The 141,353-nt window shown below is 39.1% G+C and overlaps 11 protein-coding genes and 9 non-coding genes across 23 annotated transcripts; 12 read left to right on the top strand and 8 right to left on the bottom strand.

Moving 5' to 3' along the window:
* The first annotated feature begins 11,503 nt into the window (after positions 1–11,503).
* LOC116177975 lies at positions 11,504–64,894 on the top strand. 3 transcript variants are annotated; one of them, XM_031497174.1, is made up of 5 exons: positions 11,505–12,240; positions 30,242–30,565; positions 34,657–34,884; positions 39,624–39,848; positions 64,346–64,894. In XM_031497174.1, exons 1-5 carry the CDS (start codon positions 12,068–12,070, stop codon positions 64,536–64,538), a joined length of 1,143 nt encoding a protein of 380 aa, XP_031353034.1. In that variant the 5' UTR covers positions 11,505–12,067; the 3' UTR covers positions 64,539–64,894. The 3 variants fall into 3 exon arrangements, with proteins under 3 accessions (XP_031353036.1, XP_031353034.1, XP_031353035.1); XM_031497176.1 differs by lacking the exon at positions 34,657–34,884 and having other exon boundaries at positions 11,504–12,240; XM_031497175.1 differs by lacking the exon at positions 39,624–39,848 and having other exon boundaries at positions 11,517–12,240.
* Positions 64,895–75,092: 10,198 nt separating this feature from the next.
* On the bottom strand, positions 75,093–83,367 carry LOC116179852 (dynein regulatory complex subunit 2). The gene is made up of 5 exons (XM_031499712.1): positions 82,999–83,367; positions 82,701–82,953; positions 82,431–82,654; positions 75,961–76,158; positions 75,093–75,917 (listed from the first exon to the last, which is right to left on the bottom strand). The coding sequence occupies exons 1-5, from the start codon at positions 83,137–83,139 to the stop codon at positions 75,129–75,131; spliced, it is 1,605 nt and encodes a 534-aa protein (XP_031355572.1). The 5' UTR covers positions 83,140–83,367; the 3' UTR covers positions 75,093–75,128.
* On the top strand, positions 76,272–77,193 carry LOC116179853 (odorant-binding protein 59a). Its single transcript, XM_031499713.1, has 5 exons — positions 76,272–76,401; positions 76,452–76,560; positions 76,609–76,712; positions 76,763–76,889; positions 76,936–77,193. Exons 1-5 carry the CDS (start codon positions 76,342–76,344, stop codon positions 77,046–77,048), a joined length of 513 nt encoding a protein of 170 aa, XP_031355573.1. The 5' UTR covers positions 76,272–76,341; the 3' UTR covers positions 77,049–77,193.
* Positions 83,178–84,612, top strand: LOC116179576 (dynein regulatory complex protein 10-like). Its single transcript, XM_031499373.1, has 7 exons — positions 83,178–83,297; positions 83,347–83,490; positions 83,533–83,809; positions 83,854–83,989; positions 84,040–84,282; positions 84,329–84,537; positions 84,587–84,612. Exons 1-7 carry the CDS (start codon positions 83,178–83,180, stop codon positions 84,610–84,612), a joined length of 1,155 nt encoding a protein of 384 aa, XP_031355233.1.
* Positions 84,613–88,754: 4,142 nt separating this feature from the next.
* Trnap-cgg lies at positions 88,755–88,826 on the bottom strand. The gene has a single exon. It is a non-coding gene; the product is annotated as a tRNA-Pro (tRNA).
* Positions 88,827–88,979: 153 nt separating this feature from the next.
* On the bottom strand, positions 88,980–89,051 carry Trnap-ugg. Its single transcript has one exon. It is a non-coding gene; the product is annotated as a tRNA-Pro (tRNA).
* A 125-nt stretch (positions 89,052–89,176) lies between these two features.
* Positions 89,177–89,248, bottom strand: Trnap-agg. Its single transcript has one exon. It is a non-coding gene; the product is annotated as a tRNA-Pro (tRNA).
* Positions 89,249–89,552: 304 nt separating this feature from the next.
* Positions 89,553–89,624, top strand: Trnap-ugg. The gene has a single exon. It is a non-coding gene; the product is annotated as a tRNA-Pro (tRNA).
* Positions 89,625–90,403: 779 nt separating this feature from the next.
* Positions 90,404–90,475, top strand: Trnap-agg. Its single transcript has one exon. It is a non-coding gene; the product is annotated as a tRNA-Pro (tRNA).
* Positions 90,476–90,777: 302 nt separating this feature from the next.
* Trnap-ugg lies at positions 90,778–90,849 on the bottom strand. Its single transcript has one exon. It is a non-coding gene; the product is annotated as a tRNA-Pro (tRNA).
* Positions 90,850–91,019: 170 nt separating this feature from the next.
* Positions 91,020–91,091, bottom strand: Trnap-agg. Its single transcript has one exon. It is a non-coding gene; the product is annotated as a tRNA-Pro (tRNA).
* Positions 91,092–94,864: 3,773 nt separating this feature from the next.
* Trnap-ugg lies at positions 94,865–94,936 on the bottom strand. The gene has a single exon. It is a non-coding gene; the product is annotated as a tRNA-Pro (tRNA).
* Positions 94,937–95,108: 172 nt separating this feature from the next.
* On the top strand, positions 95,109–95,180 carry Trnap-agg. The gene has a single exon. It is a non-coding gene; the product is annotated as a tRNA-Pro (tRNA).
* Positions 95,181–95,245: 65 nt separating this feature from the next.
* Positions 95,246–96,490, top strand: LOC116179575 (dynein regulatory complex protein 10-like). The gene is made up of 4 exons (XM_031499372.1): positions 95,246–95,359; positions 95,407–95,797; positions 95,841–95,976; positions 96,019–96,490. Exons 1-4 carry the CDS (start codon positions 95,246–95,248, stop codon positions 96,488–96,490), a joined length of 1,113 nt encoding a protein of 370 aa, XP_031355232.1.
* A 100-nt stretch (positions 96,491–96,590) lies between these two features.
* On the top strand, positions 96,591–102,235 carry LOC116178741 (dynein regulatory complex protein 10). The gene is made up of 5 exons (XM_031498325.1): positions 96,591–96,708; positions 96,754–97,027; positions 97,070–97,205; positions 101,638–102,095; positions 102,145–102,235. The coding sequence occupies exons 1-5, from the start codon at positions 96,628–96,630 to the stop codon at positions 102,186–102,188; spliced, it is 993 nt and encodes a 330-aa protein (XP_031354185.1). The 5' UTR covers positions 96,591–96,627; the 3' UTR covers positions 102,189–102,235.
* A 1-nt stretch (position 102,236) lies between these two features.
* LOC116178740 (switch-associated protein 70-like) lies at positions 102,237–111,852 on the bottom strand. The gene is made up of 3 exons (XM_031498324.1): positions 111,601–111,852; positions 102,609–103,854; positions 102,237–102,555 (listed from the first exon to the last, which is right to left on the bottom strand). The coding sequence occupies exons 1-3, from the start codon at positions 111,697–111,699 to the stop codon at positions 102,296–102,298; spliced, it is 1,605 nt and encodes a 534-aa protein (XP_031354184.1). The 5' UTR covers positions 111,700–111,852; the 3' UTR covers positions 102,237–102,295.
* Positions 111,853–118,237: 6,385 nt separating this feature from the next.
* LOC116179573 (kallikrein-6-like) lies at positions 118,238–119,374 on the top strand. The gene is made up of 4 exons (XM_031499371.1): positions 118,238–118,715; positions 118,762–118,853; positions 118,902–119,070; positions 119,123–119,374. Exons 1-4 carry the CDS (start codon positions 118,299–118,301, stop codon positions 119,372–119,374), a joined length of 930 nt encoding a protein of 309 aa, XP_031355231.1. The 5' UTR covers positions 118,238–118,298.
* A 4,929-nt stretch (positions 119,375–124,303) lies between these two features.
* On the top strand, positions 124,304–126,082 carry LOC116178554 (putative inorganic phosphate cotransporter). 2 transcript variants are annotated; one of them, XM_031498085.1, is made up of 6 exons: positions 124,304–124,378; positions 124,422–124,561; positions 124,607–124,922; positions 124,969–125,339; positions 125,385–125,517; positions 125,564–126,082. In XM_031498085.1, the coding sequence occupies exons 1-6, from the start codon at positions 124,324–124,326 to the stop codon at positions 126,016–126,018; spliced, it is 1,470 nt and encodes a 489-aa protein (XP_031353945.1). In that variant the 5' UTR covers positions 124,304–124,323; the 3' UTR covers positions 126,019–126,082. The 2 variants fall into 2 exon arrangements, with proteins under 2 accessions (XP_031353945.1, XP_031353944.1); XM_031498084.1 differs by having other exon boundaries at positions 124,325–124,561.
* A 5,981-nt stretch (positions 126,083–132,063) lies between these two features.
* Positions 132,064–134,001, top strand: LOC116179625 (putative inorganic phosphate cotransporter). Its single transcript, XM_031499428.1, has 6 exons — positions 132,064–132,214; positions 132,268–132,407; positions 132,453–132,768; positions 132,820–133,190; positions 133,237–133,369; positions 133,418–134,001. Exons 1-6 carry the CDS (start codon positions 132,157–132,159, stop codon positions 133,855–133,857), a joined length of 1,458 nt encoding a protein of 485 aa, XP_031355288.1. The 5' UTR covers positions 132,064–132,156; the 3' UTR covers positions 133,858–134,001.
* A 4,501-nt stretch (positions 134,002–138,502) lies between these two features.
* Positions 138,503–140,219, top strand: LOC116179572 (putative inorganic phosphate cotransporter). The gene is made up of 7 exons (XM_031499370.1): positions 138,503–138,606; positions 138,650–138,789; positions 138,834–139,143; positions 139,192–139,409; positions 139,456–139,605; positions 139,654–139,786; positions 139,831–140,219. The coding sequence occupies exons 1-7, from the start codon at positions 138,582–138,584 to the stop codon at positions 140,217–140,219; spliced, it is 1,365 nt and encodes a 454-aa protein (XP_031355230.1). The 5' UTR covers positions 138,503–138,581.
* The last annotated feature ends 1,134 nt before the right edge of the window (positions 140,220–141,353 follow it).

Here is a 141,353-nt window from a genome sequence, read left to right as displayed (position 1 = left end):
ACTGCAGTTAGTCTTAACATCGAGGTCTATGTGAAATATTAAGCTCCCCCTCGTGTTATATTATAAATTGTGATTCCTCAATTGTTTTTTTATAACAAATGAACGCAAAAAAATGCAGAAGAAGCGAAAGCTTTCACGTTTATAGGGGTGTTGTTTTATTAATCGTGCAACTTGACAGATTATAGGAAAGAGTAAAATAAGCGTTAAGTTCAGAAGCTTGTAGCCAATATATGTGATCATTTGATTAAAAGGAGCGTGTAGATTAGAAAAAAATGGATGGTTTTAAAAGCAACTGCTAAGGGAAGGGAAGAAAGGTGCAACGGCAAGTGATTTGAAAAAGACAGGAAATGGATGTAAAAGGGTAGTGAAGAAAGGATATCAAGAATACAGAATACGTGATGGAGACTTGAAGAACGCAGATGTGAACGAAAAAGGCAAAGAAAGAGGCTTAAAAATAAGTTATGAGAAAGGCGACGTTGTGCGACTGCGAAGAATTTGAAGAAGATGAAAAAGTTGAAGAAGCTGAAGAAACTGAAGAATAAGAAAATCCAAATGATCTAAAGAACGCGAATAATGATCTGAAGCATTCGATAGATCCCCAGGGTTTAAAAAAATTACAACATTTGAAGGTGTGTAAGAAAGCATAAACCTAAATCAAAAGAATTTGAAAAATCTAAAGAAGCCAAAGAAAGAATTGAAGAAATTCGAAGAAACGTGAGGTTGTTAACTCGAAAAAAATTAAATTAGAATTTAAAAAATCGTTAGAATTTGTATAAACATAAAGAAACGCGAATCGGAGGGATATGAGGAAAATCCAATGAATTACAAGAATTTGAAAAATTCAAAAAGTCAAAATATTTCAAAGCACTGAGGGATCCTACCAGTTCAAATAGTGGATTTAAAGTTTGAAGAATTCGAAAAAACAAAAAACTATAGAAATCTGAAGGTTACTTATACTATGAAAAATTTGGTGGGAGAACGGCATTCGTAGCTAGACCTTCGAGACGCAATTACGTAATGTAAACGCGAGATAATAAAAGAAACTTTAGCCGCATAGCTGAAGACTTGCGCCACCATTTTCGAAGAATTTATTGTTGTGCGTACTTTGTACATTGAGTGGTAGCGGCCCTTTCGAATAAAACCAATGATAAGGAGCGTTTTGTATGTAACAAGGGAACTTCGTCGTCTAGCGAAGACTATGGGACGGCCGATATAATTTTCAACCGTGAACACTGCAAATAAATTACTTTTTTAATACGTACGTGAATATTTAGGGGTCATTGCACAATGGTGCTCGCATTTAAATAAATTGTTACCACGAAAGGGTTGGCGCAAGGTGCGAAACGTTTCATTGTGTTATTTTTGGAGTGGCAAGTTACGTTAAAAAATCAGTTTATTAATCAAAGCTATGCACCTGATTTGTTTATACGAGGAGGCAACCGAAAAAAAGGAATTAATTCGTGCTTTTGTTACCTGTCAAAACCCTAAAGTTATAAGGGGTAATTTTGGACATTTCCATACTGAGGAACATTGTTAACTATTCGAGCTAAGAATTTGATCAAGTCAAAGAATTTAAATTAAAAATTATAATTATAATTAAATTAAAATAAATTTAAATGTGTACAATATAAATGATCTCAAGAAGCCGTAGTAATCAAAAGAATTTGAAAAAACGCGAAAGGATTCCAAGTAACTCAGAATCGAAATAACACGAAGAAACTGACAAGTTCAAGATGCTGAAACTTTCGACGTAACGTGTCTGAAGAATCTAGAATCTAGAAGAATTTAAGAAAACTAAAAAACTGCATCTGTTTCGATTAGATACCTCATTTTTATCGTACAATTTGAGATGTTCTATTTGTGTATTCTTTTTTCATTTTGTGGTCGTAGTTGATATATTTAATGTATTTTGTATGGGCTATGCCGGGGTTTTTGTGCCGTAGAAGGTTTCCCTGGTATCGCTTTGTTGTGTGCGTAATATATTTATTGGTTCTTGTCTTTTTTACGCCCAAAATTCTGCATTTTATTCAATTCCCGTTTCGATTATAGCTCAGGTCCCAACCCAACCGTCGTTTCGACTTGAAAGTTAGATCCTCTGCTCGTAGTTTTTCTCCAGAGCTGCCAATTGTAAATATAGGGTAAGTCCCGATTAAAGTGGCGGCTTAGGGGACCCCTAAGATTATGGCAAGTCTTTTAAGCTTTTGTTATAATTTTCTAGGTCTAGTCAACACTTCTCGTTTTATTTGTGTTTTTTTGTGATTTTGGACTGTGTCACTTTAACGATTACAAGGGTTTCAATGTCTCCAGGTTGCCATATCGTACTAAAGTTTCGTACGGATTAAGGAACAGCACTTTTAAAGTTGATAACCCTACCACTACCCGGCACCCAAGCTTGGACCGAAGCTGTAACGGACGTGTATGTATTTCTGCGTGTTTGTTTTCTATAGGGTATTAGTTTCTTAATTACTTTAGGAACCGAATAGATACATAAACTGGGAAATTTGTATCGTATTTCATGTTTGTAATTGGTACCATTAAATTACGAGGTGAACTCGTTCGGTAGCATAAAATCTGCAGATTTGAGGAATATTTGAGAGATTATTTATCATCCTAACTCTACTTTGATTCGGAGGGCGTGATTAAGTAGTAAATGAATGATTAGACCTGGTCGTCTTGGTTGATAATCCGCCTATTGCAGGCGTTAATTATTAATTAACCACGGAGAAAAAATGGGGTCACTTTCCGAAAGGTTTTGGTTAAACTACACTGAATTGTTGCAAAAATACGGAATATCGTGAAAAAAAAACTCAAAAGAAGTGACGAATAATTAATGTCAAACAAATACTTTTCGTCGCACAAAGTGAAATAGTATAAAGCGTTAAGATACTTTCGCTAGTATAAACTTATAAAGAACCGTTGTTGAAACTGCTGTGCAAACGTTTATTGGAGTGAACATTCAGAAGAGCTTGAACTCGGCAATTCGTCGTTGTAAAAATATTTTAATTTCCGCATTTTAGAACAAATCAATAACAAAAGATCTGACAATAGATCTGTAAATTCGGAATCGTCCATCATTTGACCTTTTTCATTAATATATTCAAAACGTGGTATTTTTGTGTTTGAAACCTATAAAAAAGCAAAGGTCAAATAATAATTTTGCTAAAGAATTTGAGAATTAACTTAGCAATTCAAAATTTAGATTTCGAAAATAAAATAGAGTTGAACTCGTGCCAGAAGGGGTGCTTACGCCTCGACCTAGCGATTAGACTTCCAAATGGGGTAGAATGCGTCGTTGGAGATGGCATGTTGAAGGGTTAAGATAGAGTTCGTATCTATTTAATTACTTAGGACACATTCCACCTCGCCCCTCTAACTGGGACCCTCGGCAATGGACCAAATCGTCAGGTCTCTCACTGATCATCCCCCATCTGTTTTTGTTAGCAATGAAGCATTGGTTTTTTAGCGTAACACAACGAAGTTGAAGTAACGCTTATCTGCTCGATTGTCCGTCGTTTGTCTGTTCCATCGAGATCTTGGCCTGTGGGCCACCTAGAGACTTCGGGTTTTCGCTAATTGACAGATTGACATTAATCAAAAGTTCTATATAAAAATTGGAATTTTATATTAATACGATTTCGGGTAAAATTTAATACGAGTACAAAACTGTTCAGTAAAATGACGTTACCTCACTCGGAAATTAAAGTACTCGGGCTCGTACTTCAATATTTCCTCGCCATTAATGTGTCATTTTCCTGACTTTTATGTAAACAATTATTCCTGAGCCTAGGAATATAGTGAAATGCCTCATAGAGCAAGTCATATGACTTTGTGATTTAGCACGACCTAGACAGAGGAAACCCAAGGCCTTTAAAAAGAAAACAGTTACCCGCCACCTGCCTTTAATTGAATCCCTGCAATTAACCACAAAACTTGATTGCTATTTAACAGTTCATGCACTGTAATAATTCGAAGGGAAAAGCGAAACGTTAGAGAGGGGATATTGCAAAACCTGTATGTAATCAGGTGATTTGCTACGAATCGTACGATATCCATCACGCCATCCGTGACGTAGGAGATACAATAAAAATTAAAATGGAACATTAACACCGAAAGTTATGGGAGAACAGTTTTTGAGAGTGTAAAACGCTAATAAAGTTGTATATACGAGCATAAGGTCAAATTAGACATTAACTCGTTTGAATCGGAATATTTGAAATATGCCCGTAGATCGATATTGACATCACCTAACCTGACGTGAACATTATTTCAAAGATAGATAGTGAAAGGACTCGTCAGGCGAGAATCTAACTGTAATCGCCGTTAATTTCTTGGATTTTGTTAACAATACCACTCACTTCACTTCTGGGATGGTTCGTTAGAGGATCTCGAGACTATTACAATAGTTTCCGTCAATTTTTTCACGGCGAATGAATGTTTCTTAATCATCTTGATTCGATCGGCGACGTGACTAATAAGATCTGGAGAAAAAGGGCCTGAATTATGTCTAAAAGCTTCCTGAGTATATAAGGCCGTTGCACTAAAAAATGTTCTGTTTTGTACCAAATATCACCAAGTATAATTATTAATGTGCAAATTTGATCGAAATAAAAAGTCAAAACTCAAACCTTGAATACTGATTTTTGTAATTCTCGTGAAAAATATTATGCCATGGGAAAAACATAACTTTACTATTTCTGAATTCTGAGTAAGTAGTAATTAGGTCAAAAACATCGAAATGGAAGCCCCAGCCATAGGAACTAATGTAAAATTCCTTTTAACGTTAATTTTGATTTAAAAAAACAAAAATTGCATAAACACGTCCATTTAGATGGTTATGGGAAAGTTAGTTTAATTGTAGTGTTTACCACCGCACCCCAACTACACCTACAGCTATACAGCAGACAATTATAAATTTGGCACATTTCATTTTTTTGTTGTCCCTTGTTGCAGGACATGGTATCATTGTGTAATAACAAAGTTACACAGCCTTGAATTTTAGATTAAACATATGCGAAATTCAGGTGTTCAGCCAATTTGCTGCAAATCCTACGTCACCAATTCCAACAGTACCAAAATTGACGAATATACTGTTGTGCAAACAACGTCCTGTAGATGTTATTTCGGTTTAAACACCAAAAATATTTACGAATAAACACAGAGTTGGTTCGTTTCACTTCAATTTGTACCTCTGTGTTATTTTTCGCATTAAGTAAGAAACATCTGGTCAAGTTTTCTAATTTCTATAAATGTTTGCGACAAGGAGTGTTATCGGACGTAATTTAGTTAACGCGCTTCTGGTCCTCATAACAATAGAAGGTGGTCAACAATGTACGAATTACGTGCCGCGCAAGTGGGGACGCATTCCTTCGCAGCCGGTGTTACCTAATCTAATTATGATTGGTTCATTTTTAGTAAATACCTAAGGAAGGAGATTATTCGATTCAGAAAAAAGTTTTAACGAGTGGGTGTCAACATAGCACTTGTCTGCTTAGTGAAAAGTAAAAGTTTCTACTATCAGAGCCGCCGCTGAGAATTTTTTTCGTCTTGTTTATCAAGCCAGTTCGAGTTATTGAATCCAGTTTTTTTAAGACAAAGTGGTTTCATGTAGCTTTTGATAAGTGCGCCCAAATATCGCAAACTATTCACGACCAGATTGTAGGGTATTATTTAAAAGAGAAAAAAAATGTAATTTATATATTTTTATTTTTAATTATCGAACGCCAGCATGTGGGGTATTTTGTTTACACAATCTTTGTAAGCTTCTCTTTGTTTCCGAAATTTCATTTTTATCCTTTAACGTATTTCGGAATAAATTTTTGTTATTGTCAATCAATTAATAGTGCTTTTATTCGAACCCATTGTGCGACCCGGATAAAGTGTTCGTGTCAGATTTTTTTTTCGTATCCAAGATTTATTTCAGGTGTGGAACAAAATTTCTGTAGTAAATTATTTGGAATTTAACATTGGGAGAATAATCGGAAATATCACAATGGAAATATGTATTCATTTTAATGAGATATCGACCAAACTAAAATCAAAGGGATAGCACTTGATTTAAACCAGTGGTTAATTTATTATCATGAAGTTGTTTTTTTATTATGATCCTGTGGTGAACTATAACGTGATACATAATAATCGTCAGTAATTTAATTTTTATGAAACACTGCGCAAAAGGGATATTCCATCAATTAGAAAGAAAACTATGAACTATAAATTGAAATTTGCCATGTTAACCTTTTCCAAATCTGCGGAAATTAGTAGTAGTAATACCTAGTAGTGAGAATTCCGGAAAGAAGAAACAAAACTCCGGGAAAACGTAATTGATAGCGGTTGGCGAAACCCTCAGATTATCTTTCGATGAGATTTTGTATGCCCAACTCTTTCAAGAAGTACGTACAAACCACTTTGGCGTAGTTGCTAAAATTGGAATATTATTGCGTTTATTGTTGGCGATTTACATTGCGATTGATAATATTGATATTTAGGCACGTGACGTATTATCAGATTTACGTCAGATGTTGTTGAAGATTCGCAATGCAAAATGACGGCATGATTTGAAAGTCGACTTGTTTTGTATCTTTATTGTGACAAAAAAGATAAGGAAATTAGGTAAGTTACAAACATGGAATCGAGCATGGAATAGTATACCACAAAATTGCGCGCCCCCTTGGGGGAACGTTAACTGGGAAAGAATAAGATATATTTTCTTTATTGAAAATAGCGACCATGAGTAGGTACTTTTTATACGGCAATAGATCCATTTCGAGCATTCTGCCGGTTACTTAAGCATTAGGTTTTCCTGCAGTTTTCATAATTCGTAAGGTAAATACCGGAGTAGTATAGAACAACTTAAGACCTTCTGCAGGGGCACCTCTAAAAAGTATTTGCGAATCACTCTGTAATTGGGAAAAAGCCTGTTGAGGGCCCAGAACAAGAGAGTGACAATATATAAGTAAAATAAATAAATATACACATGAAATTGGGATAAGTTTAAAGATCTATTAATTGAAATTTATTATCAAACGTCCAATGGAAAATATCATCCAAATTCATGTGTCCACTCTGTTTAGGTATAAAATAAACATTTTTCTGTAAATGAATAGAATGGTGTATTTTGTTTTGATTCAATTATTAGGTAAATTAAGATTATTTCATTCAAAATTCAAGTTTTTCTTTTCCAATGTAAGTAATTAGTTTCCTAAGAAAATACTAATAAATATAAAAAAGAAAATTTGATTGGAAAGTGAAAAACATCGTAAATTTTTCATCAATACCTTTCAAAACGTTCAAATAACTGCGTAGCTCAGATGAGTTTACGTTAGTAGCTCTAGCTCTGGCTACAAGGGTCCTGGGTTCGAATCCCAGGTAAGGCATGGCTGTTTGTGATTGTATAGTGGGTTGAGTGGGGAGAATAGCTAATTAGCTAACACTCCGCCCACTATAAAATAAAGGCAATAAAAAAAAAAATAACTATCAAAATTTGAAGGAAATTTTCAGGAGCAAGGAAAAGTCTTCATCTTCTGATCCAGCCGACCTGCAGTCAGCACCAGCTACGATCCTGACTAGCAGCGCCGCCGGTTACGGAACTACGCCGTTTCATCTTCAGCACGCACGCACCTGTATATATTGTAAATAAACCTATCTACTCGACTAGACAGCATTTTATTTATCGTCGTCAGCTAAAACCATAAGTAATTGTTTATTTTTGTAATTAAGCCTGGATAATAAATGGTAATTTATAAGAAACTTCCAATTTTTGAGATTCAGGATCCATACGTTTAAGTAATAGGGTTCAAAACCCTTAAATGACATAGGAAAGCCTTAATTCATGTTTCCCAAATCATGACGGGGCGGGGGCATATACAAAGGCAGCAATTTTCAATTATTTTTGATTGAATTTACTCAACCCTTTAGTAAAACATTAGTTTTCAGTAGGTACCTACCAGATTTACCGAATATTAAATTTGTTCCGGTAAGCTTTAATTTATACTAATTGGGGAAAGATAGAGTTTAATTGTAATTGTTTTTAAATGTTGTCACGTGTGTTTACGAACCCAGTAAATTTGGAGTCTTTTATAGTTTGGGCTAGCTTAAAAAATGTTTGTGAAAATAGATGCAATTAAATTTGGGTTGTAAATTTAGTTTCTACTTTGTATCAATAAATTTCCAAATGTCTAAGATGTTTTTGATTGTAAAATATCTCTAGAGCGGCGGTTCTCAAACTTTTTTGTTGGCGGAATCTCTTAAAAACTATATTTTTAACGGAACCTAAACCCCTAAACTAAAAGCAAAACCAGTTATATGCAGTAGCGTAGCGAGCTTGTGACAGCGGAGGGGGCAAGTACGTTTGGACGGGCGGCGGCGCGGTGCCGTTCGTCAAATATATTTGTGGGTGTTATCTAAATAAATATATCTTAGAATTGCTTTAACGCGAAAGTCGGCAGGTATGTATATATGTATACACAATAAAATTTAGATGTCTTTAACTCATTTTTTACCACCTACAAGGCGCTAAAGGCCCAGGCAGTCCAAAGGCGGAAGGGGCAGACTTTCCCCTTGTTCCCCCTCTAGAGACGCCGCTGGTTGTATGGGTATTGTTCAAGGTATTGTTTATTAATAATAAAAAAATGCCGTAGCTAGCACAGATGCAATAGTTTAGCCATAATATTAAAAAACCGTTAAAAATTGACAGTTCTTTGTTACTTTGACACACTTGGGCATGCGCATTTCTGGACAAACGCTTTTCAGCTCTTTCTTTTATGTCTAAGAATATGTGTAACAAATTTGGTTCGAATCGGCGCCGCCGTTTAGCCGGACATGAGAGTACACACAGACAGACATCATCGAGATTTTGTTTAATTCGGATCCTCGGTGCTTCAAAACGAGTATTTCCGTCAAAAACGTGGGGGGGGGGTAATTTTTTACCCCAATTGAACACCTCTATTATACTAACGTGCAGGTGGTAAAGAAGTATTTTTATCTTAGGTAGCTTTATTCTTAAAGGTTCCATTGTAATATAAGTACTGTACCTAAAAAGGCGGGGAAAAGGTATTTTTATTTAAGGTAGGTAACTTTATTCTTACGAGCTCCACTTTAATACATCTATATTTTATTATGGCTATCGGCAGAGTGTGGACCACGGTGGCGTAACTATAACGCCCCAAAGGTAAGCAATGAGGACGGGCCCCGACTTAAAAGGGACCCCGGCAAAAATGTACAAAAAATGTAATTAGAAAAGGATGGAATGCAAATAACACACTTAGTGAATTTGAATAGCAAAAGAAAATTTATTGAATAATTTATTTAAAAGTGCAAAATGAATCGAAATAGTTCCTACAAATTTAGACAGAATGCAATCCAAAGACATGCGTGTTCCCATAGAACTCATTGGACAAAAGCACCGAACCGAAGAAATTTCCGAATCATTGTTCACAGATGGTAAATATAGGTTAAAAATCTGGAGCAATATCTACAATGTAGAAAAATTAACAATTCGAGCAAGTAACCCTTGAATTTGAATAATTTAAATCTAACTTTAATCTAGTACAAAATTTAATATGCTCAAAAGTAACCAGCGCAAATAGATTTAAAAGCAACTCCGCTTCTTTCCCATTTGTGAAAAATAATATTTCGAAGTCTTTTACATAAAATACTTTGTTAATTAGCGGGACCTTCTCCAGTCCAGAAGGTATCTGAAGGTCCCGGATACGGTAACCATAGACTGAAGTTGAATTTCGAGATGAATGCCGCTAAATAATTTTAACACTCCAGTACCTTTGCACGGAGATGCATAGAAGTCGCTAATCAAACTAAACGAGATTACCTATACATCAAAGGAACATTAACTACTACCCAATCTTAATGAAATCAAAATATAAATAACATTTAAAGCAAAACAAGCAAATAACAAACAAATTCAAGGGTTACCTACCGCTAGTTACAAGTATGTGAAGGTAATAAAACTCGCTGAACAGCGAAGAAATAAATTGGTTAAAATTAATCAATTCTTGTAGCCTGCACAAGCAATTCTTGTAACTAGCCCTAACCATCAAGTTTTTAGCGCATTTTTTAAGAATTAAAAAAAAGATGCTAGTGTTTGCGTTTTGTCCGTCCGTCCGTCCGGATCCACTTCTGCCATTTCGAAGTACTTCTACGAGAATGGTCCTAGAGTCCTGAAATTTTTTGCAGTAGGTAGCTATACCTTGAAGGTGTGCCAGACGGCCATCAAATTTCGCTGCTTAAAAGGGGGGACCCTCCACGAATTATTTCCTGAGATGGCGTTTTTGAAAGTAAAACGTGTATAACTTTTACATACGAAAACCAATTGGTCTCAGATTTTGCATCCGCATGCCTTTAGTGGTGCCAAGTTAAACTTTAGAAATGCGTCGGGGGGGGGGGCACATGTTCTACCCTTCATGGTATTCTAATGAAAGGTCTCATCGAAATAAATTAATTTCTACCAACCATAGCCCTCCTCCTCGACCTCTTATCGTGACCGGGTATATTCCCTTATTATGCCTCAAGAACGGATTGTCAGAAGAGGTTACTCACAAAGGGCGATTGAGACGTTTGCAAGAAATATATCCATTCGTGATGTCAAAACAAAAGCTATTGCGCTTGATCTGCACAAGAGTTGTGCACAATTTATACTTGTTTTAAAAGGTCAGAGTCGAGTAACGTCAAAAGATCGATATGAGGGTGCTACCTTTGTTTCTAACAACCCGAATCTTTTGGGGTGTATTTCTAGTGAACTTTCGTTTATATTTGAGAGATGGTTTATGGTTGTAATTAAAAATCCAAGGGGTTAAATCCTGAGTTAAATTAAGCGTAGCCCCTCAAATATTGTTGAAGTGGAGCACCGGAGATTCCCAAACTATTTTGGGCCAGAGATCCCTTTTCCAGATGAAGTGATAGCTATACCCCAGATCCCCATAGCCAAATTAAAGTAAAAATAAATGATACTTCCTGCTAAAAATTAAAATGTGAGTCATTTTCTTAAAAAAAGTTGGTGTAGGGGTCGACGTTTTAGACCTCGTCGACTCCCAAAATCAGTTTTCTTTTATCTGGACCCCTGGGAAACCAATTTCGACTCCAAGGAGTCGATATCGACCACTTTGGGAATCCCTGTTCTAAAGTATATAAACTATTTAAGATATTTATGTTTATTTAATATCATCATTGAGAGATGTTTATGTTATGATGAATTATTCCATATGTTTAAATGCCGATATATAGAATGGGAAAAATTGTGGATGAAACTCAAAAAAATGGCGGAAGGAATCATAGCTGCACGTGCCTTGAATTTTCCTCCAGTCAGCCATGAGGTCAAATTGGTGGAAACGAAATGTGTGGCCGATTATCAACTTTCATCTACATTTCGTACACGATTGCTTAAAAATAGCAAGTTATGACATCGGAAGATAAGATAAACCCGTTCCGTCATATTCTGTTTTTTGTACGTATACCAAGTGCAAGCGCTCTCATTCGTAGAAATTATGTGGACTGACATCTTTATCTTTTTTTTGCGAGCACCTTTCCAAGTACGTAACCTATTTTCTCTATTTCAAATCGAGAAGGGGGAATTTCGCGCCAATGCGATTCGGTGACGTTTACGGAACCGGCGCGCGCGATTCGCGAGTTTAAAATTCGGCATCCCAAAAATCCAGCAGGTAGCGTCGACCGCTGCTCTAAAGACCGGAACGTCAATCATACCTACGATTGCCAAAATCGCCCCATCTGCGTCATTCCATTCTTAAAGCATGGAGGAGAATGTGGCGAACTTGGCCAGTAGCACCGCAAACGTTTCAAGAAGAAGACGCCTCCGGAGTGACTGAAATGACTGAATGACGACGATACTCTACCGGACCGGCGGCAGCGACTTTTTCGAACGGTAGCAGCAGATCGCGCGTCTAACGCGTACGAATTTTTTTTCACGAAAAAGAAAAACTGGTTAGTGAAATTGCGCCAATTAGACAATAATTATTTTTTTATGTAACGACTATAAAGTGTTTGTTATCGACAATATTTACTCTAGTCACTATTTCTACTTAAAACGGTACACTTAAGGATGGCAATAAATTACGGTAAAATCGTGTTCATTTTCGTATTGTGTGCAATTGTAGTTGCTAGTGCCAAAAATTTTACAAACTTCCTCGCGACGAACGTCCTTCCTGATGGCGAGATCGAAAGGAGAATACACTATCGTGGTGTCACTGCCAAAGAGACTACCGTCAGCAATACGTAAGTGGAATTTTTGCGGAATTTCTGATGAATGAGCGATTGCTTTAATTAATTAAGAGCGTCACGATTCCAAGAAATACAAAAATTTTAGCACAAATTCCCTCCGGAATGGCATTACTGACTTTGACCCCTCAACAAGACAATTGTTATTAATTATTAATTGAATCCGATTCGTGCTCTAACGCAAACTGATTTATAATGGTTCGAGAAATACCACTTTGAATATAAGGAGATGAATTTCTTATCTTATTTATGATCTCGATTGCTTGTATATAAATTATAGTTTCCAAAGTGATTATCAATTAGTAACATTGTAATTATTTGCGCAAATCAAGGGTCTTGATTACAAATAGACTAAGCTATAATGCAATGAGATAAATATGGATGCGTTGCATAATTTGCTCTTTTTTTTGCATTTTGATTAGATCCTAATTAATTTTAAAATAGCAAAAGGTTATTTGGGTTTGATAAACTTCGCTTGGTTGATTTATCTAATTTGCAATTGGATTTAATAACCGATTAATGTGAACTTAGCCTTTAATTTCAGAATTTTCTAAGTCAAATTCTGGGAATTAAACGAAATCAGAGATGAGCTAAAAGATTTTTGAAGTAAGTTGTATTTTGACCTTTTTGGTATGAACAATTACTCCATGTTCTTGGCAAATGAAGAGTTCGTCTCGAACACGCTGTTCAAGTGCAAAGTTTCATAATTTTTGTTGTGTGCTAGTGCCTAAGGATTTTTGGACAATATAATAATGAAAATTATGAACGATTTTTGTTTTTGATGGGGGAAAACATTAGATTTGTTATAGAAAATCGTGTGAAGTTAGCTCACTTATCTAATTTTGCAATTCTTTGTAAATCGTAGAAGAAGTCACAGAAATTTTGAACCATTGGGGGGTTGATTGCCAAAGTGAGTGGTTGTCTCTCAGTTTTGCAAGGGCAGGTCTTACTATTTTGAATTTAAAAGTGACGATGGCCAAAGCAACGATTTCTTCTCTTTTTTCCTCTCTTCTCAAAGACCAAGTAGGGATGGTATCGAGCCAAGCCCAGCTTAATTTTTTGAAAACCTGGCTCGGCTTGAAATCGAGCTCGAAATTATGGATGTCCAGCTGAGCTCGAAACTCGGACCGAAAAAATAAGTTCAGTTCCACTCGCAACTTGAACTAAGTTTGGATTCACAATAATGGAATTTACAGGCATCATTTTTACATATCGATGGGTTTTTGACAAAACATCGTAAGCGACAAACAACAAATTTTACAGGAGACGTTTTTTTTAAATTTATGACTTTGTTTAATGAAGAATGTAAGCAAAATTTTGTATCGGGATACCATTTGTAATTACACAGCTATTAGTGAACCGAAATTCACCTAAAAATTTAATTTCGATCAAATTTTACCGCTTAAGATGATTTGTCAGTAATATTTTTTGGATTTTTCTCGTATACTTTATCGTATACGACAAAAATCCAAAAAAATATTAATGACAAAACATCTTATGCAGCAAAATTAATTAATCGAAATTAAATTTTTAGGTGAGAAGTCATTTAATGATCAAATTAATTAAGTATTAATCGTTAATTTTTTGTGCATTTTTTTAAGAACTAAAAAAGGGCGATTGGGACGTCTGGTAGAAATATCTATTGGTGATGTTAAAACTAAGAGCGAATATCTCGAAAACGGTTTGTGGGAGGAAAGTACTCTCAAAGGCAAAATTAATCAACTGGGCGAGACATACCTAATTGGTGAAGTCGAAGCAAATACCTTGACAACGATGTGTCGAAAGAGGGTACTCATAAAAGGCATGTGGAACGTCAGGACGAGACATATCTTTTGGTGATGTTAAAAGCTTTCAGTGCAAATATGTGGAGGGTCGGAGGATTTCGAATGTATACCAGGTGGCATTTAAAACTTTAGGTGTAAAGAGGCTCCTCCCCATTAATCATCTTTCAAGAACGTAACCCAACCATTTACTAAGCTATTTCACTTAAAAAGTGCATTCTATCTGCACAAGAGTTGCTTACAATTTATACGTTTTTTATTCATGTGTGACATTTTCAACTAATTCTATGCGAAATTAAATGACTCACTCAGGGCCCTCTTAGGCATATTCTGCACAGGGGTGCCCCCTGTCAATGAAAAAACATAAACATAAACAAATTGAATATGTTGTTGAGATATAAGGAAGCAATTATTCACATTCGATCACGATAAGAGGTTGAAGAAGAGGACTATCGTTGGTAGAAATTAATTCCTGTCGTTGAAACCTTTCATTAGAGTACCATAAAGGATAAAACCAGTTCCCCCCCCCCCCCTTTTTTGCTAAGGAGTCGTCAGAAAGTAGGGCGGTGGTTGGTAGAAAACAGTTCCTGTTGTTGAGACCTTTAATTGTAATACCATGAAATATAAAATTCAATTCTACCCCCCCCCCCCCTACCTATTGTTCTTGAAAAAGAGCCGCGCAGGAAAATTATAGTTTGTACAAACCAAATCATTTGGGTGAGACCTTTCTATAGAATACGATGAAGGGTAGAACGCGTGTTACCCCCCCTCCCCCCATTTTCAAAAATGTTACTTGGAACCACCAAAGGCATGCGTATGCAAAATCGGAGACCAGTTGGTTGTCGCATGTAAAAGTTTGGAAAGTTTTACTTTAAAAAACAGCATTTCGGAAAGTAATTCAGGGGGGGGGGGCAACTTCATGGGATAGGCTACCTATTGCAAAAAAATGCAGGATCGATAAAACTGAATTAGCTTGCACATCTCGCGGCATCGTTGTAAAAATGTATTAATTTGTATGGAACTTGGAACTTGGAACTCTGCACCTCTTGCACTCAAAGACGGCCTTGTCTTACTAGTAGGCGGGGGATACTCTCTGACCCGAAGAACCAATTTTCAAACTTCTTATTGGAAAGTGATTAAAAAAAATTTTTCCAAAATTTTGTTCCTTAACTCATCAAGCATGATCAAAACAAATTTCGTGGAATTCTCTCCATTTTCGTTGTCCGGCGAAGATTTTCCGTGTAATTTTTTTCGAATTTTCAAAAAACTAATTTCACAGTCGTGCTATGCATGTTCCAAAAGCCCCAGATACTAAATTTCATCGGGATTTTTTTCGTACTGCCATTTAGGAGTGGGTAGGAATTTTTAATTTTTTGCAAAATCGGAAAGGGCATATCCCAAAACCGGGCCCCCAGTCTTTGTAATTCTTATGGTCGCTGAGAAAAAAATTAAAGAAGAAATGCAAATTTTACCACTTTTTGGTGGTGGCTCTCAAACAAAACACGTTGAACCCTCGGTTTATTTGGAAAAAGTTCTTGTCTTGATCCCCTCTATCAACCATTTTTTTACATACTTATATGTAACACCCTGTATAAACAAAATATTACACACAGTGTCCAAGATATCGAGGTCTATCATGGGGATTTCCGAAACCATAGAAGGTCAAATTAGCACGAAACGAGCACCTCGACTCGACTAAAAAAAACACAGGCCGGCTCGATGCTCGGCTCGAATGAAATAAGTTGAGCTCTCAAAAACGAGCCGAGTCGAATTTAGCTCTAGGTCGTGTCCATCTCTAAGGCCAAGGTTTATGACGAATCCTAATTTTGAACGAATTTAGTCCTCAAGAGAACCTGACCAATGTTACCTACAAAGTATCGAGTGAAAATCAGGAAGGTCATTCTCCTGCCTCATGTCAATTCCCAGTTTACTCGCACGCCAATATTTTACGAAATCCTTTAGCCATCTGTAACAGACAACAGCACAAAGAAATGGGGTAGTGAATCGCGCTGCACATAAAATATTGCTAAATAGCAGTGACACGGAGGCAATCGGATATAAACACTGTAAGTAATACTCAAAAGGAATCAATAATTCGAATGACTTTACACTAGTAGTACTTGCAAGGTCATTTGATTTTTCAAGCTTAACTTGTTTTTCATTGCACTACAACAGACATACCTGTTAGTATTCAAGTGTCTGAAGACGCGTTAACATTATCCTAGAGTTTACGCGACTTTATTATTATCTGTGCATTTTTTCGTGTGCGAGTATTGTGTAAACTAAACCACTAGAAAAACGTTATGTGTAACTACAGAACACTTTTGTTTTGCTTGAACGCTTTGATTTTTCTTTTTTGTAAAATTTCAAATGCATAATTTGTCATTTTCTTAAAATAGGTTAAGTTTGCGATATCGCATCTCTCTCCTCTTTCTTCTTTTCTCTACCTCTCCCTCTTCACTCGGATTATTTAACTTATAGGAAAGTAAAGGTTTCACCCTTAACTAGTGGTAATCAAGTTGAATTTTACTGACGAGTTTTGTAGTAAATTTAACCCGGAATCGTAATCTTTTAGAAAAAATCTTGTTATTGTTACTAATCTGCCTCAAAGCCCAGATAATGACACATAATAAAAATGCTTTAGAGATCAGTCGCTAATAAGCTTGTTAACTAAGTGACACTAAATTAAAATTCATACGAATTGCTAATTGGTATTGAAACCCCATCGACCCTACCTATTATTTTCATTAATTTCATTCTCTACTCGTTCAAAGCATACTGCTAACTTGTTCATCATACACATGTTAAACCATAAACGTAATGTTTAACTTAGTGATCTAAATCCGTGTTGTAAATACTCAGTAAGTTTTTTTTCTATACTGTAATTGCATTAAACACGCATTAATGGCTTTTATTTCGCTGCGACCAGAAGTTAATTAGGTTTTTTGTTACAACACTAAATACGCTAATTAATGTTAACACTTGTTCATTTGTGTTATTTTGAAATCATCTTCATGCTACCGGATTTTACTTTACGAATGGAACAAGGGACATCTTTTAGTCTTTTTTTCAATTTTCGTTACGACCTCCTAATCTTTCAGTATTGTTCTTAATAGAACAAGTATTCATTATGAATTTTTAGGGTTCTAAGAAGATATTAATTCACTATACAAGTCGTCTTCATACCGTTTTAAGTTGATTCACTTCCTCTTCAATTTTGCTTCGTTTCTTCAAGACAAGCATATCACATATTGTAAACATCACATGTGCGCAAGCGCAAATTGCGCAACTCTTTCATTTTTTTTTAATTTTAGCCAAAGATTCTTCTAATAAAGCCACACATATTGCATACTTTAAGCATCAGGCATGCGAATGCTGAGTATCTTATTTCGGAACTTTTGAGTAGATGGCTTCATCTATTGTTGGAATTTAACAACGTAATTTTATCGCGCGGGGGTTGTGTCCACTTTCATTTTTTTTTCTCTCAAGAACCATATCCAGTTACACTTCATTTTATTAAAACAGTTGAAAGCATTGGTTAGAACGCAGGGAATTTTAATTGCCATTAGCAATATTTATTAATCTCTAGTTATTGGAATTATTCAATTGGGGATTCACGTATAAACTCTAATAGTGTAGATTTTAATTGCGTTTTTCCCCTCTCATCGTAACTTCGCATAATTGAAGTGTACCTTTCTTTAGGTTCGGCTGTAATTTTTGTACGACATATTGTGATCAATATTGTGTGATCAAAAAAAAAAAAATTTTGTACGACAATTTTTCCGTCAACAATAAAATTACTGCTTTATCTACAATTATTTATTATTTAAGAGGATTTTATGACATCAAAGAAGAAGGATGACCTTTGATTTCTTTTAGGGTTTTTAAAATTTTTACTCTTAATTGTAAGGACCAGTTCAAATTCTGGATACGTTACGTTACATACGATTTCTGGTTCGACATACGAATTTGGATAACTTTGGATTAACCTTCACTTCCTACGAAAACGTGGAAAAATGGCTCAATGACTGGTTCAAGGCAAAAGAAGAAGAACACTTCTTAGTGATCCAAAAATCGAATGATTTTTGTGGTACCGGATTGTGAAACAAACCCCTCCAATATTTAAACATTCAGTGTGTTACAAATTATGCAAAATGCGTTTGAATTTGTATGATTTTCAAGGTAGGTACGCAATTTATAAACAAATAAGGTAATAAAATTTGGAAAAAAACTAGTCACAAAACAACTTTGGTGTTGCTACATAAACTATTTACTCGTTTACCGCCAATGAACTTCAGAGAAAAACAAAATCGCCCTTTTTGAAACAATTGCACTATTAATGTTTGCGTAGTGTCGCTGATTTATCAAGAAAATGTCCAAGTTCGCAAAACCCAGACAGACGGTTGTATATAATTCGCCGTGTTGCAATCATAAAAAGAATCTTCTAATGGTTGCATAAAAGGGGATAACATTAAGTGCAGGAGGGAGGGCGCTGAAGAGGTCCTGGAGTTAAACTGTGCTCCTTTTTTTTATTTTTATTTAATGGCCTAAATCAAGTGCGCTATTATTACGCATTTTGACTACTACCGGGGAAATTGTATCATTTTATTTCCTTCAATAAAATGAGTAACGGCATTGGCTCGGTACAAATATTTACGTACGGGAAAAAAAGGCGATCAAAGTCACCGCAGTAAAAATAATCTAAGGGGATTTTTGGAATTTCGAAAGTTTGTAAACACATCGATTCGGTTTAGTGGAGTCGGAATATTTTGCCAAGCTAAGTCGATTCAACAGTTTTATTTTAAAGCGGATTAAAGTCTGTGGCGACAACGGATTGAATAATCGTGTTTAGAGTGCAGCAAACTTTCGTCGCTGAATTGAAAAGGCGGGCAATTAAAACGCGTCGTTCCACAGGTATCGAGGACTTATCGACGAATTGTATCTTTTGGTGATCGATTACCTTAAGTCGAACCGTCGAGGATTAACACTTAATTTGTTCAACGAACCGAGTAGGACAACATCGAATACAGGTTGAAATCTATACACAGATAGTGTGGAATTATCAGAGCCTTTTTGTGGTTACCCCAACCGTACGACCGCCCCTTCGACACTTGTTTCCGATGGCTGGTGAAGAGGCTATTGTTTCGCGTAGCGTAATAAAATAGGCCTATTATTCCGGATTTTCTTTGCTCTTGGCTGGATGCCTGCGATACCTAAAGTGTATGCCTTCGCGAAGAAATTAAAAATAGTTTTTATTGCTCGGTACAAAACAATTAATTTAGGGCACTGGGTATTCGCTTTTCAATCGATGATTCGAGGAGGCCACTTATTTCCGTCCTTAAATTCGAACTTCGTAGCACCTTCTGAAATGTCATTTCAAATTTAGAGTTAACCACTGAACTGAAACCCAGGCAATGTCTTTCATTACTTCTATTGAGAGTATGTACTTCGCCTATTTACTGAAAGTAACTTTATGAAGGACTAATTTCTACTGGACGCGATATTAATTCTGAAGAACATTACAAAAAATGCATATACAGAGTGTTTTTTAGAGTTTTCCTAATGTTATAGGTACGCTTTTGAAAAACGTGGCTTTTCAATTTATCTGTATTATAAGGTTCTAACCACCCCAATTGAAACCTACAATCCTGTTGTTCTCAGAAAAAAAGTTCCAATTTCCAAGACTGGGTAAATCACCCCATCTACTTACTGTCTGCCATCCGCTGCCCGATAATGAGATGCAGACTCTCCCAATGGGTTTAAACCGAAGCCTTTACATTTTATACTGCTGACAATTCAATAAATAACTAAGAAATGGCAACGACGCAGAAATGGCCTCTGAAGTTTCGAGTTTTCTTCCGAAATTACTCTCATTTGGCTCCCTGCGTCTATTAAAAGTGGCTGTTCTACCCAAGATTCAAATGTAAAAAGGCTCGCGTACCTAATTCGTAACGCGTTCAAAATTAAAACTTCTTTAATTAATTACTCGGCATGCAGTTATCGGAAAAATATGGGATTGACATTAGACTTAAAATTCTTGAAGCGCGCTTCTTTTGAGACTATTTGAACGCTGTCTGGCGGTTTTTTCTACAACTCATTAAAACGTCTGTCATCACTTAGGCGCGTTCAAACTTCAATAGGCAATTAACACCTAGGCCTAATTGGAATTCAATTTCAATCGGAAATATCGCTTTTATAGCAACTTCTTGGCGAAAGGTCGTTTCTATCCTGGTTTTCACTTACTAAAATGGTTAATAATTAACTAACGGCGCTGAAATCTGAAAATATTAATTCGCCTTCATCTTCCAACTAATAACAGCTTTCGTAGGCTGCAAGAATAATTTCAATATCTTGCCGAGACCGGTGGCAAATGATGACTTAATTACTCCTTTTGTTGGCGGTAACGACGCCTGAAACACCATTCTATAAATTAGACCAGTTACCTTAAATCCTACACAAAACAACTAAGTTTAGCTGGAACAATCTCCTTTGTAACGAATTCCAAATTTATATCGGTTCCAAACGAGTGCTTTGTTTTAATTGCTCAAAATCTGAATTTACTTCTCTTATAACATCTTTTCCTTGATTTCCTTATTCTTCATCAATTCTCTCTTTATTTCCCTTCGAGTCTCTTCTTGGTTCCTTTCTACCATTGCAGAGCTTTTCGATTCTTTTCTTGTGTCCATTATTCGCGTCAGTTGTGGAATATCTCCTTCCTTAGCATCACCGGGTTTTCCTAGCCTGCTTTTGGTTGCTCGCTTTGAGTTGCTTGCCCTTCTCCAAAATTATCTTCCTGAATTTCATAGCTCCCTAAAATACCTTGGCACATCATGTTGTCGGACTTGAACTTGAAACACTCCTTGCGTATTATTTCTTTCTTGAATTAATTTTCTCGTGGATTTCATAACTCCTGGCCACAGTTTAATAATCATCTACCTTGATATCCTCCTGTACATATAAAGTGATATTCAAGTATTTCGTCTGTCTACTTTCAAATTATAAAAGGTCTTCTGAAGGACGCCTAATTTTATGCAACCAAAATAACTTCTTGAAACAAATAACGATCTGGCTGTCATATTAATTATTAATTTGAATATTGTTGCTTTGGCTTCACAGAAAATAAATCTCTTCAGCTCCTTTAACTATTATGGGCACATACCTATTGGAAATATCAACTTTTTCTTTAGTTGAATGCGGAAATCAAAGCGATAATATTCAAATTAATTAATATGACAGGCAGATCTTCATTTGTTGTAGGTGGTTATTTTGGTTGCATAAAGGTGTCCTTCAGAAGACTTTCTATCACCTAAAAGTAGACATAGGAAATTCGTATAGGAAATCCCTATGTCTACTACATGAATATCATGGTGTACTGATAGCTATATACGCCCTATCCGTAATAAATATCAAATCTTACTCGTGTTACGCAACTTATGCTTCAGGCCTCACTGCCGTCACGAAATCGACAGCTTTGGTCCATGATTTTTCAGCATATGCCATCCACGACATCTTTAATACATGTATACCTTGTAAAAAACACATAGAAGCTTATATAAGCCTCAATCCTCCCACCACATGTTTCAAACCCACGTACACGTTTCATCTTCAGTGACATTGATTTTAGCAGAGTTTCAAACCCACGTCCACGTTCGACCTTCAGTGACATTGATTTTAGCAGAGTTTAAAACCCACGTCCACGTTTCACCTTCAGTGACATTGATTTTAGCAGAATTTCAAACCCACGTCCGAGTATGACCTTCTGTGACATTGATTTTAGCAGAATCGCTTTTAATTGCATAATTTCTTGTTTAAATTATTTAATTTGTAATATGTGAAAATTACATAATTTTAAAATTTAAAAGGTTAAAAATCTGGTCGAGTGCATTTAAGGGTTATCTGGTCGTGTACGATAAGGACGTTGTTATTGCGAAAGTTAATTGATTTCAAGACGCACGTGTTTTTGGCGCTGATAACAAAGGATACAGGTACACGATTTCTTCTGCGCGTAATTTTGTTATGGAAGCGTTCCTTATTGCCGTTCCTTAGTGGATACAGAAGTATGATGATTTTGTGGAAGTGGTGTTCTGATAAATACGAATTAAAGACAAAAACGGAGCTGGTTAGCTCGGTTGCCACGGAATAAGAGCGTGTACGTTTCTGTACAGTAACTTTTTCAAGTTATTGTTTTTTTTTTGTTATTTGAAGACGCAGTTTGGTCCCAATAAGAATAATTTATGCAGATGCAGTTAAAAAGTGCAAAGTTTCATTCGATTTTTTCAGAAGAAAGATTTTTAAGAGAAAACTTATATTAGTGTCGACCACCTGCGTGTGGGGGTAAATGTAACGGGCCTGCGCCCCTCGTTATTTCAGGTTTTTCTTGATGATTTGATTCGTACATGTTTCTGAATAAATTGTTTTGTCATTGTCAATCAATTAATTGTGTGTTTACGTGAAACCATTGTACTACCCAGATAGAGTTCTCATGTTGAGATTTTTCTTTTTGTGCCCAAGATTTATCTCAGGTGTTAAACAATGTTTGTGTAAATTATCCTTTAGAATTCTCGGAAGTTGACACGGAGTCAACTGAATTTTTAATTGCGATTCATTATTAGGATTTGGTTTGTAGCGAATGCCGGAGGTGTAATTTTTTAACCCAGTAATTTTTATCCCAATGCAATACCGCCCTTACTAACGTGCGGGTGGTCGAAAATTACCCTATCAAAGCATTTAAAATTTCAGTATACTGTATCTTTTCTTAGCAGGCGCTAGCAATTTTATTTTTCAAATTTTGTTGATGCTAAAGACACTACTAGGTTTTCACATTTCCTTGCATGATTGTCGTTACTCTATTGTTACTCTTTCAGGTTAATTTAAAATTACATTTCTGTTGGAAAATAGTTTTTACCTGATGAATAATTTTACCACTGCGTTCCGGCCGATACACAGTGCGCAATAGGGGATGATTCAATACGCTATAGCCTAAGGGCCAAAAAGTTTAGGGGGGTGGCTAAATCATGTTACTCGTATAGCAATGAAAGCAAGAGCTTAGCTTGCTCCTACAACCGATGACTTTGATGAATGATGGTAGAGTTGGCGCGGCTTTTCCTCAAAACCGCCGGGTAAACGGCTAACTAGCTCAGGGTTAAAAAAGAAAATACAAGCTTGAGATCTGTCACAGCGGTACTTCGATCTGGGCATTTGATCTTCGTCCTTCGTTACGCTTACCAATGGTTGAGCGCCACTCAATATTTAACCTAAGTTCTCTCCGTATGAAACTGAGAAGATACGAGGGTAGTAATAACAGTAAAAAAACGATTTAGGTACCTGAATAAATATTTCATAAAGATAAACATCAAAATAATAATTGTCTCTACATTTGGATACCATCAATCCAAAATATTCCCAAACCCTGAAAATTATAAGTTACGTTAGTCACAAATCTTATTAACTTCGCTATACAATTGAAATTCTCCAGTCCAGTTTAACAAACCCCCAATCAAGAGTGATCGATTAACAAACTAATATTAATCGTAACACAACTTCCCACAAATAAATTGATATTCCGGACCAGAATTCGCACGTATGGGGAGTAAACATAAGCCAACTCTTACCTTGGAATAAAGTTAGAGGTCGACGCCAAGAAGTGAGCTCAATTCTCGCATGAAAACCTGAAATCAATCAAAGAAAGCCTCCCAAGCCGCGGGTCTCGGTATATAATTAGTCGAATAGTGCCTGAGGGGCCTCGCTCTACTCGTAATATGCTCCTATACCAGGTATGGTACTTCATTTGCCAACCACTCTTCAGAAGGAAGTGGCGGTCTATGTCAAGGGCGGGCGTCGGCACTCGTAGGTATCGGTGAATTTAATCCAAGGTTAAAAATTTGTACGTCGAACGAATTTCGGATGTAATGTAACGTATCGGGAATTTAAACTGGTCTTTAGAATTAAAACCCTAAAAGAAATTATAAAGGTAACCCTATTGGTTGATGTCATTAAATGTACATATCTCTTAAATAAGAGGATTAAATGTAGATGAAGCAGCAGTTGTCGATGGAAAAATTGTAGTACTCAAATATCATCCGGACGATAAGAATGAAAATTATATCCTCACTATTGGAGTTTATAGGTAAATCCGTCTTAATTGCTGCGGAATTCATAATTAAGAATCCACTCGCCAGAGATTACTACTATATATTGGTGATGGCAATTAAAGTTCCATGCGTTCTAACTTACGCTGTTAACTGTTTTATTAAATGAAGTGTAACTGCATACGGTTCTCGACATAAAGAGGAAAATGAAAGTGCGCAGTAAAAAATTGAATTGCTAAATTCCAACAATATTTATCCAAAAGTTACGAGGATCTTTCAACAAGTAAATATCCCGTGAACAATATTAATGCTTTGTAATGGAGAAAATAAATCGTTACAAAATTCGCTCCAGGAAATTTCGTCCCCTAGTATTTTACCAATGCACTAGAAAAACTAATCGATCAATGTCACTGCAAAAAAGGCATATTTGAAACTCAGAAAAGCTAAAATTTTGGCATTCTCTTATCCCACTATCTAATGTGTCAATGTTACTCTCAACGAAAGAACTTCAGTAAGCACAATGTGGCACGATTAAAGCGCATTGGTCAAAAAGAACGAAATGGGAGGTACAAATTGGGCTCCTGTTTACCTATATCGTAAAGTAACATTATTATTTGCAAATTGCAAGGATATCCTAAGCATTCCTATGTAATAAATTTGCATTTTTTTCTAATTCGGCACCGTTGTATTCCCCATAACAAACGCGTATGTGATTTGAATGCCAGCTTTGTAGGGCCACGCCTCACCTACACGTACACCTTGAATGGCAATAAAAAAAGGTTTTAAATATTTAATTAAAAACCATCAAACGGATTTTTAATTGCATACAAAAGCCCTTACATTTCTTCGCCGTAACAAAGTACCCATACACCGGACCCCTTTAAAAGTACGAGATGCTTATCAAACGGACGAAGATTAATAACCGCATTAATGTGCACATCCCTTAAAGCAAGGGTATCATGTATCCAAATTCTATCTATATGTTTATTTGATCGCTTTATTCCAGCGGCGTGCCGACGTTTTCGTAACATTTTGTAAGAGGGTGCGACGCTGCTAAGTGAAAAATCAAATTCTCCGAGAATCACTCGGCAAGGGTGTCAAGCTCGGCGGATCAAACAATAAGTGAGTCATTTTATGATTATTTGATTATACGCTTGTGAAACTCGATCCGATTTCTTAACCGATTAAGTCACAGGGAATGGGAACGCATTTTTTTGTGTTCTTATCGAGCAGCGGACGCGCGTGTTATTTCATGACAGATAATTAATACTTACCGACGATAATATCACCTGATTCGGTGATTTCAATATCGACCTCCAATTCCAATCGCTTAATTGATTACGCCTAATATCGATTGTCATTCATATGTGTCATCATTTAAATGCGATTGCAAAATTATAGAAAACGCGTGGATATACGCTTCCCGTGCCACCTAAACCTTCATAATCTCTCGCTTTGTCATCAAAAAAAGGAAATTGAAAGCGGAACGTGCGTGAAATTAACCTTGACACTCAGAAAATTATGTACTTCCAAAAAATTGAGGCCGTTTTTGTGTTTTAACACGTGACTTAATTTCCACCGTATTAAAACTCGGATAAACTATCACCAATAATAATTCTCTGATTGTAAACAAAACACAAACTGTTCGTGTGGGCTAATTACACAGTTTCCTTGCTAATTAGGGACAAATTAGGGTTTTTAGATTAAATCTTTTGACCATTAATTAATTAAAACTGCTAATATGCTAATTAAAGTACTAATTGCAATCTAAAATTTCAGAAAGTAGTCTAACTCGGCTAATACAAACACTAAATTAGACATTGCTTGGAAATTTTTTAATTGAACCTATAGACATTGCTGATTTTACAGCTGAGTGTGCTAATTAGTAGCTAATTTAGTTGGATTGAGCGATGGAATATATTAACACACCAAAATATTTAACTATATACGGAACAAATTTTTGACAACGAATATTGTTTTAAACTAGAAAGTGTCGCTTGAGGAGCGCGTTTCGCTGAGACTATACCGACAAATGGAGAAAGTAATTAATTACAGTGAAATTTTTACGTAGAATCCACTGACGTAGTCCAAAAAATGTTTGTACCATCGTTTCTGAAATTTGAAGTTGGTATTTTTTAAAAGTAACACCATGTATTTATTAACGTCAATAGTTTTTCTTTTTCTTGATTATATTGATGTATTACACTCTATTCTATTTCTTTTAAATTTTAGCCATGGAAATCAAACATTAATTTGTTAGTGATTGCGTAGTAGGCCATGGATTTTGTTTTGTTTATTGTATCCATAGTAACTAATGCAGCCGATACCAATCAATAAAAGTGACTGACGCTAGAAACATGTCATTTCAATACAGAGTGTTGTATTTAAAAAATACCACCTTTGGGTCAAATCCTAGAAACGATGCTCTAAAATTTTTTTTTGACTGGGTTCTACGTAATAATGTCTAAAATAGGCACTTTACCTTTTTCTTACATATGGGTAGCAAGATATTATAACAGCCCAAAAAGACAAACTTTTCGTTTTCGCCCTAGCAATGTTGCTAGATTGATTAAAAGTATCACAAAAACAGCTGAGATACACTTCAGGCTCTACCAAAATAGAACACACGGTACTTATCACAGACCCCCCTCTCCCCCACAAAGGTGGTGATAAAGATTCTTCTTCCACTGCTTTCGACGCGCAAATTAGTGCCCCTCCTCTTACCACACCGGCATCGTCTTTGCACCGTTTTCGAGTTGTGAATTTTTTTGGTGAGAGCGAGGGGAGGGGGACTGGCCTAGCGGCCAGGCGACCTTTTAACGTTGCGGGGCCAATTGTCCACCCAGACCGTGCAATTACGACTTTTCGTATTATCAAAAAGGCAGCAAGAGCGTGGAGAAGGATTGAGAAGATTGAAGGAATCACGAAAAGTTATAACAAACACGGATAGGGTTCGTGGAATTGGCGCAATGACGTCTTCAAGGGAGTGTGAAAGAGAATAAACCCATAAAGAGCGTTTACAAAAGCGGCAGAGCACCTTGGTGTGACTCCACGGAGTCTTTGGATTTGACCCATTGTCAATTGGCTTGTTACATGTGGTATATATGTTAACTGTGCAAAGTTTGAACCGCATAGGTTCAAGCGTTTGCCAGAGGCAGAGAGGAGTGACCCTACGGGGTCATTGGATTTGACCCATTTTCAATAGGATTCTTACTTGTGGCATATAGGACAACTGTGCAAAGTTTGAACCGAATAGGTTCAAGCGTTTGACAGAGACAGAGAAGTGTGACCCCAAGGGGTCATTGGGTTTGACCCATTTGCAATAGGCTTATTACTTGTGGCATATAGGTTAATTGTGCAAAGTTTGCACCGAATAGGTTCAATCGTTTGGCAGAGACGACAGAGAGGCGTAACCCCAAGGGGTCATTGGACTTGACCCATTTTCAATAGGCTTATTACTTTTGGTATATAGGTCACCTGTGCAAAGTTTGAACCAAATCGGTCCAAGCGTTTGACAGTTCACGGACAGACGGACACCATCACATCCATAAAATTTAAAAAATGCGCTATTGTGGCCACTTTGTCCGTCCGTCTGCCCGTCTGTCCGTTCGTCCTCTTGTCTGGACGCGACTAGTTCTTTATCTTAAGAGCTATTGTTGTACTTTTTTCGCTATTTGGTTCGTTGTGGTGTCGAGGCTTTCACCAAGGAAGGAATTTTTTTCTGCCTTTATTGCTAAAAAAGTTATTGTAAATAAAAACAAAAACCATTTTTTACATGTTTCATAATTTTACCCTTTTTCCGTTTATTAACGATCCTAGAGATCGTTTATAATTTTGCATTGCTGTCTGTCGTCTGTCTGTTGGTCTGTCCGTCTGTTCGTTTGTCTGTCTGTCCATCTATCTGTCCGTATGAACGATAACTTTGTTTAGAAATGTCCGATCGTTTTGAAATTTGGTACACATGTTCTTAGTTAAAAGTAAAATTGATGCTTATTTAAAAAAGGTGCGCATGTGCAATTTGTTCCGACTAAAAATACGCAAAACAATTCTTGCGCATGCCCAGACTCTCGTTATCTCTTCGTTATTTGTAAACTAATTCTTCTAAAATTTTAGGGTAGGATTCCTGGTAGGATTCTTCTTTAAACTGACACTGAAGTGGCACGTCAAATAGGGATTGCACATATGCAACCCTATCTTACTTATTTGTGGCCGGGTTTTTAGGATTTTAACAGAAGTTGCATCTTACAAATGGAAAATGAATGCAAGTGGAAATGCGCTTTTTGTAAATCGTTTACGATTACTTTATAAGTAATATAAGGAATATACTCACTCTAGCGGAGTCTTAAAATGCGAGGCATTTTTACCAATATACTCGTATATGATGAGATTGAGTAAAAAGAATATGTTGGTGTTTTTGTGAGCCGAATCAAATTTCCTTTCGGTTTTTTTCGCCTTTTGTAATATTCCAACTAAAACTACTTTTTCATCACAGTCAAGTAAATAAAACGAAATTTTACAAAGGGGTCAACCAATATAAAACGTCGAATGCTAAGAAAAGTGCTGTGACAGGTCCGTTATCTACTTTCAAAACTAAAAGATAACGGCGCAGAAACCAGTTTTGAAACGAATGCAAATATACTATCTCATTTCAAAATGTTGCCATATACTATTTTGATTGTAGGATGATTCGCCCCCGAAAATTCGCCCCCGGAATATTCGCCCCCAAGAAAACTCACCCCCAAGTAAATTCGTACCCGGACTATTCGCCTCCGTAAGATTCGCCCCAGAAAGATTCGCCCCGGAATCGCCCCCGGCAAGTTCGCCCTCGACAAATTCGCTCGTGGAAGATTCGCCCCCGGCGATTCCGCTCCCGTGGGATTCGCCCCATAAGATTTATTAATCCTCGGAGGTAACAGGGCCAGGGTTAATAAATGTTATGGGGCGAATCCTACGGGGGCGAATCTTCTAAGGGCGAATTTGTCGGGGCCAATTTTTGTTGGGGGCGAATATTCCGGGACGAATTTACTTGGGGCCGAATTTACTTGGGGGCGAATTTATTTGGGGCGAATATTCCGGGGGCGAATTTTCGGCGGCGAATTTACCGTGGCGAGTTTTCCGGAGCGAATACACGACGGCCCTTTTGATTGCATTACAATGAATACAACTCTCCTTCAGTGACAATGAATTAGGAAACATAGGTAACGGACCGTGTACATTAGAATTTGGCGACGGTGTGATAATCTGTGTCTCTCTATTAAATATATTAAGAAAGTACGTCTCTTCACCGACTACCCCGTTATTGATACATCACTAGTTAACAACAACAACTTACTTAAACTCTACTTACAAATTAAGCTACTTAGGTAGTACTTTCGTAACATATGGCACCACAACGGTAACACGAGACTTTTTAGAATTTTCAAATGATGCACAATTTCTCGGAACGCTTTCATTTCTGGCGCATACTTGTACTTTAAAAGTTACGAGCAAACTACGTAAACATTTACACAGCAGTTTTAGCAGTGGTTCTTTGTGATACGTCTCGACCACATTAGCTCGGATAATCGTGGTTCTACTGTATTAATTTTTGCAGAAGTAATTAAGGATTTTTCGTATTAGATTATAGGGACTTTGTTGTATTTGAAATGTTTGGAATTTTTAAAAAGGGGCTTCAATCGTTAGTAAAATGCTCTGGAATCAGCAGGCGAAGGGTAAGTTGACGCGAGTCCCGGAGGGAAATTCCTCTCCTGTTCAGACATGCCCTGGTGGAACGTCTATTATTTGTTTTACGTCGATTTTGCACTTTAGCTTTGAAATATTCAGGTTTCTCAAGCCTGACATTTCGTGTAAAACCTGGCCTGGCAGACGAATTGGCATTCAATTCATTACCATTTTTTTGCACTAAACCAATCGATCATGCAAGGTTTTCAAGCAATTTCCGTGAAAGGTATGACTTAAGGCGCTTCCAAAAACTAATTACAATATCCAATCAATACATACGTATAACAATAATTAACGAAGCGAATTTTGTATTAAAGCAATTGTGAACGTCTGGCTCGATGATTGATTATATTGCAAGCACTGTTATGCCATTTATTTGTTTAACCTTTGGCTCTCTTTTTTTTGCAGGTCAAAAGTAAGGCTAACGTTTCGTCAGTTAACCGATGGAAAACACTTCATTCAACTAATATACGACGATCGTGACAATATAATAGACTGCGAGTATCTTCATCAAAGAGATCAAGTCGAGTTGTTCTTGGTGAAGTTCAACGAAGATCTAATTAAGACTACCTCAAACGTTACTGTAGATAGTTTAGATGATAGGAGACTGCCGGACGATATTAGGCCATGGTGGCACTACTCGAAGCTCAGGGATTTATGTAGGAAGAGTCACAAGGCGATAAGGAAGAGTCTGCGAGAGGTTAGGCAGCGAGAAGAATCGAGTCGCAAAAGGTATTCCTCTCCTGAGAGCGAAAGTGGCAATTAGTGCCACTTAATTCCGCTTTTACTCGTACTTGTAAATAAGCAAAATCCCCTTGAATTGTGCTTGAATTGTGTCCGCTTTTTTTGGGTAGGCGGGTTGTTATTAACTATACACGTTTTAGGTTAAATTTGTACTTTACTAACATCACACGAATCTTTTGCACGCAAATATCGTCGAATTATGACCGACCCTAATTATAGCTTATGCACTCATTACATAAAGTTATTGTTACCACAAATAACGCGTCGTTATTTAAACGTCCTTCTTTTTCCGCTTGAAGAAATATTTAGATGGAAGAGGGTCTAATTTTGAAATCTCAAGGTGCGCCCGGACGGCTTTGGCACTAATCTGCACCGCGTTCAAATATAAATCGATTATAATAACGAGCTCTTGTATGTCTTTTCACTGACGATAATTCATCGTAAAATAACAAAAGTCCAAGTGAAACTTTACAACCGCTCCTACCATAGAAACGATTGCCGGTGGTAAACCGTAAATTACCGTCCAACATTTATTGAAATGGGCAAATTGAAAGTGGTCGCAGTGATGGTGATTGGAGAATTGCAAACGTTAACAATCCCAATTTCGATTTACAACAGACATTTTTTTGTTTATGACCTGATAACGATGTAACTTCCCATAGCTTCCTTTCCATCCATATCAGAATTGTGAATGCAATCAGGAACCGAATTTTGTAAACGAACAGTGAAAATATCAACCGAGAAAGTATCTACACAAAATAATAAAACATCCCCCAACAATTTCCCAAGTTGATCCAATTTCAGAATATCCAATATCTTGTAAAATTTCCTTTCAAAACCCCCTTTTTCTGAATTTATGACGGGAAATCCCAAATTTAGATACCTACTTTGTAACTTTGCGATCCTGATGGGTCGTATTTTGCGTTATTAATGGTAAAACAGCCATACAATCAAAAATCCAATCATTTTAAAAAAGTTTTGTTTCCTCACTGGCATAATTTATCAATGTTCGGCAGTGTGTCAATTTTTCCCTTGTATTTGAGGGTTTACTAACATCGAGCAAAAGCACCAATTAATCGTCCTTAAACTTTTTACCGATTGTCGTTTAATAAAGAATCTTATTACCACCCCCTATATATACTTCAAATTTTCGGTATCCCTCGGAGACGAATTTTTTTCCCACCCAATTTTTCCTAATCGCATCGAAAAACCGAAACGCACCCAAAGAAAACCAACCTTCGGCCAGGTTTGCTATACTTGTACTTTGAGTCTTATCTGCTTGCACAATCGCTTTTTATCTGTAAGCGCTTCATTCTATTGCATTTTAGTACTGTTCTTTTTCTTTACTTACTTTACATACAATTGTCTTAATTCATACACAAGGAAATATGCCATCTTCAGTCACTAGGATACATTTAGAAGGCACTCTTGGTACTCCTCGGTGCTGTAATCGCTGTATTCCTCTGCGAACTCTGGATAATAATGAATCTCATTGCCGTCACAGCATCGACAGGTTTGGTCCATGATTCCTCTGTTATCCCAGACATATTTAATATCTTGTAAGGAAAGAGACTTACATAAGTTCTTTTCCTTCACATCTCAGAATCGGCCATACACGGCGGTCGAATTACATTTTAGTTCAGGTAGGAACCCACCGTTTGACCTTCAGTGAAATTAACCTAAGTAGTTCAGCGACGAACCACACCGTTTGACCTGCAGTGACCTTGTTTTAGTTCAGGACAGAACCCACGTGTATGCTCTTCAGTGACCTTGGAATGCCCCCTGAACACAGGGAATGATTTTGAACTTGTCGCATGCGCAGATCTCTAGGTCACTCAGATCTCGTGGATTGGTTCTTGGTGGAGTGCATAGCAAACCGGACAGTGGTCATTCCGGTATTCTGCCTCGGACTTGGTTTTAGATCATAATTTTTGCTGCGTCAGTAACGACTAATAATTGGGGGTCCTCAGAGTTGGAGTCGGGCGATTACCGGTAAAGAATCCCTTGGCTGATAAGATATCCTCGCTCAGCCCATCGGGAGTACTTTTCTGGGGTGGCCTTGAACGGCTGGAGGACGAGAGCCCATCATACCCCAACGACTGCGACCGCTTCCCGTTCTGTAGAATTCCTTTCAGTGGGGTTGAGGAGGCGGGTGGCGTATTCAACTGGGCGCTTCTTGTGCTTATCTCCTTGGCCCAGGACTAAGGCGTACCCACTGGTGTCGGTGCGTAATCTAAAGGGCAGGCTGGGGTCCGCCAGAAGTAAAATGGGTTGTTAGCAGTTTCTTTAGCTCAATGAAGAACTGCGTCTGCTGCTCAGTCGATGCCATTTTTTAGTTTCGAAAACGATCGCGGGGGCGTTTCTAAGCCCGAACGGCATCCTTTTAAAACGATATAAGCCAAAAGGCGGTTTTATCGTGATCCTCGCATCGTACGATGAATTTCCAGTATCCAACACGTGAAGGAAGTCATCCATCCTCAGTAATGGATAACTAGCGGAGATGGAGAGGGAATTCAATCGGCGATAATCAATGCTCTTACGGTCCCGTCCCGTTTGGAGACCATGACGACAAGGACGGCCCAGGTGAAATCACATTCTTCTACCAACCCCAGTTCCAACATGCGCACGAGTTCCTTCTGGGGCAAGTCTCGTTTTGCTGGCGGCAGCCGCGAAAACTGTGCGTTCTGCTCTTGGAGCCAGGCGCTTTTCCGATTCGCGTAATCCAGTCCCCAGATGGGTTTGCAGGCACAGACAGGAAACGGAAATGCCTTCCGGACCGTTCTGGGTCCCTTGCGTTCCGACTTGGTGGTTTCTACAGCTATTAGTGTTACTTAAAGTGGCATTTTGGGGTTGTTTTAAGTAGACTTTCGGGCGCGCGTAGGAGTGTTATGCCTAATTTAGTGAAGGTGGCGTTAAGGGTACGTTACAGTCCATAATTTTAAAAATTCAGGCTCCAATGGCCACATTTCTGTCTTTAAGGACCTTGTTTTTAACCAGCCGTTACTGTTAGCGATCCAAAACACTTCTTTGTTTATCACAATGAATTTAATGTTAGATTAATTGATTCCGTCTTGGAACGTGCTTCTCCGACTCGAAAATGGTCCTTCTCGTAGATTTTACCACTCGTAAAAAAAACGACATTGGGCTAACTTCAAAAAATTTGGTTTCAATCACCGCTGCTTAACGATCCGATTGAAAGAGAGTAACAACGGTCTTGTTTAGAATGTTGTACTTAAAATAAAACTGGTAACATTTTATCTCTGTACAAATGGAAGTTTTAGCGCACGTATGACGGTACGTAGCCATTCGCGAAATTAGCTGTGAAACGCGAAAATAAAATTCTCACACGCAAATAATACGTGCTAGCTCTTTGAAAATCTAACCTCGTCTGCCGAAAACTCCTTTACAATCCAGTCAAACCAACGTTTTATCTCCAAAATGCGTATCTTTATCAAAAATAAACGCGTTGCTATCGCTTTTATTTCAAGACATACTTTCGTTCACATTCGCTATGAAGCGGTATATGTATAAATTTTCCTATGTTGAACAAAATACAAATTAAAAACAAAATTTTTGAAGCGGAAAAGCGACCACCTGTTGAAGATGATTTCCTTGTCGTATTGATAGTGAATGGTGGCAAAACCGAAATGTAAAAATAAAATGAAATTCCATAGTTAGAAATTTCCAGTTTATTAAAAGCAATAGTCAATTGTTTAAAATGCTAAGGTTCAATTAATAAATGCAAAACTCTCAGTCAACATTTTGAACCAATGAAGAAGTACGACAGACCAGAGGAGTAAGAAATCGTTTAATCTCCTGTAACAGTCGTTGGAGTACGGAAGTTAATTTTTGAAAAGGTATTATTCAATTTTATCCAAAACACATGTTTGAAGAAGCTTGGGGTTAAATGTGCACCTGCTTCCATAGATGCACCCATTTTTGTTTCCGAACACCCACTGCTTCTATCAGTATGCGTACCTTCTTTGAGCACACTCGCTTTTATACTTTCGCATGAACCCAACCCTCTTTCCCTTTACTATTACTTCATTTGCCTAAGTACCATTTTTTGCCACATACAGGTCAAGACAAACGCGAGCGATTTCGGACTACCTAATATGGCCGGGCACCCTTTGGTGCGGTTACGACGACATAGCGCCTTCCTATACAAACTTGGGGGCTATGTCGAACACAGACAGGTGCTGCCGAAAACACGACCACTGCAAGTTGAACATAGACGGATTCACTACCAAGTATCACTTCTACAATCCGAAACCTTTTACTATGTCGCACTGTTTTTGCGACAACAGGTAGGATTTTTATTTTGTTTTATTTTTTGTTTTTTTTTTTTTCGTTTAGTTGTTATGAATTCACACACACTTAATAGAGAAGTGGTTTAACGCCGGCACTAAAATGGTACAAATTCTAACCCTTTTTTTTGAAAACTGAATTAAGAAACACGTTAAATATTTGTATAAAAACACTAAATTTCCCGTTGTCCCTATTCCTAATGTGTTTCGCAGAGATAACTAGTTTGGAGCAGAAATAATCGGCAAGGCAGTAAGTTATGAATGAGTATAATGACGTCAGAGATGCTTAAGGGATCTCTCCTGGTCCCCTCCTCAGTCTACGTGCGAGGTTTTTGTTTCTGTCGGGCGAGGTCTAAATTTTTGCCGAGAGAATGTAGGAATGGAGGGGGGGGGGGGGAGTCTAAAGAGAATACTTCGATTACCCTTGTTAGAAAATATCACGAAAGAAGGGGGTGAAGATTTTATATATTGGGCAGGAGAAGAACGTAGCACTGAGGGTATGAGCATATGGAAAGAAGATGTCGATTATCCTCCTTACAAAATGATCACGGGAGGTGCTTTAAGCTTTTGGCGAGAAAATATAACGCTAGGGATCTGGGAATGTGAAATACCGCCCCTGTAAAGAAGACTTTGGTTAATCTACTTAGACCATGAGAGTCCGACAGCTCTAAATATTTTGCGTGAGAACCTGGTCGTATGGAGCAAAGAAGACCCATCGTTACTGTAGTGATCTTAGGGGCCCTTGTATCCGGACCTGACACTTTGACTCACTCCTCGACTCAACCTATATTTGGAAAATGACAAGCAGAGTCATCTAACTTCCATGTCGAAAAGTCGGATGTTTCGCACCACTTTTAAATCTTGGCAATGGCCGGTTTTCACTGGATGGTACAAATGCGACTCCTACATTGTGGAAGTATACTATGGTGGTTCTTATTATGTGTTGGGATGTGAGACCCAATCAGAAAGAGATTTGAATTTTAACTTTTTTTGTGCGTAAGAGAAGACAAGAAAACAAAAATTTATTACGCACACAAAAGGAAAAAAGATACCAAAGCAAATGCAGTTAAATAAATTCTACATGAGGTACTTCGTCCACGGAATAAACGGTTATAGTCGACACGGCAACATCACACTATTAATATACTTCCACGTGAATACATCAACGGTATCAAATAATAACACATTGTGACACGAAATTTCAAGATTGATGGTTACGAGACAAGAATAAAATGATTACTATCTGTAATTGCATACCTGTCCCGCCATCGGAATGTAGCTAACTTTTTGCCAGGTTTCGTCTCGAAAAAATCCTGTTCTCCGGCAGCTGCGCAGAATCGTCTCTTGAATTTACTTTCACTGTAAGGTGGACTGCCTATCGTCAGGGGGTCTGTCATCACAGCGTAATCGAATATTTGCCAGTAGCGCCGAGGCCCCTCAGCATTTCAGCAAAGACGACTTCCAAAATGACCATGACAGTGACGGATGCTCTAAGCCTATGACTGGAGAACGTATCACAGGAATGTGGGCATACTCCCCAGAACATAGGACTCAGATTCTTCTTCTCAGAAGATCGTCATGAGACTGCTGTGCACTGGGGATTTAGGGGGTATGGAGCATTCCCAACCCCGAAGGCTTCGACTTCCTTCCTTAGGAAATGAGAGTGGTGAGGGCTATAAAGCACCGGGGAGTCTGGGAATACCCCAGTTTCATACTCTGGAAGAGTCTATTCAAGACCCTTTTTACAGGTTTTAGCTCATTTGAATTACTTGTCAAATATTAGACTTATATTTTCCTGATAATGTTTTTTCCCAAAACTCACAGAAATACAGAAAGGTGTAAATGGGAACTGCCATTTTCTAGGCTATTGGGTTCTTTTAATGAAAAATGTTTCATCCAAACATTAGGTATTGTATCAGAATGCCAGGAACGTAAGAAGGTAAATAGGAAATAATTATTGACTGGCACTTTTTACATATTCATTCATCAAAAAATGAGTAGGATAATTTATGGTCAAATATATTCTAGGGTAAGTCTTCTTCCTGTATTATTCTTAAACACAAGCAATAAATCTCAGGATAACAGAAATATGAGATCTAAGTTGGTCAATTTCTCGTCCAAAAAGTATCTGGATCACAGGAACGAAAGAAGATGCAAATAACAACTAAATTGATTTACTGGCAACTATTTTAGTGCTCCTGTTATATAAATGATTTCATCCAAAAATATTGTATCAGGATCCAATAGGAAGTAATTCTTGTTACACGGCTCTTACCATATGAACTATGTCCCAATAAAAAATAGGTTCGTAACAGTATAAGAATGTGTATTTCAAAAATGATGGGATCAGAAGCACAGGAACGAAAGAAGATTTTTCAGATCTTACCTCCAAGCCCCATCAGACTGGACGAACTGCATTCACACAGATATTATCTGTATTTTTTTAATAAACTAAAACGGATTGCCAACCACTTCCAAACATCATTGTAACAGGATCACAGGAATGCGTGTAGGGGCGAATGGAGAAATAGGTCACCCACTTTCTACTGGATTAAATTTGTCTTCCAAAAATGCTGTTATCAGGATTACAGGAACGGTGGGTCTAAATACGAAATAATTTAATGATGATGCAAATCAACAATAACACTTATTAGACTATGGTGGTCACAAGAATATTGATATTTCGACACATTTATTAGTCTGTTCTATCGAAATAATAGCTATATTTATTATACAAGTGGGGAATAGTGAGTGTTTTTCGCTCGAGCATAAAGATTGGCTCCCGACGAGCGCAGCGAAGCAATTATGTGAGCGCTTATTCATTCCATATCTATTATGATGCTAAAAAAATGGCTGCAAATTTGCAATGAACATTTTTACTTTTTTTGTGCTGATACAAAAAAATCTTTCGAAGTTAGTCGGCGGTTGCTAACAAAAAAGCGGTCTATGGAAGATGCGAAAGATAGCCTTTCCCCTTTAGAGTGATGAGGATTTCCCTCTCGGTGGCCGATACGGAAAAGGCGATCCTGGGCAGAACCAAAATGCGACCCTTTCTACGACATTTTTCGGCTCATATACACTACATTTATTTACATTAACTGTTACCATACACGTTAACCCAGCTTATTTCAATTTAGTAGACGAAGGAGTTAACATAATTTTTTACAAAATTTAAGTTGTCACTTCTGATTTTTCAGTTTTACCAACTTAAAGAATGACGAAATATAAGTAACTTAATCTCAGATTACGACGAAATGAACTGAACGGTTAATTAAGATTGTGCACAATTTTGCGCTTCTCCCGCAAATTTTTTTTGTTAAAAACGCTTAATTAAGGTTCCCTCTAGTCATTTTTATTAATTTAATGATCGGATCTGGTGGTCTCAATAACGTCACGTACCCAACTTTTCTTCTGTTCTTGTATTGAATGGAAGTCTTTTCATTTGCAAAGACGGCGATTTTTATAAGAAAAGGTCAAGTGACATTTCCAATGGCAATCACGGAGAACTACGAAGAATTAGCCCAATTAGTTAGAAATGTATTCGAGTATAACGTCAATTATACCTATTTCATATATTTTCAGAGGAATTTTAATTTTCTTGCGACATGGGGACTTTATTTCTAGGATAAACAAGTTTTTTGGAGAGTTGACACTTTTCCAAAACGTATATTTTGAAAATAGTTTGGAAAGATGTATGGCTCAAACTGCAACGACTTTTATTTCGAATCGAAACATTTTTTACTTTCCCTTTTTGTGGAAAATTTTAACTTTTCCAAAAAGTATATCTCCAAACCGTTTTAGAAAAGGTTTATAGCACGAAAGTCATTGAAAGTTGTCGTGGCATTTATGTTTTTCTCTTTCTCTATGAGACATTTTTTCTAGGATAGAGGATTGAATGACATTAAAACGAATTTAAGCGTGAGACTAAAATTTTTTTAAGAAAATACCAATTTTCCAGAACCAGAACGTAGAACTCGAAACCAGTTTGGAAAAAAGTGGAGGAAAGTTGTCACATCTTTTATTTATTATCAACATTTTCCTCTCTTTCACTAGGAAGCGCTTTTTCCTGGATGAAGCATTGAAAAAATATCAAGTAAAAATCTTTTCCGGGAAATTGGCATTTTTCCAAAACGTATATCTCGAAAACTGTTTGGAAAATGTATAACTCTTAGTTGAAATGCACGAAATATACTTTTTGTGTGTATTGACGCTTTTAGCAGTATTTCTAATGAAATTTGTACACTTTTTGGTGAGTATGATCACACTAAACCCATCTTTCACAAATTGAAGCCCGAATCCAAAATTTTCCTCCCTCCTTCCTAAAACTTTAATCTGTGGAACTACTTTTTTGGCCGTTTGTTCACGGATTGTAGTGCTTCTGAACGAAGTGAAAGAATAGGAGTAAAGAAGGTTATTAAAAAAATTGTAATTAGTTAAATTACGCAACCCTTAAGTCTAGACCATAAAAATCGTTTAAAGGTAATGGTAGAAAAAGAAACCCGTCTCCACAAGTATGACTTTATAAAGTATAACGTATTTCTAATTAAGTTCGAGAGAAAAATAGGACGTCGCGTCGCGAGCGTCGACGCGGAATAAATGTGATTTGTAAGCGGGCCCTTATCTGACACGTTCGACTTTTCCACAAAACGCGAGCGAGAAAAATTCAAGCACAATTCCTGTAAATGGGGATATTTAGGTTAAGTGTACGAAATGTCTCATTTTATCGATGGTGTGTCCAGAAGGAAACGGAGCATCGTCGACTGGCTACAAATACCGGGCACCAAATGGTGCGGCAAGGGTTTTTCGGCCGAGAAGTACACGGAGCTTGGCGGATTTTCGCGGACGGACAAGTGCTGCAGGAGGCACGACACAGCGTGCCCCTTTTGGATTGGCGGGTTCGAGACCAAGTATGGACTGTTCAATTGGAGGGTGAACACTTTAATGCACTGTAGTTGCGATGACCGGTTAGTACCTACCTTTTCTTTGTTGATATTTTAGATTTACTAACTTTTACTTATCGCTGAACTTTACACAAAAAAATTAATCGGACTACAACTACACATCGATAAATAATTTCGACATACTCGGTGGTGACGTGGCGAGCGAATATTTTCACTTTTCCATTCTTTTTTACTTTATCACTGTCCGATTAAATCAGATTGAACATGAATTTCTGCAATAATAAAATACATGCAATACAAACGGCTTTAATTCGCCTATCTTTAAGAACGTACACTCCAAATTTTTTTAAATAATTTTTTGTACTTTAATCAATTATAAAGTCCGACGATTTTTCTTAAAGATATGCAACCCTTAATTTTTACATAGATAAAATAACGGTACCGCATATAAAAAATGTCCTTCTGCAGATGACGATATTAATACAAAAATAGGCTGGAGACGGCCGTTCTTACAAAGGCAATGATTCAGAAAAATTAAACAATTGAAACTGTACATTGGAACATTCCGTCGGTAGTTTAGTAATCCCTGTCTTCTAGACTTAGTTTTTTGAACGGCTAGTGCCTGTGTTTATGGACTGCGGTAAGCAATATTTTTAACTACCACAGGAGGAGACTTTTATTACGAATTCTAACTTATTATTGTTTCCTATGCGCCAGAATAAAAGACCTTTGTAGCAAAAAAAATATGCGACAGGCACGTTTAATTGATTTGACCTCGACCGAACACGGTAATAATTTTACGTGACGGTAATTCACCTAACTGTTCAAGTATTTTATCGTGTTTTCTTTAACTAATAATCCCTTTCGTTAGCGTGGATAAAAACTAACACGTTACAAGTAATACACTTTTGGGCGTTTTTGTATTACTTGTAAACGCACGGAACTCGCATTGTATATTTACGTTTCAAGAAAAATACCCAATTTCTGATGCCCGAAAGACTGCAAGTTTCACCTTGGCAAATGACGCATGAGATTTTTTCCCTGCTCGAACGGTTATGCAAAACTATTAGTCTGAACCACACAGGGATGCGCGAGTAACCCACAACTGAATTCCTTTTTTTTTTCTGATGCGAGCTCGGCGGTTAACACTACCGTGATTAAAAACCGAAACTGCTAACCCAAATCCGAACGAATTTTGAAAAGTTAATTGTATTTTGAACCGTGCTGTTAGGCCAAAACCAAATGAATTCAATTGCCGCATTTATTTTTTTAACTACGAGTAATTAACACCTACAGAATGGTTTATTATTATTAAAAACGGCCATTAAAATCACTGACTTCTCAATCAAATGGACTACAGACCAATTTCGAAAGAAAATTCAAAGGGCTGTAACTTTTGAACTAGTAACCCAATCTTGGAACTGTTGGAAATTATGGATTCTACAGGCCACATTCGGGCCTCAAAAAAAGGCAGTGTATAACCTTCCCTTTTTACCAAAAATCGACTACACCAAAATTTCTCGGGAAAACACTTTTTCTTATTAATTTTGGTGCGTAGAATCCAAAACAAGTCGTACTTTTTCGATTAGACTTCTCAATCAAAAGTTATGGACTAGAAACCAATTGCGAAAGAAAATTCAAAGGGCTGTAACTTTTGAACTAGTAGCCCAATCTTGGAACTGTTTGATATTATGGATTCTACAGGCCACATTTTATAAGAAAATTTTTGCTCCGGGTCGATCTGAGACAATTTTCTTTTCGGGCCTCAAAAAAGGCAGTTATTACCTTCCTTTTTTACCAAAAATCGACTACACCAAAATTTCTCGGGAAAACACTTTTATCAATTTTGCCAGTACCCCTTCGACTACCCTACTCACTCTACTAACAAATCTGTAACAATGCAATGCTATTCAAATTAGGCGTTACCGTTACAGATATTATTCCAAAGTAAATATTTTTTGAAGTCTCGAGAATCTTTTTCTAAGGACCTTTGACGTGGCCTTTCAGAAAATTCAAACGCGAATCAATTTAAACCTTTCGAAAAGTAACCCCCCCGTGAACGAATTTTGGAGCTGTGGTTTAACATCAAAATTTTCTCACAGCCTGATACCCATATAGCTGAATTGCAAAAGTTACTAAAGAAGGTTAATTAACAGAGCGTAATTGAAAACCACAACCAGACAATAGTCCACTATGTCTCATTCCGCATGCGTAGCATGACTACAAGTATCCAAACAAATTCTTTACGCTCAATATTTGACTGGCAGTTTATACCCGTGACAAAAGCTCTTAAGGTCATAAGGTCCCTTTAACGTTATAAGAAGTGGTTGAAAACACTAAAGTTTCTAAAACTCTTAAAAGACCTTTAAACTTCGTAAAGGACTCGTGAAGGATCTTGGAAACCAAATACTTTTGAACAATCTCAAGTTTCTTCAAATTTTCTCATTGATCCATGAAACCTATTAAAATCTGAGGCTAACAAACACTTCAAAGATTTAAAAAAACAGGAGGTTCTTGGAGACCCTCTGAGGTTCTTGGAGTTTGGAGATTATTGGGGACCCTTAAATGCTCTTAAATAACTTAACTCTAAAAGAAAGTATATTTATATAAGAAACTTATCATTGCGCAGTCTGCGCATGCGCACACCTGAGTAAAATATGCGATATGTTTGCCTTTACTAAAAGAACCACGTATATACAAATTTTGTCTGTAACACCTGTCACGTATTCTGAAAGCTAACCACTTAAGTTCTATCAAAGGGTTTTAAGTGCTACTAAAGACCCTAAAGTCTCAAAAAGACTCAAAGATCACTCTATTCAGGCCTCTTGAAGGCTTTTATGACTTCTTAAGACCCGTACACGAACAGTATTCTTCGGTTAAAAATGATAAGATACCGTCCATTCAATGGCTTGTTGCACAAGCAGAAGAAAAATTGGTAGGTGCAAAATTCACATCTAGTAAAGCTTACTATAAAGAATAGGAAAAGTTGTTTTCGTGGAAGTATCTTACGAACAAAGTTTTAAATGCATCGTTAATGCTGGCATATATGAAGGAAATTTAAGTATCCTATCCTTTGGTGCATTCCAGGGTGCATTCATTCATAACTTCAATGCTGCGATTAAGAAATAGAACAGATTTGGCAGCACGCGTTTTGAAAGTTTCAGACAAAGGATAGGTACAAGCCAAATCTTTTGCATTTACAAACTTTTTTGAGCCTAAAAACGATAAGTTTGATATTCCAAATCACATCATTTTTCGCGTTCTGTGGAATCTGACCTTGTCTTGATCCAAACTACCTGAATTATGAGTCAATATTGTTATTCAACATTTATTTCGGTGGGAAAACAGCCAAAGGTTTTTCTGGGTGGAACTATTGTTTTGAGAAGAATTTAAGAATCCTTTCTCTCTGTACGTTTCATGTAAGTACATGAAGTTACAGACGTAAGACCTAACTGACGGAGCTTTAATTAAAGAGTGGTCACACCAGTAGATGATGATTCACAATCGCCGCGGCATGAAAGTGCTACAAAATAACAAACAAGATCCTACACGGTGTTATTTCAAGTAATTACGAGCGCATATATTAGAATTAAACGTACGTAAGAATCGAAAAATTGAAAGTACACATACAATTAGTATCTCCCATCCCACAGACGCGCATATAATCCCAACCCTATTTGGCTTTCACAAAGTCCTCTCCGTCGTAAATATAAGAATTAATTTCATACCTATAATACCGGCGGTAAGAGCGCACCAAAGACATTTACTTTATGAATAATTTAAAGGCCGTCTAACGCTAGTCGAATTACAGTCAAAAGTGCATGGCGTAATTCCGTTAAAACTGCATCTCGAAATCGCCATTTTTACCTGCCGGACTGGAATTCGATCTCTTCCCCTTTTCGTTTGTTTTTTTACGCACTTGTGCGGAAACCATACACTTCATCGCGAGACGAATTTGACAAAGGCCATTTCATCGGACCGTTTGTAACTTTTTCAGACCAGAAATGCCTTTGTCCCGATTTGTTTGATTTACCGCTGGTATTCTTTAGAGATGTCAAAATGGTAGGTACCTGAGGAAAGTTGACTTAATGTTTACAGTTTATTCTTCTCGGCTCTCGAAGACGTCCTTTAAGTTCCACAAAACGGGCATTAGGCGATCGTTATCGGTCGCTTTCGGTACCGGAGTCAAAGTAATTTGATTTAATTTTATTAGTGCGGGATGTGGCGGCATCAAGAGGTGGGAATGTTTTGGATTATCTCATTAAGAGATCATATCGAAATGTTATACAACTGAAGGAATTGTTTGGACAAAGCTAATACCTAAAGCTAACACGAAAGGGCTGCTACCCTTTTAAAATTGAAATTTTGTTCTTCTATCCCCATGGATTTCTGGGTGCTGTGTCTACAATATTAATAAGGTTTATCTATGAGACAATCCGAACACCTTGGTATCAAACATGCATCATTTGTAAGTACGCTCTTCTGACAAGCCGTTTTCGAGATATTCACAGTTGAAGCTTTAACCCTACCGAAGGATGCATCATGCATGTCGTAGATATCTATCAGATTCCCTTTGCGAGCACCCTCTCCCTTTTCGAGATATGCGGAAAAGTTAAAAATAAATAAAATATTTTTCTTCTGGCACAGGTCCCCCAAGCATCATAGAAAATCCTCTGTGCGGAGAGAGTGGTGCTTTGAACCAGTTTCTACAACCTTGCGTCTAAAGAAGTTTTTGAAAATCCAAACCGTTTAGTTTTCGAATGTTGGAAATTCTCCAAAACCATTTTTATCTCACGTATTTTGTCAGATTTTTGGTTGTAGAATTAATTTCTGATCTGAGGCTTCTAAAAACAACGTGGATCTATTTGTTTGTACAGGGTGTTCCTAGATATGATGTAAACACGGAAGGGAAATACGGAAGGGACTAATTCTCTGACTTATTTTATGACTAAAAGTTCACATAAACGTAGGTCCGCAAACGCTTCGTTACCTATCTACAGGGTGTTATAATATTGCGACCTTTAAACCTTACATTTATAATCATATGCAAACACAAGGTACAATTCAAAATGCCAACTGTCAAAACTAATAAAAACAAGATATTATCCAGATAAGGCCAGAACCAACTGGACCATTTTCAAAGTTTTCTTTCGTTCAGCTAATTATCAAAAATTGATTTTTATTTTTGTATCGACAACGGTCGCAAATACAAAAAAATTCAAGAGACCAAACAACTCAGAAAATCAAATTCATATTTTACAATGCGTATTTCAAATTTGAAAAAAAATCTCAAAAGCTGCATAGAATATAAAAAAATCCTAAACAACCTTGAAATTTTAACACCCTGTAGACCAGTAACGAAGCCTTTGCAGACCTATGTTTATATGCACTTTTAGTCATAAAATACGCCAAAGACCAAATATATTATTACAAAATACTGATTTTTAAGACATTTATCTGTGTGAACTTTTAAAAGTGGCTTAAAAACGTAATTTACAGGGTTGCCATTTTTAAGTAATGAGAGTTTGTAATTTATGAACCTGTTTTATAAGAAGAAGAAAAATAATATTACAAAATCTTATGAAATTTGTGAAGTTTATATTGTGGTCTTTTAGAGTGCGTTTACAGGGTTGCCATTCATAACGGCCTACGGAGTGTTCAGGCCGGGACAATATGTACTAAACTCCGATGTTTAAATTTTTGTAGTCTAGCCAAACCTTTAGAATGTTTAAAATTCCGTTTACAAGGTTGCCATTTCTAAGTAAATGAGATTTTTCATGTATGATTATTCTCTGGCAGTTTTAAACTCAGATTAACAATATCTGAGGTTTTAAACGTTCCAAAGGGTGCAAAAAATTACAACATCTGGTTTTTAAAAGTTTTGAGTGTACCTTTAGGGTGGCCTAAAATTGCAGTTAAAGGGTTGCCACTTGTAAATAATTGAAATTTGGTAATTTATGAACTTTTGTGGTAGGTTTAAAACATTTTACAGGGTGTTCAAGCCCGAACACTAGTAAAAATTCAAGATTCTGATTTTTAAGACATTTTTGAGTCTGTGTCAACCTTTGGATTGCCTTAAATTGCAGTTAGGGTGGTTAAATGCAAACAATAATAAAATTACAAAATTCTATGGCAGTTTTTAAACTTTCTACAAGGTGTTCAAGCATAGAACAATCTAATTACAATATTCTGATTTTTAAGACATCTTTGGAGTCTATATCAACTCTTAGAATGCTTGAACTGCGTTTTTATTTCTAACGAATTGAGATTGCGTGATTTTTCGCATATCCTGTAGAAGCTTTTAGACGTTCTAAAGGCTGTTCAAGCGCGACCAAATACAAATTACAAAATCACAAATACAGATTTTGTGAACCTATAGAGTATCTTTAAACCTGGTTACAGGGTTGCCATTTGTAAGTAATTGAGATTTTGTAATTTATGAACATTTTGTGTTTTAAAACGTTGTACAGGGTGATTAAGCGCAAACAATTTTAAAATTACAAAATTTTATGCCAGTTTTTAAACTGGGCGTTCAAGCCAAGAAAAATGTATAATAACAAAATTCTGGGTTTTTAAGACACTCGTAGAACGTTTGAACATGTTTTTTCTGCGTTGTCATTTGTCAAAATTAAGATTCCGGACTTTTCGAATATCTTGCAGCCGTTTTTCAATGTTCTACAGGACGTTCAAGCGAGACCAGATAGAAATTCTGATTTTTAGACATCTTTGGGGCAATAATAAAACGTTAAATCCCGATTTTTAAGACATTTTTCAGTGTCCCACTTTAAACTTGGTTACAGGGTTGCCATTTGTAAATAATTGAGGTTTCGTATTTTATGAACATTTTGTGGAAGTTTTAACACACTCTACAGTGTTTTCAAGCACGAACAATAATAAAGATACAAAATCCTGACTTTTTAGACATTTTTGAGACTGTCAACCCTTAGATTGCCTTAAAATTGCAGTTACACGGTTGCCATTTGTAAATAATTAAGATTTCGTAATTTTTGAATATCCTGTAGAGGTTTTTGGATGTTCTACAGGGTGTTCAAGCGAAACCAAGTACAAAATGCTGATTTTAACGCATTTTTGAATCTGTGTGACCATTTAGAGTAGCCAAATGCCTTTTTGGAGTAATTATTAGGAGGTGTTTTTCTTGTGTCGACATGGAGGTTGCATTCGTTAATCTGCCCTCTACTCTTAGTAGTCCTATTGCATCCAGGAAGGGACTGAGTGTCTTGAGGTTGAGGGTTTGTTAGGTTTCTGTTAACAGCTTGGCCGCATGGACTGCTCCACCGAAGTTTTCTTCAACTTCATCAGGGCCACTTTACATTATGCCGTTAAGCTGGAGGTTTTTATTTCCCCATTTCCGCACAAATTGTCTTATAGTTTTGGACCAGTCAGCGTCATCTCGTTCAGGCTTTTTCTTGAACTGGAAGTGGCCGAGGCGTCAAATACCAGTCGTAATGTTGTGGTGGAGCTTTGCTATTTTGCAGGTGCCTAGGTACCCTATGTCGTGGATTCGGTCGGGGATTATCGTACATCTCAAATCAGATACTTTACCGAACGTCCGACAATTGTTAACTGATAATATTTGTTGTAAGCGTTCACATGCTATTTATTTCACAGATATTACTTCCTTAGCCTACGTTAATTACGTTAGTATGCAGGAAATGCTTAGGCGTCCACCTTGTCAACAATGTGCTTAGTATTGTTTTACTGCCTTTGCAGTTTACTTCCTAGTAGTCAAATAGTATACACATTTCCTTATTATTCTGCATTTCTTTGTTATTTTGGAAGCTTATATTTTCTTAATCTGTTCTAAATGAATAATATAATATTGAGATTCAGTGATTTAGAAACATATTCTACGTTTTATGCGCAAATAATAATAAAATTGCAAAATTCTGATTTTTAAACAACATGGAAAATTCAACAATAAATAAATAAACACATATCGCATATGGATTCTAAACCGGAGGTTTCTGTTAGCAGAGTCCCACCCCTGGGACTTGTAACTTGCCCCTCGTGCAGAATATGTAAGCCTAGAGTTGAGATTCGAGATTAATCTTAGATGTCGTAACTAGCTTGGTTTGTTTGAATCTTCATTCTGAAGGCTTAGAATTGCAGTTACAGGAATGCCATTTGTAAATAATTGAGATTTCTGAATTTATAACCATTTTGTGACTGTTTCAACAAAGTGTTAAACTGCGAATATTATTAAATATTACAGAATCCTGATTTTTAAGACGTTTTTGAGTCTGTGCGATCATTTAGAGCGATTTAAAATGTTACAGTGTTGCCATTTCTAAGTAATTAAACTTTCGTAACTGATGAGCAGTCTTTAAATGTTCACCCGCGAACAATAATTAAATTAGAAAATCGTAGACTTTTTTGGAGTTTGCGTGACTTTTGAGAGTGTCTTATAGTTGTATTTACAAGATTACAAGATTTCCATTTGTAAATAACTGAAATCTTGTCATTTATAAACATCCGTGGCAGTTTTAAATGTCCTACAGGGTGCCCAATTGCGAATAAATAAAAAAATTGAATATATTGATTTTAGGACATTTTTGAGGTCTGTATAAACCTTTAGTGTGCCCTAAAGTTGCAAGGTATAGGGTTACCATGTGTAAATAAATGAAATTTCGTCGCTTATAAATATCTGTAGCAGTTTTTGAAATGTTCTACAGGGCGTTTAAGCGCGAACAATACCTAAATTACAAAATCTTGATTTTTAGAGTTTTTCGACTTTGTGTAAACCATTATATAGGGTGTTCCCTATGATTAAATACGGAAGGGGCTAATTCTTTGGCTTATTTTATGACTAACAGTTCATATAAACATAGGCCCGCAAACCCTTCGTTATTGATCTACAGGGTGTTGAAATTTCAAGATTTTTAGCGCATTTTTACGAATAAAAAAAATGTTCTAACCCTTCATGGCATTCTAATGAAAAGTCTCAACGAAATAAATTGGTTTATACAAACTATAAGGAATTAATGTCCACTAACCATAGCCCCCCTCCTCGACCTCGTGATCGGGTATATTCCTTTATACCTCAAGAACGGATTGTCGGAAGGGGGTACTCACAAAGGGCTATTGAGACGTCTGCAAGAAATATATCCATTGGTAATGTCAAAACAAAAGCTATTTCGGTTAAAAAAATGCGCTTTGCACAATTCATACTTGTTTAAGTTGTTTTCTTTATATCTGGTGCAGTTTTTGAAATATTTTGCTCAAAGTTGAAATAAAAGTTACGCTGAAGGTTTTAGCACAGATTAATTTACTCATTGGTCATATCATTTTTTCTACTCGATTTTCTATCTCTGAATATTTCTTTTTGGTGCGCCACTGGTAGGTTGCAAAATAAGCATTTGATTTTTTGATTTGTTTGAAAACTGTCTGGTTTCTGGTAATTTTTTCCTATTTGCGACTGTTATCGAAAAAAAAATCAAAATCAACTGTCGATAATTAGCTAAATGAGAGTAAAATTTTTAAAACGGTCCACTAGGCCCTGGCTTTATTTAGATAATATAGTGTCAAAAAATTAAAGGTTTAAATTGTGAAGTATACGGTGAAATTATAACATCCTGTAGATGGGTAACACAGCGTTTGCAGACCTTTTTATATGAACGTTTAGTCATAAAATAAACCAAAGAATTAGTCCCTTCCGTACTCACACCATATTTAGGAACACCCTCTATTATGTTGTCGGAATATTATCATATCTTACTATCCATGTGAGATAGAAAAAAAGGTAAACGCTTCCCATTTTAAATATTGTTACGTAAAATCCAGTGGTGTAGCCCAAAAAAATTTTGTAAGACCCAAAGTTGCGGTTTTTACCGTTTTGAAATAGTAGGCCATGGATTTATGGAGAAGTTTATTGTACCCATGGTAACTAAGGCAGCCGTCTCTTATGCTATTGTTGTTTTCTAATCTCACAACTTGAAATTCGAACGATACCTTTAATGCTGCGTAGATTCAAACTTTTAACTCGGATGCTGAAGCTTTGGCATTGGAGCCTGAACTTTGGAATGTGAATCTTATAGACATCAATCTTGACACTTGAATTTTGGGTCTTGTCGAACTAATAATAATAAACTTTGAGCATTCTGATTTCGCGTGAATCGGATGTTTTTACTTATAAACCCTGGAACCTGCATCTTAGGTTTTTTTTCTAAATCCCGAATTTTTATATTGATCTTGATTCTTTGAATATTCTAACTTAGATTTTAATTCTTAATAAATTGAATTTTGAATCTTTGGCTATTATAACCTTGAATCAAGAAACGTAAATCTTAAATCTTGAATCCTAAAGTTCCAAACTTTCTAAATTCTTGACTATCAATCCAAAAACTTGAATTGAAGTCTCTTAAATAGTTCATTCTTTTGAAATTCAAGCTTTCCCAGAGACTAAAATATCGAGATCCGTGGAGTATGAACATCAGAATTTTTATGAAACTCTTCTATTTACATACGACGAATCTCGGTCATTTTCATCAATTGTTTTCATCGGACCTTTCGATTACTTCCAATGCTTTGCAAACTTTATTCGAATTTTTTAAGGTATAAGTCCATGATTCAAATAATTTGTGAAACTTTGGTTTTCTTAGAATTTTTGGACATTTCGATTCTCTCGATGCTGCCTTGATTTCCTGAAATTCGTCGGACTCTTCCGATCTTTCTATTATTCTTCGTAGCATACCCTTATTATGTTTCGCTTATCTTTTATTAGGAATACATTCGGCTTCAAAGTGAACTTGCAACAGCACCCTTACTGTGTGTGAGTTCGCGCCAGGTGCTCAAGACTGTTCTTCGTTATAGCATTGAATAATAAATCTGAATTATTATTCAATGGTTATAGGAAACTCATTTATTTATTTTTTTTGCGTATTGTACGCTAAAGATGGTTGCTTCATAGATGTTAGCCTACTTCTCTCCGGAAGAAGCGTAAATTCTCACGAATATTATTACATTACAGTTTGCGTTAGGGTATGCAATATTTAAATTTAAACCGTGGACAAAACGAAAGACTAACTGGACACTTGAATTTCAACACCTGTTACAAGAACTGCTGACAGCTACATGCTGTTACGGAAGAGGAATGTCTTTACCTGCACGTGCAGTTAATCCTCTTGTATCCGTCACAAACACAACAGTGACAAAATCAGGATTTTCGAAAGAAATTTGCGGCGAAGTCATAATTTTTACCTATAAATACATCCGGACCAGCAATCCTTTAAGAGGCAATCCTCGATATTTGAAGTGACGATAAAGTCGCATTGCCGGCGTCGCCGCGCCTCCTGTTTCAAACAAGCGATAATGAATCAGAATCTATCACCTCCATTGTCCGCAGACGGCCAAGAAGAAAAATAAAGTTGACCCCTAACTCATCATTTCAGCATTTTTCAAGGCATTTACGCATACGCGTATAAATCATACGGAGGACGATCTATAAATCTCCTAGTTCAGAGACACAAATTGCCAAAGCAGTAAAAAGTAATCTTATATTCGCATTGTGCCTTTATCACATACTTCCGGTCGAGCGCCGCGACGGGGGTGCGCGCATTACTTGTTTATGACTTCCTTGCTCAATTTTTTCCCCATCTTTACCACCTTAGCAATAAATTAACCGCGCGTGTATTTATTTATCGGGACCGTTGCCCGTTTCTAACTCGTAAAAATCACGGAAAAGCTCGCCGCGTCCGCGTCGACCAATTAACTGTATCCTTAGTAGCGATCGGGTGTCAAGTTCGGGATTTAACAAAGGGCGAGCAATTGAATAAAAGACTTTAATGATACGTTTTTATACCGACTTCTCTGGATTAAGCTAATCGAGAGTACGTTTCACAAAGACGATCGTTAGAAACAAGCAAAGTTCGCCTAATTGACACTGATCGTGCCAGCTCAAGTATGAATCGGTTTCTTACACGCAGTTTTGCGGTTTAGCGCTAGGAAAAAAGAAAATTGTTTTAATTGGGGAGAATTAAGTGTGTGTTATTATAGTGATGTAAGAGTTGTGCGTCAAAGGATCTAACAGTATTAGCGAAAACGTTTCCGTTCATTAATTATTATCTAAATACTCTGGTCAACCGAACACTACCCTAAAATACAGCTTCATATCACAATGCGTTTGTTCAATCCAGCATTTTAGCTGCCAGAACAATGCATTTCTGGTGCACGAAGTACAAGATGGCGTTTTGGTATGTAGTGGTACACACAGTTTTTCTCGACTTTGGATTTAAAAAGCTGTTATTGGCAAGTGGAAATGGCTCCAGAACATCGGGAGAAGATAGCATTTACAATCGGATGGCATTTTACAGTCATGCCCTTTGGATTTGTAACCGCACCTGCGACGCTTGAACGTCTCATGGAAAATGTGCTAAAACAGTTATCGTGGAAAACTTGTTTAGTCTACCTGGACAACATTACTATGGCGGGGAAGATCTTCGAAGCGATGGGCTTCTATAAAGGCTTCGGTTGGCCAAACTAGAACTTTCCCCAAAAAAGTTCCATAGTTTTCAGAGTAAGGTTCAATATTTAAAGCGCTAAGATTCTAGATGAGGGGAATCAGAAATTTGCTTCTAATGTCATTGAGGTTCAAAATTATACTTATATATAAAGGTTTAGATCAAGATTCGAAAAGATTCAACAAGGTTTCTGAAGAAAGATTTATGGTTTAGGTTCCAAAGTGCAGAATTAAAAACCCTCTTTCAAAATTCAGGAGCGAGGATCGATGTCAATGTTGAAGTATGAATATTCAAAATATGAGAATTAAAAACAGAATTAATTAAGGGTCTTGAGAAACCACCATGTGTAACAATTTGTTGCAATACAGGGGTTGTAAATCCTCAATCGTAGTAAATAAAATTCCACTGCAATGATGATTTTTTCTAACACAAATTATTTGACCGAGGCAGCTCCTAAAAACAAATTCTAATGCCCTTACCTTATGCTTACAGATATTGGATCTTTTGTGGTCATGCTAATATATCAAAACTTGAGCCTATGGTTTTAGTTGATTTATGCGCAGATATTAAATACAAATTTAAAATGAGACAAGGGGTAAACCACAGGTGAGATTTCGTGTTTACATGTTCGGGAAATCAATGAAATCTGTGAAATTTCGACGAAATCCGTGAAATTTCAATCCTTGAAATCTTGAAATCCATGAAATGTTTGTTAAATACGTGAAATCTCTATGAAATCACTGAAATCTTGAAGAAATCCACGAAATCATAGTGAAATCCATGAAATCTTTGTGAAATTAATTTGTGTTAGGGTGCACACATGGTGGGAAAATCCGTGAAATTTCGAGAAATTCGTGAAATCTTCGTGAAATTCATGAAATATTGATGAAATCCGTGAAATCTGGATATAATCCACAAAATCATAGTTAAATCTATGTGAAATTCATTTGTGTACACTGTACACATATTGGGGAAATCTTAATTTTAATGAAATCCCTGAAATTTCGACGAAATCCGTAAAATTTCGATGAAATCCGTGATATCTTGATGAAATCCATGAAATATTGGTTAAATACGTGAAATCTCAATGAAATCCCTGAAATCTTGATGAAATCCACAAAATCATAGTGAAATCCATGAAATCTTTGTGAAATTAATTTGTGTTTTGATGCACACATGTTGGGGAAATCCGTGAAATTTCGATGAAATTCGTGAAATCTTCGTGAAATTCATGAAATATTGATGAAATCCGTGAAATTTGGATATAATCCACAAAATCATAGTGAAATCTATGTGAAATTTATTTGTGTACACTGTACACATATTGGGGAAATCTTAATTTTAATGAAATCCCTGAAATTTCGACGAAATCCGTGAAATTTCGATGAAATCCGTGATATCTTGATGAAATCCACGAAATAATAGTGAAATCCATGAAATCTTTGTGAAATTAATTTGTGTTCTGATGCACACAATATGTTGGGGAAATCCGTGAAATTTCGATGGTGAAATTCGTGAAAGATTGATGAAATCCGTGAAATCTTGATAAAATCCGTGAAATCTTGATGAAATCCGTAAATTCTTGATGGAATCCAAAAAAGCATAGCGAAATTCATGAAATGTTTGTGAAATTTATTTGTGTTTTAGTGTACACATATTGGGGAAATCTTAATTTTAATGAAATCCGTGAAATCTTGATAACATCCATGAAATATTGGTTAAATACGTGAAATCTCTATGAAATCCCCGAAATCTTTATGAAATCCACGAGATCATAGTGAAATCCATGAAATCTTTGTGAAATTAATTTGTGTTCTGATGCACACATGTTGGGAAAATCCTTGAAATTTCGACTAAATCCGTGAAATTTCAATGAAATACGTGAAATCTCGATGAAATCGCTGAATTCTTGATGAAATCCGTGAAATCTTGATGAAATCCGTGAAATCTTGATGAAATCCGTGAAATCTTGATCAAATCCGTGAAATCTTGATGAAATCCACGAAAGCCTAGCGAAATCCATGAAATCTTTGTGAAATTAATTTGTGTTCTGATGAACACATGTTGGGGAAATCCCTTGGGAAATCCGTGAAATTTAGATGAAATTCTTGAAATCTTCGTGAAACTTGTGAAATATTGATGAAATCCACGAAAGCATAGCAAATTCCATGAAATCTTTGTGAAATTAATTTTGTGTTCTGATGAACACATGTTGGGGAAATCCGTGAAATTTTGATGAAATTCTTGAAATTTTCGTGAAATTCATGAAATATTGATGAAATCCGTGAAATCTGGATAGAATCTACAAAATCATAGTGAAATCTTGTGTTTTGGTGCACACATTTTGGACAAATCCATGAAATCTGGATGTAATTTGTGAAATTTCGATGAAATCCGTGAAATCTTGATGAAATCCACGGAAGCATAGCGAAATTCATGAAATATTTGTGAAATTTATTTGTGTTTTAGTGGTTGGGGAATTCTTAATTTTAATGAAATTCGTGAAATTTTTATGAAATTCGTGTTATAAAGATCGAATTCGCTAAGAAACTTTTTATTACATTCAATAAAATTTAATGCAAAAAAGAGAACCGATCGTTATTCGGATACAAGTAAAAAGAATTACGTTACCTTAAATATAGCGTTTTCTAAAATCGCTATGGTGCAATTCCGTACTACCTCTCTCATAAAATATGAATCTCCAAAAGTTTTCTGGATATGTTTTATGATTACCTTTTTGTATACAAATGGTCGGGAAATGAACCTTCTATATTGCAATATAAGATATTATTATAGCGCACTAGGCCAAACAAGTTCAATGTCATACACGCTCACACTGAGTTAATTTGTTTCTTTTAATTTTCGCTTTCGAGTGTTTACTTGCATTTAATGGATCTAAACCCTGATTTATGGACCGGAAAAGTCCGCTCGTACTTTTAAAATTTATCGATAGTTCTAAATACGAATTTGTATGTACGTACACTTTTATTACGAAAACAGTTTATGACATGGCATTTTTTTATGATAATCTCTTCTGACCTAGGTCGCAGAACATCCGGCTAATTTATCTCCTCACAAAATTTTGCGTTCGCCACGAGATTACTAACTACGTGTTTTTCTTGTAGATTTATTTTACAATTCGTCCCGAACTTTAATCCGCACTGCGAATGCGCGGTTGTTTGAATTCCATTACTTTCAGTCCTTCGAATTTTGACTTACGGTTAGTTTGGCGCTAATTTTGATTAAGGTTTCTTTGACTTGAGATCTAAACGCTAATTGTCCCGACCTGAGCTCTATGACGGTTCAAAAATTATATAATTTCCTTTCTCTTAAAATCAGCTATCCCCCCCAACACAGGCATTAGCAAAATTGATATTTTTTTCCAACATGCGTAGCTTCATTATCAACGACCGGATATGATTCAGCTGTACGCGTACCGTATTTTCTTAGAATCTGTCCCCTCACCCAGGTAATGTAAAGAATGAGAAGCATCCGAAGCAATAGGATCTGAATAAACCCAAAAACGAAAGAATCTCAAGAACCCAAAAAATGAGAGAAAACACTTTGAAACCTGGAAGGGAAGTTACTTAAGCTATGGGGTCGGTATTTCCCGAATTTCGGTGCGTCACGGTCGTCCCGTGAAGTAGTGTAGGGCGTAGACTTCGCGCGTGGCGTCTTTTTCATCACTCACACCTTATAGTAAGGGAGGGGTATTGTAATATGCCCCCCTTAAACTTTTTTGACGAAAATATATGTTTTCAAGCACCAGGAATCCGAGTCAAACAAAATATCGATGATGTCGGCGGACGCGCGATGCCAAGTAGGGCACGTGAAGATTTTTTGATCAAGAATGCACCATTCGAAGTGAAAGGTTTTTTTTTTGTCAAAAATAGGAAATGTCGTTCGGGAGGTCTTGCGGGGCGACGGTGGAGGAGCGGGATATGTTGTGGAGGCATCAGGGGACACATCGGCTGTAATTTGCTTGAAACCTCTACACCACTGGGAAAAATTAATGTTTGTTTGCCCACGGCTATCTCAGTAATAAAAAATGTTTTTGCACCCCTGACATTGCGGAAGTTTGGCCTCTTGTCTCCTCTTAAATTTGAAAATTCAAAGTCGAATCTAATCAATAAATACAATACAAAATCTGTTTCACGCAAATAACTTTTAAGGGTCGATTCCTTTAGGAATATTAATATCACTTCGTACAAAACTCCATATGCAAATTTCTAAAAATAACCGACCACTACTTTGTAGAAATCAAACAATTTAAAATAACTTACAGTTATTGACGTGGGTAAAATTATCTTCTGGTGACAAATTAATATTATCCCTCCATGGAAAATGCCGCTACCTTTAGAAGTAGGGAAACATATCGCTTCGATGGTACGGTTGTCTTTTGCACCACCCCGATAACGTTATCTTTGGAAAGAATGCAAAATTTGATAGATTAAAGGTTCGTAGAGTACATTAACTTTAGATCGATATGAAAACGCGGATGTTTAGAAAATTTTTTTTCAAAAATTTTAAATTTCTTTTTTTACCAAAGCCGAGATTCAACCACAAAATTAAACTAATGCAAAATTTTCGCGGTGATTTGAGTTTCCTAAGTGACACTTTTGCGGTCTCAAATATTAATATTTCCTAAAAATCGCAATTCATTTTTGAACGATGGGACATTCACGTTTAAATTCGAAAAAATTAATTCAAGCTCATTTACAAGATATTTCCAAAAAAAATGTATGCTTCTCTTACAAATTTAAAAGTGGTCCAATATCTCAATCGTTGCAAATTGTCGCAATTAAAATTTATGGCCACGGTATTTGCTTTCCACGAAGGTACAGTAGTTGAAGTCGAATTTCAGTAATCTGACCTACCTGAACGCGAATATTCGGCTTGATGGACCAATTTAACATTCTAATTTATTGTCACTGATATCTTTTCGATGCTAAACTTTATCATGAGTTTTATGAAAATTGAACCCCGCGCCTTGCAAGACGCACAGAACGGCTTGTAATTAATTCAGAAAATTACCGGTTAAGTAAACCTAAAATTTGTTTCGGCGTCAATCAGTACAACCGCCTAATTGGACATTATTGTACTGTAAATCTCTCGGAATCGGAGCCAATTACGCCAGAATTTCGAGGGACCGGTCCCAAAGATATTTCGACAATAACGAGCGAAACGTCCCGGGGCGATATGAGCGCTGTTAACTCGTTACAGCACGTCCTTAAAAATATTTATATTACTTACATGACCTACTAATTAAGAAATTGATTCGCCGACAAAATGTCCGTTTGATTGTTAAGAAGACCGGCAGAAGTAAAAGAAAAGGGAAACATTTAAATGAGGACATATATAAAACAATCGTCAAGTGCGCGACAGTAGACTATTTCTAACAATTGACAAGTAGAAAGGGAGCGGCCAAGTGTGAAGATATTTCCCAATTCAATCTGATAATATGCGTACGGGTCATTTCTTTGTAGGCTTCCCGCTCGCGTGACAATGGATCGTCTGCAGAGGCGTTACTATTGTTTTTTTCCTATGCGTAAACAACTACTGCTGTAATTACGATTCGTATACATAATTAGCATCCATAAAGAGAAAATCAATATTCAAGATGAACTGATTGAACATCACTTCAAGTTATTTATTATTCCGCTATTGTTTTTCCGCCTTTGTGTTCTTCGAAAAATTTTGTTCGAGATCGAATTTGAAAACGTATACAATATACTGGACATTTTTGCAACGAATGTACTTTCTACTACGGATTTGTGGGCAAACACAATTGTATAGACAGGGAATACTGTTTCGGGTCCCAATTTCCGCAGAAAATCAATGTTTGAGAATCAATATAATCCCGAGGGGTAATCCACAAATGTGTACACCAGAATTCCAAAAGTGCAAAATAATTCCAGAATTCCAAAAAAATTCCGGCTTCCAAAAAACTGCCAAAACTGCAAAGGAGTTCCGTTGAATTCCAAAAAACTCAATTGACTTCCAAAGAGTTCCAAAGAATTCCATTGAACTCCAAAGAATTCCATTGAATTCCATTGAATTCCAAAAAATTCCATTGAATTCCAAAGAATTCCATTGAATTCCAAAGAATTCCATTGAACTCCAAAGAATTCCATTGAATTCCATTGAGTTCCAAAAAATTCCATTGAATTCCAAAGAATTCCATTGAATTCCAGTAACTATTTAAGAGACCATACTATGGGAGGATAAACATCTTACTATAAATAATTTTTCAGCTGATGACCAAATTTTTTTTCTGGCCAAAAGATGTCATCTTAGTTAGATACTTGTACCACTAGTTTTAAAAGCGATACTTTTTTCGAATTTGGTGTTTGATTAATGAGGGCGAAGGGAAGAATGTATAGTGATCCTTAATAACTCATAATTGAATAATGTCATTGACGTTTTGATAAGAAATTATGGATTCTACAGGCCACATTCTATAAGAAAAATTTGTTTCCGGGTCGATCTGAGACAATTTTTTCTGAGGGCCTCAAAAAAAGGCAGTGTACAACCTTCCTTTTTTACCAAAAATCGACTGCACCAAAATTTCTCGAGAAAACACTTTTTCTTATTAATTTTGGTGCGTAGAATCCAAAACAATTCCTACTTTTTCGATCAGACTTCTCAATAAAAAGTTACAGACTAGAAAAGAAACCAATTTCGAAAGAAAATTCAAAGGGCTGTAACTTTTGGACTAGTAGCCCAATCTTGGAACTGTTTGAAATTATGGATTCTACAGGCCACATTCTATCAGAAAAATTTCCGGGTCGACATTAATGTTTCTAATATAGAAACACATTACACGTTTATAGAAACGTCGAGGGAAAGCGAAGAGAAAAGTTTACTTTTATGACTGTAAAGGTCAGTGGCGCAATATTTTAGTTAATTTTGAGTCATACTGTTTGAACGTAACATGAGAGCTGAATGTTTCTTTATCGTAAGAGAAAATAAATGAACAGTTACCCGTCAGATTCTAAGACTATAATCTACAAACCAAAAATGTACGAATTGCAGGTAATTATAAAAACATCAATAAAAAGTAAGCCACAACCTAAACCATAACTTGTAAAAAGACTTAGAATGAATTCAATAAAAATTACAAGTTAATTCCCAAAGATTTCCATGAATTCCAAAAGAAGTCAATGAATTCCACCCATGTATTCCGTGAATTCCAAAAGAATTCCATGAATTCCAAAAGAATTCCATGAATTCTAAAAGAGTTCCATGAATTCTAAAAGAGTTCCATGAATTCTAAAAGAGTTCTATGAATTCCAAGAGGTTGTACACCAGAATTCCACAGTGGTTTCCTCTCGTATAATCCTAGAAGGAAATTTAACAGGGGAATTGTATGAGAATTTTTTGGAAGATATTTGGGGTCAAGTGTAGGACAAGGGGGGCATGCTCCTAGACGAAGAAAATTTGCACTTTCAGCAAGCTGGGACTCCGTCGCATTACGCTATGACTGTTAGTCACTGGCTCAACAGAGGGTATCCTGGTAAATGGATAGGCAGAGGGAAGAGTGCAAATTATAATTTGAAAGAGGGGGCATCTGGAAGGGGAACATTTCATTTTTAATTAAAAGAAGCTGAAACATGAACAGATAGAGACGGATGGAGGAAGAAGAGTGGTTAATAAATACCTTTCATGATCTATTTCGGTGGAAAAACGTCCAAATTCTATAAATTGCTGCCACCGCACCGAGGCGAATTTTGCACATTTTTGCTCCATGATTGGATGCAATTTGGAAACGATATAAGTGCTGGTTTTTCATACTAACAGGTATAAAAGCGATAAGGGAATGGAGAGAGAAAGTGAAAGACGAAGAAAACCTTCAAGAAAAATGAAGGGGAGAGAAGGAATATATACAACAGAGAAAAAATGAAATAGGTAATTAATAAAATAGAAAATATGGTAGATGAAAGGGAGGACGAGCGGCTAATATTGGGGGATATTTAAATGACAGAACAGGGAATGAAGGAAAATGGGTAGAGATGGGAGAGTAACACAAGATAGGAAGTCAAGAGATGAAGAATGCAACAAAGAAAGGGGATTGTTATCGGAATTAACGGAAAAGATGGGATAGAGAATATTAAACGGAGATATGGAGGGAGACAGGGACGGGCAGCAATTCACGTACATGGGAGGAAGAGAGGGAGGTCAGTAATTGATTATAGAATAGTAAATGAAAAGGTACTGGAAGAAATAGAAGAATTTCAGGTGGGACGGAGGATAGGATCGGACCACCAATCGAGGGAAATGAATCTAAAAGAGAGAAAAAAAATCAAGAAATGGAGAGACGCAAAGACAAAGGGAGATACAGATATGGACCAAAGACATTGTGTTGACTTATAGAATGAGACTAGAGGAACAAAAAGAGAAAAAGAAATAGAGCACAGAGGAGTGGTGTAAGGCAATAACAGGGAAACAGGTAAAGGAATTGGAAAGGTGAGATAAAAGAAAGGGTTGGTGAGGCAGAGAGAAACAGATACAGAACAATGATGGAAAAAGAAAGAGGTCAAGGAGAAGGAGTTGAAAGAACAGAAGAAAGGACAAGAGAAAATGTAAAAAAAAGATGAAGAAACAGAAAGAATCGAAGAAGAACTCATAGAAATAAAAGTAAAGAAAGACTAAAGAGAGAAAAACGGAAAAAAACATAAGTGGGGGAGGACTAGAAACAGTACTTACAAGGAAAGCAGGAGAAAGAGATCGTGATAGAGGAAGATGGATGTAGATTGTGTAGATAAAGCGAATTTTTTAAGCGACAATCTTTCCGCCCTTTGGGAGCACCCTCCTGCGACACTCCGTTATGAAGATATTTGCATTGAAAGTTTTGATCTCAACAGTAGATATGTCTCGTCATGATGTTCCATTTGCCCTTCATGAGTACCCTCTACCGACACTTTGCTTTCAAGATATTCGCTTCGACTTCACCAATAGATATGTCTCGTCCAGACGATTCATTTTGCCTTTGTGAGTACTTTTCTCCGACAAACCGTTTTTGTGACAAACTTGTGACATCACCAATCAGTATCAGTATTCCAGACCTCCCAATCGCCCTTTGTGAGTACCCTTTCACAATGTGTTCTTGAGAAATGAGGAACTATAACCCGATCACGATAAGGGGTCGAGGAAGATAATTATGTTTGGTAGAAATTAATTCATTTCGTTGAGATCCTTTACCATGATCGATAAAACAAGTTTCTCTGGTAACTCCCACTCGTACTAACTTTTTCTGAATACAAAACAAACAATTTTTAAAACTTTCCACAAACTTTTCTTTTATTAAAGTTGCGTAACTTCTTCTGCGCACTTTATTACGGAAAGGCCGAGACCTTACGTAAACAAATTTGCACGCTGTTTATCGTCGCGGGCAAAACTAATACCTAACAGCAGGAACCTCGTTTTTAAGTTGATTCCAAGAGAACTCCATTTCCACTATAAGATAATCTCCTTCAGAATTTTCAAAAATCACCGCCAATCACAATATTAGACTTGATAACACCAGATTCAAAGGAACGAGTCTCTACTTACGCCGGAAATAACACGCACAGAGTAAAACACGTTATCTCTTCTAACGGCGATAAGAACACGTGCCGTAATTAAATTTCACCCGATAAGACTTCTTATCGCAAACGACCAGATGTAACCTTTTTTCAAATAACGCAAACTTGTTCAAATGTGTCTAACCTAAAGCAAGTAAATTTCAAAAGCGGTAACATTTAAAGACGCAAATATATACACTTCTAAAAGCAGAAATAGACACTGACATAACAAATTCAAATACACTAAAGCAATCAATTCGGAAGTAATCACTCAGATTAATAGGAAGTTGAAATATTCTCATGTATACAAGTTGTCCCGTCATTATTTTTATTATTTAGACATTTCGTTAACGGATGAGTGCAGCGGGTGGTAGAAAACAGTAGAAGTAAACTCAATCCCTCGTGGTCACTCACTGATCTCGAAAAGGAGTCGCGTAGGAAAGTTATCGTTTTTATAAACCAATTCATTTCTATAAGACCTTTAATTAGGATACCTTGAACCACCGGCTCGCCCCCACATTTTCATAGTTTTACTGAGAACCACTAAAGGCATGCGTATGCAAAATCTGAGCCCAATTGGTTGTCGTCGCATGTAAAAGTTATGTAGCGTAATTTCATGGCCGTCTGGCACACCTTGAGGGTATCGATCGGGTACTGATTGCAAAAAGTTACAGGACCCTAGGACCCTAAAAATAGTTCAAAACCGCAGAAAACAATCCGGACAGACGGACGGACGTACGAAACGCAAACAATAGCTCATTTTTTAAAATTTTTAATCGATGGTAATGGGATTTGTGAGGGGGGGGGGGTTGAATGAAAGTGGTGGAAGGAAAGAGTAGAGGAAGTACGAACATTTAAGTACCTATTTAAGATACCAGATGCAAGAAAATAATGGGGTAGACGCATAAGGGAATTAAGAAAGAAGACACGAAGAATCGCACACGATTTCCAGTAGGGGAATTTTTTTCCACTCAGCTCGTATTCGAAAACCAGACTTTTGATCCGGCTCATATTCAATAGCACTGATTCTTGAACTCGTAGAAATCGATCGGCGAATTGCAAGCGGAACAGACGGACAGACGGACGTCATCACATAAGCGAAATATTCCCCTAAAAAAACATTTGGCGATGAAATCGGTGTGGGGAATAGGGGAGAGCCGCAGGGAATGGGAAAGGAGAGGGGAAGAAAGTGAATTTGTGAAAGAATGATTGTCAACGATGGTGAACACAAAAGGAAAATGGTGGGAACAAAGAAAAAGAATATTATGAAAGAAACCTGCTCATGTAATGCCACCCAAAACTGGCAGAAATAACCAGGCGCAATCGTGTTACCGGCGTTACGTTAGTATGGGTGCCAAGCCATGAGGGGTAGTCAGTAACGAGGAGGCTGGTCATCTCACTAAAGCCGGCCAAACATCCCCAAATTGGACCGGGGCCCTACTGTGGGGCACCAGAAAGTCTAGCTGGAGGTGTGAGATAAAAAGGCAGTTCAGAAAAGAGTGGGAACGTCTAGGAGACTAAAACCAGCTCGTTGTTGCTAATGTCATACATAGTCTTGGTCACTGGACACTGCCCCCGGAGATGAGGACAACACATTTCTCCTCTGCTTCGAGGAGGGCGAGTCCGCATCATCTGCTGGTGTGGGGATGTTTCCGGATAGAGATCAGATGATCTGGGTGAGGTTATAATAGCACCTCAGCAGATCAGAGAGTCGCAGCCGGGGAGGACCCTCAGATTTTTTAACAACCTCCCTCTTTCGGAGTAGAACAATAGGGCCGAGGGTAAAGGTGCGTAGCCATGGTATAGCCCAATCCAAGGAGGAAAAAAACGGATACGAATGGCCAGAGGTTGAAAGAAGGAGAAAATTACTACTGGACGATGGAAAAGAGGAGAAAAACGGATGAAGAGGGTAATAGAAGAAAGAGAAGAAATGCAAGTTGTTGCCATGGCAATTAACTGTCACACAAGTTTAAATGGCACAAGGAGTAGTTCTGCTGGCACATTTTTCGAGATAGGCAATCATAATACAGTCTGGCACTGGCTATGACTTCAATGAATACCAGCGCGGGTGATTTTATTTGGAACATTATTAGTGCAAGGGAAGGGGAGTCACCTTTCAGCGACACTAGAAATTGCCTTCTTTGACGACAGATATTGAATATATCCGACTTAGTGGAGGAACGTTTTGAAAGTTCGCAGTGGCCAAACTCTGCGGGACCCGTACCTTAGATAATGGCCATAAATAAACTTTCTTTAAGATTGTGTAACCCGAAACCGAACTTTTACTACTCATTTTTCCACTCCTTTCCTAATAAAAATTTGAATACCGCCGATAAAAATCTTCAGCGTGCTCTTGTTAGGCAGACACGCGTGAATTGTCACCTACCGTGAAGAATACGATCGGACGCAGTACCGGCCCAATACAATCTCTAGATAATTAGAATTTACGCCTTTTCATTTAAAACTGTCGTATATTTATTACCCCATCAGAAACCGAAATTAATTAGGACTCTCCTTTCAGTTTCAGGGCTTGCCTGAAAATGGCGGACACGAGCGACGCCAATCTCGTCGGGAAGCTCTTCTTCAACATAATCCAGACCAAGTGTTTCGTCCTGAAACCGAAAAAGTATTGCGCGAAGAGATCGTGGTGGGGCAAATGCACAAAGACCAAGTACACGAAGCAGGCGATTATACGTGATAATTTAGCGTATTAATTAATTAGGCGAACGAATTAGCTAAATTTTGAATGTGAGGCAATAACGCACACGTTTTTTTTTCTAATTTTCCGTACTTTGTACTTATTTCAAGCGAAATGTATATTATGTTTATATGTAAGTAACAGCGGCTCCTATTTTTGTATAGTATAATATTTTTGTAACATATTTACTTAATTGGTATTTTTGCAATATTTATTTTACGTACGTAATTTTTAAGTTTTGTGATTTTTGTGTCAAGATGTACTGTGTAAAATGTCACGGTTCCAATCAATCTTGAAACTTGTTGAAATATGGCATCCGGCATGTCACGGCGGTATGTTAAAGTCATGCAATAAACGTTCAGCAAAACATCACACTTGTCTAATAGCACATGAGCAATTCTGGACACCTTTTAGAAGTAGGGCAGAATTTGGTGCCGTTTTTCCCTTAGTCATACCCCACACGCAACACACCGACGTACATTAAACGTCCATTGTATGAACATATATGGACCTTCTGTATCAACATAGTAAGTACGCGTATATATAGAATTTGTACAATGGACGGCCATTGTAGGTCCAAATGTCAACGATATGGACAGTGTACGTACGTACCTACTGTACGTCCTATGGACGTTCGTTACCAGTCATTTTATTTCACTAGATTAACAACTACTTTGAAAGCGATATCTATTCAAAAACTGTTAAAACAAGCGGGATATAAAGTAATGTAAGTAGATACTCAAAAATTCACTTCCTGTCCTTTGCCCTTTTAAATGGCTCTGTCGAATTTGTGCGCGCCATAATTGCATTGTCATTATTTTATGGACCACCCGTTAAATATTCCATAAGTGGGAACCATCGGACGTCCACTGTACGTACACTTTTTCTACATGGACGTCGTAACGTAAAATGGATCAAATATGGACGTCCAATGTAAGGACTGTGTTGTGTGGGACCACACCTCAAAAAATTCTCCAGTTGTTTCATTAGAAAGAGTCATTAGGCTTCAAAAAACCACGCTACTGCTCTTTTAGGGTTGCCATCTGAGCCAAATTGGTGGCAGTTGAGGTCTGTGCTCTTTCAGGGAAGAATGGACTTACGTCCACACGCACATAGGTTTCCCTAGTCGTCCTGTCCACGGATGCACCTTCCGCATTCTCCCTGGAACAAATTGAGAAACACGAGAGTTCTTTCTGCCATCCAGTATGGTCAGCCGCCTGATTGTCTCAACTAGAACTCGACAGCAATCTACTTTGTCTCTTCTGTGTCTTCATTTGATTGCAGTCATAAGGCTTCCCTCAGGGTATGATCCTGCACATGGACAGTAAGTGAACGCAGACCCAGGTGCCGTGGGGCTAGTCCTGGTAGTCCCCATGGAACCTGTGCACGCAAAGTTTTCGCACGTGGTCTAAAAATGCATTCGTGCAGATTGCGAGTATTTGACTCGGAATCCAGATAAGACTAGGCGGTCACTAGGCAAGATATTCTTGTGCAAGAGCCAAGAACCCCTAAAAGCAAAGCTCCTGGACTGGACAAAACTCACGGAAACGTACTAAAAGCGTTGCTGGACCCTTCCTGACATTCTCATCGAACTAATCAGCGCCTGTATAACATTCGGTTACTGATAACTTTTTTACTCGAAATTGGAAAGCTATTCGAGAGAATTCTTCTCCAAAGACTGCACGAGCAAGTTCCACCTGTGACCTGAACGACTTTTCAATCTCAATCATTATGGCTCTATCCGCGGACAAAAGTCGACCGACTGTGTGCAAGGACTCGTAAACAACCCCAGGATGAATGCTCGTAGGTATTTGTTGGCGATGTTCGTCGAAATTACTGGAGCATTGAACAACACGTACGCTAAAGCAGAAGAGCCAGAGTAAAATCCTATCCTTTTCGTTGTTGGGTTTAGTAACAATTATTTTGAGGTATTTTTATGTATAATCAGTTTTATTTATAAACTATTACGGTAACTCCTGCCCAAACGAAGATCAGGATCCTATTCCTACCCTCGACTTTTGGTCACGCTATGGAGATAAACCGTTAGGTAGGTGCGTCATACGAAAAACACTTTTACCCAGTGTTTCAGTTACTCTATCTGCTATGGAGTCTGCTTGGCCAAGACAAGCTAGGCACTTCTTTCCTTAATTCTTGGTTCTAGGCCACTGCGTCAATCACGGTTAAATACGAGCCTGTCTGACGCACTTCAAACACGAGGTCGCCTTCAAGATGTAAGAACAAAACGCAGACATCGATTACTCTTCCAATTAATTAATTAATTGTTTCGTTTATTATACCCCAAGTTAGTTGTTTATTTAACCGTATGAAAGCCAAAAAGGAATTAGAAATATAAAGTAATAAGCGCGGTTAGAAATGCAATTTTATTTTAGATGTAAATAAAGACAGATAATACTACATGTGTACATTCAGGATGAGTTAAATGAAGCGGGTCATTGTAATTAATATAAGAGCAAGAAGGGCGCGTTAAAGCACGTCTATAGTAACTGAATTTGGAGTGACAGGAAGTTTGCGATAGCGCGGAGTGAAGTATTTAAACCATTTCACGTTGTAAGATTGGGTCAGATTTGACTACGTGAATATCTATAAATAGAAGATTGTATGCGGTGTCGAACCTGCGTTTGTGCATTTTTCAAGTTATTCCTTCCATTGATGGGTGGATCTCGAAGAATGAAATTAAGCCAACAGCGAACCATCGCCTACATCGTCACTTTCACGCTATGAATAAAGAGTTTCGCAGCAATTCCAAGAAAGAAGATATAAGAAAATAATCAACGTCGGAACATCAACGAGAATTCTGTAGCCGGTCCGTGCGTTCCCTATCATACCCAAGCCCAGAGGGTAGAATTAAGAATTACATAACAAGAATCCCCTTCCCCCCTTCTATTCAGGCAAGTTCTCGATTTTCAATTGTAATTTCGTTAATAGTACTACCGAGTTTGTGAAATTTGTATCGAACGCTCTTTAAGTAGGTTCGCATCGATTCTGAGAATTTGGCACCTGGGAGAATTCGTTTGGCGGCTGGGGAGCGTCGAGGTGCTCGGGCGCGGATAAAAATTCGCCATTTCCGTAAGGTTGGAGTTAGGACGTTCGGGCGCCGTTTCGGGGGGTTTCGATAATTGGCGCAACTTTCGGCGAGGTTAAGAAAATTGCTCCTGCGACCTACGGGGTAGCTACCATAAGAAGCGAAAAAATCGAAAATGTTAGAAAAAACGCTACCGGATATCCTTTTGCGGTTTTCGGGAGATTGAGGGGGACGTGGAGGAGCGTATTCGTGCGGCGGTAGCATTCTGGGGTTAACTAGAATTTGGAAACGGCGCGACCCGGAGCGCCAAACTCGAAAAGGGGGTTTTTCGCATTTTTTTACGCGCCGTAACTGCCGTTTTAATTAATTTGGAGCTTAATTTGGACGGAGAATTTCGATTGAGGTCTCAAAAATTCGAGAAAAGTACGAGGAATGTGTTAAAATCGGTTTCGGGACAGGCAGATTATATAGATATATAAATTAAGATATAGCAAGATTAACCAGAGCTAGGATGGAGGAGAGGAAGTAATTTGTAACATCCGTTACAATCTTCTATTTCAGTAACGCTTTTGGAAGACGAGTTTTTAGAAACAATGGCATCTAGGCACTACCTATACTATACCAAGGTTGTTTTATTAGAAAGGGTGTCTGGTAACTCTAAACCAATAGAATGCTTGCATTTTGAAGGCGAGAAAACGTCATCCAGAATTCACATTTAAAATTGCTCATAGGTTACAATGCTAATAAAAGGGGTAAAAAATTTAGTTTTTGCAGTATATTTTTGGATTTATATGGGTATATGTATATAAGGGTGGATTTTATATTGGAAATCTTGGAAGTTTATCGACCTCCACATTTGAAAGCAATCAAAGTATTGAAAAAACGAGTGTTGTGCGTAAGCTATTTTACATTGCACGAGGACTTGTGAAAATGTAATCAAATTCATTCATTAATTTTATAGGTGGAAATGGATAAAATTCAGCGATCTACAAAATAGGAACCACCCCTATGTATTAGTACCTAGGCTTTGGGAATTAAAACTCTAAACATTCTTTAGCGGATGACGCTTTTGCGTTTTATAGAATATGTATATTTATAGTATGTACAAAATGGTAACCGAGGTGCACACGGCGAGCTCTGTCGTTGGGGTGAGCCCAGATGCAGGTCTTCTGACTGATGGAGTGTGGCGCGAGGTCGAGCTGGCAAGGCGACCTGGTTCTGCAGGTGGAAAGCTTTTTGTTTCTTGAAGTGCAGTCGAAGCAGAAATTGCGTTGCACTTTGCAGAGTTCATGGCTCTGCTTTTAAACGTTTGCGGCCAGGGACGCTAACCTTTCATCCGTTGGCCGTTTTGACCAATGGGAGCCCAGCACATTTTAGTTTGCTGCCGGATGTGAAGCATTTTCTTACCTATTCTTTAAAAACGGTAGGGTCTTTGGGAAACGTAAAAACTGAGATTTTATTTACACCAGGATGAGGAATTTTATTGTTACCGCCACTCATCTAAAAATAGTATATTATATACCGCGGGACTGAAGTAGTACTTTTAATCCCGAAGGTAAAGTTTATAATTTACCTGAGGGATTAAGACCACTACTTCAGTCGCAAGGTATATATACGATATTTTTCCTACTTCCGAAACTGAAACACTATATAATTTGGAAACTGTCATTGCTAGTGTCATAATTTTGGTGGTGGGTGACAAAGGTGTATTTGATATTGATCAAAAGCAGCCAAAGATAGGTAAAGAATTGATACCACCGAAATTCAAAAAAACTATATGAGCAGCAGTACGATGCGTTTAAGAAGTAGTGCAGCATACAAATTGTGGAACAACCTACTGAAATTGCCTTGTTAGTAATTTCATCCTTCCGGGATTTTCGTCCAAATTTAATCCCGGCGGGACAAAAAGTGACACTTCAGTACTTGTCATAATGGAGTGAAGTTGTCACTTTAGTCTCGGAAGTACGAAAAATACTTAATTATAACATACAAAAGTGCATATAATTGATGAACTAACCTTTCAATCACGGCTATGAAAACACACAACATTCACAAACTAAATGTCTTTATATTGCACCACACAGGTATCTACAGCTAATATATATCCTTATGGCTTACTACATTAATTTTTCTTATACTGGATGAAATGTATTAGTTTGATACCTAGTTTGATACATACAGGGTGCTACATTTCTGTTTTGCAAAAAAAAACTTGTTTTTCAAATCAGCCGAGAGTTGCAAACGTTTCGTTTGGAAGCTCTCCTTATGCATTCCTTTCAAATAATTTCCCGAGAACCATAAATCATCATAAGAGACCCCTTTGGATAAGATATTGGGTAACAAACATTGCCCCAAGATGGACCATCTCTAAAGGGACTCAAATATAACTCTGATTTCAACGAAATTTAGTATTTGGTGGTCTTCTAACATTGGAATGCCGGACCTGCAATTGGTGTAAACTAAAAAAAATTGCAATTCTTGGCCAGATAATGAAAGGCTCACGAAATTTCTTATGTACGACCTTTGGAACGAAATAGAACATGACTATCTCGAGTAACTGTAGCGAATTTCTTCTTGGTAGATGATAATGGGGAGGACCCCTTTACATATAAACATTTAAAGGCCACCTGGTGCACATTTAATATCCACGATATATAATGGATGAAGAATCAAGCCTACACTCCATTTTCGAGATATTCACATTCAAGTTTTTAGATCGGCAGTGGATATCTCTCGTCTAGACGTTCCAATCGCCTTTTGAGAGTACCTTCCTCCGACACTCCGTTCTGCAGATATTCTCACTGAAAGTTTTGACATCACCAGTTCCAGTTTCCACTTAGGTACCCTTGATAAGTACGCTCTACCGACACTTCCTTTTCGAGATATTCGTTTCGATCTCACAAAGAGATGCGTCTCGTCCAGACGATTCATTTTGCTCTCCTCCGATATTGTTTTCGAGATATTCGGTCTTAAAAGTTCTGACATCACCTATAGATATATTTCTGCCAAACGCCCTTTTTGAGTACCCCTTCCGACACTCCGCTTTGTGATATAAGGAATTATCACAGATTACGATATGGGGAGCACTGTGGGTGGCAGAAGTTGAGACCTTTCATTACAGTACCCTGAAAGATAAAACCACTTTCGAACCTCCCCCCCCCCCCCCCCCCACCGTGCCCATTTAGTTTTTAGAATCTGAATTAAAGACAACAATTTAACTGTAGGAATATTGTGTTTTAATTTTCTAATCTTTTACCGTTTGATAAATACAAAAAATAGCAGAAGAGCAGAGACATAATAATTACTGTCTTGAAGGTCTGTCTAATATATTATTCAGTGCACGTTCCAAATTTGGCTTGAGACATCCGTTTCGAAATCGTTTCGAATATGTCCACGGTCGGTGCATAAATTACAATAACATTTGCCTCTCGTCGTTTAAGTACTCTTCATTAAACCAATGTCGACCTTTCTGTTTGCCTACAGATCCCAAGTGTCGAAGCCCTAGAATCATTGAAACTGGTAAGTGGCTGGTACTTTGTAAAGCCAACCGACATTAAACAAACAACTTTTTAAGTAGCGAAAACCTCTCTTAACACCTTACTTTCAGAATATGTTAAGTGACTTTAAGTTGTTTGGACAGCATTTAATTTCATTTTATATACGGATTGTAATTGCTTTAGCTTGACGTGGATTGTAAAATTAATAAAGAGACGAAGAAATCGTTTCCGCATATAAAAATATCTGGACTTTACTAAACACTGCTCCGTCGAAGAACTGGCCGTAAATTTTTACACAATAACTTTACATTTTCCGAACTGCCTTTATGATTCGAAACTATCGCTCAAGAAACACAATATCCAATTTTTTACACGGAAATCTAAATTCCCTTTAATTGAAATCTTTCGATTTCTCTCTGCTTGTTGAGAGACTCTGCTTTTTTAATTCCGAATGGTCCCCGTTTTTAATTACTGAGTAAACCTCACCCACAAATGGCGAATTATAGTCAAAATGGCGATGTCTAAATTCTCATTGGTTAGTATCTTCCTTACTACCAATCACAGGTAGTTTTAAGGTTGTTAAACAATACCATCTCTATGAGTTTATATCAAACTTACTAAGAAATGTAACTTTATATAGTTGTTAAAAAGGATGTAATTTGACCCAACACGCAGAATTCGAGGCGCTTCGTCATTAAAGAACAAAAGCCCATTGAAAACCAATGATCCCATTTACCTACAATCATGAAAATGATTACCCTACCACCAAGAATAATATTTGTCTAAAAAAAATGATTTCACTGCGATAATTCTTATTTAGGAGGACTTACTGCCTTGCTTAATAACATCTGCATGTTATGAGGCTTATTAATCAGAAAGTGTTCCCGGGTGAATTTTTTTTACGGATGTTTAAAATTTCAAACAGGGTTTCAAGGGGCTTTAATGATTGTTTAGTCTTTAAAGCTTCTGAAAAGTTTTGAAACCCTTTCAAGAAACCTCACAGAGCTTTCGAGTTTCATAGATTAACCTTTTGGGGTCTTCTTCAGACTTTGCAGTTTTTAAGAACCTTTAGAGTACCAAAAAAATGTCGAAGTCCTTAAGGGCGTTTAAGATTTTTGAAGTTGCGCCCCTTTAAGAGACCTTATTGGACGTTTAAAGTATTTTTTTTTAGCTTTCGGGAGATACCAGACGATTTCTGCTCAAGAGTTTTCATTGCCCTGATTTACGGTTTCAGCCTTAAGTAGGGTTATAAGGGTTTTTAATGACCATTTAATCATATTATGTATCTTCATGACTTTCAAGAGTTAGTTTTGACCCTAGAATATTCAGTAGTCTTGAGTTTTCACATTACCTTCACAGCACTTTAGTGATTTTTAAGTTTCTTTAATGGTCTTTAAAGTTATTTAGTTATTTAGAATTCGAAGCACATAAAAACTCTTTATGAACTTTAAGGGCCTCTAAGTGTATAAGTCGCTAACGGTTTCTAAGTGCTTCCAAACGCCTCCAAGGAGCATCTAAATATTTTTAATTTTTAAAACCTCTAAGTTTTTAAAAGTCTCAAAAGGTTTTCAAGAGTTTCCAACAAATTCCAAGGTTGCGATAAACTGTAAGGCAGAATCGGGCCATCTCAACGTTAGGCACCAAGCACCTCAGGTGGGAGGGTAGCTCACAGGAGTCAGGCTCAGGGCATCCTGAAAGGAAGCCTGAAGGTGTTGGCGCTCCCAAAGTTGCGGGTGCGCCACGAACCTATGCCTACGGGTAACTCTATCCGGATGGCCAGAGGTCAAAAGCCGGAATAGTGTCAAGACTGTTTAATTATTACTTAATTATGAAATACGAACTTGTGCGGCATATTAGTAAATTATCCTTTCACGTATTCTATTCTCCTGGTACTACGTCATATACAGGGTGATTCAAATTCGAGGGTCACCATGGGGATCTTGGGAATTGTAAGAGATAGATAGGTAGTTTAAATATGGCAAAGTTGCGTATTTTGATGCTTAACAAAATGCAGTTTTGAAACTTAAAAAATTCCGCCTACTTTCGGAGATATCCGAAATTTCGTTAAGCATCAACTTTGCCAAATTTAAACTACCTACGTATCTCTTACAGTTCCCGAAATCCCCATGGTGGCCCTCGAATTTGAATCGCCCTGTATATTGACCGGCGACTAGTTTTCCTCGGGCTTGTATTGATTTCAATTAATTATTTAGAACGGCAAACAGGAAGGTACATTCCGGAAGTATGAGAACTCATGGACGCTCTCACGTTGTCTTATTTTAAGTACATACGTCCCTTAAACGGATTCTTCCGAGCGATTCAAACAACCTTTATTAGGAGGCTGCTGAATCTTTCGGTTATTGCGGGTGCGAGTCAGGTCTATCGGCCTAAAATGGTAAAGGCCTCCGGAAATAGCTATTTCCATAAAAATCCAGAAAATGATTTTACTGATTTTACCCCAAAATTGTATTTTAATATAAAAATTTAATTTTTATACAGGGTGTTTATTAAACACGCGGCAAAAATTCTCCTCATCGACTCACGAACTCTTTCAAAAACCCCAGGATCGTTTCTGATTGCGTCACACTCAGCAGAGCTGGGCAGTATTTGATTTTGTAAATACTTTTTAGTATTCAAATCCTTTAAAGTATTCAAATACTTTGTAATTAAATACTTTTATGGAAGCAGTATTTGTATTTGTAACTCAAATACTTTCACAAATATTTAGTATTCGAATACTTCGCAAAGTATTTGGATACTTCGTAAAGTATTCGAATACTTCGCAAGGTATTTGAATAGTTATGAAAAGTTATGGACTAGAAACCAATTTCGAAAGAAAATTCAAAGGGGTTTAATTTTTGATCTAGTAGCCCAATCTTGGAACTGTTTGAAATTATGGATTCTACAGGCCACATTCTATAAGAAAATTTTTTCCGGGTCGATCTGAGACAATTTTTTTTTCGGGGCTCAAAAAAAGGCAGTGTATAACCTTCCTTTTTTACCAAAAATTGACTGCACCAAAATTTCTCGGGAAAACACTTTTTCTTATTAATTTTGGTGCGTAGAATCCAAAACAATTCGTACCTTTTCGATTAGACTCCTCAATCAAAAGTTATAGACTAGAAACCAATTTCGAAAGAAAATTCAAAGGGCTGTAACTTTTGAACTAGTAGCCCAATCTTGGAACTGTTTGAAATTATGGATTCTACAGGCCACATTCTATAAAAAATTTTTTTTCCGGGTCGATCTGAGACAATTTTTTGTTCGGGGCTCAAAAAAAAGGCAGTGTATTACCTTCCTTTTTTACCAAAAATCGACTGCACCAAAATTTCCCGGGAAAACACTTTTTCTTATTAATTTTGGTGCGTAGAATCCAAAACAATTCGTACTTTTTCGATCAGACTTCTCAATCAAAAGTTATAGACTAGAAACCAATTCGAAAGAAAATTCAAAGGGCTGTAACTTTTGAACTAGTAGCCCAATCTTGGAACTGTTTGAAATTATGGATTCTACAGGCCACATTCTATAAGAAAATTTTTTTTCCGTGTCGATCTGAGACAATTTTTTTTTCGGGGCTCAAAAAAAGGCAGTGTATAACCTTCCTTTTTTACCAAAAATCGACTACACCAAAATTTCTCGGGAGAACACTTTTTCTTATTAATTTTGGTGCGTAGAATCCAAAACAATTCGTACTTCTTCGATTAGACTCCTCAATCAAAAGTTATGGACTAGAAACCAATTTCGAAAGAAAATTCAAAGGGCTGTAACTTTTGATCTAGTAGCCCAATCTTGGAACTGTTTGAAATTATGGAGAGTAGTTTCAACTTGCTGTAAAGCAGGCGGGGGTATCCCTAACATAAGAACCATGAATTCCCCCAACATGGGAGCAAGGTTCTGTCGCTCACAACAAACAGAGGGAATCCAAAAAGTCCAAAAATCTATGGACGCGTGGTTGTGGAGTTGTGAAAATAGAAAAATTAGAACACAACAGCTAGCTTCTTATTCTATTTTAAGGAATCAACGACCGCACGACATATCCAATCAATACGTGAACATAGATAAACACTTAGCACACCCTAGAAGGTGTTGGTGCCGAAAAGGCATACCGCTTCCTGGAAAGAACCGTACTCGCAGACTTTACGTTAGGAATGCTCTGACCCAAAGCAGCGGCTTCCAATACATCCCTTATCCGTTCCTTCAGTTTGTTGTTCTCCTGTACCAACGTGTTCCTCTCGCTTCTCAAGTCGGCACAGCCAAGCTCGACCTTGTTGTAAATCCACCATAACCCTTCCATCTGGTTCAAATCTCGAAATCGGTTCTCGCCCTCTACGTGCGCACCACGACGCGCTATCAGCTGCGCTTCGGCCACCAAATCCATGCGTTTCGCTGTCTTTCGGGTGTCCTTTCCCACGGGTTTGACCACAACGAAAACGTCCTCGCTGCGCAACTGTCTCAGCGGCGGTAATTGGGGCCGTTTGGGCGGAGAGGTTTTGGGTCGGACCGGCGAGCCGGCGGAGCCGCTCGAGCTGCTGTTGCTCTCGTCTTGGGGTTCCTCCTCGAAACGCTCCCACTGATTTCCGCGTTCTGGAGGGTCAAGTTTTTGGCACGATTTTACCAGATGCATCAGCTGGTGGCCTTTGGTCACGATCTTGGAGAGGGCGTCGATGACGTTGTTTGACGTTGTAGTTAAAATTGCGAGTTGTCTTTCGTCATGGGATATGTCGCGTTGGAGACCTTTTCGCAGCCGGAAGAAACTCTGGGTGATTACCTCGATGACTTTCTGGAGGTGTTTGAGTTGGCCTGCTTGGGATGATGCCAGCATGCTCTCCTCGTGGTGGAGCTTTCTCAGCTCGAGCTGAAAGAACGAATCAATAACTCTACTCATGCCCAAGCGTTACCTCTCGTCTTTGAATCTCAGCCTCATTCCGACTAACCTCCACCAAACCACGAGTATCATTTCTCTGGAGCTCGACCATGTGCAAGCGTTTCAGATCGGTTTGCTCGATGTAATTTTTAATTACGTCGTACAATTCGTTCCAGTGCCGGCAGATGACCTTTTCGCGCTCCTTTTGCAATTCTCGCAGCTCCATTCGATTCTAAAATTGCATACAGGAAGTTTTCAATTTTCAATTAAGATAATGAAAAGCAATTTCGTTTTATTGTAAAGGGATGGATGACATGCGAGGGTCACGCTAATTGGCCTCACATCCGATTGCGCAGATGATTGGTTTCAAATCTATAAAAGACAAATTAGGCGAAGCACAAGTGTTGTATTTGCAATGATGCGGGTCACCTTCATTTTGGTGTTCGTCATCGTGTTCCAACTACAAGTCTTTCAAGTATGAGGCGAAAGCTTAATTAGATTGTAATTAAAGTCGAGTATTTTAAGGCGTTGGAGTGTGAGCTACAGAATCACGCAGAAGAGGAAGGATTTCAAACTGCCATGAAGAAGTGTATTCCGAAACAACGCACTTCGGAAGAGTCGGAGGAGGATTCGGGTAAGTTCATCCCAAAATAATTTTTGCGGATAATCTCGAAACGCCTAGTGCCGTCGACGCGCAAGGAAAGAGGCGCAAGTGAAGAAAAGCAAGCGCGTAATGAAACAAAAATCGACTGTGCTTTGCAATGCATTTTTGAAGCATTGGACATGGTAAGCATCTTCCATTTTGACTTGGTGATCACTCACAGATGAGCTTTCAGGTCAATTCGGAAGGATACCCCGATCGTGGTCGCGTCAGTCAAACCTTGCTGAAGTTCGCTAACGGCAGGGAGATCAGAGATTTTCTTCAAGATTCAGCAAACGAGTGCTTTGATCTCATGGATAAAGGTGAGTCTTTTGTTCTAAAAAAGGTGGTGAAGTTAACCATTTACAGCTGAAAAGATGGACACGTGCGAATTTTCGAATCGGTTAACAAACTGCTTGGCGGAGAAAGGAAGCGCTAACTGTGCCGACTGGGAAATTACCAACCTCCCTAACAGCAATTGAATACCTATTTGTTACTATTAGTTCTTATGCACTTCTTGAATTAAAAGATGCATTCACCTCTGTGTCTGTGGTTTGTCGGCACACCTTATGCGATTTAAACCATTATTATTATGTTATGGATTATAAAATAAAGGTATTACCTACTCTCAAATTTTTGATACAAGAGCTAAAACTGGTAGCTTACAGCGTGACACTGTTCGGTCTGTATTGCCAAAATTATGGGACTCGCAGTGCCCACACCATTAAAATCCCTGACCAAATTAGATCTCTAGAACACAAATACTGTTGCCTAGAATAAATTTTCCTTCTTTTTTCCCTTCTTCCTTTCCTAGGAAGTTTTCAATACCTCTACGCCGCCTACCACGCGCCATAGTTTTAATTTTTCAGGAGTATCGATGTTGTTTTTTCTTGGTAGTTTTTTCAAACCTCAGACCAGAGGTTTACGATTTTGCGCGCTCCTGAAGAGCCATCATTTGTTTCCTTTCCTGGGAAATATTTCATTCTCCGAAGAGTATAACTACCAGACTCCCAAGTGATAAGTTTCCCCCAAACGTGCACTATGATAACCATTTTTCAGGAATAGCTATCGGTTTCCTCTTTTTCTAGGGCGTTTTTTCATACCCCCCAGACACTATTGCTGCTACGTTTTCCTTAAAAACGTTTACAATCCTTTGAGCTTTCATTTTTCAGAAAGTTTGTTTTTTGAGGGTGGTGGTAGGATTGTCCATACGTCTCTATCTAAATATTTTATGAAAATTCTTCGAGGAGAACCATACATTTTATAACCTTATCTCTCCCACCCCAGGTTTTTCTCTTTTTCCTTTTCTGGGGAGTATTCCATACCTTCCAGACTGGTACTACGTTCTTCCAAAAAAAAGTGTACACTTTCAGCGCGTTTATGATTTTGCAGCAATAGCCATGGTTCCAGAGAGTCATCAACTTGTTCATTTCTTAGGAGTACCCGAAAATACCCCAGTGCTACCTTCTCTCAAAAAGCGTTTACTATCCTTCGCGCATTATGGTCATTTTTCAAGGTGATCCCTCAAGTTTTTTCGTCCCAGAGTTAATCTATACACTTCAGACTCTCAGTTTTCTATTAAAAACGCGCATTTTTTAAGGAGTCATAATTTTTTTCTTTCCTGGGAAGAATTCCATTGTGCGAAGAGGCTCTAGTGCTACACTTCATCCCAAGACCTTTAAGGAAGAGCCATTCAGTCCTACTTTTTTCCTGGAGAGTGTGGAATACCCGCCAAAACCCCCGGTGATTTGTATCACATGCGCGCTCTCATGAATATTTTTCAGGAATAGTTATTAGTTTCCTCTTTTTTCTGGGGCGTTGTTTTTCATACCCCCCCCCCCCCCAATCATTGGTGCTACGTTCTCTTGAGCAACGTTTAAAACCCATCGCGATTTCATCATCATCTTTCAAGAAGCATCAATTTTTTCTTCTCCTGGGGCAAAAGTCAAAAAATTCGTCTCTTTGTAGGAGATACGCTGGCGTCCACAGGCTCCCCGGGGGCGGGGCTCTAATCCTCCAAGATTACGTTCTCTCGAAAAGCGCACTCCTGGTCATTTTCCATGAAGAACCATCTACTTCTCTGGGGCGGTTTTCTATATCTTTGCGGAAGTGCTATGCATTCCTACTATGATGGGGGGTATTTTGCCGGTGAATCTCAAAAGCCCCCCCCCCCATAACCTGCGCGCTCTGAATAGCTGATTAGGAATAGCTGTTTCCTCTTTTTCTTTTTACAAAAAAAATTTTTTGCAAAAATGCGCTAAAAACGTTTAGCACCCTCCGACCCCCTTTCGTAATTTTTGAGAAAGGTATAAATCCTTTGTTTTTTTGAAGGATTAAGTAGAATTGTCGATACGTCTCTACCTAGAGATCTTATGATGAATTTTCGAAGAGAACCATAAATTTTCTGATTTCTGTCATAACTTTATCCCTCTCACTCCAGGTATACTGGTATACTACCGGTACCAGGGTGATAATAAAAAGCCGTTTAAAGCCTCCCGTGATTTTATGATTTCAGAAAGTCATCATCTTCTACTTTCCTGGGGGAGGGGGGGGGGGGGTCAAATCCTCCAGTGCTACGTTTATTCTACGTATCCCATACACTTCAGACCCGCAGTCCTACGTTCTCCCAATCATCATCTTTCAGGAAGAGCGATCAATTTCTTCCTCTCCTGGAAAGTATTCCACTCTTCGCAGAGCCTCTGGTGCTACACTTCTATCCCAACACGTTTAGAGCCGTCCGCGCTTCCATGACCATCTTTCAGGTAGGGGCATTATTCCGTGCTTTGTTTTCCTGAGGGGTATTCTATACCTCCCAGACTCCTCGGTGGTAACTTTCGCAAAACGCTTTTATCACCTACGTGCCCTTATGGCCATTTTTCTGGAAAAACGTCATTTTTCAGAAAGAAGTATACATTCTCCGTTTTTGTTAGGGATTGGGGGTAAGATACGTCTATACGTATTTATGATCATTTTTCGAGAAGAACCATAAACTTCTTCTTTTCCTGGGTGGTATTTCATAACTTCCAGACCCACGGTACTACGTTCTCCCAAAAAAGTTTACAACCTGCAGCACCTTTATAATCGCTTTGCAGGAAAAGCCATAAACTTCGCCTCGTTATGTGGGATATTCTATAGTCCCCAGGCCCCCCGGTGGTACGCTCTCTGGAAAAGCGTTAACAATCGTCCGCGCACTTATGATCATTACTCCTGAAGAATCATCAACCTCTCATTCTCTGGAGAGTTTTCTATACCACTCCAGATATATCAGGTGCTACGTTCACCCATCGGCTTCTCATTTTCTCATTTATCTAAAGAGGTATACATTCTTTGTTGCATAAGGGGTTTAAGGGGTAGGGGTTTGATTTTCCTTACGTCTCTACCTATAGAGTTTGTGGTCAATTGTTTTTTTTATTGGCTTTATTTTATAGTGGGCGGAGTGTTGGCAATTTGTTGAGAAAAATCATAAATTCATTCTCTTCCTGGGGTATTTCATAGCCTTATTTCTCTTTCTACTTTTCCTGGGGGACATCTCTCACCTCCCTGGTACTATACGTTCTTCCAAACTACGTTTGCAATGCTCCGTGCACGTATGATCATTTTCGCGAGCTATCTATCTCCCCTTTTCCTGGAGGGTATTCTGTAACCCATAGGTTTCAGCGGTGCTACGTTCACTCATCAACTTCTTCCTTTTCAATAGGGAGGCATTCCATACCCCTCAAACCCTCTTCACCACCCAGCGCTCATTTCTCCCGAAAAACTTTTACTTTTCAGGATGATCCATCGAGTTTTTTCGTCCCGAAGGTATCCCATACCCTCCGCCCCCCCCCCCCCCACTTCTACGTTTTCCAAAAATCGCGCTTTTATGATCATGTTTCAGGAAGATTAATCAATTTCTTCATTTCCTAGGAACAATTCCATTCTCCGAAGGGCCTCCAGTGCTACTATCTCAACCCAAAACTTTTAGAGCTTTTTGAGCCTTCCTCGGTGGTAACTTTCCTAAAACGCTTTTATTACCTGCGTGGTCTCATGAACATTTTTCAGGAATACCTATCACTCTCCTCTTCGTCTTGGCCGTATTCCGCAACCCTCAGACACCATTAGTGCCACGTTCTCCTGGGAAACAGTTGCAACCCTCCGCGCTTTTATTATTTTTCAGAACAAACCACAAATTATTTGTTTTAGACCAGACCCTTAGTACTATTTTCTCACCAGAATACCCAGTACTAAGTTCTCCCAAATAGGAAGAATCCTTCATTTCTTCTTTTTTGCTGTGAGCTCCTAGTGGTACGCTCTTCCGAAAACGGCTGACAGTTATGTTGTCACAAGTAAAGTTTACAACCCTCCGTACCCCTGTGATCCCTTTTCGGGAAGAGATCAGTTTCGTCTTTTCCTAGAGGAAAGTCTATACTTCCAGACCGCCGCCCCCTCTCCCTGCTACATTCTCTCGATCCACAGCGTTATCCTAACCATTTCTCAGGAAGAGCGGATGATTCCTTTTTTTCTTGGAGTATTTCCATGCTCCGAAGACAACGGCGGTGCTACGTCATACCAAAACCTCCAAAAGCAACCCTCCTTGGCATTGTGATTGCCCCCCCCCCCCCACTTTGCAGGAAAAGCCAGAAATTCCGTCTTTTTCTATAGTACCCAGGCTCCTCGGTGTGATGTTCTCCCAAAAAACATTCCGCAATTCCAGAAAGAGTCATCAACTTCTTCTTTTCCCAGGGGTTCGCTTTAAACCCTCCGGTGCAACCAACCTGCTCTCGAAGAACGTTTACTTTCGCGCACTTATGGAGATTTTCCCCAAAAAACTCTCAATTTCTCCTTTTCTTGGGGTGATTTCGGTACTCCCGGATCTCAGCGGTGCAACGTGTCCACCCCCCAGTCCTTCCTCTGGCCTCTTATGATTATTTTCAAGAAAGAGCGCTTAATTTCTTCCTTTTGTTATACGAGGTATTACATACCTCTCTGACAGCCTAATGGTATGCTCTTTCGAAAAGAGTGCTCTGACGAACCATTTTTCAGGGAAGGCCATCAAGTATTTTTTTGCTGGGGTATTTTCTATAGCACCAAACATTACTGAGTGCTAACGTTTTCCCAAAAAAATTTACAACCCTCCGCGCTGTTGTGAGCATTTTGAAGGAAGGGTCATCATTCTACGTTCTTCCGAAAAAACGTTTACAGAGCTGTTACCATTTTTGAGGAAGGGTGATCGGTTTCTTCTTTTCCTGAGGGATTTTTCATATTATCTAAATTTGTGCTCGTTTTTCAGGAACAGCCCTCAGCTTCGACTTTTCCTAGGATTCTATACTTCCTGCTAAGTTGTCTCGAAAATCGTTTGCAACCCTCCGCACTCAAAATATAATTTTTCAGGAGAATCCTACGATTACCTTTTCCCTGGCGTACTCTCCATACTCCATACTCATCACAGATACTACTTTATCTCAAATACAGTAGGTATTCAATTTATTCTTTTCGTAGGGGTGTACTCGAGGGTGTACTACTTTCTCTTGAAAAACGTTTCCAACGCTCCGCACTTTCATAACAATTTTTGAGGAAAAACCATCTATTTCTCCTTTTTCTAGGTCGCCTAGACACCACCATCTACCAGTGCTGTGTTTTCCCAAAAAAGAGCATAACCCTTCACGTTTTTATCTTTTTCTTTGACGTTCAACCCCAGAACCGTTTCATTTTCGTACCAATAGGGACCCGAAGTTAACATTTCATTACGCGCATTTAATTAAATCGCTGGGAACCAATTAACGGTGAGAGTAGTTAAGGCCTGGGACGGGCGGACGGACGGACAAAGTGGCTATAATAGCACATTCCAACATGAGTTGGAAAATGCGTTAAAAATACACATTCACCTGACTTTGTTCTTCGTCTGCGAACTTCATGTGATTATTCTTCGCTTCCTCCTCTGCGTTCCTTGCCAAGACCTCTTGCCCATAAATAATCGTCTTCAGATGCTCTATTTCATTAATGTATTTTTCCTCCATCTCTCGTCGTTCGTTTGAGCCAATATATAACAGTAACTGACGATCGTTGGTGTACTGAAGCAACAGCAGCTTCAAGTTCTTGTTATGAAAATCTGGAAAAGCACTCATGTGTATGGGTAATAAAGAGCGACCAAGTACCTATGAGATTATTAATATTCTTTGTATGCGCCTCAAAGTTTTTCCCGTACAACTCTTCTTGCCAATCGAGTTCTTCCATCAACTTGTTAATCACCCCGTTCTTGATAATAACAGTCCGGTGCATCCACCTTCTCAAATGCTCAACGTCCTTCTTCATGTGTTCGCATTTTTCCGCGCGCATGACCTGGTGCCAGTATTGGTTAATTTTGGCGACGTTTAACCTCGAAAACCCATCCTCCCTCTTGAGCTTATTCTAAAACAAGACCATTAACGAAGGTTGCCCGATCGAGTCACTTACCTTCATGAAGTTTTCCACCAACTGCTCCTTTCGCCGCCTCGCCTCTTCTTCGGCGTCGGCTTTCCGTTGCAAGTATTTCGCTCGCTCATCGTCCGACATGCGAGCGAGTCGATTTGCCAACCCCGCCTTTTTCTTGCCCATTGTATCTGAAACTGGAAATGTCACTTTGACTTTCAGAAATGTCGACCGAGGGAGAGTTCACTATCTTCCAGGTGCCGTCGGATCAAGCTGAACTACAACTGCAATACGATCGAGTCATACGAGTACTTGACTTGGTCATTGAGAAAGTGAAGATTTGCGTAAGCCAAATTCCTGCACGTTTCATGCACGCTACTATTTACTTGACAGGTATGCCTGCCCGACTTTCTGGCCCAGTCTTCGAAATTACTGGATGTAGACGTTGGCTATATTCAAGAGATCTGTGCGAAATACTGTTATCGACAACCGTCGATCAGTACCGGCAAGTGCACTGCAAGTTCCGTGCGAAGAAAGGTGAGCCCCCCTACTGTTTGGTTCCATTACAATCCAGTTTAGACGAAACCCTCTGCGCTGGATTCGCTTAGGAGGTTCGTTAATCCCCAAATGACTCAAGTGGTGGAAATACTCTACAAAAACTACCAACTCAAGAAAGCTTCCTTGGAAAATGACCTCTTGATCAGTGGTGAATCCGCGCGTTTCGTCTCCTCCCTGAAACTCATGCGCGATATCATGGATGAGCGATGCAAAGTGAATGCAGTGGAGCAAATCATGCGCGAGAAATTTTTGAAGAGCGCTTACAAGGAAAATATCGAAATGAAGGGGCACTTACTAGGTAAGTTCGCTTCAGATTGAATGGTAACTACTCACTTTGCTCAGCACTGACAAGCGAAGGAGAGAAGCAAAGACGGGAATTTAATCTGCAAATCAACAGTAAAAACGCAACCCTCTTGGGGTTGCAGAAAGAAATTTCACGACGAAACACCGCTTTAAAGGAAGAGACGAAGTTAATAGCGTAAGTACTGCAAATCTCCAACGTGTACTGCACCAATTCGTCCTTCTAAGGGAGAAGAATGAGGCTGGTTTGGCGGAAGATCGCGAGACTAGCAAGCTGCGCCAGCAGGAGCTCGCCACCGAGTCTAAAACCGTGGCGAACCAGTACGACAATCTCCTCTCCCAGCATCTTAAAAGCGAACGAAAGTTAAGGGTCAAACGTTTGAAGACCGAAACGCAACTCTCGGGGTGGTTGTCGAAGTACGACTTCGACATGCAGGACAGACAGGCCGAATTTGACGTCCAAATGTCTGGGTATGATTGCTACAGAGCACTCGCGGTTTCCAAATTTGAAGTTTAGCTTTGAGGAGGAGCAAGATGCTTTTGACGCGCTTGTAGTTAAGATGAACGAGCTGGAGGAAATGTCCGCGTCGTTCATGGAGGAAAAGGAGGAAGAAGATGAGCAGCAGAGGCTGGCAGTTAATTTCTTTTCGCGTAATCGCGCAGCCAGAGTTATTCAACGATACTATCGGGCGTACCGCTTTCGACTACTGAAGAGCAAGAAAAAAGGTACGTTAGCTTGATAAAGGGCACAGTTATAACACCTAAATCTTTATAGACAAACAGAAGAAGAAGAAGAAATGAATTTGTGTATTTTCTTCAATAAAATTACCTTGAATCACCTTGTTACCTCAATTTTTTTTTCTTCAACTATCTTACTTAAAAACAAAAACCATACTAAAGAATGAAGGACCCTCCCAGAGGAATTTGATAAAAACTTAAGGGCAAATTCAGAGGAGCAACGCATTTTCGGAAAATAGCGCCAATTAGAGAATCTGAAAGGAAATGGAGAATAACATGGTATGGACTTGAGAGAAATTTGAGAAGAAATTGAGAAACGTGATTCTCGAGAATTATTGGAATGACCTTGAGAGCGGCTTTCAGAGAAAAAGAAACACAAAGGGAATTTGAGAAGGATTTGCCATAAACTAAACTACCTGAGGGAACGTAGCCTCTTGGAGCATTCTTGAGGCAATATAGTACCAAATCGTTTTGAAGAACAACACTTTAATAGTTCATCTTTAACAAACCTTTCAGACTCATTAAGTGACTTTTTCAGTTACTAAAGTTTTGCCTCCAAGAGCTTTCCAGGATCTCCACAGCCGTTAAAGCGCCTAACCGGTATTTAAGAGGATTTTTAGGGTCTTTAAGATAAGCTTTAAGATAATTCTCCACATTTTGAAGAACCTGTGAAACCCTTCTTGAATGTTTTCAAGAGCCCCCAACCGTCCCCATGACCTTTCTAGAGGCTTTTGGTTTTCAAATGGTTTCGAAAGCCTTCAACTTTAGACAAGCGAGTCTCTTGAGAAAATTTTTGGTGTCTCTAAAGTCGTTAATGCTTCTAACAGGCCTTCCAACACCCTTTAAGACTTTAATAACCCTTAAGAGTATTCAATAGGCATTTTGAAGACCCTTAAAACGAATTACGAGTTTTAAAGGGCTCTAAGTACACTCAAGGGTCGTCGACTAAGGTCTAAGAGTATACAAAACTTGTAAATGGTTTTGAAGCCTCCAAAATCTTTGAGTTGCCAATAGTCTTCATGTCTCTAAAGAAGGGGTCTACAAAAAGACTTAAAGCGGTTTTCTAAAGGTTTAAGTGTCCAATATTGGCTCAAGAGTCCCCAACTGTCTCCCAAGGGACTTGTATAGCCTTTTAGGCTTCAGAATGGTTAATTGTTGACTTCAAAAGCCCCAAACTGTCTCCAAGTCCCTTTTAGAGGTTCATCTTTTTCGTAAAGTTTTAAGAATCTTCAACAAACAAGAGAAACAGTTAGAGTGTTCTGGAAACATTACAGTCTTTAATAGGATTTAAAATTTAGTATTGATACTAGAAAGCTTTTATGAGTCTTTTGTATTATATCTGTATAATAACTCCAAATTTGACGTATGAAACTGTCATCTGGGGTAGAAATAAAAAATCCTCATAGGTCACTTTCTGTCAATGTAGAAGATTTCATTAGCGTGTGCCCATCCTATATTTGGCGCCTTCACAAAAGCGCGTAATTCAAGCTATGCGGCCAAATCTGTTCTATTTTTAATCGAAGCATTGTTTGAAGTTTTGAATGAACGCACTAGAGGTCAGCAGATGCATTTAAAACTTTATTAGTAAATAAAAAATTTCTTTGTAAAAAGCTTTAATCAGGACTTTAATGTATATTGTAGGCAGCAACTCTTCTTATGCTTCTGCAACAAGCCACCGAAAGTGACATTTCCATGACAATCATGAAGTTTGGAATAAGCGGCCCACTTTAATCAGAAATTTATTCGCGTATAAAGTCGACATTATTTCCTTTATTTTAAATTGCAGGTATAATAAAAATACTATAAGAAACGCGTGTATAATTGGTCTTTAAAGCACTTGCAAGATTTAAAGGCTCAAGGCACTCCGTGCCGTGCCGTTCCTTAAACCTCGTTGCGCTTGCTTTAAAAACTTGCTTATACACTTGTTTCTTAATATACTACTACCATTTTTAAGGAACCCTTAAGGGCTTTCCCTGCTATGGGAGTTCCCACATCTCCCTTAGTAAACAAGACGGATTATAATGCTTTACAAAGAACTTTTAAGTGCCTTTATGAGTCTTTAAGAATATTTAAAACCTTTATTACCTAGATTTTTCCAAAACCTTCATACCCGTTAAAACAGGCCTTTAAGAGCCATTGGAAGTCGTCAACAGTTTTCAAGGGTATAGAAAAATCTTGGAGTTTTTAAGTCTTCCAAAGGTTTTTAGGGTTCTATAAGAGGCTGCTAAGAAGTTAAATGCCGAGACCCTACGTTGGTTTCCTCCAAGAACCTTCTGGAGGCTTTTACCTTCCAAGAGGTTTCAAGCGTCTTCAATAAATATTAATCATGCCGAGCATTTTGGAGTCTTCTTGAGACCTTAAGAACCTTGAAGACCATTTAAAATCCTTTATTAATGCTTGAAAGACTTTATGAGCCTTGAACTTCTCTTCTAATGGTTCTCAGGAGTCTACAAAGAGGTCCCATGGACCCTCTAGATGCTCGAGCGTATATCATTGGTTTTCAGGAGCCCCCAATCACATGCAAGCGCTTTCTAGAAGCTTTTGGTTTTCAACAGAATTCAACAAATTTTAAACAAACTCCTTTTGTGACCTTCTGACCTTAAGAGCCGCGAATAGCATTTGAAAACATTTACGTTCGTTAAGAGGTTTTTAAAAGTGTTTGAGGAACCTTAACTCATTTTAAAGACCTTGAAGAGCCTTTAAAACCGTTGAGTCCTTAAGTACTATTCTAAATGCTTAGTGTCTTAGCGAGATTTGCCTTCAAGAACATTTGAAATCTTCAAAAAGTTTCATGAACCTGGTAAGTTTCGCCAAAGGTCTCAAAGAATTTCTTTGAGTGCTTCCAAGTGCTTTGTAGATTGTATTGAAAGTGAAACAGTTTTTATTAGCCTGCAAGGGCTTAGCCACTAACATTATTTCATGAAATCTTTTATGAGTCTCTAAAAATCTTTGGTACTGTTCAAAACGAGGTGTTTCTAAAAGCTTCCAAGGACCTTCATGAATCTTTCACGAAGAGTACACAAGATCCCTTTAGATTCTTTTGCAGCTTTTGAGGTCTTTGGAGCGTTTCGAAGAAGGTTGTTAAATTACATTTTTAAAACTATTATACAGGGTGTAACACATAAGTATATAAAGAATAGAGTGGTAGAAAATAACAAATGACAGATTTTTTTAAATAAAACGATGGCTTCAGTTCCATCCCTGCATTTGTTACAGCTGCTAAAGAAATTTGCAGATGTATCTCCCAACAGAAATAGTTTGTATTTTGAAAAAAGGCTTTTGGTATCGTGCTAAGATCATTTGTGTGTCCCCTCCTCAGCGCTACATTTAGTGTATTACTTTTATATTTATTTGCATCGTGCAGTAACAAAACAAAAAAGTTTCCAATTCTCTTCTTGTACATCTGAAGTTCTTCTTAAACATTCTTGAAGTTGTCAGTAAATTCATCTCAAATTATCCTCAAATTACTTTCGCGTTCGTTCTTTTAATTCTGCCGCAAGCTCCCTTCTCTCAAGTTCTTGTCAAGTCTTCCTAGAATTCTATTCAGTTCTTCTAGTTTTCCTCAAATTCCCTTCTTAATAATATCCTCATAACTCTCAGGTTAAGTTAAATTTTTTTTTTACCTTTTAATGGCTCTGTCCCTGTTCACAAGTTTTTATTTAAATCACGTTCTTCACAAATTCCCTTCACGTTTTCGTCCAACTTTTTTTAAATATCCTCATTAGTCACTCTCTAGGATCCCGAGTGCCGCTCCTCTCAGAGACTTTTCAAGTTCCAGTTCTTCCCAAATCAAAAAATAATGTGGTTGATTTGTGGGCATGAAAAACTTCACGATTGGGGATTGAAAAACTGAAAAATATTTTTAAAAAAGCGTGCGCTTGTACTTTCCCACAGTTTTCTGATTTACCTACTTCCATAATCAAAAAAATTCATATTTGGGAAAACAAAACCCGCACAACGCATGGGACCCAATGAAAAATCTTAGTCAATACTTCACACTGGACTTCGACTGTATTCATCAAAAGGGTACCAAGAGGACTATTTGAGGTGGGTCTCGTCTGATCCCGGTATTCCACTTGATCAGGCCGATTCTTTTGGTTCATGTTATCGATAACACTAAAACCAAATTGTGGGTTTCACTCAAAGCACCAAAACCAGTTTAATATAAATAAGTAGCAACTGGACCAATATATTTGTAAAAAATAGGGCTCGTCCGGGATTTGAACCCGGGACCTCTCGCACCCGAAGCGAGAATCATACCCCTAGACCAACGAGCCGACGCTGACCATTTAAAAAATGTCCATCATATCGCGTATGTAATTAAAAGTAAAGTTTAGTAACTAAAAATGAAGGCCAACCACATCTCAGATGTTGCAATAAATGAATAAATTATTGTTACGACGGACTTTGAAATGAAGAAAATAAAAAGTGGGCTCGTCCGGGATTTGAACCCGGGACCTCTCGCACCCAAAGCGAGAATCATACCCCTAGACCAACGAGCCGACACTGACGACGGTAAAATTCTATTATATGTTCATTATTAGAGAATATTGAACAGAATGTAGACATAAATCAAGGCTAACAACAGTGACTGAATAGATTATTAAATTTGTAGGGATAAAAAACAGGGCTCGTCCGGGATTTGAACCCGGGACCTCTCGCACCCTAAGCGAAAATCATACCCCTAGACCAACGAGCCGACGCTGATCACGTGCAAAATCATTAATAATCGTAACTATGTTTTTTACTAATTATTTATCATTTGCTATCTGCAATAATTTCTTTAAACGATTATGGTTTTGTTTGGTTGATGCACCATCCCTCGCCTTTTGTCTTCCTAAAAAAATTGAGCAGCGTACTCCAAAATCTCTTAATAGTGCAGATTTTATAGTTTAAAACAATTTAGGTAAATTGGGAAGTGGTTCGGGACATTTGCTATTCTTTTGTTACTAGTTAATACCTATTAGTCGAAATTATTTGAAAGTATGCCGCAGGTCAGTGTCGGCTCGTTGGTCTAGGGGTATGATTCTCGCTTTGGGTGCGAGAGGTCCCGGGTTCAAATCCCGGACGAGCCCATATTTTGGTTGCAATTTTTTCTAGAAAGTGTAAATGAAACTAGCTGGATATCAATGGACTATTAAAAATGGGCTATTTTGCATAAATGTAAATAACGTAACGTTCAATAAGTAAGAACAATTATTTTTAGCGCATTTTTCCAAATTTATTTGTTTTAAATCTCACTTTGACCGGCCGGCTGGCTGGCTGGTTGGTAGTGAATGCGGGCAACTTTCTTGCGAGCATATAAAAAGCTCTTCATAGTTTGCCTATTAAACCTTCTTGAACCGTACGAAATTTCAAAATTTCAAATACAAATTAACGGATTACAAAACCCTTGGGTGCTTCTAAAAGTCTTTGGACGCTTATAGAAACTGTTAAAAGCTTTTAATGTTTGTTAAAGGTTTTTAAAATCTCTAAAAGTCTTTAGGTATTCTTAGAGGCTTATTGAAGCACGTAGAAACTATTAGGGCTAAAAAGTTCCTAAAAGCCTTTTGGTTCATAAAGGTTTTTAAGAGTTTTTAAGGACTCTATAAATAAGACATAAATGTCTGTTCCACCTCAATTTGATGTCGAAAGTAATTGAGAAAATCCAATTTTTATCCCAAATTTGGGAAATACACCATAGTATCTATCATGCATACCTACCTCCACATAGGAGACGAAATTTCTCGAGAGGTCGCATGTTTTTAATCAATTTTGGCATCAATTGGGGTGTGGTTGGTATGCAACCGGGACATTTGCTACTCCTTTGTTACTAATTTTAGTCAAATTACTTGAAAGTTTGCAGATCAGTGTCGGCTCGTTGGTCTAGGGGTATGATTTTCGCTTAGGGTGCGAGAGGTCCCGGGTTCAAATCCCGGACGAGCCCTTGTTTTTTATTCCTACAGTGCATTTTTTACCACATGCGCTATAAAAATCATTGCTCCCATTCCACAGTTCTTCAAGTCCAAGCTCAAGCAAAAATGAGTGAAGGATCCTTAAACGACAAATTATTAAAAGGTTCTGACCTTATGTATTGCATCCAGTAAATGAGACCCCACATCATTACGTCATGCCAAAGTTAAAGCTATGTGAATAACATCCTTATTTAAACCTGCAATCAAATTATACAGCTTTCTCAGGCTTGATTATAAATTCACGTGTTCTGTTAGTCCTGGCAAAAAATAAACAGGGCTCGTCCGGGATTTGAACCCGGGACCTCTCGCACCCAAAGCGAGAATCATACCCCTAGACCAACGAGCCGACACTGATCAACAAAAAATTATTGCTTAGAAACTGTAACAATTATAAACCAAAAGGTTCAAAAGAACATTGACATTTAATTCATGCAAATTAAGGTCAACTATTCGATAATCTTGTTCATTTAAAAATACATTGTTACTAATTTAGAAACATGGCAAGAATAAAAAAGTGGGCTCGTCCGGGATTTGAACCCGGGACCTCTCGCACCCTAAGCGAAAATCATACCCCTAGACCAACGAGCCGGTACTCCTAATTTGCAAATCAAATACTTTTATATTTGTATTTATTTTTAATATATTCAAAGTGTACACCGGGCGGCGTATTGGCATTCTGTACTATTATTCAGAGCAGCTCTGGTCTGATTCGCAGTATACTATGGCTTCACGTTATACGCAATTTGATAATACATTATATACTGCGATTCAGAGCGCCGATATGGTTTAGTGCTCGGTGTCGTGTTTGTTTTATTACTAAAATCAGCTAAGCACTTGTCGCACCAAACACTGTTAATATCTTCACCCGCTTTTTAAAATTTCGCTTTAAATCCATGTTCTACTAGTTCCAAATATATACGATCATTGAAAACTTATTCTCGTGGCACATTTCAACCAATGCCTCTTTATAGATCATTTTAGTGCAGTTTGAGAACCTTGATTACACACAAACAACAAAAAATATGCTTTTTTCTTGCAAAGGGAACAATAAAAACACACTTTTTGTAAGTGTATGATGTGTTTTATAGAAACCCATTATATACAGTGTTTCAGAACTCTAAACCATATCGGTGCTCTGAATCTCAGTATATAATGTATTATCAAATTGCGTATAATGTGAAGCCATAGTATACTGCGAATCAGACCAGAGCTGCTCTGAATAATAGTACAGAATGCCAATCCATTGTATATATCTCGGTAAATAACGACTGTATACAACATTTTTTCTAATATAATAATAATAATAATAATAATAATAATGTGTTTATTTCCACCAAATTAAAGAAATGGAAACCACAGGGGTTATCGGTTCAGTTGCTGCACAGGCATGTTCTGATCTTCCACCGACTCCCTGAATACAATTAGAATTAACATAATCAAGTAATGCTTATAACTGAGTAATATAATAAAAAGGAAAATATGAAATAGTAATAAATGCACATAGGAGTAACTAAATGAGAGTGAGATGAAAATAGATTGAGTAACATACTAAGAAAAGCGGACAAAGAGACGAGAGACAAGTTAAACAAGATAGATATGAATGACAATCTACAACGTACGTACAGAGTCATGGGCTAATATTTGACGCAATTTAATTTTGAAATACTGCGGAGAAAGGGGCTTAATCAAATCTGGAACAGACGAATATACTTTAAAAATATTATAACTAAAAGATCTCTTGTACATTTCTGTGTGATGAGAGGGTGGAGTAATCCCACCACTAAACCGTAAATTTAAGTTGTGAACATCGGTTCTAAAAGATATTTTGCGGTATAAATATGGAGGAGATTTGTTCCAGATAATTTTATGATACAGACACGCCGCAGTAAGCAGTCGCCTATCCCTCATGCTGAACCAGCGTAATTCTTTTAATTTGGAAGATACTCGATCAAACTTCCTAAGACCAAATACTAGTCTAATACAGGAGTTTTGTACTCGCTGTATTCTTGCAGACATATCCTGAGTGATGCACGGACCGTAGACTTGCGAACAGTAATTAAAGTGGCTTAGTACCAGCGCGTTACAGAGTTGAGCTTTTAAAGTTTGGGACAAGTAGTGCCTATGGGGAAAGATAATTTTAAATTTGCATATGCTCTCTGAATGTAGCTAGTGAGTAATTTGTTGCCAGGATTTTTTATTGTAATTTATGTTTGCGTACGAACATTTCGAAACAATGTTAATAAGAGCTGGAAATCTTCTGGCCGAGTTATTTATATAAGTATAAGATTTGAGATTTTTTAATTTGTGTGTAAATCAAGTCGACTTTGCCTAATTTTTCATTGTTTATTTAAAGAGAATGTTTAAATTACTACAATTGGATGTGGTCATGTACAAGACAGTAGTAACCATTTCGAGAAGCTGGACGTTTCAAGTAGAGAAGGAGGATATTAATTAATTTGAATTTCAAAACATGTGATTCAATATTTCCATTTTGTGCCATCAAGATGGCCGAAGGCGGTAAAAATCAGTATTTGAGTTTTCACGTATAAAGCCCATTTGACTAAAGGAACAAGAAAGAACAAGTTAATTTTAGGTAACGCCAATGGCGTAGGCAAAAAATGTTTGGATCGCCGTTTCTGAGATTTGACCCAATTTTTTAAATGCAACACCCTGTATATCTTAACGTCAATTTCTTGCATTCTTTTTGCTAGTTACATTGATGTATCACAACCTATATTTTTTTAGCGTAACACAACGACGTTGAGGTAACGCTTATGTGCTCAATTTTTCGTCTGTCTGTCGTCTGCCTGTTCTATCGAGATCTCGGCCCCTGGACCACCTAAAGACTTCGGATTTATTTGATAGTTGCTATGGTCTATTCTATATATTTTCCCGTTACCCATGAGTGGGTTTTGAAACATTTATCTCATATTTTTCAGAATTTTGAAATGACATGTTTCTACCTTTAGCAATTTATTAACGAGCTCCTAGCGAGTTTATAATTTTACGGTGGCTGTCTCTCTGTCCGTCCGTTAGCACGATATCTCGATAACGAATGAACCGATTACGATGAAAGGTGGAGGTGAATTCTTTATCAAATTTGTAGATCGGAGTTCGTGAATTGGCAATGTAGCCCAAAAAAATAGGGAAGGCCCTTTTGACATCTCCGTGAGTTATGCACCGAATTGAATGAAATTCAATATGCGTATAGTTTTAACCTATAGGCTTTAAGCCATTTAGTGTTTTACCACTCCTAGGCTTTAGCCATATAAAACGCAATTCCAGAAATTGAGCCTAATGGATCAACATTCACATTTCGCATTTCGACCATTTATAAACCGAATTGCAAACTTTCTTATTAATTATGAAGGTATTTAAATGAAATTTGATACATAGCCACTTGGAATAAAAGCAAATATAACGCCATTTTCCAAATTTGGTTTTGTGTAGGATCTGCATAGTGCCAACTTAAACTTTAAATAAAAGCAAAACCTCAGGTTTAAAATTTGGTTTTGCATATGCTATAGCCATACCCAGGAGCTCGTTTTCTATATTTGTTTAGTTTATTTTATTCGTATCTACTGTCTTACTTACCATGGATACAAATATACAATAAACAAAACAAAATCTCCATGAAAAAATGAGGTTTTTATTGATTTTAATGGCTAAAATGAAAGAAAAGTACAAGAAGTCTAAAAGCTGCAGACATCTGATTCTGCTTCCGCACTGCGGAAGTACTGCATATCTTTCACTTCCGTTTCCGCCTCCGATTCCGCTATGTTATAACGGAAGTGTACCTGAATCTTTCACCTATAGCAAGGTGCGTTGTGCGCTCTAATTGGCAGAACGGGACAGCGCGTGACGTGAACCCCGAGCGAGGTTCGTCACACTTCCTATTCTGATTCAGTTTCTGTTTCTGCAAAAATATTTTGACTTCTGTTTCCGCTTCTGTTTCCGTTATAACACCTACGTTGCATCACTACTCTTTAGGTCTCTCTGGTTACCTTGGATGCAACTTGCAAATCATAAAGGCCATTAAACCTTTTTGAAGACATACAAAATCCTTTATGTACTCGCAATATAGTTTTTCTGGATTATTGAAAGAGCGCTTGAAACCCTAGGTCCAGAAATGTATGATTCAAGATACTGTTAGTTTTGAATTTATTATTTTAAATATATTAATCAATAACAAAGTTCACATTGTGCACATCTGATTTTTACAATATGCGATATGCTTGTCTTTACTAGAAGCATCTGTGGTTCAGAAAAAATGCCAGAGCGATAAGCCGAATGCAAAAATGCAATACATTTATGGAAAATAGTAAATTGATAATTTACAGAAACAATTGTAATAAAAATATGGGCTCGTCCGGGATTTGAACCCGGGACCTCTCGCACCCAAAGCGAGAATCATACCCCTAGACCAACGAGCCGATATTAACAATAAATTACCGTCCAATTTTGCTGCGTTGTTTGTAGGTCGTCGGTGAAAGTTGCTGTGTAAATTAACGTAAATTTCTTATACGTTCCCTAAATTAATCCAAACACTTTGACATTCTCTTACAACCTTCGCGAAAGTAACGGTCTTGGAAGGAAGTCAGTATCGGCTCGTTGGTCTAGGGGTATGATTTTCGCTTAGGGTGCGAGAGGTCCCGGGTTCAAATCCCGGACGAGCCCATTTTTTTGCCTTCTCATAATAGTAGGCCAAAAAACTGATTTTATTTCTGTCAGTTTGTATGAGAATGCCGGATTTTGAACGTGTTAAAAAAAGTCGCAATGAAGACGATGACGTGGAGGTGCAAGCCAGTCGCGTGCTGCGCGTGATGAATAACGCAATCGCCAAACTAAAGATTGCGGTAAGAAATGCGAAGTGATCATTTTGTGCTAATCTGGCTCGTTTCAGACGTGCCTCCCTGCCTTTATTAGCGACGACAGTCTTTTGCTGAGGAAATATCTGAGAAACGACGAAGTGGACTTCATTCAAGTCACTTGCGAACAGTATATCTCCCCTCTGGGCCAACAGGCGAGAATGACAAAGAAAAATTCGGTGGCGCATCCACGTATGGCATTGGCTCTAGATATGATATGGAACAATATGGAGCTGCGAAATCTTGCGCTGGAGAACCATGGAGACTTGGCCGATCCAACGGCCTTGCCTTTAATCGACTCAATACACTCCCTAACCCAGTTAACAGAAACCAAGCTGGGGCAAACGGCCAAAGAAGAAAGACTGAGTCGCAAACAACTTAGAACCGCCTGGTACGAGAACGCCGAAATGCAGAAACAGCTCTCAGGTATCCCAAATCTTGTTTCCATCCTTCCCAGCGTTGATTTCAGAGCTCACAACCAAAATTGAAAGACAGGGAGACGAGGGCGAAAGTAAAATTGTTCAGTCGATGCAGTTGGTGCGCTCCTACCAGAACAAGATACTCTCCCACATCCAAACGGTAAAGCGAACCATCAAGGAAAGAGTGTAAGTGCTGCCAGATCCTCCTCCAACTCACGGTTAATTTAGTGAAAACTCCGAGAAGACAATGTACGGGGAGTCCACCGCGAGCTTGGTGCGTCAGGCGAATCTGTCGAGCGACGCCAAAACCGTCACCAACCAGTACGAGGCGGTTCTCTCCCAGCATCTAAACGTCGAGAAGAAGCTGCGCGCGAAAAGGCTGAAGGTCGAAACTCAACTCGCCAACTGGCTGAGCAAGTACGACGCGGACATGGGGGAGCGACAGGCGGAGTTCGAGCACCTCGACGACATCTACAATCGGCAGAAGGAGAGCATGGACCTCCTGCGGGTTATGGTCGCGGAGCAGCAGGCCGAATACGAGGCGCTCTGGACCGAGAGGCTGGAGGAGGGCTTGGCGAATCTCAGAGTGAATCGCGCCGCGCGAATCATTCAGAGATGCTGGCGCAAGTATCGCGCGAAGAAGCTCGCCGCGAAACGTGGCAAAAGTGATAAGAAGAAGAAAAAGAAGAAAGGGAAGTGACGGATAATTTTAGTCTTATATTAATTATTTTAATAAACTGTGCACTTACCGCTTTATACTTTCACGAGACTACTAACATTGATCTAACGCGTTTGCCATGGCAACCCCATAATAATCAATATTTAAAATGTTAAAAAATGGACGCAGTGGACTTCCAGGTTTGCATTATTCGCCTCGTGTACATTATAAATGAGACAATCGAAAAACTAAAAATTGCTGTAAGTGCCCCTTTCGTCAAAGTTGCACCTGATTGGGCCTTTCAGATTTGTCTGCCTAAGCTTCTCGACAATCCGGGCAGGTTTCAGATGCGTCAATACTTAGAAACCGTTTGGAATAACACCGCGTTCAAGGATAAGACTCTTCGCGATCATGCGAAATTGGCGGACCCGCAAGCGTTACGCTTGGTGGAAGAAATGCAGAAGCTCAGAGCGATAGCAGCTGATAGGTTGCAGAAGACAGTCAGTGAGGAGAAGGTTCACCGTCAGTGCTTAACCAACGCGTGGCTCCAGAGTGCAAGGATACGAGCGGACATTAAAGGTATTTCTTAAGTTAAATGGAAAACGGCACGTTTCTTTGCAGAACTAAACGATCGAGTGGATGAACAGCGGGGAGCTTGGGAGAACCAGTTAGATGAGAAAAACGGTATTCTCTTCAGCTATCAGAGGATAGTGGATCAACTCGGTGCACAACTGAGGAGGGGCGTAATTGAAGCAACGTAAGTGGCCTTTAATCAGACAGTTGTGCCTTGGACTCGTTATCAAAAGTTTTCCAAAGTGACGGCTGGTCAATTATTCGTTCTAACCTTTTACAAATAAATCAAGAGCTTGCTGCCAGAATATTACAGAGGGAGCTTTTGCATGGTAGGTCTCTTACATTCTCCAAAAATTTCAGAAAACCGGAGAGTCTAAAGTACAAAAACGCTTTTGAAAAAACTAATAACCAGTTAATACGAAATCCCTTAAAGACTACACACACTGCACGCTTTAAAGATTGAACAATCTAATTTTGGTCCTTTAAAACCCCTAGATGGTTTTGGAGATCCTTTGCGATTATTGGCGGCTTACTCAGAGTCATAAAATCTCTGTAAACCCTTAAAAACCTATAGAGGTATCTGAAGGGTCATAAATGGTTCTCAAGGTTCGGTTTTCGAACACTCCTAAAGACTAAAACTCTTAAAACTAAGTGCCTCTTGGAGAGTTCTTACAGACCTACAAAGGTAAATAAATACCGTTAAATACTCTCGGCACTTAAAGATTCTTTAGTATTTTTAACGGACCTTGAAGCTCTTAACTATCGTTAAGAAACCTTTAACTGTCTTGAAAGCCCTCAAGAACTCACAAAAGCTTAAAGACTGGAATCTTAAAAGGAAAGGAGGATCTCAAAGAATTTAATGTCAGTCCAAACTGCACTGCACTAAAAGCTTTGACATCACCAATAGATATGTCTCGTCCTGACGTTCCACTTGCCTTTTATAAGTATCCTCTTCCGCCACTTCGTTGTCAAGGTATTTGCTTCGATTTCACGAATATACGTATATGTCTCGTCCAGTCGATTCATTTTGCCAGTGAGAGTATATATTTTCCTCCGACAAACTAGTTTCGAGATATTCGTTCTTAAAGGTTTGAGATCACCAATGGACATATTTCATCTAGACGTCCCAATCGCCCTTCGTGAGTACCCTCGTTCGACATTGTGTTCTGAAGGTATAAGGGTATATAATAGAGGAGAGGACTACGGTTGGTAGAAATTAATTCCTCTGGTTGAGACCTTTCATTAGAAGATAAAACCAGCCCCCCCCTCCCACAGCGCTCTTTTTGGTAAGGACCCAGAAAAACGTTGGTGGAAAACGGTTCCTCTCGTTGAGACCTGTAATTAGTATATCATGAAAGATTAACTTTTAAACCCCCACACTCCCGGCCCCGTCATCCGATCTCCAAAAAGAATTGCGCGGGAAAGTTACAGTTTGTACAAACGAATTTATTTCGATGAGACCTTTCATTAGAATACCGTGAAGGATGGAAGGTGTGTTTACTTTTACTTTCAAAAACAGCATCTTAGGACATACCCCCGCCAGCAAAATTTGCTGGCCGCCTGGCACACTTTCAAGGTATAGGCTATCTATTGCAAACAATTCCAAGACCATTGGTCTAAAAGTAGTTCAAAACGGCAGAACTGGGCCTGCACGGACGAACGGATGGACGGACAAAACGCAAACAATAGCACTTTCTAATTCTTCAAAAAATGCGCTAAAAATAAATACTAACAAAATCACGATATTTCGTATTTTTTAGCGCATTTTTTAAAAATTAAAAAAATGTGCTATTGTCTGCGTTTTGTCCGTCCGTCTGTCGTTCTTCTGTCCGTCTGTCTGCCCGTCCGGACCCATTTTTGCAGATTTAAACTATTTTTAGGAAAATGATGGTGCGCCAGACATCAAATTTTACTGGGGGGGGGGGGGATACATATTTCCTGAGATGCTATCGTTGAAAGTAAAACGTACATAACTTTTGCATGTGACAACCAATTGACCTCAGATTTTGCATGTACATGACCTTAGTAGTGCCAAATAAAACTTTTGCAGGGGGGGGGGGGCGCACGGGGGGAGAAAAAGATTTTATTGGGGGGGGGGCGCACGGGGGTAGAAATAGATTTTATCATTCATGGTATTTCTACCAATCATTTAGTCCTCTTCGTGGACGTATTTATCGTGATCGGTTACAATTCCTTACATTTCAAGAGCGGATTTTCGGAGGAGGGTACACACAAAGGGCGATTGGAACGTCTGGAAGGAATATATTCATTGGTGATGGCAAAACTTTAAGACTGAATATCTCGAAAACGGTGTTTCGGAGGGGAGTACCCACAAAGGGAAAATGAATCGTCTGAACGAGACACATCTATTGGATATATAATATCTCCAGAACGGAGTGTCGGAGGAGGATACTCTCAAGCGCGAAAAGATCTTCTAGACGAGACACATCTACTTAATTGTGAATATCTCCTTTTATTATTCCTTCAGAAATGGCAACGTATTGAGAACCGGAACCCATATTACTTTTTCGGTTCTTTTCGGTTTTTTACGGTTCTTAACAGGTTATTGGAAGTTGAAGGACGCGCCGGCAACTGCGTCCTGAAAATTGATAAAATATTACTTTATCGGCCGGTTGCAGGAAAGCGAATTATAATCAAAATCCTACATTATTGGCCAAATCTGAGTTTAAACAAGAATTTTGACATTTGATTGGATGCCTACTGTAATATAAAGCCAATCAAATGTCTTCTATTTTTTTTGTGCAACTGGGCCGTAAGATTGCCATCGGTGGATTATAAATTTTAAATAAGGTGTCGAAATTGAAGGTATTCGGGTGGCGGTGGCGCTAATTTAGCAACTACTGTAAAATGTAAATAATAAAAAGAGGGGCGAGGTTTTAGAAAGTAAAAATAGGAAACATTACGTATGTTTCTTACTTTTTGTGTATTTTTTTTCTGTTTTTTAGTAAGAAATTAAGTTTAAATACATGCCATACGTTCTAAAAGACTAAAACCGCAAATAACCGTTATGGAGCGAAAAAAATGCGCAGAACCGAACCGTTATTTCTTTTTAGAACCGAAACCGGACCGGAACCGTTATAAATATTTTCGCTTAAATATAAACAGAACCGGAACCGATATTTCATTTGGATTCGGGTCCCTGCTTCTGACACTTAGAGTCTTACAGACCCTTTAAGATTTGGTTATTTGGTTTCTCAAGGCTTATTAAAAACTCTGGAAGGCTCCTGAGGACTCTTTTAAAATGCTTTTATAGACTATAAAAGACACTCAAGGGCTGTAAAAAATTCTGCGCCTCATACAAATTCTTAAACACTCTCAAAAACTAATAAAGCTTCCCTAAAGGTTCCTAATAGAGGAACCTATACTGGCTATTTGGAGACCACTAACGGCATTCAGAGGTACCTTTAAAGTACGGACCCTTAAGTTGGCCCTTGAAGCTCTTAGTTAAGCTCCGTAATCATTCTAATAACTGACAAGGAGTGGCTCTAAAATAGGAAAGTCTTACCTCAAGGACTAAAAGTTTCCAAATGTCTTCTGGGCACTCTTTGAGGTTTTATTAGTTTCTTAGAGACCGTTTCCGACATTTAAGGTATCTAAGGCCTTTAAAGATCGTTAAAAACCTGTTAAAGAGCTACGGTTTCATATAAGCTTTTAAAGGCCCTCTAAGTTTAAGTCCTAAATTAAGATAAAGTTGGCACTGTTGAGTGAAGCTATGAAAATTGGCACATGTGCTCTTTGAGCCTTAACGTTCCGACGTGGCGCCACGCTCATTCGCCCTTGAAACCCCCATTTTAGGATAGGGGGGGGGGGCGCTACATAAACAAAAATGGTGATTGCTAAAGGCTGGCCCTTTTTTTTCGACTCCATGGTTGTGAAAACACGTTTAGAATACTTGGGGTCGACCATTGGAGCACAAGCTAAGTCCATATGAGTAACTGAGTAACAAGTAAAAGTTGCCTAACCATTTAGGCGCTAAATAACCAATTTGTATGTGGTTTTAATTGTTTTCAGTGCTTTTTTACCAACCTCTGGGCGACTTTTAGAGATTCATAGAAAACCCTTGGAGGTTCATGGAGACTCTTAAGGTTAAAAACTGTTGGGGTTCCCAAAAAGTTTTAATTACTGTTAAGGGCATTAAAATGTACTTAAATATTCCTGGAGATCGAGATATTTTTGGCTAATAAGGAACTATTAATATCTCTGAAAAACTCCTAAGGACCCTCAAAAAATCAGTTGATTTAAAATGTTAAAGTAACCCCCCCCCTATAAAAAGAAAAAATTAAAAAATTATAAATCCTTATGCAGATCCTTATGTCACCAAAATTTAATAAAAATAATTGAAAACCGTTTTCGAGATATCGCCTTATAGCACTTTAAAAAACACCCTGTATAATTTTATAATGGCTTGTAAAGGAAATTTCTTCAATCCAGCAGCTTTGGATTCGCAAAAAAACGTACTTTTCTTTTGACTGCTAATTAGGAAACTTGATTGAATAATTTCAGAATCTTAGGCAAACAAATTTCCCCAACTGAGCTGATTCTGGTACAATCGATCTCAAGAGGTCTTAATCATTGATTAATTTAACTTTGGACAGGCGAAAAACGGCGGAAGAATTGCGCCAAAAACACGCAGCTAGCTCTGTTCGCCAGTCACATTTAGCGAGCGATGTAAGACTAGCCCTGGTCGAATATCAACGTTTGCTTTCCAAAGATTTGCGACACGAAAAGGCGCTTCGCGCTAAAAGAGCGGAGGTTCAAATGGACGTAGTAAATTGGCTGGTCAGATTCGATGCGGACGTTAGGAGCGCGCAGGAGAGGCTGGAGGACCTCGCTGCTGGATATAAGGAGGAGAGCGAACGATTGGAAGAGCTGCGGATGCTCTTCGGCCAGCAGGAGGTGGAGTACAATGGGGTTCTAGCTGAAAAGGAGGCGGATCGGATTCGAAGCGAAGAGGAGGTGGAGTTGTTCTTGCACAATTACTCCGCCAAAATTATCCAACGCGGTTGGCGCGCCTATCGCCGCCGATTAATCGAGTTTAAAAAGTCTAAGAAAGGTAAGAGCTGCAGATTATTGCGATTGTGACAGTTAAATATTTGTGGTAGGAAAAGGCAAGGGAAAAGGTAAGCAGAAGAAGTCGCCAACTTAATAGACCTTGAGGAATAATTAGTCCGGCCTTGGATGACTCGACACGCAATAAAGAAATGAAAAACCTATATTTAAAGCATAAGATTAAAATAAATAGTTTAATGTCAATCAGTGTTTTAAGGGCCTTCTCAACGTAGCTGCCCTCACTTCCAGAAGGATGGGCTTTTCCTTCGTGCTGGGCACAAACGATCTCGCCCGACGTATACGGTCACCTTCGCGATCTCTTAGACTAGGTGCAACTTCCAGCAGTCGCGACTCTAATATTTCTCTACGTTCCTCGGACAATTGTATTTTATCAACGGCTAACTTTAGGGCATCGTCCAAGCTTCTGCGTTCGCGATCAAGTTGGTCTAAGCGATCTTGTGCGGCTAAAATGGTAGGTATGATTACACCACTCCATGAAGCTAAAAGGGGTGCTTACCTTTCAACTCCAACTCCTTTTTGTGCTGAACTTCTTCATACTCGATTCGCTTCTCCCTCTCCTCCTCCAATAGCATACGCTGCTCCACTTGCAACTTCTCAAGCTCCTCGCGTTTCTCCCATTCTTCTGCCAAAACCCGCGCCTGTAGAGCGCGCACGATTTCCTCGTCACGCTTCGCCTGGGTCTCCTCCTCCAAAAGCTTCTCGAGATTACTCCGAATTTGCTCGAGTTCGGTCAAACGTTTCGACTCCTCCAAAACGACAGCCTCCAATTCCTTGGCCTGTCCCTCCGCCGCCTTCCTCGCGCTCCTTTCCAGCTGTAACTGGGCGCGAGCTCTCAAAATTTCCTGTGACCGCCCTTGCCTTTGCAATCGCCTCTTGGACGCCTGCATCCTCTGATACGTCTGGTACGTGGCCGAGTGATCCGCCGCCAGCTGCAAAGCCGAAATCCACTGGAGCCTAGTCATGTGGTCGCTGGCGCCTAACTCGAAGGTACGTTCGGGAGTTTGTAACAGGATCTTATACCCAGCCTTGGGCTCGACCTTGCTCCCGGCCTCGATCGTCAACGAACCGCACCTCTCCTTCTCCGACCGACTTTTATAAAAGCTGAGCTCTGACGGTCTTAAAACGAACCAATACTCCTTCATCGTGGAAAATATGTAGCCTTTCTTGTACAAAAACCCCTTCTTGATGACATCATCGACAAAAGTCTGGTATAAATCGGTAACGGCTTCCGTAATAGCATCCTCATCCTTAATCCCCACCAAGCACCTCGACTCCAAAACGGCGATGAACGGTGCCAAACGAAACGCACCGATCGACATGCCGAGATCAATAAAATCCTCCTCGTCCCAAATACATCCAAGCGAATTAGCAAGCGTTTGGGCGACGTACGAGGCCTCCGACGGATGCAGCAGGACCTGGTACGTGACACTGTTGGCATCCTGAATCAGCTCCGCCAACAGGCAGAAGATCCGGAAGATTCGCAGCACGGATTCGTCGGAGAAGATCCTCTTCTCCTGGTCCAAGTACTTCTTTTGACAAACGAACCAGCAGGCTTCGGCGATTTTCGTCTCGTACTCGCGCAGTTCGGGTAGAGGGATTTTGTCCGCGAGCGACGAGAAGACCTCGCGCTGTAAGTAGTATTTGAAGTGGTCGAAGTTGAGGTTCGGCGTGCTTCGGTAGTGATCGAGGCCTTTTTCCACGCCGTGTATGTCAAGGAGTGTGCCGATGTTTGCCGTCAGTACCTGTAGAGAAAGAGGAAATTATTGATATAAAATAATTATAAATAAGGTCACCAGATATTTTACCTTTTACTCATTGGTGCTGGTCTAATATAAGTAATGGAAACGACACAAGAACTCAGTGGTCCTCAACAAAATTGTGATGGCACCGAGTCAGAGGTCGGTGATCTCAAATAAAGCTAAGTGGGGGCTATTGGAGCAAATAAGAGTGCCTTTAAACTCTGATGACACCAAAAAAAACTCGTAACGCGTAAAAGGAGATAATTACCATGACCTCGTCAAGAAGAGCATGGTGAGGAGGCGGTTCAAGTTAGGCGTGGATGATGCGAAGGAGGTGATTTATGCCTTATACTTATTATGATGGCGCTAAGGTTAACTTCAAGAAAAATTTCTTTCAAAATTTCTAATGGCGCCAATAAATCCAGCAAAGTGACGCCAAGAAGAACACAGTCAAGTTAAGAAAAAGCGCGTGCCACAGTAGAGCAGGGTAACGTAAAAAGAGACTGTTTCGCTCTCGGCTCTGCCTATAGGATTCTAATAGCAATGAAGAGTGTAGTCGGAAAAACTTTTACTGGCGCTGAAAAGAGTACGAGTTGTACCAGGTGGGCGCTTTAGGCCTTAAAGATTCTTTTGTTACATTTAGAAATCTGCCGGTATAGGAAATTTTATACGTGTGGAAGAGAAGGGAACTAAAATTAGAGAAAATAAACCACGTTAAGATAAGAACCGTGTATTCAAGCAGATAAGAGTCGAAGTGCTACAGTGTTGCCGGTTCTAAACACCGTGGTGACGGAGAATGAGGAACGGTGTTTCTGCTATACCTTCACAAGTATAAAAAACCGAATGAACGCTTGGTTTTCGGTGGGCCCGTTTCATCACTGGAGCTCGGCGAGTACATAAGTAAAAATTGGGTGGGAGAAAGAAGTTTTTAAATCGAAACATGTGAGTTGCGCCAATTTCGATGAGAATGTTGTCGGGGTGTTTTTTTTAAATTAGTGACGAATTGACATTACAAGTAAGCTAATAACAAGTGGCTGGGGAACTTGATTGCGTAGTGGAGTCGACCGGTCGGCTAATATAATTTTTAACCGCGAATGAACGAACCATTTCGTTTCGTAGTATTATCGGATTAGCGTGGTCTCATTTAAATAAATTGTTACAACGAAAACGTTGAGGTTCAAGGTGCAAAACGTTTTATTGCGCTATATTTGAAATGGTTAGTTACGTTAAAAAACCAGTAGTGTATACGGGGTGCTATTAGATCTACATTAAAAGGCAACCGGTAAAAATTCCAAAGATAATTAATTCGTGCTTTTGTTGGCTGTTAAAGTCCTAGGTATCCTAAGGGTAGCTTCGAACATTTCCATACTGGGGAACATTGCTAAATATTTCACTAAATAAACCAAATCTAAACTAATAAACTGCGAGAAATCTGATGGTCCAATTATATTTTACAAAGCGTTCTACCATCGAATGTTCCAAATTGTTGCTAATCTTCCAAAAGAGAAAACCTGTCGATTAGAGAAAATTTTAAATCGCCCATTAATGTAAGTTAATTGCATTTTTTTGCATTTTGTAACTATAAGAGATTATTTTATTTTTGGGGGATATTGTATAAAATATTTATGTTTAAAGTCATTCTAATATTCCTGAAGAGGTCGACTTACGGGACTTTATCTCGTGTGTATTTTTTATGAATGATAAGGGAACCCAGAACAGATACTGGTAAATTTTTTCTCACAAATTGTGAATTTTACAGTTTCTTTTGTGTGGGTTAAATTTTATGTAGCATCCAGAGGCGTGTAAATTATTTTGAATTGCATTTTGGATCAAGTGTTCGATTATTTACGAATATTAAAAAATCTAGATAATTAATTAGATTTGGACGTGATCAACGACACAGGGCTTGAATTTTTAATTTGCGTTGGTTACCTGAAGTACGACAATATTTTAAATTACAAAAAAATAATTTGGGGTGAGATTATTTTCAACAATATATTCAAACAAGTCAATTTATATGAGTATTTATTTGAGAGTGATAAAACCAGTTTCAGATTATAATAAGAGATTCAGAAACAATCTTCAGCAAGGTAAGAGTCATTAAAAATTTATTCACTATTGAACTAGCCGCGGTATTAATTATTTAAATACAAAAAATTAATTGTTACAGTAGAAGTTTGACCAGTGCCGTAGAGAAAAAATTTATTTTCTACAAGAGGGGTTTCTAACTCCTGTAAATGTAACTAAGACGTTAAGACGAGAAGACCCCATAGAGTTTGATTTTTTATTTTATTTTGAATAATTTTTGTATTTAAAATAAATAAATAAATAAACAAATAAATAAATAAATGTACAGTTACGACTAAAAGATTCCGATAAACTAAGTGGCGAGTAGAGGCGTGAAGAAGAGGTGCAGTGTGGTTCCTAAACACACAGACACAGACACGGTGACCCTAAAAGGCTCTCATGGGCTAAGTTTATCAAAGTAGCGCCATGAAGAGCCTACTTCAAGAACCATAAGAAAACCATGTGACGTTTGAGTAGGGTTCTGTCCAAACACAGCTGCGCTTAAATGATTCTGGTAGATCGTGTAGACATCGATAAATTCGTTTGGAGGTCGCCGATCCATTTACACAGTTCATATTTGACAATGCAGACTTTATGAAATGTTAATGCTTTGGATAGACACGACGCATTCCACGCCATAGGAGGAATCATGGCTGTGAAATTCACCATCAGCGCCTGGGTCATGGCTGGAATTGTTTTCTAGAGCTTGGAACCAGTGGTGAAAAGTACGGATGCTCGAAAATTCATCAATGCTCCACCCAGTGAATATAATACGGTATACAGTATAAGAAGTAGACATAGGGATTTATGTGTATTGTTTTTCCCTATGTCTACTTTTAAATGATAAAATTTTCTTAAGGGCGCCTAATTTTATGCAACCAAAATAACGTCTTAAAACGAATCAAGATCTAGCTGTCACATTAATTAATTTGAATATTGTTGCTTTGGCTTCCGTATTTTTATTTTCGTTCGCATGCGATGTATTCAACTGAAGAAAAAGTTGATATTGTCAATTGGTATAGTGCCGGTAACAGTTTAAGGAGCGTAAGAGATTTATTTTCTGTTAATCCTAAGTAGCAATATTCAAACTAATTAATATGACAGCCAGATGTTTTATTAGTTTTAAAAAGTTATTTTGGATGCATAAAATTAGGCGTCCTTTAGAAGGATTTTGTTTTTTTTTAAGTAGACCTAGAGAAAAACAATGATCTAAATCCTAGCCTAAATCCCTATTATGTCTACTTCTTAATAAATATCACTGTACACATTCACTGTGCTCTTAAACAGTGTACATTGGCTAAACAGAAGATTTGCATTGTGACTTTTGATCTGCCAGTGTACTAGCGTATGGGACCAAGTGCTCAATTTTCCGGGTAGGTTCATTATCTTGAGGGGAGCAAATGATCCCGACCTTCATACGGTGACTGAGTGATTTTCAGAAATGCTGAACACTCCTGAAAAATGAGGTCCAGTATTTTCGAATGTGCACGCTGTTGAAGAACTTCATAAAAGCTGAAAGAATGGGTAATTGGAATTGCGTCCAGGAAATGATACCCTACTTTCATGCAGTTGGACACTTGAATTATGCCAAAAGTGCTAATTTCTATTACGAATATATGGTCACCCTATACAGGAAAGGATGGACCCTTACGAATGTATGAGGTTCACCACAGATGGCTACTTCACCCGTCGCTGTTCTGAAGAAGCTTGGTTAGGCGTGTGATCCGACATGAGTATCGAGACGGTTCTCATGCGGGCTATGAAGAGCTGTGGAGGCCTCACTCGTGGATGGGGTGTACCTGTTATACATACAGTGTGTCCCAGGTTAGAACGTACCATAGGGATATGGCAATGTATGTTTTCGCAAAGGATCTACAAGGCCTTTGAAATTAGCGTTCGACGTACTACTCCAATCTCTTCCTAGCATCAGGCAAGCGCAATAACGTACATACTTCAAATGCATATCAAAGGTCTTGTGAATCCTTCGCGAATAAATAAGTTAATTCTGTTTGCCTATGGTGCGTTCAAACTGGGACACACGGTGTATATAGCATATCAGGTGATTAATTTATCTTGAGACGACTTACTAACTTGATCAAATCATCTTTTTTGGAAAAAAGTTTCATACAATGGTTGTACTATTCTAAAGCAAGCTAATCGCTTGTGACCTTGATGTTGACCTTCACGCTCGACTCCACCATTTTGAGCACGGAAATTAAAAGAGCGGAAAATTTTACTAACGCACAGTATCTAATTTATCACCTAATTGGATCTATCAGTTAATGTAAAAATTGGTTAGACCATCGTAGACCCAAGAGACCTACTCTAACCCTTCTCATTACCGAGTCCAAAATTAGGGGGTCCCATTAAAAATTTTGAAGTTGAGATTGCCTTGGAGGTCGAGATCAAGGTCATCCTCAAGGTGACTACCGATTGCCCTCTTAGAATTATTGTACAACTGTTGTATGACTCTTTTTTCCAAAAAATATGATCCTACAAGTTACTAAATCGTCTCAAGGTAAATGAATAACCTGGTATATAATACATATATAACATATACAGGGTCCTGCAACAGTACGTTAACCTTTCCTACATCATACCTGGTAAAAAATCCTTTTCTGCAAATATCAGACGGTTCCGCATCTACAGAAATTATTTTTGAATGAACAGGGTGTCCCATTTTTACGGTGAAAATATATAACCGATTTTTTTAAATGGATTATATGTGTTGCGTCTTATTAATATTTTCCGGATAATTCCCCATAAGCAAGCATCACAATTATGAATCCTAGAGTTGAGCAAGAATGTTAATCTGAGTAAAGAGAACACTTTGATAATGAGAAAGTTGGATTTAGTAATACAGGGTGTTCACAATGGAATGGTAAATTTCCCGAATTTCAAAGTATCATAACTTTTATTTAACTAACGAAGTATTTAACTACCACTATTTTATTTCGCTATTTGATAGTCTTTTGTGTTCTCTTCAATTTTTATAAGGGCCGTCCTGCGTGTAAACCTCGTAGTTCTTGCAGCAAATAATTAATTTTCGACAACATTTACCTTCGACCCTTCTTTTGATTTTCATTATTACAGCCTAGTCCGGTGCACAAACATGTAGGTAATTTATTAATGGATAGGTACTTTTGTGAAAAATATTAAAGAACCTAAAAACTAAGAGGTATAGACACAGAGCATCCCGAGGACCATCCCTTATAAAAGTTGAAGAGAACACAAAAGACCGTAAAGAAATAAAATAGTGGTACTTCCATTTGAAAAAAATGGTTATGAGACTTTCACCAATTCATTGTAAACCCCCTGAATCACAAAATCCAATTTTCTGATTATCAAAGTGATGGCCTTTACTCGGATTAACATTATTACTCAAATTAATTTCTCAACTTCAAAAAACAAGGTAGCCACCCTTCATCAAAGTGAGGATTGCTTATGGGGAATTATTCGAAAAAAAAAAAATCGTGACAAAAAATCAAAAAGTGAATAGGTTTCAATGTAGATTGTAGAGGTCAACAAATGACATCGAAACAACTAAAAATATACAGTGTTCTATTATTTATTTATTAGTCCCTTAAAATGAGACCCCCTGTGCGTTTAATAATAATTTCTATAGATGCGCAACCATCTACAGTTGACATTTGCCCATAAGATTTTTTTTATAGGTATTATCTATATCTTTACGAGGTGTGGGATAAGAGAAACCAACGCACTGTTGCAGGACCCTGTATAAATAACCAATACAAGGCAATTAGACGTTCCTTTAATCATATAGCATCTTTTAGCGATGCATTAATTCAAAAATGTCTATAAGATGGTCTTTCGTTTCGTGGGCTCGTGAGAACATGCAAATAGGACTTGGTAGTACCTGACAGTATATCACAGTAGGTACATCGGCAGTACTCAGCAGTATCTAGTGGTACCCGGCAGTACACAGAATTACTGGCTGGATGGAGTAGTACACCAATTACTGTCAATGACGGCAGTCCGTATACAAAAGTTTGCCCAGTGAAATACCCCACGGGATACTCCAAAGCACCAAGGCCTCAGAACGATGTCGCCGTTCTGCATTACAATCAGCAGTCAAGGTCGTGTTCTCCTCATCTACCATGGTGACCATGTCACAAAAAAAGTTCCAGGCAAACGATGAAAATAAAAGCGCATTCATACTGATGTTGATGACACGAATGGTGGATGCTACCATCGAAGTGAAGCAGTCATACTTATTCTGTTGACAGCATTAGGTCCCAGTGTCCTTTACTTGCCGAGCTCCCACTCCTTTTCTCCGAAGGACATACTCCTCCTCCACGCACTGTGTAGGTATGATACCACGTCAGCACCGTATGGAATGGGGATGCATATTTGCAGCACATAAGTACATGCAGAATACCTGCCTTTCTGCAGCAGGAGTAGCCCCGTTTCACACACCAGACGCTACTCCTCAGCAGATCAGCGACGCTGGAGAAAAGTTTATGGCGGCAACAATGACAATGCCCGACAATCTCGACGACCTAAGGAACCGATTATTCACAAGATCAATGACGAATTAATTCTACCACCAAAAAGGGACGCCGCCAAGTACCACCCCCTCCGCACTTAGGTATCAGCAAGTAAAGGTGTGGACTTCTCGCATCAGTTTGGGGCTGGAGCACGCCCAAGCGAGGAGCTTTATCAATCCCCACAACTAGAAATGCTGCGCCCGTTGACACCTTCCAAATTGATTCCTGCAAGTACAGCAAAGGCTGTAGCACTACTTCTTCCAACCTGTCGACTGGACTATTATATTTCGGTTGTCTTGTAATGATAGTAATTTTTAAAGACTTTTTTAAGCCTATCTAGGAATATCTGGGAATATTTTTAAGGATGTAAATGGAACTAGTATCAATCCTATAGTTCGTACAAAATGGAGAGCTGTGAGAAGTTGGCCCCTCATCATCATTGTTTCAAATGGAAGAACTAGTGGTACCAGTTGAAAATTATACTTTCTGAACATCTAATTTTTGCCTCATTTTTCACCATCGTGTTTTTGGGGTAAGTTTGTGGAACTTTTTTCAAAATCTATCAAATTACGAATTTGGATAATGATGTCTCAGACACCCTTCCTATATTATGAGGTGCCTAAAATCCTCGTATATACCTGGAAGTCATGATTTGGTCTCTAGAAACTGGAGCTATCCAACAGTCATCACTTCCAGCACTTATCTATAATTAGACACGTTTAATCGTCGCGTGTGCAATTTTCATACAAACAAATTAAAACTACTTGCATCCTTGAAAACCGAAGTATGTACGTACAGCCGAAATTATTATTAATAACCCAACACGCACGACATTTCTAAACAAGAGTTTAAATAATCCAGTTCCTTCAACTTCCTCTTTCGGCTATCTTATCAACACGCGAAAGATTAAACATTTTAATCTGCGCGGCCTAGATAATTGGACGATAATTAAAGTTCAGGACAGTCGTCAATATCAACAAATAACCTCAATAAACAATCTCGACCTTGCCGAGACTGACCAGGCTCCTTGAGCACAGAAACGCTCCGCCACTTTCTATAAAAGGCAAATAGAAAATCACCACCTGTTGGCATAATCGCTCGAAATAGGCCCAACGCAACTCCCTACCGTCACGATTTTCCGTCGACGAAAAGCGGAAAACGCAAACTTACCCACCTTTAACTTGGATTTTTGCACGGAACCGCACTTATCCAGTTGGAGGGCGGCAAAAGCGTGCCACACGTAATTGGTGACATTCTCCAGTAAGACCGCCATAATTACTCATCTAAAAATCTTTCTCATTAACTTGATTAATTCACGCACGCACATCGATAGGATAATCCGAAATGATTAACGAGGTTACGCACTTTTACGACGAAGCACAAACAACCGTTTTCTACCGCGGCGAGATACCGAATAAAAGGATTGTGATTGTATCTCTCTAAACACCGCATGAGTAACGCAGATTAATGATTCATTGTTCAAGCGAATTTGGTATAATTACAGATTAGATTGCAAGTACTCGGTAAGAATTTATTCGCCTATGACTGGCAATAGAAAAAATGGTAGTGGGAAGAACAAAGATTTTTAAAAAACTCTTCCATGATGGCTGATGATGGCTACGAAACCTTGTTCTACCCTAACCGAAATGAGCTTTACAGTCGAGCACGAATGTAGGTAGTTCTTTCAAAATTAGATTAGTCTTGGTTGCGGCTGGTACACTAAATCCTTTTTTTGTCGAAATTCAAAAAAATCGAAATTCCGAGGAATTTATCAACCAACAGCCACGCAGTTTTATCTTTAAGTAGTAACGGTAGTCCATTAGCTTCAAAAGTAATCTAAACTGGATGTTGTCACTTCACTCAACGAGACCAAGTGTATACTAGATGTAACAAAATCCGCTGAATCCGAAAATTTTTTTCGCATTTGACTTCAATTATCTCGTTAACTATTGCTCTAAGGGAAAAAATGAGAAATTAGTTTGTTTGGAATCAAATTTTCTACAAAATACGTGAACGTTCATTTTCAAACGTTATTGTGTTTACGGAAAAATATAAAAAAAGGAATCACAGATTTTTGAAAATACGTATTTGGTCGCTTCTTTTGATGACAAAACAATAAGACTAACCCGATCACCGTAGGCATCATAGTCATTGATTAATTAAATAAACAAATTAAACAAAAACGAAGCTTTGCCTTTCTCACACTGGGCGACTCCCAATTTTTTTACAGTTACTGAACCTCAAAAAAACCTATATTTCAACAATTGTGCCGATGATTCTTGTAATCGAAGGACTGTGGAATTTTTTTTCCAAATCCGAAGAATTTTCTTAGTTCACAAATAGAAAAATTTCGAAAATACAACAAGAAATGTTAATCTATAATCATAGTGTAAGTACACTATGCTATAATAGGCGAATGGAAAGCTATCGGAACATTAAAAAAAATATACGTTCAAATCTGATGAATAGTTCACGAGAAATCAACAACCAAAAATAATTTTGCAAATTGGGTTGAATCGAACGATTCTTTGAAGCGTGAACTTTTTTTATACTTCTATTTGTCCAAATTGTATACTTCTATTTGTCCAAATTGTAATAATTGATTAATTGTATTAATCAGAGTACCAAGGGCCTATTACAGAGTTACCTTTCTTGTTATATTTCTCGAGTTATTCCATTTGCTAGGTAACTAAAAGAATTCCACAGTCCGTCGATTTGCAAGAATCATCAGGACAATTTTTGGAAATGGTTGTCTTAGGGTTCCACCATCTGTAAAAAATTGAGAAAGCTCTGGGAGTCGCCCGGTTTGAAAGACAAAGCATAGTTTTTTAATTTGTTTATTTAATTACATAATGACTAGGAAACTTATGGTGATCGGGTTTGCCACGTTGTTTTGTTATCAACAGAAGTGGCCAAATACGGATTTTCAAAAACATCGGATGCACTTTACTTAGTATAATAATTGATTGTTAATCTTTGGGCTTACTTTTTTTATATTTTTCCATAAAAAACAATAACAATAACAATATGTTCGGGAAGTTTCCGGCCAGGGGGGCTATGATTTTCGCATTCATCGAATTTTTTTACATCCAGCCCAAACCGTAATTTGACTAGACTACGGTAGTAGAAATACGAAAGAACGATTTGGCATAAACTACAGATACTAAATAATTTAAATATACTCCGAATTAGGTTTTCCTGCAGTTTTCCTAATTCGTAAGGTAAATGCCGGAGTAGTATAGAACAACTTAAGACCTTCTGAAGGGGCACCTCTAAAAAGCATTATGCGGGTCACTCTGTAATTGGGCGTAAGCCTGTTGGGGGCCTAGAATAAGAGGGACAATAAATAAATAAATTACAAATATCAATATTTTTAATGAATTACATTTCAAAATGAACCACCAATTGTAATTTGTAATTTTAACAAACCAATAAAGATTGTAAAATTACATCCATTTAGATAGGTATGTAGATATGTGACTTCTTTTATTGGCAACCACCTGCATGTCCCGCCCTTTTATCCAAGTATATGTATTCCTCAGAGCATGTTGGACGAAAAGTTGGTGCTGGCGGTCCTGCCCCTCTAGATAGTGTTCCAACTCCTCCCTGCGACTGGAATTTGTGCTGCATCTGTCAGACTGGTGGTGAGGTTTTGACTATATACATCCCTAGCATCGCATCTTGAAGATCTCAACCATTTTAACTAGAGGTTTCCTTGTGGGCTTGGTGTGAGTACACTACACAAGAGTGATGGAATTCTTCCGCCTTTCTTGAAAAATGGTGGTAAATGGCATAAGAATTGTAGAACAGGATGTTGCTGAGCACCACGTCACCAGGTTCGGGTTAATACAAATTAACACCAAATACGATGTATGCTTCCTCTGTAGTGGCCCAGAAACGTGGAACAAGCCATTGAGACGGTGCCAGATTCAAGAAATTTACAACGTAAAGCGCTGTGCCTAGATCCTCTCCGACACAAAGCTCCGACTACACTTTTTAGTTTCTTCTAAGTATGTTTTCCGTATGGGAAAATTAAGTAAAATGTGCTCATCTCGATTGGCCCAGTTGCGAGGAGTTATATCCCGGCGGACATGCCCAATTTCCCAATTTCCTAATTTGGAAGCAGAAAGATCAGGAAAAGAGTACATCATTTTCACGCATGGAACAGATTTTAAAGAACATGGTAGACGAAGACCAAAATGAGGATCCACTTGCCTTCCACCGTTTTGCCCTTAATTTAAGGAGGTGTATTTCCTATAGGTATCTATTATTGTTTCAGGTGACTAATGTGAAAAAAGCCAGGGAAATTCATCAGGTCGATACACTACGCTCGTGAACAATCCGGAACAACCCTTGAAGACTGGAGTTCATAGCTAATCAAAAGTTCACCGAGGTTCTTGTACTGGCTCCCTGTTTTAAATTAAAAAATACTGCTCTTCACTTTTGTGCGCGCGATCAGGCAAGGTTTGTACATTACATTCAAGGAGTGTATTAAGCGTATGCTGCCATGGTTTTTCCTATTGGATCAACTATGCACGATGGTTTACTCTTCATTTGCAGGACCTAGAGGTACTACTAGGGAATGCAATCCCGCAGCAAAATCTCAATCCCGGTATTTGCGGGATCGTTAGATGTTAATCCCGCGGGATCCCGGTATTTGCATTTGCAAAATTGGCAAATAAGCAATTTTGTGCGGTTAACTTCTGCATTAAAATAAATCACTAATTATCACAATATTCAACAAGAAAAGTACCTTCAGTCTAACTTAGAACTCAAAAAAATCACCTGTAAAGTACAAAAAGGTGAACTACTAAAGTGCCTCAAAAATCATAGTACATTTTTAACGAAAAAAGTTTAACAATTATTTTAAAAATAATTTCTCCGTTATGCGTTTCATTAACAAAGCAAACAAAGTCGTCCCCTTGGTCGACAAATTCCTCAGTCCCGCAAATCCCGCGGGATCCCGCTCCATTTATGTGCGGGTTTAATCCCGCAAAAATGCTGCGGGATCCCGGTATTTCGGGGTATTGCATTCCCTAGGTACTGCCAGAGAAAGCATCAAATGTTCACTAACATTTTATGTCCGGTGAGTTGTAATGGAAGCTTTAAGTGATCGTTTAGTGCTCTGGTCCAGTTTCAAACATTACCTTTTATCAGGCAAGTTTATAATGCGTAAGACCACTAGATCTTTCTCATACCTATAGATCGTGCTCATGAACAGCACTTACCTAACCACAATCCTATTTTCATAAAAGTTATAGGTATCCATTGCCTATTTGATATTTCCCTATATCGCTACCGAAAGGCCATAACGTGTGTTCATTCGTATTTTTGTGGAACAGGCGTATTTAGAGACCTCAAAAACATTTGAAACGATACCCAACACACCAACATTTGGGCTCAGCATTAAGTTTCACTTTTTGGCGGCCATTTTTATAAATGGCGGCCTATCATGACTTCCGGTGGTTGTTCGGAAATTCTGACCAATGCATTGCATTCAACAGGTTAAAATCTTGCGGCCGTGACTACAAACAGGCCTTGCAAGCTAAATTTACATTTTTCAAAAATTTTCACATGAAATTTGCCCCCCCCCCCCTCTCCGAAATTCCAATCCTAATGGGATGAAATTTCAGGAAGTCTTGCATTTATCTCGCCAAAAATTATGATGAGAGGGTACGATCTTCTCTAAATCAGTGTGGATTTTCGTTCCTCCAGTACCTACAATTGTTTTTGTTTATAAATTGGTGGTGTAAGCGCTGCGTGATTTTGGAGAGCGGCGGAGCCTAGACGGGCAGTCGGACGGCGCCGGCGCGGGGATCGTCAGTATTTGACTTGCGGTGACGTGGGCGTAGTCCTCGCGTCTCTGTAATTTTGTTTTTCTTACGATTAGGTTGTTATACGAATTGTAATAATTATTATCAATTTGTCCAGAATAAACGGTTTGTAGCGATTTAATACACAACACAAGAATGTTAGAAGAGGAAAATGATTTTCCGGTGCAGTTTTTTGTTTTCTAACTCTGATATAAGAAAGCAGCAAATGGTAGACGATGGGTATTTATGAAAATCTAGCGTGGAGTCAAATCGTATTTTACCATCACGACAACGTCGCGTCGGAGACTTCGGCGCTGAGAAGACGTGTGCAATAGTGAGACGAAAATACTGGTTCCTATATATGAAGTTGAAGAAATACGTAAAACGACACGTGACATGTTGCTTGTCATGTGTGTACCCACTGGAAAGCAACCAGGGTTTTTGGTGGTTTTACGAAATTTGCATTCTTGGAGGCGGTGCGAAACACTTCTATGTTCGGTGTGGCTTTGTCGAATATTGCAAATCAGTCGGCATAAAAGTAAACTGCAATGCAACGGCGACTCCACGAGCCTCTTCGACAGATGATGAAACTAAATGGGATGACAGTGTCGGTCAGATACAATGGGGTACAAATACCACTATAATTAAGTAATACGAGTTACCTGCTTCTAGGTTACCAACCTCGGCAGGTGAACGATGCCTTTCTGAGTGCCGAAGTATAACTTTGGGTAAGAGCAAGAGCTCTTGAATTTGGAGTACGTCGTCGATAAGCATTTAATCAAATTTGGATTTGTGACAAAGTGAGGGTGACCTGCAATGCTATGTGTGGGCGAATAGGCAAATTATAGTCAATTACGGGACGAGGAAAAACTTATTAGCAGGTCTGTTTATTTACGAGTGGTAAAATTTACGCGAAGGAAGATTTTCCAGTCGAAGAAGCGCTTTTCAAATGAAAACGGGATTAAATAACCTGACATTAAAACTCATTGTGTTAAACAAAGAAGTGTTTTTGTTTCTTTCTCGGATTGCTAACCGGAACGGCCAGCTCTTAAATTTTGGGCGTCGTCATTGGATTGGGCGGTAAATAAAATGTATACAGTATAAAGACAAATAATAATCGGTGCATTTACCCACAAGACCAGGTGAGTGAATTGAGCAAAATTTATATTCATACGGCGGAACATTGGCATTTTATTCCCGTGCGTAATCACGATCTCGAGTTTTACTTTCACGAAATTAAAGCCGGATTGCTGTGGTTAGCAATTAATATTCCAAAAGAAATTGACCCGTGAAGTACCAATGGCGTAGAGGTTCAATTTTAATGTATGCAAGTGATGTTTTCGACACTTGTAAATACGACTAAGCCGTTACGGTCCCTGACGTTTCTAGCAGAACTCGAGGATTTTGGCACATTGCTTTGCTAAAGACGTGGTTGTGAAAAGAAAGTGATTCTATTAGTACAACCGAATAGCAGTCGATTTGGAGAATATTTTCTGAAGTTGGGTTTGGGAGGGAATTAAGCCGTAGGGATGCGAAAGCGTCATTTTCGAAGCGCCACCAAAAGAAAAGCGGCGTGAGACCGTGCGGGCATCGGGTGCGTGGTCAAAAAATTTAAGTAAGTGCAATGGAACGTCGTAAAATAAACGTGAATTTGTCCCGTGGACCCTTTTCTAGGAATGTGGACGGTTGGTGTATGAACAGTAGGACATAAGCCAGCCTCAGGATTCACAATTTGCTTGCAGTTAATAATTAATCTTCCTTATCGAACTCGTTTTCTATTGGATTACGCAAATTGTGCAATCTTTTATATCCAAGAAAAAAGCCAAACTGCCTTCCTTTAAGCCTATTCCGCCTATTTCTCTTGTTTCGATGACCTTTTGAAAATACCGGGTGGTATAAAACATATTCTATTTTACTTAAAAATGGACGGCACTTCCCTGGTGTTCCCAAAATAAGGACGATTTTGGCCCTTTTATTAGGTAAGAAGCTTCCAAACAATTCAAAAGACCCCTTATCAGAGCCAGTAGGATAAGGCGAAGGGCCCGTTACAATTACTCAAATGTTTTCCGTGCCAAAAAGTGACAGATGGCTGACAATGTCATCGACGTTTTTTCATTCCATCCTTTACACGTTTATTTCAGTACTTTGGTTCACGAAAGGTCAGCAGTATGGCGATGGCGAGTTTGGAAGGAGAGTTTCCCTATACCAGTACACCTACGCCGCAGGAATCGTATACCACGTACGCAACAAACCGCCTCAGCTAATGTGCGGCGCAGCAATCATTCATCCGCTATGGGTGTTAACGGCGGCAAGATGCTTTCCTCAAGATGCCAGAATCGAAGACTACGAGGTGTTCGCGGGTGACGTTGAATATTTCAGCAAAAGTTCGAGTGAACAGCACCGTCGCATCTGGAATATCGTGTTTCATTCTAACTACACCACGTTCCCAGCTGAATTTAATATCGCGCTTGTCGAAGTGAGCAATCTAGCATTTAATCGTTTATGTCCAACCCAAATTGCAGCTCATTCAGCCATTTGACATCACCAACAGCGTGCGTAGTGGTTTTTTGCCTCAAGGACCTTTGCGTGAATATATGAATTGCAAAACGCTGGGGTAAGTGAAAATGACTTCTAAATTTTAGACATAACACTCGCATTGCAGCCTCAAAAACGAGTGGTGGATACCGACGCCCGTGCTGGTAGATGTGGATACAATTGCGAGACGCAGAGAAGAATGCTTACATCTAATCCAGTCACCTCAATGGTTGCTAGCAGCGCCGGTGTTCGATTATTGCCTCATCTCCAGCTCCATTAGCTCACGAGCACTTCGCGTAAGTTTCCGCGATGCCTGAAGCTGACAGCTAATTTGTAAACCACCATCAGGACCCTTTTCACGGAAACATAGGCGCGCCCTCAGTCTGCAATAACACAATACAAGCAATCACATCAGACTTGCCATTCCTTGATCTGTCGGGGCCTATTATTGTAACTGATGTCGGCAAGCACTTGGCGTGGATACGCTCCAACATAATAAAGCGGGAGCCAGCGCAGCAGTATTCCTATAACGCTCAAATCATGCGCTCACCATTGGGCGTGATAGTTCTCGTATTACAGATGTTATTATTAGCGACTTAGAAATAAATCTGATTTCACCTGACCAGGCAGCACACCGAAGGACCATCACCCTCTTTATTTCGTAACTCGATTCAGAGCCCGCTCCTTTCAAAAAAAGGATAGGACCCTGTTTAGCCTAAGTTGCTTGGCCGTCCTTGTTTCCAGATAACCGTCGGTCTCTGATCAAATTGTCTACTCGGTAGTAGAAGCCCTCTCTCCCACCCAATTTTCCTAATATACTCGCCGAGTTAAAAAAAAACAAGGTTCGGCTACACTCTTGATACATGTAAGGGTATAGCAGAAAGTTTGTCCCTCATGCCCCGGAAGAGCGGTCATTAGAACCGGCACAATCACTGCTATCTGAAAGCGCTTCATTCTATCGCACTTTAGTTTAGTTCTTTTTCACTATTGAACCTTTCCGAACCTCTGTCTCCACGTTTTTCGGGCACTAAGCGTGAAGCTGTCCAAGTCCAAGGAACAGTAATTGAAATGAGCGCAAAGTCGTCCGTGAGTCCAAAATCGAAAGCACGAATTCGAACAAACCGCGCAAATTATGAGCATGGAGATTTAGTATATACGACCATCAAAAAATTATTATAAAACTCTAGCGGACTTTTCCCACGAATAAAATAGAAGTTTAGAGTGAGAATCATTTAAAAATACCACTTCGAAAGCGCAAGTTTATTGAGTCAGTTTCGGTGTTTGCCAGGGAATATTGCGTGACCGGAAAGCTGGTTGAAATCAGATGAAATTGCATAAGATGAGGTAATCATACAAAATATCCAAAAAACTTTAGCGATATTCATTCCGGAGATTCAGGTTTCGTCCTGTATTGTTCACTTTTATGGGCCATCACATTGAAAAAGGCAGCACTGATTTGTAACCATGTTGGAATGGATGTAGTGGTCTAAGGACCAGTACGCCATTACTAATGTATGCATCCACGAGCTTCCTCGCCATTTTTAGAAGAAACGATGATAGGCCCATGGGGTTGTAATTTTTCACAATGTCATATTTGGCACGATCCGAGTTAGGTAGGTACACAACCCTTACCGGTCCCCAACATTCGGGGATATACACCAAAGCCAGCCAACAAGAGAAAGAGCAGCGTTACAGGCCCTTCTGCAGAAGAGCCGGGAATGTCCCGTCCGGTCCTGCACTCTTAGATAGTCTGAACGTGTTGACCGCCTATCTCCAAGAGATCCGTCGGTAACACCGACCCGGGAAGGTCCTTTTGGTGTGCCCGAAGTCATGTAGCAGTGTTTTTCCAGGAGATAATATGTGTATGTACGCACGGAAGCCTCAGTGTCCTCATGTTGTACCCCGAGTCCTTCAAAAGGTACTTTTACGAAGTTTTTGGAAGACCCTCTATGTTACCACAGGAAGTGTTCCAAGATCCTGGCTTAGACCTTTGAACATGGTCCTTATACCTGCGATCTTAAGATCTCTCCAGTCCGCAGGCAGATTATTTCGCCATTAAGGCGTCGCTTACTAATGTGGTTGCCTCTTTCACCTGCCCTGCTTTCCAAACTGAGCAGTTCCAACCACACAGTTTCGCCACATAGCAGTTCCAGTCAGTGGATGGAGGATCTTGAAATCTACAGGGCCGCAGTGGGATGTCAGGTTTAGTTGGAAAACAATGTGCCTGTGGTCCGAAAGGGACGGTTCATCAAACATCTTCCAACTCGTGATCTCGTAAGGTATTGAAGAGGAGTCCAAACAACAAAGGATTTAGACTGTTCATATCAGTTGTTTGCTAGCACTCCAGACACCCCGCAAAATGGTGTGCGTTTGCATCAAAGCCAACCACAGGAGGGAACCCACTATTTCGACCTCGACCTGGCTCTTATCTCTTACGTGTCCTCTGTAATTGTGAATCCAAGGTTCTTGTTGTTGACGGCTTCTTGTCCTTTTACTTTGAGAAAAGATACTTCCACTGTGCTTTATTGGTCTATGGAAATTTAGTTCCCACCATTACGTACTCGTCCTGTCCTTCCCGCCATTTCGTTTCGAAACCGATCATTCTCTTCTCGTCTCTATCTAAGAGGCATAGCCTACAATTACAAATTTTACGGCACCTTTTGTTTTAAACCTTTTTCTTTTGTTATGACTCTCAAATGATCTGTTCTATTGCTAACTGCACTGCTAGCAGTTCCCAAAATGTTGCTTTAAAATGCTTGAATCTGCTGGGTGCAGGGACCCGGACCGGACCGAAGCAGAACCGAAAACCAGAGCGAAACCGGTATGTTTTCAGGACAGAGAACCGAACCGAAACCGTTATTCCTTCACAAATGGAAACTTATTGAGAACCGGAACCCTTTTTTTCGGTTTATTAGGGTTCTTAACAGGTTATTGGAAGTTGAAAGACGCGCCAAAAAATACGGCCTGAAAATTGATAAAATATTACTCTCTGATTGCCATCGGTGGATTATAAATTTTTTGATAAGGTGTCGAAATTGGAGGAAGTACGGGTGGGGGTGGCGATAATTTAGCCACTACTGTAAATTTAAACAATAAACGGAGGGGTGAGATTAAAAATAAAAAACAATACTCCATACATAATTTTTTTTATATAAGTTTTTGTACATTTTTTCTGTTTTTTATCCATAATCTAAGTTTAAATATATATTTCCCTCTTCCTCCTTTATTCCCCTTGTCGTTGCAAATTAGCAACACTGACGATACGTCACGTCAGGGCCATAGCCAGTGGGGGGAAGAGCGGGCAAAGCAAAGAAACTTTTGTAATAAACACCTTTCCAATAACTTAATAAACAAAGGCTTTTATCTTTTTTTTTTATCTCCCAGTTTTATTTATAATCTGTCCTAGAACATTAAGTAAATGTAATAGCAACAATAATGCTTTAACACAACAATGCATTAATGCATTAATAACATGTAGGCAGTTTTCCATTAAATCGTGCCTCTGATTTTATCTAAAAGTAAAAAAAATGTAAATTTTACCCATAACTTTTGTTTTGTTTTTAATTTATGGGCAAAAGTTGCATTTTTTTTTAATTGTTAGATAAAAGGCTGTAATTTCTTTGTTTATTAAGTTATCGGAAATGTGTTTATTACAAATAATGTTTCATAAGGCCAATAAAAGAAGATATCGGAACTATCGATAACTTTATTTTTTTCAATTGAACCCCCTGTATATTATTTTGATCTAAACAGACAGAATAGTAAATTCTCTTTCAAAACCAGGGATGACATTTACAAAAAAGATTCAAAAAAATGATTAAAAAGGTTAAAAACAATTAAAAAAATACACCTTTTACACAATGTTGTTAATTTTTTTATCGTTTTCGCATTTAAAAAACGAGGTTTGGTCCGATAAGTTTTTTACCGGACCCCGTATACTTATTTTGAAAACAGCAATCATTGCAAAGAAACTTTTTTAACACAACACAATTTTGCCCATAACTCAAAAACAAAAATATGCATTTTTTTAATTTGCGTTATGCTACCAAATTTTGCGCACTGTATTTTCTAAAAAATACGAATTTTTACAGGGGGTGATATTTGGCTACGGTCCTGGATCATGTTTTGGTACCCATGACTTTTTACTTCGCTTTCACACCTATTAATTAACAAATCAAGTTGTTATAATGAGTTTTTTTAATGCCATACTTTCTAAAAAAAGAATAAAACCGAAAAGAAGCGTTATGGATCAAAACAAAGCGTAGAACCGAACCGTTATTTTTTTAGAACCGAAACCGGATCGGAACCGTAAATATTTTCGTTTAAATATAAAGAGAACCGGAACCGATATTTCATTTAGGTCCGGGTCGGGTTCCTGGCTGGGTATTGGTTTTCTTGGTGCAGTTCCATTTTTAGACACAAGCGACCTGTTATAAATTTTAACTGAAGTGACGGGAACCTGAGTTCCTAATTCGTAAGGTGGATACCGGAGTAGTATCTGCAGGGGCACCTTTAAAAAAGCATTATGCGGGTCATTCTATAATTGGGCGAAGTCCTGTTGAGGGCCCATAGCTCATAAATAAATAACTAAATAAATGAGTAAATAAATAAATAAATAAATAAATTGGCAATTTGTAAATACTTTAGGAAAGAAATTGAAAAAGGCCACAGGAGAGCACCGTTCAAAAACATTTCCTATTCAAAAAATTAGTCTGGCCATTCAGCGCGGCAATGCCGCTAGTATTATGGGCACTTTCCCTTCTACAATATCTTTAGATGAAATTTTCTTCCTCTCTTAAATCTTGAAACCTTTTTTTTTATTAAATACATGTAAGTTATATTATATATGAAATTCTAGTGACTTTAATAAATAAATAAATAAATACATAAATGAGTAAATAAATAAATAAATAAATCTTCCAAAGAAGCAGACCCAGAATTGAACCTTCGAGGGCGCCTCTGTAATCTACATTATGTGTTTTCCAATTAATGGCAGTTCGACTTATTCTAAAGGTAGCTAGATACTCTTAACGTGACTACCAAAGATAATCACAGCAACAAGATGGACGATTCAGTCACAGTTGATGACTAAAAGAGCGCAGTCGTTCTGACCTTCTCTGATTCTTTCTTGGAAATCAGCAGGATCTCGGCCACCTTGGATCTCTCCATTGCTACCATACCTAAAAACACCTGGAATTTAAAACTTGGTTGAGATGACTCATCGAAAGTGCCTGACAAGCTTGTAAGATGGAAACATGATGGTTAGATCCGTTACTGAGGTTTGGAAAAACTTCAAGTTACCCGTCGCCATCAACAGATTCTTCCATCTCCCAGTTCAGGTACGACTACCTCCGTGGAGAAGAAAAACAACTCATCCAAAATATTGACCAGGATTCGCCTTGTTGAGAACTGCATTCGTGCTTAACAGATTCGCATCATTATCACATGCGCTAAATAACCCATAGATTTTTAACACATTTATCTCAAAGGTCACCGCCATATCTCCCAAACAAACTTTTAATGTGCTGTTCTATTATTATTGTTCAAACATGGCCAATGAACAGTCGTACTTGGAGACCAAAGCGAAAAATCCTCCCGTCTTGCGTAAGTAGCAAAACCGGCGCAAGAATTCCATTAACATTTTCAGGCAAACGGTACGGAACAAGACACACTCAGGCCGTCTTACTCTTTCTCATAACGGCCATCGAGTTTGGAACCCGAATTAATCTACCCGTCGCCATCGTCGCGATGACGACGACCAACTCCACCTCAAACCCCGACGTACCGGTAAATAACGACGGATGTTAACCTATAATTAGCGCGCTTCTATAGACGTACATCTGGAGCTGGGCCGATCATAGCGTGGTGCTATCATCGTACTATTGGGGTTATGTGCCACCGGGTCTAATCGCCGGTCATTTGGTAGCGCGATTTGGCGCGAAATGGTTTTTGGCACTGTCGGGACTGGGAGGTGCATTATGCGCGATTCTAATTCCTGTCCTGGCCCCTTTCGGCTCCTGGACGGTGATGCTATGTAGATTGGGCCAGGGTGTTTGCCATGGGCTTTTATGTCCGTGTTGTCATAGTATGCTAGCGAAATGGGTTCCTAAATGCGAAAGAGCGCGTTTATCTGCATTTGTCTACGGGGGTAAGTGGTTGCTGCTGTTGTGCAGCGTCATCAACTGATGTTACAGGAGGATCGCTGGGGATGGTGTTGTCGTTTGCTCTGAGTGGGTGGATGTGCGGTAGTTGGTTAGGCTGGCCGCTTAGCTTTTACGCGCATGGGTTGGTTGGACTGATCTGGTCCATGGTTTGGATTTTTGTTGGTAAAGGAAGCCCTGCTGAGCATAAGGGAATTAGTGGTGAAGAACGCATGTACATTGAAGCCTCAATAGGCACTGGAGAACCAATACAAGTTACTTCAACTCCATGGAGTTCAATCTTCAAGTCATTTCCAATGTGGGCGATATTGATCGGTAGCTTTGGACAAGTATGGGTCTTGACCACTTTGATGACTAACATCCCAACGTATATAGCAAATGTCCTACGTTTCCAAATTGAGGAGGTATTACCCACCTAACTAATATACTTGAATTAACACTATTTTCAGAATGGACTAATCTCTGGCGGTCCATTTCTACTTTTCTGGATTTGTAGCTTCGTTTGGAGCTACCTCATTGACTTTATCATAACACGCCGAGCTGTGTCTACTGGTACGGCACGGAAGATTGCGACGGGAGTGTGTAAGGTCCTCGGACTTGCATCTTTAGCTATTGGCTTTACTTTCAGCGCTGTACACCCCAGGGATCGGTCTTCTTGTGATCGGGTTAATAAGCGGTTTAAATGTTGATGTTACCATCACAACTTTAGTCATCATGTTTGTTTCTGTTGGGATTTCATCAGGTTTCTTAAGTGGACTTCAAGTAAACCACATCGACTTGTCACCCATACACGCGAGCACGCTAGTTGGACTTACAAACGGTGCCGCAAATATTCTCTCGATAGTCGCACCGCTAATTGTACACTTAATCGTCGTGGAAGCTACCAATCCCGCACAATGGGCGGTGTTATTCTATATTGCATCGGCCATATGCGTGACTTGCACGACCTTCTATGTCGTTTTTGCTTCGGGTGAAATTCAATCGTGGAACGGCCACCAAATTGACTGTATAAGTACTCAAAAAGAGCAAGCGAGAATTTTAGACGAAGCAGTTGGGTTGGAGGATGTTCAGCTAATGACTTAAGTTATTTGAAATTGTTTGTATTTACGACGTTTGGATAAAGTAACCGAACTATAATTTTATGAAACTTGAAAATTGTCCCCTTCCTTATACTACTCCGTTCCATTCGGATTTCCAATGGTGGAAGCCCTGCCCTGCTGCAGATTTATGCTTTGCGATTTCTGTCCAACGCTTTCCAAAGTCTCCAATCATGAAGCGATTTATCCTTTAGGAACGGGAAAAGTCATACGTGGACAAACCAACCGCTCTTTGGTGAATAACGTAGGAATAACGAAGTTATAATTTTGAATCCTTGCCACGGCCGTCTGAATTCAAAAGTGCGCCCTCTGCCAATATCTGCAATCAGATAAAAACACAAAACAAAAGAAACAGAGACAAAAGATTACGGCACGAGCGCATACTTTTTCTAACAAAACAGCAACGCACACGTTAAAGACCAACAAAGGGGAAAGTACAGAAAGGTACATTCAGATGACCTCTAGTGGAAGAATAAGAAACTATGAAATGGCGTTTTCTGAAATAGATGGTTTCACTATGGTACAAAGTATTGCCCTTCTCAAAGGGATGTTCCCATAAAACTGGATAATAGAATACTAAACATGAATTTCCGGAAGGAATATCGCTGAAAAAGTCTCACAATATTCCATCGAAACTGACTCAATATACTCTCGCTTTCGAAGTGGAATTTTTAAATGATCCTAACTGTCACCGGCAAGTCCGCTGGATCTTTTATAATTTTTTGATGGTAACTCTTCCATACTTATAATTTGCGGGCTTTGCTCGAATTTCAGCCTTCTATTTGAACTGACGGACGGCTTTGGTGCTCGTTTCAATTACGGTTCCACGGAGGCTCAAATGCAAATTGAAAGAATGTCGGTCCCCTGTTGACATGTTCACGTTTAGTGCCCAAAAAACGGACCCTGATCCTTAATTTCTCATCTTTAATCGTGAACCAATAGACTGCGCCTACTTGAGCCAATCACGCACATATAAAAGCCATCAATCACCAGATTTCAAAATGGCCGAGTTCGTTGTTCTCACTCTACTCCATGAGATCGTGCCAAACAAATCTGAATCAACTGTTTTTGTCATGTAGAATACATTGAGATTGTCTTACCTCCAGTCTGATTGGCCCCAGTAACTTTACCCAAGCACTTAACTGCTCACGACCCATCCGGTAAGAATTGACCCACAATTTTTTAAGAATTAAATAACCTTAAAATTTTGAAAATATTCTTCTGGAAAAACACTGCCACGTGACTTCGGACCCACCACCAAAGGTGCTACCCGGGTCGGTGTAAAACTGGAGTCTGGAATGTAGGCCGGGGGGTTACCGAATGGAGGTCAACACGTTCAGCCCATGCGGGATCGGACGGGATATTCCCGGCTCTTCTGCAGAAGGACTTGTAACCGCTGCTCTTCCATTTATTACACCTCCTTTAGAGCCTCTCAGGCTTTAGCATTGATGGATTCGCGCCATGCTCGGAAGCAGGGTCATTATATCCTTAATTGGACGACGGACGGACGGAGGTGAGCTGCTCGATCACTAGAGGTTTTCCGCAGGGTGGAGTGTTGTCTCCACTGCTGTGGAATCCTCTGCACTCTGAGCGAGGACGAAGCGTATACACAGGAATGCGCCGGTGATCGCGCGATCTTCTTAACTGGTGGATAGGTGGTAGTAGCCACGCTCCCTCCCCCCACCCGTTAATTAAAAAAAGACCGAGTTCGTTCTATTTATCTTGATGGATTCACTCTTCCAATACGGCGACTGCGTCTGACCAGGTGACTGAGATATTCGAGAGTTATCATAGACTTCCGCCTGACCTGGAAAGGGTACATTGAGCGATTAAGCAAAAAGTCCCCTGCATGTGTATGGGCACGTAGAAGGGCTTTTAGCTGTATGTACATGGAGCCTGAACTCTCGACTGGTATATTAATTTTACACTGTAGTGATGAGGCCAATAATACTGTACTACTGGTGGGCTACTATGAGCAGGACAACGGCTAGGAAAGGTTTTATTTTATTTTATTTTATTTTATTTTATTTTATTTTATTTTATTTTATTTTATTTTATTTTATTTTATTTTATTTTATTTTATTTTATTTTATTTTTTATTTTTTATTTTTTATTTTTTATTTTTTATTTTATTTTATTTTATTTTATTTTATTTTATTTTATTTTGCCTTTATTTTTGAGTGGGCGGGGTTTCAGCCAAGGCTGCTCTATCAAACCAACCCACTATACATTTACAAATATCCATGCCCGAACCTGGATTCGAACCAGGGACCCTTAGCACCACAGTCCTGCTTTAACTGAACTGCGCCACACGGGCCGGCTTCGGAGACTCACGTACCTAGGAGTCACTGGAGCTATTGAAATCAAACCAACGTTGGTCATAGGGGCACTTCTGAGATTAGAGCCTTACACTTAGCTGTGGAGGCAGAGTCTCGGAAGGGTTCAATACGGCTAAACGATTGGGTTAGGAGGAGTGGGAGGATCGAGGCAGCCTTAGGCACGGGCGGATCCGAGAGGAACACCTCAGATCCGATACCCTCCTCACAAGAAGGGATGTGATCCGGGGTGTCTTACTAACACCGAGGAGTTACAACGTGCCTCTCCCGGATCGGGAGCAATGGCCGAACTCAGATTTCCCGTTCTTGAAACCTAAGGTCCATGTGGTTTATGGACCGGTTTCTAACGGAAAGGGGAACGGGCATGGGTCGCGAAGGCAGTGGTGTGGTCTTTCGCCGGGCCCGAGCCTACCCTAAAAAAGCCAGGATCAAGGTGATCAGTCAATTCCAGGGTGAGTGGCAACTAGCAGCCGGACTCAGACAGCTTATTTAACAAGGCCCCTTTGGCAAATGTGAGTCTTCCAAGCGTATAAAACTGAAGAGAAACCAGATTAAGAAGATTACCAGTGGCCTTAAGGGGCGCTGGATGGTCAACTATCAGTTACACAACATTGGGCTTCTAGGAAAGCCCACGTGCAGATTCTGTGACGAGGCAGTAGAAACAACCGAACATGTGGTTTGTCACTAGAACGCCTTGATCACAGACAGACATCAGATCTATAGTATTAGATCCTTGGCGACAGTTATCTGGAACCTGGGAGGGTGAACCAACTTACGCTAAACACTAAACAGGGTACTATCCTTTCTTGAGAAGAACGGGCTTCGAACGGCTTTGGTGTTCCTAAGTGCTGGCTGGTCGGCCTCCCCTATGAATAGAATAGAATAGAAGCAATCCAATGAATTCTCTTTATTATTGTTAATACCCTACGCTCCTGTGTAATGTAGCAATTGGGCGCTTAAGGCTTAGAAACATTTGGTTTTGGATTTACAAACTTGCGAGTATAGGAAATTTTATACTGGTACCGCTACATAGTGAAAAATAACGAAACTAAAATGCGAAAGAATGAAGCGCTTTCAGATAGCAGTGAGTGTGCCGGTTCTAATGACCGCTCTTCCGGAGCATGAGGAGCAAACTTTCTGCTATAATACCCTTACTTGCATCAAAAACGTAGCCGAACCTTGTTTTTTTTTTAACTCGGCGAGTATATTAGGAAAATTGGGTGGGAGAGAGTGATTCTCCGCTGAAAGTTTCACAACCAAATTCGTGTAATCGAGATAGGTATACGCAAGATTTAACATCTGCGTAGTTGTACGTGGTATTTTTACTGCAAAAGTTGAAGTTAATTGCTAGAAAGTTGCCATTTTGACAAAATTACAGGCCGTGTGTGCTTTTAAATCCACTGTTGAGTTGCCATTACGAGTAAATAAATAAACTAAGGTGCAAATCTATGCAAACGGGAAATTAATTTAGTTGTGCAGAGGAATCGACCGGCTGGCTGAATTATTTTCAATCGTGAACAAATGTATGAAATGTACGTGAGTGAAGATTTTCGTCTTATCGCGGGATTGTTAGATGTTAATCCCGCGGGATCCCGGTATTTGCGGAATCCCGCAAAACTAAATAAATTGCCAAATAAGCAATTCTGTGCGGTTAACTTCTGTATTAAAATAAATCGCTAATTATCACAATATTTAACAAAAAAGTTCCTTCAGACTAACTTAGAACTCAAAAAAAACCTCACCTGTAAAGCACAAAAAGGTGAACTTCTAAAGTGCCTCAAAAATCATAGTATATTTTTAACAAAAAAAGTTTAACAATTATTTAAAAAATAACTTCTTTGTTATGCGTTTCATTAACAAAGTAAACAGAGTCGTCCCCTTGGTCGACAAATTCCTCAGTCCCGCGGGATCCCGCTCCATTTATGTGCGGATCCCGCGATCCCGGTATTGCATTCCCTAGATTCGCGTGATCGTGTTTAAGTAAGTTTTTCCACGAAATCATTGGGGCAAACGTACAGATCGTTTCATTGCGTTCATACTTGAAATGGTTAGTTAAGATAAAAAACAAGTGTGTTAACCCAATTTGTGCGCAGTTTCTAGAATCTGGATTAAACGATTACCGGTAAAAAGTTTAAAGACGAATAATTAGTGTTTTGCTAGCTTTTAAAACCCTAACTATAAAAATGGCAGCGAGTGGGGCGGCCGGAACCTCACCAATCGCTCCGATCAATGTATTACACGGCTATTATTTTGTCCACAACTGTATTTCTGGTCTGCTTCTTACAAGGTGATACGTAATTCAATAAATATCTACTTTATTGCCAACAAGGCACTTCCAAGAGCTTTCAAATTCTATGTAGACATTGATCGGCGCACCTTCCCGTAATCCACCACTGAGTTTTTTAATGCCCGAACCTCCCAGCACACGAGTTTATTATTTTCTTATTACGACTGTTTGCTCTGTTAACCCAAAATCTGAACTAACCTCGCTATATCGTTGCCCAAGACCAAATGCATAGGTACTACAAATCTCCTCGTAAGGAACCATTTTGTCTTTCCTGATTAACTAACACCCACAAAATGGTTTCTTGTCTTTGAAACACGGCCAATCTTACTTGTTGATTCGCTTTATTCATTTTTCCACTAACAATTAAACAAAAGCTAAGGTAATAAATCAAATCCCACGTAGTTCTGAAATATGCCGATTCTGCATTTCTCTCACTACTTAATGACGCTTATTTGGGGTTTGGAGTAGATAGGGCAATATTAAGATACCAACTTTAGCTTTATTTACGACATCTCGTCTCCAGACATCCGGAACCCATTATGAAAACAATGCTCTGCAAAAATTAAAATCCGCAAAAAGGACAATCTTCAATTCCACCAAATGGTTACAGATTTATTGTTGAAATTCCACTGGTCACATAATTTATTGGCCCTTTAAATTTCGACACCATGTAAATTTTCTATGATATGTAGTGCCTAGGCTGATCTAAACCTTGAAATAAAATAATCAACCTGACATACCTCTGTAAAATTCGAAGAAATAAAATCTAAATGTAGAGCAACCGTTACACCACATGAAAAGCAAGTATGACAGGGGTTGGATTAGAACTTGAGGAAATCAAAGGATATATTATGAAACACAATTTGAACAGGAGTTTGAGATAGATGGTTATCGATTATTTCAGGTCAGATGCGAATTATTAACTGCGATGACCATCCCGGCACCGATTTCCCGGCGACCATCTCTAAACCCGGCGATGGGCAATCCCGGCTTCGGTCGTCCCAGTAATTTGAAACGGAGGGATGGAAAACATTTAAGACGCGGTAAACATATGAAGCAAATTCTTGTTTATCATATTGAAACAATTCACCGGAATTAAGTTTTCTGATTTGCTGTCTTTGCTTTCGGTAGCAAATTTGACATCCGCTTCTAAAGCATATCATTATTTATGTAAAAAAAAAAAACAAAAGAGGAATGAGGTTGAACAGACGGCGTTAGGAAAGTGTCCATTGCCGAGATAACCGATGCCGGGAAAGCAATAGTTTCGAGATAAATCGTCGCCCGGTTTAAAGCGCCGGGATGACCGATGCCTGGATAGTAATGTCGCCGGGATGGGATGCACTGGCCTGTCAGTGTTAGAAGCGAGACCCGTATGGCGTAATGACACACATGTGCTTAATAACAGAGAAAATGTCAAGCGTAATAATCACAAAGGTCAACGCGTTATCTCTCTCTGATTTGATGCGACTGCTAGCAGTGTGTTGCCTCACGTTCAACTTAAATGACCACAGAAGAATCTTACGCTTTGGACACCGTAGCGAAAGACCCGCCCACGTTGCGTGAGTAGCAACACTAACACGTGACCTAAATTAACACTCAAAAATTTTCGCAGGGAAATGGTACGGGACGAGACACACGCAGATACTCCTTCTCTTTCTTATCAGCGCCATCGAGTTTGGAACTCGGATCCATCTCTCCGTCGCCATCGTCGCGATGACAACGGCCAACTCCAGCGCAAACCCCGACGTATCGGTAAATAACGGCGGACGTTAACGCATAATTAGCGCGCTTCCACAGACCTACAACTGGAGCTGGACCGATCATAGCGTGGTGTTGTCCTCGTACTATTGGGGTTACGTGCCGCCGCAATTAATCGCCGGTCACTTGGTGGGGCGATTCGGTGCGAAATGGTTTCTGTTGCTGTCGGCATTCGGCGGTTCCCTGTGCGCAATTATTATTCCGTTTTTAGCCGCTTTTGGCCCTTGGACGGTGGTGGTCTCCAGAGTGGTTCAGGGAATTTGCCACGGATTTTTATGTCCGTGTTGTCATAGTATGCTGGCGCAATGGGTGCCAAAATTCGAAAGGGCTCGACTAACTGCATTTGTTTACGCTGGTAACTGAGGTGGGGGTCGCTATTTCAGAGAATTATAGAGTAGTCTTGCAGGTGGACCGTTGGGGATGGTGCTGTCGTTGGCTCTGAGTGGGTGGATGTGCGGTTGTTGGCTGGGTTGGCCGCTTAGCTTTTATGCGCACGGTTTGGTTGGATTAATCTGGTCCATACTCTGGATTTTTGTTGGCAGAGGAAGCCCTGCTGAGCATCAAGGAATTAGTCGTGAAGAACGCATATACATCGAAACCTCAATAGACGCTGGAGATAAAATACGCGTTACCTCCACTCCATGGAGGTCGATCTTCACGTCACTACCAGTCTGGGCGATACTGGTGGGTAGTTGTGGAGAGGTTTGGGTATTGACAACCTTGATGACTAACATCCCGACGTTCATGGCAAATGTCTTGCATTTCGAAATTGAGGAGGTAACAGCCAATCAAGTACGAAGTTGAACTAAATCGTTACTTTCAGAATGGGTTAATATCCGCTGGTCCATTTCTAGTTTTCTGGATTTGTAGCTTCGGTTGGGGTTACCTCATCGACTTTATCATTACACGTGGAATTGTGTCTACTAGTACGGCACGGAAGATTGCGACGGGAGTTGGTAAGTTCTCCACCCCTACAGCCTTTGATATTGATTCAGAATTTTCAGCTCTCTACACTCCAGGAATCGGCCTTTTTGCTATGGGGTTAATAAGCGGCCTTAATTTCGACGTCACCGCCATAACGTTGGTCATCCTCTTTGTTTCTGTTGGAATTGCATCCGGTTTCCTAAGTGGACTTCAAGTAAACCACATAGACTTGTCACCCATACACGCGAGCACGCTGATTGGGCTTACGAATGGTACCGCAAATATTCTCTCCGTGGTCGCACCGTTAATTGTGCACTTAATCGTCGTGGAAGCTACCGATCCCGCACAATGGGGCGTGTTATTCTATATTGCATCGGCCATATGCGTAACCTGCACGACCTTTTATGTTATTTTTTCTTCGGGTGAAACTCAAACATGGAACGGCACTGACACCAATTCAAGTAGTCAAAAACACCAGGCAAGAAGTGCACCCGAACAAGTTAGGCTTGAGCCTATTTGAAAAATATTTTTTTTAATTATGATATATTAATTTTATTATATACAGATTAGTAGTTAAACTGCCCCACACAATTTTTGTAAACTTGTATACATTTTCAGTTAAAACTAAATGAAAACTTGACAGGCAAAGCAAAAATCATCGGGCAATGAACTTTTTTATTTATCTCAACTGCATTCAACCTGGTTTTCTGCTTCCGTCATACGGATTGTTATTAAAGCGCTTGAAAGGCTAAGCGAATTCAAAGCTAAACACCGAAAATGGTTAGTGTATCAGTATCGTATCAGTGAATTCTGTGGATTTTCCGGAATTAAATTAACCCAAGGTCTTCTTGAATTTGGGCTCGCTGACAGTTTTCATTTTTTCGCCAACTTCTACTTTTTTCTCAGTTTGTTGCTCCCATGATTAAAAAATTCGAGCAGAGGATCTGTACTCTCAACTACTCCTAATTTCAAGGTAGGTAGAGGTTAAATTTTGATACTCCACGAAAGAGATTCCTATTGCAGAATATAGGTAGGTACCTATAAACAAGAGATTTTATTTAAAATATACTTTATGTTAATGAATACAATGTTGCTTGTCCCTCTAAGCAATATTAATCAAAGAAAAATTGAAATCGGTTACGTAAAAATTTTATTGGTAATAAGTGTCCTCCGTTAAATGTCGCCTGCTGTCGTCCCCATACCTTGAACTTAAAGCCCTTCCTAATTCCGCACTGGTTCGTGCTTCTCCCAAAACCAGGATTTCACCAAAAACTGTTTCCGATACCTTTACCAGAACTAAACGACCAGATATTAATCCATGTCTGTACATCAGGAGTTTTAGATGCGTTCTGGCCACGCCTTTCAATTCGAATAAAATTGACCCTCCAGCTGTTGACCGACTGTAGACTTCTCGATGACTGTTTCTATGTAGAAGTGAAATTGGCTCCGGAGTTTCTTTCTGCACGGACCGCTTATAGAATCTTCTAGGTGTTACGGATGAGTTTGTCGACTGAGCGACCCTGCTATTGGTCAACGCGGCTCGTCTACAGCGAGCCGTTTCCAGCGTAGCCCAACGCTCGCCTGCTGGTGAAAGCCGCACACATATCTCCACATGACGCATCCCGAAGTGCGATAGTAGGTCACGGAGAATTAGGGTAGTCCAACGATTAAGTCCAGGCTGAATACCGAGTTCTATAACCGCGACCAAAACAACGAACCCGGCCTTCTTTTCTTCAGCGGAAGGCCCAGCTCGCTACACGGTTGCGCATCGAAATAGACGAGCACATAACAGTGTTCGCGGGCCTACTGCATCCCAGGATGCAACCGTTTATGTTCTCCACAAAGTGATCGAGATGCTGCAGTTTTTGGAGGTAATCGGAGCAGACACTCGGCCTTCCGGCGCCAACCCTCCCAAGAGACAAGCTTCTGCCATTACCGTCCCCAGCGTCGCTTCCATCGGAGTCTGCTCCGTGGGCCAAGCATCACGCCAGGGAAACGCCAGGATACCGCACTCTCTCCGGTCGTATACCACCAAATACAGGAGCCACCGTAACTAGGGCTGTCAAATATAGCCACGAAACTTTGGGGGGTCGCCCTCGACGTCCTTAGCAGCACCGAACTTCAATTCGTAATAGAGGGGACCAAGTAACAGGGAACCTTTCTGTAGATCACGGTCGCCGATGTGTCTACTGGTGCAAAAAAACGTCGTCACATCACTCCCTGAGCCCGCTCCGAGCCGAGAAATACACGCCAAAGATCGAAGAGCTTCACCATCGCCTTTACCATGCACAAAATTCGAATACACAGTACTACGCGTTTCCGCTTGCGGCTTTGGTGGGACTCACTGGCCAAGAAGGCGATCATTGCCCAGGAGGTCGAAACAATGCTGGCCTACCGCATTATTAAACGCAGAACCTCCATCTACCCGTCCCCAATCTTCATTGCCTAAAAGACGGGCTGTAATGTTCGTTTCTGCGTGGACTACGACATGTTGAATTGCTGCTCCCTACCATTTATCCATGAGACACTTAGAGAACTGAGGATAGCGATGGTGTTATCCACGCTGGACCTCAAAATTGGATACTGGCCCTCTCGCACCTTAGTCTCGCCGCCTTTTCGACTCGCGACGGCACCTGCTACCAGGTTCGGGTGATGCCGTTTGGATTAAAGAATGGGGCATCCACCTTTCGGAAGTTAATGACGCAGGAGGTACTGCCGGGGATCCTAGAAAAAACACTTCAACCACCAGAGGATAGTGATGGAGCGGCTCCAACAACACCACCTGCACTTCGCACAAGACAAGTGCCGTTTTGGGGTACATCCATGACGTATCTGGGCCACGTCTTTATCACGGCAGATCCCAACCGGCCCCTCCCAGAACAAGTGGAAGTCCTCTGCAGTGCGTCTAGGACCACAACCCACCAGCAGTTCCTCAGCTCCTGGAAGACCGACGATTCACGCCACGTACGGACAGTCAAGCGCTTTTCTGGCTGGGTAGAACCACGAACCAAAGACGACCGCAGTGAACGCACCCGCTGGGCCCTCCTCCTCCAGGAGTTAAGTTACGACCTCCAACACTGTTCCGCTAAGCACAACTATCAGATCACCTTTCCCGATATTCCAACGACACTACCATCGCCAACGACGTAGACGAAGAACTACTGACGCTACCGTCACCCGACTTACGCCCCATCATCAATCAAGTCGAAATGGCCACACTCGTCGAACACGTCTGGGATAACCAGAAGACCAACCTCGACGCTTAACAGGGGCGACTCCGCAACGAAGACCCCGCCAACAGGAGATCCTGCGGGAGTGCGCCATCCACGAGGGGCACCTCTACAAACACAGTGCTCGTGGCCGGCTGATCGGTTTCCCCAGGGAAAGTCTTGTACGCCTACCACGACGCTCCCACCGTCGGGCACCCAGGAATCGATGAAACCGTCAGGGCCATCTCTCAAACTGATTACTTCTCTAAGTTGGAAGGTAGGGCTCGCAACTACATTCGCAGTTTCTGGATCTGCACCGTTGTAAAGAGGGGCCCAGGACCTTCCGATCTAGGCAACCCGCGCTTCCCTGGGAGTCCGTGTCGGTTGGTCTAAAAGGACCGTACACCACCACATCCACGTACCGGTTTCCCCCAGATCTTGGTCAAAACGGATTTGTTCAGCATGTGGGTGGAAGCCTTTCCGTTGCGACAAGCTCGAACTCGGGCGTCACCAACGCAACGGCACGCAATTTACCTCCGTTACGTGGGACGCAAATGGGGTTGTATGCACTGGACCATGTCTATTTGGCACCCCCAAGCCAACCCAATAGAACGAAAGAATCAAAAGGTGAAAAGAGGGCTGCGCACGGAAAACCTCCCCTCTTAAGCTACGAGCTGACTAGACCGGGAGAGTGGCGAACGAGAATCCACCTCAACCCACGGGCGATGACCGCCAGGAAGTCATGCGACAGGTACATCTAAACCAACACCGTTACAAGAGACGTTAAGCCAACTACGGTCCCGCGGTCACTCAGTATCCAGTAGGGGCGCGGGTAATGGTGATGAACCGTGACCGAACAACCGGGAGCTTCCCCTCCAAATGGACGAGACCCCACACCATAGAAGCCCTGGCTGGAACCAACACCGTTCGGATTACTGACCGCCCAGAAGCTAATGACGCAGGAGGCGCCCTCGGTGATTCTGAGGGGATTCGCCATGGTATACCATGACCATTGTTGTGTATTCAAACTCATGGAATGAACATCTCGACCACTGCAGTTTCTTGTGCCTTAGAAATTGACTTTGCGACTAATAACACAAAAACAATCGGCCCTGCTATAAATCAGATCTCAAAATATTCCCCGCGAATTACAGAACTATGCACAGTTGTTCTCCAGAACACTGGAAACGGTATGCTCGCCTTTTTTGGACGAATTAAAGACTACCCACTACTACTCACAGCCTGCGCTTTATTCAAAATGCATGTAGTTGTCGCTCTTATCTCCAGACATACTTTCGTTCAAGTTTACTATGGAGCGGTATATGCGAAAATGTGCCTATATGAAATCGTGATCACAAAAAATAATTCTTAAAACTGCAAAGCGGCCACCCGTTAGAAACCGTACTCAATTATACACCCAAATAAAGGCCTACATTAAAATTTTGAATTTGGTTTTGAGGAATAAGCTCTAAGTTCCAATAAAATTCGAACTTGGAGTTCTCAGAATTTGCAGTTCACTGTCGATGCGAAGATGATTTAATCCCTAACCAAAAAATTAGTGAATTGCATCCCTTTGAAGCAGAAATACAAAATTGTAGAGGTTTGATACGCAGCTCTGTATTTTTGAAAGTTACCTCAATTTTTAGAGAAAAGCCGCTAACATACTCCAATGCTGTTCAAATTTGGAGAAAGAGCCGTGAGCCTGAATTTTACAGTCCAATGACCTAAATTTTTCGCCGTTCTAAAAAGCAAATCTGAAATCTGAAAACAAGACACCGTCAGAAAGTGACCGAGAACGATAGCAGAAAGGGCATTCAAGAGATTTTGAAAAGACATGCCAGTCAAGCATGCAAATCTCCCTCCAGTAGTTGCCAATTTATAAACGGAACCATGTCAGTAGGTCGTACTTAACCTGCTTTATTGCAAATATTCTACTCGATCCATATCTCAACAAGTTGATTAGAGATACTATTATATTCTGAACAACTTGCACGCATTTTAAACTCAGCTTCATTTGCAACAAGTAGCTCTCAATATGTTATGGAAGAAAATGAATTTAGGTGAGTGACTGCTGTGGTTAATTGTCTGACGTATACTTTTTAGTGTCTTGGTACGGAGCGAGGCACACCCAGGTTCTCCTTTTGTTCGTGCTGCTCGCCAGGGTGTTTGCAATTCGGGTGCACCTTTCGGTGGCGATAGTCGCGATGACGACCTTGAATATCACCGAGAACACCGAAATTCCGGTAGGTATCCACGTAACGCGGTATCCGTGATGGGGGTTTTTCAGACGTACACATGGACGGATAAGAGCGTGATGTTGTCCGCATACTATTGGGGTTACGTTGTTCCCCAAGTGATCGCCGGTCAACTGGGGCAGAGATACGGGCCTAAGTGGCTGATCACGGGGGCGTCGGCGGTTTGCGTGGTGTTTACGTGCCTGATACCTACGTTGGCGCAGTTCGGTTCCTGGGCCGTGATGCTGTGCCGGGTGGTGCAAGGTTTCGCGGATGGGATCGCTGTACCGTGCTGTCATGCGATGTTATCCAAATGGGCGCCTACTTCGGAAAAGTCTCGGTTGAGCACTTTTGTTTACGCTGGTATTTCTCAGGAGTTTACCGCGTGGACTACTAACTTTGCCTTTGCAGGAGGGCCGTTGGGAATGGTAATCTCAATGCCGGTTACTGGGTGGTTGTCCAGTACGTGGATGGGGTGGCCATCCAGTTTCTATGCCCATGGACTGGTTGCTTTCGTGTGGACGGTTGCGTGGGTGACCTTGGGGAAAAATTGCCCGGCGGATCACAAGGGTATCGATCCTGTGGAGTTAAAATACATTGAACAATCAATTGGCACTTCTCAGTGTGTTGTAAGTGTGTGGGTGTTTTCTTTAATCATTTCAACTTTCCTTGTAGCAAATGGCAACTCCGTGGAGGTCGATCGTGGTGTCATTGCCAGTATGGGCTATCCTCGTGAGCACTTGGGGTCAAGTCTGGGGTTTCGCCACGTTACTAACAAACATACCTACTTATCTTGCTCATGTCATGGATTACGATATAGCTGAGGTAAGACACAGGTTCGTCACCCCCACATTCACACGGCAACACTTACAGAACGGCCTTCTGTCTGCGGCCCCATACCTAATCTTCTGGCTGCTGAGCTTCGTATTCGGAATTGGGTCGGATTTTATAATCACGCGTCGTATACTGTCAACCGGCGCCACGAGAAAACTCGTCAATAGCTTTGGTAAATATAAAAAGTGGAAGGGGAAACTTAAATTCCATTCCTAGGGATGTACGTACCTGGCGCTTGCCTTCTAATTCTGGCACTGATGAGCACCTTCAGCCTAGGAAATGCCACAATAACCCTCTTCATTCTGTTTCTCGCCGTTGGAATCTCGGCAGCATTTCTGAGCGGATACAACGTCAACCACATCGATATAGCGCCTAACCACGCGGGCACGCTAATGGGACTCACGACGGGCCTAGGAAATATCTCCGCGATCATCGGACCCCTGTTGGTTCAATTCCTGGTAACGGACCAAAGCGACGTCAAACAGTGGGCGACGGTCTTCTATACGTCGTCGGCCGCTTACATTATTGGAAACACCTTCTACCTCATCTTCGCCTCTGGTGAAATTCAACCCTGGAATGAAGAAGAGAAAAAATTACCCAAGTGACTGTGTGCTAGCTATATAATTTATTTATTATCGCCTTGAACACGTAAGTTCAGTTAGACCCAGGCGATTAATTTAACTCAGTGGTGGGTATAAGGCACGTTGGGATATAGGCCCAAACATGTGGATCAGTCCAAAATGAGTGCCTATATTGATATTTTAACTAAGATTTCCTTAGACATTTATGACCTAATTCTTATTAAAGCAAATGTATTCACATCTTTAATTGAAACATGGAATATCGGCCCTAATTCGCCTTCAAAAAAACTGTCTAAGGGTTACAAGTTGACATTGTGGCTTATGGGATAAAGAAGGTTCGAAATTTTCCGATTCATCAAACTTCACTTTGGTCGGCTTACGACATACTAACTATCGTGGTCGGCTTATTCCAAATCCTCCATTTAATCGGTTTTCCTCCATACTTCAACCTCATATCCGCCATTTTCTTTAATTTTTAGCAATTAGATCATTTTTTTTGTTTCTTCAATTCCTGTTGGCCCTCGGATTCCTCCACAGGGTTCCTTTCAACCTTTAGATTGTTGTGATCTTCGAAATTTGGGCATCCTCCCAATTTTCTTGTTTCTTCAAATTATCCTAATTCTTCTTCTTCTGCACTCACTCCTGTATCACACATTCAACCCCTTCTTTCTTAAGTTTTCCAAGACACAGTCATTCCAACTTCCCCATTGCGTCTTTGCTCTTGAATCTTCCTTGAGAGTTAAGTCCATCTCTCCTAGTTTTTCCCCTCGTCCAGCTTGCCCACCCACAATCTCTCTTCGTAGACTTTTTTTATCGACCAGTATCACTGCCATAAATCATGGCTGGCTGCACAACAGATTTAAACACCCTTCCCTTAATCTCTTTTCTGATCCTTTTACCACACAGCACTCTCGTCACTTCTTCCAATTCATTCGCCGTACTAGGTTTTTTTTCTATTTCATCCGCATTAATATTCAGTCTTGAGTCATGACCTGTTACAGAAAGAGTAATTTTTCCCTAGGAGTCAAGTTTTAGTGGATGTAAGTTTTCCGTGGGAAAGAAAATATTCCTGCTGAGAAAAATTGGTGTCTCTGTTTTTTATGAGGGCCGAATAATTCTGGCGACAAGCCTTTAGGGGTACATTTTTCGGGAGTGAAT

Source organism: Photinus pyralis, unplaced genomic scaffold (genome assembly GCF_008802855.1).
Source record: "Photinus pyralis isolate 1611_PpyrPB1 unplaced genomic scaffold, Ppyr1.3 Ppyr1.4_LG8, whole genome shotgun sequence".
Taxonomy (NCBI): domain Eukaryota; kingdom Metazoa; phylum Arthropoda; class Insecta; order Coleoptera; family Lampyridae; genus Photinus; species Photinus pyralis.
This window is presented reverse-complemented; position numbering and strand designations above follow the sequence as displayed.

Bases quoted from the DNA above. Each gene is read 5' to 3' on its own strand.
- LOC116177975 (XM_031497174.1), top strand. From the start codon at position 12,068: ATGGCAATAAATTACGGTAAAATCGTGTTCATTTTCGTATTGTGTGCA. The intron at 30,566-34,656 runs GTATTCCTCTCC...TGCCACATACAG, and splicing joins GAAGAATCGAGTCGCAAAAG to GTCAAGACAAACGCGAGCGA. The intron at 39,849-64,345 runs GTTAGTACCTAC...CTCTCCTTTCAG, and splicing joins CACTGTAGTTGCGATGACCG to TTTCAGGGCTTGCCTGAAAA.
- LOC116179853 (XM_031499713.1), top strand. From the start codon at position 76,342: ATGATGCGGGTCACCTTCATTTTGGTGTTCGTCATCGTGTTCCAACTA. The intron at 76,402-76,451 runs GTATGAGGCGAA...GAGTATTTTAAG, and splicing joins TCCAACTACAAGTCTTTCAA to GCGTTGGAGTGTGAGCTACA. The intron at 76,890-76,935 runs GTGAGTCTTTTG...AACCATTTACAG, and splicing joins CTTTGATCTCATGGATAAAG to CTGAAAAGATGGACACGTGC.
- LOC116179852 (XM_031499712.1), bottom strand. From the start codon at position 83,139: ATGGGCAAGAAAAAGGCGGGGTTGGCAAATCGACTCGCTCGCATGTCG. The intron at 82,655-82,700 runs GTACTTGGTCGC...GTGCTTTTCCAG, and splicing joins GAATATTAATAATCTCATAG to ATTTTCATAACAAGAACTTG. The intron at 76,159-82,430 runs GTGAATGTGTAT...ATGCAATTTTAG, and splicing joins CAGACGAAGAACAAAGTCAG to AATCGAATGGAGCTGCGAGA.
- LOC116179576 (XM_031499373.1), top strand. From the start codon at position 83,178: ATGTCGACCGAGGGAGAGTTCACTATCTTCCAGGTGCCGTCGGATCAA. The intron at 83,491-83,532 runs GTGAGCCCCCCT...AATCCAGTTTAG, and splicing joins CAAGTTCCGTGCGAAGAAAG to ACGAAACCCTCTGCGCTGGA. The intron at 84,538-84,586 runs GTACGTTAGCTT...AAATCTTTATAG, and splicing joins ACTGAAGAGCAAGAAAAAAG to ACAAACAGAAGAAGAAGAAG.
- LOC116179575 (XM_031499372.1), top strand. From the start codon at position 95,246: ATGCCGGATTTTGAACGTGTTAAAAAAAGTCGCAATGAAGACGATGAC. The intron at 95,360-95,406 runs GTAAGAAATGCG...GGCTCGTTTCAG, and splicing joins TCGCCAAACTAAAGATTGCG to ACGTGCCTCCCTGCCTTTAT. The intron at 95,977-96,018 runs GTAAGTGCTGCC...CGGTTAATTTAG, and splicing joins CGAACCATCAAGGAAAGAGT to TGAAAACTCCGAGAAGACAA.
- LOC116178741 (XM_031498325.1), top strand. From the start codon at position 96,628: ATGGACGCAGTGGACTTCCAGGTTTGCATTATTCGCCTCGTGTACATT. The intron at 96,709-96,753 runs GTAAGTGCCCCT...TGGGCCTTTCAG, and splicing joins TCGAAAAACTAAAAATTGCT to ATTTGTCTGCCTAAGCTTCT. The intron at 97,028-97,069 runs GTATTTCTTAAG...GTTTCTTTGCAG, and splicing joins GATACGAGCGGACATTAAAG to AACTAAACGATCGAGTGGAT.
- LOC116178740 (XM_031498324.1), bottom strand. From the start codon at position 111,699: ATGGCGGTCTTACTGGAGAATGTCACCAATTACGTGTGGCACGCTTTT. The intron at 103,855-111,600 runs GTGGGTAAGTTT...CTTTCTCTACAG, and splicing joins TGCAAAAATCCAAGTTAAAG to GTACTGACGGCAAACATCGG. The intron at 102,556-102,608 runs GTAAGCACCCCT...CTACCATTTTAG, and splicing joins AAAGGAGTTGGAGTTGAAAG to CCGCACAAGATCGCTTAGAC.
- LOC116179573 (XM_031499371.1), top strand. From the start codon at position 118,299: ATGTTTTCCGTGCCAAAAAGTGACAGATGGCTGACAATGTCATCGACG. The intron at 118,716-118,761 runs GTGAGCAATCTA...CCCAAATTGCAG, and splicing joins TTAATATCGCGCTTGTCGAA to CTCATTCAGCCATTTGACAT. The intron at 119,071-119,122 runs GTAAGTTTCCGC...AACCACCATCAG, and splicing joins TTAGCTCACGAGCACTTCGC to GACCCTTTTCACGGAAACAT.
- LOC116178554 (XM_031498084.1), top strand. From the start codon at position 124,331: ATGAACAGTCGTACTTGGAGACCAAAGCGAAAAATCCTCCCGTCTTGC. The intron at 124,562-124,606 runs GTAAATAACGAC...GCGCTTCTATAG, and splicing joins CCTCAAACCCCGACGTACCG to ACGTACATCTGGAGCTGGGC. The intron at 125,518-125,563 runs GTAAGGTCCTCG...CTTTACTTTCAG, and splicing joins GAAGATTGCGACGGGAGTGT to CGCTGTACACCCCAGGGATC.
- LOC116179625 (XM_031499428.1), top strand. From the start codon at position 132,157: ATGACCACAGAAGAATCTTACGCTTTGGACACCGTAGCGAAAGACCCG. The intron at 132,215-132,267 runs GTGAGTAGCAAC...AAATTTTCGCAG, and splicing joins GAAAGACCCGCCCACGTTGC to GGAAATGGTACGGGACGAGA. The intron at 132,408-132,452 runs GTAAATAACGGC...GCGCTTCCACAG, and splicing joins GCGCAAACCCCGACGTATCG to ACCTACAACTGGAGCTGGAC.
- LOC116179572 (XM_031499370.1), top strand. From the start codon at position 138,582: ATGTTATGGAAGAAAATGAATTTAG. The intron at 139,144-139,191 runs GTATTTCTCAGG...TTGCCTTTGCAG, and splicing joins GAGCACTTTTGTTTACGCTG to GAGGGCCGTTGGGAATGGTA. The intron at 139,606-139,653 runs GTAAGACACAGG...CAACACTTACAG, and splicing joins TGGATTACGATATAGCTGAG to AACGGCCTTCTGTCTGCGGC.